This window comes from Lagenorhynchus albirostris, chromosome 15 (genome assembly GCF_949774975.1).
Source record: "Lagenorhynchus albirostris chromosome 15, mLagAlb1.1, whole genome shotgun sequence".
NCBI classification, from domain to species: domain Eukaryota; kingdom Metazoa; phylum Chordata; class Mammalia; order Artiodactyla; family Delphinidae; genus Lagenorhynchus; species Lagenorhynchus albirostris.
Genome location: NC_083109.1, coordinates 80,777,997 through 80,890,121, shown reverse-complemented (window position 1 = coordinate 80,890,121; position 112,125 = coordinate 80,777,997). Strand labels below are relative to the sequence as shown.

Sequence of the window (112,125 nt, the reverse complement as noted above, 5' to 3'; positions counted from 1 at the left end):
GCCTAAACATCCCCTGGATCTTTTTTCCTCCTGACCTTATTCCTCGACTTTGTTTCAGACTTCTTACTGCTTTCAATTAAAGAAAAAAAAAAAAAAGGAGTTAACAGAACCTGAAGTATATGACCTGGGTCAGGTGTGATGGGCGAGTAGGTTAAGAACGTAATTTTAAAACGTACTTTAGCAAAGCAATTATACTGCAATAAAGATGTTAAACAAAAAAATTAAATCACTTTTTCGACTATAGGACTTCTCACAGACTTTAGTGTGCTAGCGTGCTTGATAAATCTCTAAGGAAGGCATAGGGTTTCCTATTTCATGAACTTTTAGACAGGAGTCCTTTTCTTTTTCGTGGAACATCTTACAGGACAGATGGAACAGTTTTAGAAACTCTGATTTAGTAAATAAAAGAAATATATTTAAAAAAATACTTTATTCCACATTTACGGAGTGCCTACCGTGTTCCAGCCTTTGCACTAAATGTTAGGAAACTTGGAAAGACGGTCTGTGCCACTCACAGCCCAGTGTCCTCCTAGAGCGGGCAGTCCTGGTGGCAAAAAGACAGGTGCTCATGAATGTAGGCGTAGACAGAGCCAGCTTGGCATGTGACTGGGTCCTGGGGGGGGCGGCGCTGAGAGGCCTGGATGGGAAGAACCTGGTGACACCCACAGTCTCTGCGAAGAGACACAGATATGCAAGGAGGGCGTTGCCAGATTTCCCAGGTTCTTCAAGTGTGGACCAGGGGTGTAAAGTTTCTTCTGCACCACTGTTACGATGATTAACAACATATTAATCTCTGGCACTTAGACGATCTGCTCTGATTCTCACCATCACTCCATGTAAAAAGGATGACAGTAGGGCATCATCCTCTTTTGTCAGACAGGGAAAGTAAAACTAAGTTCCTCCAGGTAAGTGACCAAGCCAGCTCTTCCGACTTCCGGGTGGGACAGGAGCCAGCTCAGCCCGGTTCTGAGTCAGCGGGTTACATAACTGTTTCATGGAGACGCATTCTGTTTGTAGAGTGCTTTGCGATTTCCAAGGTGCTTTCCCGGGCAGTCTCACATTTGCTCTCCTAACCCCATGAGGAAGGCAGAGACAGGAGAGGATCCCCGTTTTGCAGAGGAGGAAACCGAGATCCGGAGAGATTATGAATGGGTCTGGCCCAGGTCGTAAGACACTGAGAGGACGTGTCAGGACCAGGAGCCAGGCTCTTGGACTCTGGGTCCCTCTTCTACTAGAAGCAAGGATCATGGGGAGAAGAGAAAGCAGAGGGAGTGGACAGAGGAGAGGAAACAGCTTCAGTCAGAGAGGCATGAGTCCCATCCACTTCTCGCTACCAACTCTTTCCCGCTCCATCCCCTGTCCCCGGTGCCCACTTCCTCCCTGGAAAGGCAGAAAGTGCCTATCACCCTCCCACCACCAAATCTCCCAGCACTGGGGCCCACCTCATCTGCCTCCTGCAGCGCCAGCTCCCACCTCGACTGCAGCCTCTTGGCTCTGGGTACCACTGGCCCAAACGGTCTTCCTGGGCCTGAGCATCAGGCTGACCAATGCATCCGCCTGACCCCAGCCTCCAGGCCACCTGGGATTCTCCTGGAACTACTCAGTCTACTGGTCTCCCACAGTAGGCGATTGTTGCTAGAGCTGAGTTAGCTAAATGAGGCCTCTCAGACACTGGAATCTAGGCTGAATGTTAGCTACATTATTTCCAGCTGGTCAAGGCTCATTCCTCTTAAAATTCCATCATAAAACTGTGACATTATAAAAGATTATTGGCAACAGAAAAACAGATAGCAGGATGGTTTCCCAGCCTACATGAGTCATGCCCAAATGTCGATAAACTCCCTCCTCGATTCTAAAAAATGAGTTATTAAAAAAATTATACCACACACACACAATTTCTGGTTTTTAAAAAACCTTAGCTGTGCTGGTCTCTCCATCTTACAGATGAGGAAACTGAAGCCCAGAGCAGATGAGCAAAGTGTCCAAGGACACACAGGGAAGCCAGGACTGGCTGTAGCTTCCTGGAGTGATTCCCAGGTTCTTCCACATCCCAGGGTCCCTCACACCTATTCCTGTCAGTCTTGTCAGGTGACAAAGCCTCTGGGGCCTTGCCCGTTCTGGACTCCCCAAAAGGCAGAGCCCGTGGTTCCCTCCCACACCACATTCCTTCCTGTCCTGCCTGAGCACCAACCCCCTACCCCCAGACAGGCTGGAAGCTGTGACCGTCCAGCTCTGCGGCGCCAGAGGGAGGTCAGCGAGAGCAGCCTCAGAGGACTTATTGCCTAACCTGGAGGGGCTGGGGATCAATTGGCTTCTGCTGCTTTTCCCTGGGTTAACCCTTTCCTGGCTTTGTCCCTTTGTTGAATGCTCTCCTAACCTGCTCTGGAGGAAGGGGAGATCGGGGTTTGGGCTGGGCATCCTTTACACCCCCAGCTTTGATATAAAGGGGTAGAGGATCTCTCTTTTTCGGGATTGACCCCCTCCGTGGGCTCTGTGAGTGCTCACTTGGGCAGAAGGAGCCCCCAGGACTCCGAAGGGGGTTGGGACTTCCCGCTCCAACACCTGGGGCATGACAGCACCGGCCCCTCCCTGACAGCTCATGAGAATAGCTGGCCCAGGCAACCCTGTCACATGTCAGGGGCCAAGGCCAGGCACACTGGGCATAGATTTGACAGTAGGGACGGGGGCTGCCAAAGTAAAGGGAATGAAACTGAAGATTTCTAGGAACACCTGGGCGTGGGATACAGGAACTCTGGATTCACGATAGTTCATCTTGCTGCCAGGCCAGCCCACCAGCCAAGGTAGAGCCATGAGCAAGCGTCAATGCTGTTTTTAAGAAGCGGCAAAACCACCCTCTTAGCTGCATTCTCATGTAGACTTGCTATTGATGAAACTGACAAAGGCAGATCTGCTCTGGCTGGGATGGAACCCCGGCCCCATTTAGATGCACTTCAGGGAACCATGGGACTTGGCAGGACACCTCGTAGGGACTGTCAGCACCATGCCCTTCTGCTGGGCAACTGACATCATTTCTCTAGAGCTCAGTTTCCACATGCGGGAAATGAGGACAAGAATTTTGCGATGAAGAGAACATGAGATTGGCATGTGAAACAGGCACATGAAAATATGCTCAACATAGCTAATTATTAGAGAAATGCAAATCAAAATTACAATGAGGTATCACCTCACACTGGTCAGAATGGCCATCATCAAAAAAATCTACAAATAGCAAATGCTGGAGAGGATGGGGAGAAAAGGGAACCCTCCTACACTGTTGGTGGGAACGTACACCTGTGCAGCCACTATGGAAAACAGTATGGAGGTTCCTCAAAAAACTAAAAATAGGGCTTCCCTGGTGGCACAGTGGTTGAGAGTCCGCCTGCCGATGCAGGGGACACGGGATCGTGCCCCGTTCCGGGAAGATCCCACATGCCGCGGAGCGGCTGGGTCCGTGAGCCATGGCCGCTGAGCCTGCGCGTCCGGAGCCTGTGCTCCGCAACGGGAGAGGCCACAACAGTGAGAGGCCCGCGTACCGCAAAAAAAAAACAAACAAAAAAAACTAAAAATAGAGTTGCTGTATGATCCAGCAATCCCACTCCTGGGCATATATCTGGACAAAACTATAATTCAAAAAGATACATGCACTCCTATGTTCATAGCAGCATTATTCACAATAGCCAAGACATGGAAAGCACTTAAATGTCCACCAACAGATGAATGAATAAAGAAGATGTGGTACATATATACAATGGAATACTACTCAGCCATAAAAAAGAACGAAATAATGCCATTTGCAGCAACATGGACGGACCTAGAGATTATCATGCCAAGTGAAGTAAGTCAGAAAGAGAAAGACAGGGACTTCTCTGGTGGTCCAGTGGTTAAGACTCCAAGGCAGGGGGCCTGGGTTCAATCTCTGGTCAGGGAACTAGATCCTGCATGCTGCAACTAAAAGATCCCGCATGCCACAACTAAAGACCCGGCGCAGCTAAATAAATAAATATTTTTTAAAAAAGAAAGAAAGGCAAATACCATATGATATCATTTATATGTAGAATCTGAAATTTGACACAAATGAACTTATCTATGAAACAAAAACAAATGAAACAGACTCACAGATATAGAGAACAGACTTGTGGTTGCCAAGGGGGAGGGGGCTGGGGGAGGAATGGAGTGGGAGTTTGGAAGTAGCAGATGCAAACTATTATATATAGGATGGATAAACAACAAGGTTCTACTGTATAGCACAGGGAACTATATTCAATAGCCTGTGAAAAACCATAATGGAAAAGAATATGAAAAAGTATATATATATGTACAACTGAATCACTTTGCTGTACAGCAGATTAACACAACATTGTAAATCAACTATACTTCAATAAAATACATTTTTTTAAGAAAGAGGGAGAACATGAGATTCAGTTAGGTGAGCCGGCAAGAATTGCTGTTTGCGGCTCCTGGAAAGATCTCGATCCACTTGCATCCCCCACTCCCGCTACCTTGACATCAGCGTCCATCGGCCCCTCCCATCTCTCACCTTCCACAACCTCCTCTCCCATCTCCCTGGCTCTGCCCAGCCCCTCCTTCATCCATATCCACCTGGGGATGTTGGAGTAGCCTCTTGAAAACGCAAGTGGAATCAAGTCACACCCACTGCTTCAAAACTTTTGGTGGCTCCACAAAGCTATGGCATTCAAGGTCCTCCAAGACAGGGCCCCTGCCTACACACACACACACACACACACACACACACACACACGCTCAGCTATCCTCCAAGTGTCATGCTCCCTCTAAGCTTGAACATTCCCTCTTCCTGGAATATGCCTTCCCAACTTCTTTGCCTAGTTACCATCTCTTGGTATTTTTTTTTTGGCCACAACGTGTGGCATGGGGGATCTTAGTTCCCCGACCAGGGATCGAACCTGCGCCCCCTGCAGCGGAAGCTCAGCGTCTAACCGCTGGACCGCCATGGAAGTCCCTCTTGATACTTCAGAAAGCCCCTCAGGTGTCACCTCTTGCCAAAAGCCTTCCCCAACCAGCTCCCTTCCCTTCCTGTCCTCAGTGACCTGAGTCACGGATTCCTTTTCCACACTCCGCTCCGTAGCAAAGCACTTATCTGTCCAGCCCCAGGAATGCACATTGATACAGCTGTCGAGCCTGGCAGAAGGTGGGAAGGGGTGGGCGGCAGAGGGAGGGCTAGCATTGGTAGGGCTGGGAGGTAGGGACTTGCTGGCTGTGGGCAGCACCACCAGGGAGCTTGCCTGGGAGGGGCGCTCCTGTGACCTTCTTGCCAGAACCTTCTCCATTCACCTGCCACTTCACAGATAAAACGGAAGCCGCTAGATGTGCACCGGCATGGTGCATCCCCCCACCGCCCCCCATCACAGAGCTGGCTTTTGCCCCTCCTGCTGTTTTCGTTCTGAACTCTTCCCACCCACCTTCCCATGAGTATTTATACAGGCTCAAATTTCTCTTATTTTGAAAAGACCTTACTTCATCCTAACTTCAGCACCTGCCCTCCAAGTCTCCTCTAGATGGCCAAACAGCCCCAAAACGCTGTCCCCTCCTGGTGGGATTCCTTCTTCAACTTCCGCTCCCTTCTTGAACCCTCCAGTCTGATTTCCTCCCAACCAGGCTCCTCAAATGGCTTGCACTAAGGTCCCTATAATGAACCACACCCGTTACACAGGAAGGCCTGGAAACATCCTTGTCGTGCGCATAAGTATGCAGAATGCATGGAGAGCCCGGCCACCCCCTCCCGGAGGGAGCCACCATGAACAGCTGTCTGTGTGTCCTAGTTCCATCTCTACACCTCTACTCAAAACACGTGCATATGAAATTAACACAACATTGTAAATCAACTATATCTCAGTAAAAAAAAAAACTCATCTGTCTATGGGCCCTTGGGTTGCTGTCACCTTTCGGCTATTTTGGTAACGCCACTATAAACATAGGTGTACAAGTATCTGTTCAAGTCCCTGCTTTCAATTCTTTTGGGCATATACCCAGAAGTGGAATTGCTGGGCAATATGGTAATTCTACTGTCAATTTTTTGAGGAGTGCCATTCTTTTTAATACCTGTATAATATTCCTTTGTATAAATAATATTCCTTGAATACGATCCAAACACACAACTCCTGGCAAACATTTAGGTAACCTCGATTTCTTTTCCTATTGTAAATGATGCTGCAATTAACGTCTTTAAGGTATGTACATCTTTGTGAAAATACGCACGTATTTATGTGGGAAGATTCCTACAAAGGTATCGCTGGGTCAAAGATAAGCACATTTGAAAGTTAAACGGTCATTGTCAAATTATCTTCTAAGACGTTTTCACCAACATGCAGTCTTAGCATCAATGTATTTTAGTGTGTCTACCTGCATTCTGGCCAACACTCAATGCTTCAATCTTTTAAATTGTTGTCAACATGAAAGTTGTAGTTTTGACTAGCATTTCCCTTCTTATAACAGAAGCAGAACATTTAAAAAATTTTTAATTTCATATTTATTTATTTATTTTTATTTGGTTGTGTCAGGTCTTACTTGTGGCTTGCTGGCTCCTTAGTTGCCGTATGTGGGCTCCTTAATTGTGGCTCACCTGCTCCTTAGTTGTGGCATGCAAACTCTTAGTTGTGGCACTCATGTGGGATCTAGTTCCCTGACCAGGGATGAAACCCGGGCCCCCTGCATTGGGAGCGTGGAGTCTTAACCACTGCACCACCAGGGAAGTCCCAGAAGCAGAACATCTTTTCCAACGTATACTGGCTGCTTGTAGGTCTTCCTCTGTGACTTGTCTTTTTCAATTCTTTGCCAAGAAGCATTTTCAGTCCTCACTTTACTCCATCTTTCCGTCGCCTTGGATACTGTTGCTAGCTATAGCACTTTAGGTTTGAAATGGTTTTCTGTTGGAATTCTGCAGACAATGTTCCACTGCCTCATAGAATCCGTGGTTGCTAGTGAAAAGTCCCGTGTCACGCTGATTCCTGATCCTTAGTACGTGACCTGCTTTCTTCTGTCTGAAAGTGTTTAGGATCTTCTCTTCAGCCCTGATGTTCTGAAATTTCATGACGTGCCTTTCATGGGTCTCTCTGCATTCATCGTACCAGACCCCTTTTAATCAAGAGACTCATACATCTGTTCCGGGAAATCTTCTTCTGTGGTTTTTCTTAAGTAATTTCTTTTCCTTTGTTCTTTCTTTTTTGAACCCTTCTGGTTGAATGTTAGGCTTCCTGGACCAACCCTCCAAGTCTCTCCTTTCTTTCTTCCTTTCCTTCTCTCTTGCTCTCATTTTGATTTCTCTTGATTTCAATGTATAACTCTTCTACTGGCTTCTAAATTTCAGCGCTCACAGTTTTCATTTCCCAGAGCTTTCTTGTGTTCTCTGTCCAGTGTTCATGGCATCCTCAGGAGGGTGCCAAGCGAGGAGGGGTGGGGGTGAATAAGGTGGCCTGGGCCCCTCACTCCGCCTTTCTCCTCTCCCCTGAGAGCTGCTTCTGAGGTCCCGCATGGCTCCTCCAGTCTGGACTCTGCTGCTGCTGCTGGGGGCTGCCTGGGGCCAGGGCCTCATGCCTACCCCTGCCTGGTAAGCTGGGCTCAGGGGGCAGCTGGGGGTGGCTCTGAGGAAGAGCGAGGGGCGAAGCTGGAAGGGGCAAGTGGGCTAGCGATGAAGGGCACGGCCCTGGTAAGGAAGGCAGGAGTGATGGGTGTGAGAAGGATGCTGAACAGGAATGGGTGGAGCCCCGCAGCCCACAAGCCTGGACCTGAGATGCGTGAGCAGCTCAGTGCGAGCAGGACAGAGCTGAAGGGCGAGGAGAGAGGAAGGAGGTGCAGAGCCGGGGAGACAGGTCTGAGCATGGCAGGGGAGGAGAGAGAGGTCGGGCCCTCAGAAAAAGGACAACACCCAGAGCAGACCCAGCGACAGACAGACAGCAAGTAGGAAGCAGCAAGAAATGATGGGTGGCTTGGTGTCCTGGAGCTTGTTTGAGGGGATTTGAACGAGCAGGACTTGAACTACTAAAACAAAGGGCTGTTCTACGTGGCCCACACCACCTGGAAAAGGGCAGCTGGCTTCTCTGTGGAATTTCTAAGGTGTTGCTCAGCTGTGTGTTCAGTTGGGGCAATACCATCCCTGACACCTACCTGGCAACATGGGACCCATACAGTCCCTACTCTGTGGGGAAAACTTGGGCTACAGCACAGGAAGAGCTCGACCTGAAGGAAGGAGATTGCTCAGGGCCAAACGCTTAGGCGCTGCGTGAGAATTCCCCGTACAAAGAAACTGGTTCTTTCTCATGCGAGAGAACCCCGCGTGACATCCAGGGCATAGACGGGTGGAGGGACCAGTGGGGATGTGAGGAACTTGGAGGGGAGATGCTTTCTAGGAGACAGATGACAGCTTAAGGTGAGAAGGCTGTGAGTGACCTTTTTGAAAACCTTCAAGTAAATATATGTCACTGCATACACGTTGATACAATATGGATAAAAAGAAAGGGACAATCCTCCAGAAAGCTCACAGTCCTGGAGGCTTAACAGTTCTTGGTAACGACGAGGATCACATTTTTTTTTTTCTCTCTGTCTCCAAATCAATGCCAAGGAAAGAGAAGCCTCTGGACTGGAAGCCCGTCTCTCGCAGCTCGAGGGAAAACTGTGAGTTGGAAGCCGGGGCTGCTCAGTCCCTCCCAGGGGTGGCCACCCCAGGTGCCCTCAGGCAGGGTGATGACATAAATATGTAATAAATGTGTGAAGGGCAGCCCTCAGAGGATGGAGCGGGGAGGGAACCGGGGAGGAGTAGAGTACAAGTCCTGCCTGAAACATCCACATTCAAATGAACAACAACGAATGTATGCTTCCCAGACAAGCCTGCCTGATTGCGACCTCCGTTTGCAACCCCTGACCTAGTCATTCTGCCCCTCACCGACCCCAGCCCTGAATTTCTCCTAAGAGAAGACTTATTTCTCAGCTTCCCTTTCCCAAATCTCTGCTCTGGACCCTAAATCTTAGTGGCCACCTTGCAACCCTGCTCTGCTTCCCTCCCCCCACCTCCTACCCCCCCCCCAGCCCCACTGGCTCTGCAGCCGACCCCCTCCCCTCTGCCCTCTCCTGGCCTCACAGTGGCCCTTTCTTCCCAGCCGTTCTCACCCAGTGTGATTTTGAGGATGACTCCAAACCCCTCTGTGATTGGAGCCAAGTGTCTAAAGATGACGGGGCCTGGACTCGGGCCAGTGAGCCCTCCCCCAACAGCAGCACCGCGCCCCCCGGCGGGTACCCCAATGGAGGTGAGGAAGCCGAAGGTTTAGGGAGGCATCTGGGAGGTGGACACTGGTGGATCTGGGTGCAGGGAGGCGGCCGGAAGTGATACCCGGGCTCTGGGAAGGGGGGCGGCAGGGCCTCACCATCCCTGGCTCTGCCTCCCCCAGAGGGCTACTACCTGCGCATGGACTCCAACACCTTCCGCCCGGGCGGGGTGGCGCGCCTGCGCAGCCCCCCCGTATGGGAGCAAGGCCTCCTCTGCGTGCGCTTCGCCTACTACATGTTCGGGCCGTCGTGGGGCGCCCAGCTCAAGCTGCTGTTGACCACGGACCCCAAGGGCAAGCGCCCCAACGTACTCTGGAAACACAGGAACACCCAGAGCCCCTCCTGGATACCCACCGCCATCACGGTGCCCATTGGGCGCATCCTGCCCAGTCGGGTAAGGCCGAAGACACGGCCTGGGGTCCCAGTGGGAATCTGGCTGTGGGGGGTCCAGGAGGGGCTGGGCTGGGACAAGGAGGGGCACGGGGGCTGGGCCACCTGAATTCAGGCAGGAAAGTGGGAGCCCGAGGCAAAGGGGCTCACAGCGTGGGTGATCCCCCCTCCCTCCCGCAGCTGACATTTGAAGGAGTCAGGGGCAGCACGGCTTATCTGGACATCGCTCTGGATGCCATCTCTATCCGTCGGGGCTCCTGCAGTCGGGGTGAGCCCCCGTCCCTCCTCCTCTTCCCCCCACGCCTATACATCTGCCCAGGTGGCAGGAGTAGCTCAGGGACCGAGACCCTGGTTTCTTCCAGAGCTGGGGCGACTTGCTTCCCTTTACTTCCACACCCCACACCTTTGACCCCTGAAGCAGCCACATCTAAAGAGACGTTCTCCTGGAACACAGAATTGTGGTGACACCTGTCCTAGAGTGACCAGCCGTTCTGATTTGCCCTGGGCGGTCCCTCTTTTCGCACGGAAGTGCTGCATCTCAGGAAACCCCTCAGTCTCTGGCAAACCTGGACATTTGGTCAACCTGGCTGTTACCCCAGATCTATCCAGAATTAGCACTCTAGGCTGATGTTAGAGGTTTGAGGGGAGCGAATTCAAGGGAAGGGACATTCCAGAAGCTGCATGCAAGGAGCCAACACTTACTGAGCACAGGAACTGCGCCAGATGCTCCCACACGGGGTGTAACTTCCAACAGGCCAGTGCTGTTGTTCCCAGTTTATCGATGGGGAAACTGAGGTTTGGGCAGCCTAAGTAATCCGTGCCAGGAACACAGCCACGGGGGAGCAAGTCCATATCTGGCTTGCAAGCCGGCCGTGGCTCACGTTAGGACCCAGGCTGAGACTCAAGAGTTCTGACTCCAGACTGAGGCATACTTTTCTTTTTTTAAAAATTTTTATCTTATATTGGAGTATAGTTGATTAACAATGTTGTGTTGGAGGCATACTTTTCTGAGCTGCCTCCCCTTAGAAAAAGCTAAATCCTTCCTCTTTCCTTTTCCCTCAGTCTGCAAGACGCAAACGTGCAGTTTTGACACTCCAAATGATCTCTGTGGCTGGAGCTGGATCCCGACGGCCTCTGGGGCCAAGTGGGTCCAGAAGAAGGGGTCAACAGGGGTGCCGAACGTGGGGCCTGAGGATGACTTCTCTAGCCCTGGTAGTGAGTAATGGCCATGCTTCTTCCGTCCTTTGACTTTCTGAGCTTCTAGTGACCTTTGTGGGAGTTTACGATGCTTGCCTGACCACTCTACAGTAACTCTCTTGGGATGGCCTGGGGCGAAAGTCAGCGAGCTCAGACCTCCATCAGCTTAAGTTACAGGACAGAAAACAGATTCTAAGCACCCAGCCAGCTTCCCCCACTGCCACCCCAAAAGCCCTACAGCCGGTAGACCCAGCACAGCCGACTCCTCACCTCTTTTCCCTGGCACCCTTCCTTCTTCATTCATCCAACAAATATTTATTGAGCACCTACAATATGCCAAGTCCCAGGCCATTGAGATGCATCAGCTTACAAAACAGACAGAGGATGGTGGGGGACAAGGAGGAGACAGTTCCTGAAACAATAAAGAAGTAAATTATATAAGCTTTAAGATGACCAGTGCTATCAGAAAAAAAAAAGTTGAACAAAGTAAGGGGATCGGGAGAGCAGGGTAGGGTGGGTTGTAAGTTTTAAATAGGGTGGTCAGAGTAGATCTCAGACAGGTCACATTTGAGCACAAACTTTTAGGAGGTGAGGGAGTGAGGCACGAAATTATCGAGGGGAAGAACATTCTAAGCAGAGGGGCCAGCCATGCAAAGACCCTGAGGTAGCAGTGGCTTGGGGGGTGGGTGTTGAAGTGCAGCAAGGAGCCTCGTGGCTGGGATGGAAAGAATGAGCTCAGACGGGTCCTAGGAGGGGCAGACCATTGTCAGGACTGATTGTGGCTTTTATTCTATGTGGATGGGGAGCCCTTGCAGGATTTGGAGCAGAGGAGTGACCTTATCTACTTACGTTTAAAAGGATCACCTGGGTTTTTTTGTATGAGAATCCACTGAAGGGATGGGGCAAGGACAGAGGCCATTCTTCTCCATCCTTCCCTCCCCCCCAAATCCTTGCTCTCCTTCCTCTGATCTTTCCTGCTGCCTGAGGTTTGCTTTCTAGAAAGACCTGGTGAAAACCCCAGCCCACGTTCATTCTAAGCCCCTGGAGAACAGGGCAGGGCCAGCCCATCTCTGCATCCCCCTTAGATTTAGCACCAAATCCCGTGCCCAGCAGTTTCAGTAAACGTCGTTGGGTTTGTTTGTTTGTTTGTTTGTTTGTTTCCATTTTCTCTCTCTTCCTTTTTCCACCTTGCTCCCTTCCTTACGTTCTTCCATCTTTCCTCTTTCTCTCCCGCATCTCCTTTTCCATTTCTCAGACGTCCCAGTATGGACACTTGTTGCGTTCTTTCACCATTTTACTCTTTCCCTCCTTCTTCCCTGTTGGCTCCTTTCTTTTCTCTCGCACTTCTGCCCACTCCCTCCTCTTCAGCCGTCTTCTCTCCCTTTCAGAAGGACACCTTTTCGGGTTTCACTCTCCAGGCAGAACCCCGTGGGGCGTCCGGCACGTGCGTGCGCGCGGTCGGAGGCCTCTTTAATTCCCCCCTCCTTCCCATGGCTACCAGTTGCGTCACGGAGCGAGGTCCAGGCTGATTGGCTGCGTGAGCTGGCGGCAGGGGGCAGGAGATCCCTGCAGGTCCGCATCAGATCGGGACTCTCACCACTTTGCGTGAAGCAGCTATGTCCAGTGGGTTAAGAAAAGGAAGAGGATGTGACTGTGGGGGGACCTCAAAAGTCTGAATCCAAAGGACAGGATTCTGGCTGCTTCTGAGAGGATGCCGCGTTTCTTGGGCGGCGCCCGCGTCCTCACCGAGACCTGCCAAGCACTTCTGGAAGGAACCGAGGTCTCAGCCAGTCGTGTGATGGGTTTAGGCCCATCTCAGCGCTGGCTGATCCTAGGCAATTGTTAGGGCTCCCCAGGGCCAGGCTCCCTGCCCTCGCAGCCCCTATCCCTGTGCCATCCCCCACTTTACTGGCCTTTTCCTTCCCAGGTGGCTTCTACATGCTCCTGGACCCCAAGAATGCAAAACCGAGGCAGAGCTCTGCCCTCCTGAGCCCTGTGCTCCAGTCCTTCGGCTGCCTGAGCCTGTCCTTTCACTACACCCTACGTGGCCAGTCTCCTGGCGCAGCCCTCACGGTCTATGCTTCTGACTTGGGTGAGAGTGACAACGTCATGGCATTTACACTGTCCTGAGGCTCTTCTCCCAGGGTTGGGTTGACGAGGAAACGTGGGGGCATCTCTTGGGGTCTGGGGAAGCCTGGGATACTTGCAAGATGATTCTGCGGAGTGGAATTTGGGAGCGGAAGGCACAGGGTTCTGGAAAAATAGATAAAAACGCCAGGAGAGTGAGAGAGAGAAGGACGTGCTTGCACGTCGGGGAGGGGAATCCACTTCAAGTGGTCCCTCTGCTACTCATCCTTCTGAGTATAGGTTTGAAGTCATTTTCCAGCCCCCAGTCATCTCACTGCTCTCTTGGGTTCCTTCCATTGTAGGCAGCCGCCGGAAACACACACTCTTTTCAGGACAACCCGGACCCAACTGGCAGCCCGTTTCTGTCAATTACACAGGCCAGGGACAGATTCAGGTACAGAGGAGCAGGAGGTGTCAGGTCTCCTTGGACGTGGGAGGCGCACCTGTTATTGACAAGGACTGAAGATCTGGGCCCTGGAAGCTGCGTGCCTGGGTCCCTGAAGAGAGTAAAATCAAATGGAGGGGGCTGAACATTTGGGCTGTTTGCTCACTCCCGGCCCCTTCTCCCTCTCTCTTCAGTTCACCGTGGTGGGCGTGTTTGGGGAGATCCCAGAGCCAGTGGTGGCGGTGGATGCAATCAGCATTGCTCCCTGCGGGGGTGAGAGCAGCTCTGAGAATGGGGGTTGGGGATGGGGGAGGAATAGAGAGCATGGCCCAGATTTCTCCCATCTCCCATTTTGATCCCCCAGAGAGCTTTCCTCAGTGTGACTTTGAAGATGAGGCCCATCCCTTCTGTGACTGGGTCCAGGCATTACAGGATGGCGGACACTGGACCCAGGGAAGTAAAAACACGCTCATCCAGGGTACAGGCCCCTCGGGAGCCTCCCTTAATGGAGGTGAGGAGATGGAGGACCCCTCAAGCCAACGAGTTACTGAATCTGCTCCCAGCGAGGGGGTGGACTGGTATGATTGACGCAAGGTGTAGGCGGTGAGGGTCAGCCAGCGGGTGTTTCCTGGGAAGCCGCCATGGGGCCAGAGCTGTGGAGGCCACAGAGGTAGAGTGAGCTGAGGATTCTCGTGGTTCTGGGGTCACTTGAAACCCCCAGAAGATCCAGGTATAGTGCTTCATTGAGCCCAAGGCCTCAAAATCCACTGGGTCATTTTCAGTCAAGACATTGACTGGTGCAGCCAACAAAGGAATCTGGGTTGCCGGCTTGGTTTTCCCTTTCTTTCTGATCCTGCCTTCTTAGTTAGAAGTCTAAAATGAGCAGAGAAAAAAACAAAACAAACAAACAAACACCCCACTGCAATGTGGGGAGTTTGGGTGTTTGCATCAAGTCCCCATTTGGAAAGCAAGATGTCGCTCAAGAAAGCACCAGACTTGTCCTCTGCAGGTTTCTCACCTTGCCTGTTCCCTTCTTTTGCCCAGAGGGTCACTTTGTCTACCTTGAGGCTGACAAGTTCTCCCAGGCAGGCCAGTCTTTCAGACTGACGAGCCGGACCTTCTGTGCCCTGGGTGCGATCTGTGTGGAGTTTACCTACCACATGTATGGCCTCGGGAATGGCACAAAGCTCAGGCTTCTGCTGGGGAGCCCTGCAGACAGCTCCCCAACTCCTCTCTGGGAACGAGTTGGGTCTCAAAGCGCTGACTGGCTGAACGTCTCCATCACCGTCCCTTCGGGACATCAACAGCCCATGCAGGTGAGAGACAGAGAGAGTCGCTCTTTAAGTGTCACTGTGAGGCCAGGTGAGGGGGACATAACGCCTGGGATCAGGGAGCACAACCAGGGCTGAGAGGATGGGACACTGGAAAAACAGCAGAGCAGAGGGTGCTCTGTGTTCCCTGTGAGGCTCTCTGGCTCCTGGAAGGGGCCCGGGCCCCCGTTGCACTGTTGAGGCCAGAACAAGGCGACATCTTAGCAGAGGACAGACCCTCTGCCCGGAGAGTCTCTGAGTTGACGGGGATTCACTTTCATCTCTCTCTTGCTTCTTTCTCCCTCGTACCTTCAGCTGATGTTTGAGGCTGAGAGGGGCACCAGCACCGCCTTCATTGTTGCTCTGAGTTTCATCTTGATCAGTCACGGGACCTGTCAAGGTAAGACAAAACCCCAGGTCCCGGAAAGGGGGCCATGCTCCAGGATGACCATCTCTTGGGCTTCTCTGCGTGAGCTGCTTAAAATGCAAGTCCTCTTTTGTGTCGAGTCCTCACGCAGCTTTGTTCCCTATATTCTGCCCACCCGTACCTTCCCAGCCCCATCAGAATGCTTGCTTGAGTGAGTGGGACTTTGACGCCGTGGATTTCTGGGGTCAGACCCCTCACCTAGTGAATGGTGATCCCAAAGGGAAGGCTGATATCCTATTTGTTATTTGTTTCCTGTACCCGGCGCAAGATCGGACATATGTTAGGAATGGTGTTGGTCAGTGTTACCTGAGTGGAGGCTGGGGCAGGGAGGAGAAGGAGAGGCGTGAATGAGTTACTGCTTTGAGCGCACCCATTCCAATTAGATGTGAGTCAAGGGCGGGGTGGTACCATTCTGACTAAACTCCAGGGATTTATTTTCTTTGCAGGACCTGCATCAGTAGCGCCTCCTTCCAAACCTGCCGTTACCTGCACTGGCCCTCCTGAAACCCCTGTCTGCACAGAGAAACTTGTGGCCCCTGAGGAAACACCCACCGTCCCCACTGAAATATTCACCATCCCCACAGGGAAACCTGTGGCCCCCACCGAAAGGACCACCTTCCCCACTAAAAAGACCACCATCCCCACAGAAAAACCCACGGTCCCCACCGAAAGGACCACCTTCCCCACTAAAAAGACCACCATCCCCACAGAAAAACCCACGGTCCCCACCAAAAGGACCACCATCCCCACTAAAAAGACCACCATCCCCACAGAAAAACCCACGGTCCCCACCGAAAGGACCACCATCCCCACTAAAAAGACCACCATCCCCACAGAAAAACCCACGGTCCCCACCGAAAGGACCACCATCCCCACTAAAAAGACCACCATCCCCACAGAAAAAACCACGGTCCCCACCGAAAGGACCACCATCCCCACTAAAAAGACCACCATCCCCACAGAAAAACCCACCGTCCCCACAGAAAGGACCACCATCCCCACTAAAAAGACCACCATCCCCACAGAAAAACCCACCGTCCCCACAGAAAGGACCACCATCCCCACGGAAAAACCCACAGTCCCCACCGAAAGGCCCACAGTTCCCACGACACCCCAGCCCAGCCCAACTCTTGTACCCACCTGGCCAACAGTTTTCGTGATGCCAAGTACCTCCATGACCACCGTGACCCCGGCCACCACTGCAACCCCAAGACCTACTCCAGGTTTGTGGTGGAGCATTGGACAAAGAGCTGAAAGTCAGAGACAGTGATGAGGGGAGAGGGCTGGGGAAACGGACGCTTCCAGTAGAAAACTGCACTCTCAGAGGAGAGGGGAACCAGACACGATGACTTTAGAAAGGATGATGAGGATGACCCTGAGTGAGAGGGCCGCAGTGGGGTGGGCATGGGGAAGCGGGAGTTGTTGGGAACCAAGCACTAGACTTACTATTGCTTTTTTTTTAAATTGAGATATAATTCACTGCCGTAAAAATTCATCCTTTCAAAGTGTATGATTTGGTGGTTTTAGCATATTCACAAGACTGTGCAGCCATCCTCACTTTTCCATGTCAGGATATTTGCATCACCCCATAAGGAAAGCCCGTACCCGTTAGCGGTCACTCCCATTCCCCCCGCCCCCCAGCCCCTGGCAACCACGAATCTGCGTTCTGTCTGTTCGGTACATTTCATACCGAGGACCTGGCTTCTTTTTTCTCAGCATATGTTGTTGTCAAGGTTCATCCAGATTGTAGTTTGTGTCAGGACTTCCTTCCTTTGAATGGCGGAGTAACATGGACCTCCTTCTTCAAGAAGAACGGGAGTGGGGGGTAGAGGGGAGACAGGAGGAAAGCCGGGGGCTTGACGGAGGCTGTTTTCCCCTCAGTGAGCTGCCCGCCGAATGCCCACTACGAGCGCTGCGCCTGCCCAGCATCCTGCCAGAGCCCCGCGCCCAGCTGTGGGCTCCTTTGCAAGTCCGGCTGTGTCTGCGATCCTGGCTTTCTGTTCAGCGACTCCCGCTGCATCAATGCCTCTTCCTGCAATTGCTCCTACAATGACAATCACTATAAGGTGAGACCCCAGGATGCTCAGATCCTCTGAGGGAGACTGAGAGCAGAACACCTGGGGTCCAGCGCCACCTGCTCCCCAGGTGACATGAATTTGGCTCCATGGGACATTCCCAAGGGGTCAGCTCGCCGGCAGCTGTGACACGGTGGTGGAGTCATTCATTCGGTGTGTGGTTTTTTTGCCTTAACTTTATTATTTTCTTTTCTTGGCCACGCCACACGGCATGTGGGATCTTAGTTCCCTGACCAGGGATTGAACCTGTGCCCCTTGCAGTGGAAGTGCGGAGTCTTAACCACTGGACCACCAGGGAAGTCCCTCGGCTCTGTTCACACAATAAATACTTGTTAAGCGTCTGCTTTGGCCCAGCCTGACACTAGGCTGTGTGGAAGATCTTGTCAGCCCGTGGCCCTGTCCTCGGTGCTCCTGGCAGCTTTGATATTTCTGTATTTCTCCGTCCTGCACTGGCAGCCATGATGCATTAGACCATAGACCAGCCAGGTGGTGCAGGGCCCTTATCTCCATCCTGAGGAAAGTCAGGCGTCCCTGAGTATACAGAGAGCCCTGGACACTGACTGTGTTCAGGCATTTTCAGGGCAGAATGAGGCATTCCAGAACCTTCTTCCAACGGAACTTGCCAATTTTGATAGGCTAGGTCAAAGGAGAGGAGATACTGTTCTTGTCTCTCCTAATTGATGCCCATTCCCATCCCCCGGGGAGATTCTGGTGGAGCACAGGCTCCGGGCCAGCGCTGTCCAAAAGGGATGGCATGCAAACCTCACACAGCATTTACTTGTCCTAATAGCCACATTAAAAAAAAAAAAAACTACAAGGAGGGAATTCCCTGGTGGCCCAGTGGTTAGGACTCCACACTCTCACTGCTGAGGGCCCGGGTTCAATCCCTGCTTGGGGAACTAAGATCCCGCAAGCCACGAGTGAGGCCGAAAAACAAAAAAAAGAAAAAGTGCAAGGAAACAGGTTAAGTTAACTCCAGTCATCTACCCGTTTTAGCCTGTAATCAATGGTTATCAATGAGATCATTTGCGTACCTTTTTTTTTTTTTTCCCTACTAAGTCTTCAAACTCCAGTGTGTATTTTCCACTTACAGCCTGTGTCAGTTTGCACCGGCCGCATCTCAGGAGCTCAGTGGCATGTGGCTGGTGGCCACTGTATTGGACAGAGCCGCCCAAGAGTCAGGCCAATCTGAGGTCAAATCCCCGCTCCGCCACTCGTTTGCAGAGTGACCCTGGGCGAGGTTCTTTCTTGCCTTCTTCAGATCTGTTCCCATATCTATAAAATGGGCACAACAAGATTTTCTACCTCATTAGGTTGTTGTGAAGGTGAGATTAGATCCTGACACAGAGCAATTACTTAATAAATGCTAATCACCATTGTTAGCAATTTATGGTAAATATATGCGACCTGTGAAGCAGAAGTTCAGTCAGCTATTCATTAGCATCAGTTCCTCTTCTCAGCTCCGGCATTCTCCCCACGGGGCGTCCGAGTTTCTTGCTTGCCTCTTCGGGGGCCCCTTCCTCCTCCAGCCCTCTTGACCGGTCTCCCGGGCGTCCCTGCGTCACTCTTGGGAGTAGCTTCAGCTGCAGCCCGGGTAGAACTATCTGTCACAACCATCAGTACCAAGCATCTCTTCCCTCTGCCCCGGGAGACACATACGAACTTATTGTATGTTCACTTATGCATTCAATAAACGTTTATTGGGTACCTTCAAACCTCTCGGCATTGGGGTAACCACGAATAGGGCATGTCCTTGCTCTCCTAATGCTGTCAGATTCCGGGGGGCACATAGGATGTTGGTTCGTTCTTTCATTCAGTAAGTATTTATTAAATGAGAACTCTTTGCCAGGCACTGTGCTACGTGTTGGCGCTGAGATAGTGAGTAAAGATAGACATGGTCCCTCGCGGGGGCGCTTATCAAATAATCACAAAGATGAATATAAAAGTGCAATTGTGGTAAGTCCTGGGAAGGAAAGGTACCCAGAGGTAGTCAAGGAGGTCTGGAGAGTCTTCCTGAGAAGGTAGCAACCCTTGAGCTGAACTCCGCTAGTTGCACAGGAATGGGTTAGAGAGAGGGAGAGGGACACGTTCCAGCACAGCATGTGCAAAGGGCCTGGGGTGAGCAGGAATATCTGGTAGGCAATGAGGAGAGGAGTCTGAGCAAGGTGAGGTCTGCAGGAGGAGAGGGGACTACAGCATGGGATGACAGAGTCTGCCCAGGAGCTACGGCCTCGTGACTCCGGCCCCCTTTCCCTCAGCCAGGGACGGGGTGGTTCAGCCCCAACTGCACAGAACGTTGCCGCTGCCAGCCCGGCGGTCGGACGGAGTGCCAGCCCCACACGTGCGGGACACATGCAGTATGCCAGCTGAAGAATGGCCAGTACGGATGCCGCCCCCGTGGTGAGACCCTCAGGCTGTCCCACCTGTCCACGCGGGTGTGACACCAGGGCCCCCATCCCTCCCTCGACCAGGGGAGCCCGGGCAGGCCACTGGGTGGGTGAGGTGGGCCCTGGGGCCTGGCCTGGTGAACCAGCTTCACATGTCCCCGGTGTCCCCTCGGCAGGTACTGCCACCTGCTTCATCTACGGAGACCCGCATTACCTCACCTTCGACGGGAGGCACTTTAGCTTCATGGGCAAGTGCACCTACATCCTGGCCCAACCCTGTGGCAACTCGACGGGTAGGCCCCTGGAGGTGCCCCCCCACGGCCTGGGCGTGGGGTCTGAGATCAGAAGAGCTGGGCATGGGGTGCACTGGCCGGCAGGAAAGGGCCAGAGCCGCTGGCAGGGGCAAGATGGGAGCAAGGCCGGCGGTCGAGCAAGGGATGACACGTCCATCCCCAAGCAGGACTTTGTGAGGACCAGACCATGGGGAAAATGCGGGTTAGGACTCCTCTCCGGATCCGTCGCTTCCTTGGCTGGCTTGGACTAGGGAGTGCCTGGCAGAGGAGGTCCCTGTGCCCTGGGGGGACAGATTCGTGGCACACAGCCCCACGCTGTTCTGGACGACGCCCCACTCCTGCCAGGGTCCTTCCTCCCCTCTTGAACCGTAGAGCCGCCACCTTTGTGGCCCTTTATCCTCGCAGGGCGCAGGGCCGGTTGGGGGTGGCACCCTCAGGGGTGCTCAGAAATGCTTCTGGAATGGGCCCCTGGGCGCTCTCCGCCCCTCTCCCTGCCCAGAGCCATTCTTCAGGCTGACGGTGAAGCAAGAGGAGCGAGGACAGGAGGGCGTGTCCTGCCTGAGCAAGGTCTACGTGACTCTGCCCGAAACTACCATCACCCTGCTCAAGGGCAGACACACGCTGGTGAGTCCGTTCTCCACTCAGCCCTGCAGGGCTGCTGGCCTTGGCTGTGGCCTTGTCCCGCCCATCTCCTCCAGAGCATTCCACGTGGAGCAGAAGAGGTCATTAGCGTGGCGGTGGGGATCTGGGAGTCCGCTGGGGGTCCTCCTTGACCCCCGGATCTGTCTCTCGGTCTCCTCCCTCGGCCCCGCCTTCCAGGTTGGGGATCAGCGAGTCACCCTCCCAGCCATACCTTCTAAAGGCATCTTCCTGACTCCAAGTGGGCGATCTGTGCAGCTGCAGACGGCATTCGGTCTGCGGGTGAGATGGGATGGTGACCAGCAGCTGTCTGTGAGCGTGCCCAGGTGAGGGGGCGACCCAGCCAGGCAGCTACCACTCCTCCCACCCTGCCCCTCCCTCTCCCGGGACCCTCCCATCCCCGGCCCCTGCCATCCCAGGCGCTAATTCTCAGTCGTGGGTAGGAGACACCTAGCTCAACGGGCAGGCCTCCCTTTGGTTGAGGAGGGGGAGGAAATGGTTTCAGGGCAGTGTGATAGTAGCAGGATATATACACAAGGCTTTGGGAATGTTCTAGAAGGAGTTGCTAATGAGTCGTGGGAGCCTCCAGAAGAGTGGTCCCTTGACTGCAGTCTTCAAGGATGAGTAGCTCCTCAGATGGCCAAACAAGGGAAGGAAAGACTATAGAAATAGTGAACAGTCATTGCGAGGGAAAAAGTAGAATGTCTTAGGGCCAGCAAGAAGTTTGTTATGGCTGGAAGAGGAAGTGTGAGCAGAAGAGGACGAGGGGAGACGTCAAGGTGGCTCGAGAGTGAGAGCTTGGGGCCCTTGCGTGCCTGGTGCCTGGCGTGGAACCCTTGTTCCGAGTCTGCACCTCTGCATCCTCCACCCGCCTCGTGCCAGTGGCCCCCGCGACTCATCTCCTCTCTGCTGTGGTCCCTCAGATGCCGGAGGCCCCTTCTCTCCACTAACGCCTCCTCCTCCCCTCCCCCCGGCCCCCCCGCAGCACCTACTCTGGCAAACTCTGCGGTTTCTGTGGCAACTATGATGGAGACAGTAGCAACGACAACCAGAAGCCGGATGGTAGACCAGCGCGAGATGAGACGGAGCTGGGTATCAGCTGGCGGGCCTCGGAGGATGAAGACCACGAGTGAGGGCCTCCCCGCCTCTGTCTCCACCCTCCTGCTCCTTTGCCCCTTCGAGGAACCAAGAATCCCGACTGGCATCACCCCTTTTCTCCTCTGCTGCACACCCCCATGTCTGTCATTCTTCTCCCCACTCCCATTCCCAGCAGAGTTCATTGCCACCACGTTCACCCCCAGCCCCACCATCAGTCAGTCGTCCCCAGGCGACTGTGGGCAGCCCCGCCTCTTGCTTGCTCGGATCCAAGTTTTCCCACCTCTTGGTGTTCAGATGTTCTCCACTAGGGGATGCCGAGAGCCGGGAGACTGTTGGGGCGGGCTGGGCGTGGAGGTGAGCCTCGGTCCTTAGGGCGTTTGGGGTGGGTCTCTTCCAGGTGCCAGGAGAACCGGGCATCTCCCCCATCTTGCGACACTGCCTTGCAGAACACTGTGTCAGGGCCAGAGTTCTGTGGACGGCTCACGGTCGCTCACGGAGCTTTTGAGTATGTGCGGGGGCCCCGGGGTGGGGGGACAGGAAGGGCCATGGCGGGGGGACCAGGTCCTCCGTGGCAGGAGGCGGGAAGTTCTGCCCCCTCATTCCTTCTGACCTGGCCTCTCTCCTCAGGGCCTGCCTGCCTCACCTCAGGGCCTCTTCCTTCTTCGACAACTGCGTGTTTGACATGTGTAATTTCCAGGGGCTGCAGCAGATGCTGTGTGCCCACATGTCAGCCTTGACCGAGACCTGCCAGGATGCCGGCTACGTGGTGAAGCCCTGGAGAGGACCCCAGTTCTGCCGTGAGTTGTACCAAGATGAAGGGCCCCTTCTTTCAGACGCAAACGCAGTGGGGGGCCGGCGGCATCTGAGAGTGGTGGCACAGGCTGGGCGGCGCCCTGGTGGAACCCCTTTGCCTCCACGCTAGGACAGGGAAATCTGCAGAGTCAGAAACATGCACTGAGAAAATCACACGGTCACCTGCAAACTCAGAAAGCCTTCCCAGGGTTTGCTCCCAGCTGTGGATTTTCCAGGCAACACTTTCAGCCTGCATCCAGCTTGGTTTTGTTACCTCTGATTTGGGCCCTGACGACACTTTGACCTCTTTTTGTTCTATTAAAGTCTTAATTAAAGCTCTTTGGGGGGAAGAAAAAAAAAAAGAAAGAAAGCTTTCCCAGCTACCTGAAGGTACGGGTATGCAGAGCAATGCACATGTGTGTGAATGCACACCCGGGTCGAGGGATGCACACGTAGAATACACAAAACGTGGGTACAGTGCAGACTGGTGGGTGGGATGGCGCGTCGTGACAGCCCCACAGCTCCTGGGCGTGGCCCAGCCCTCTGGGGAGCCTGCTTTGGGGCCTTGGTGGGACCACATGGGTTCCCTCTGCTCCCCTCCACCCTCCACAGCAGTGCCGCTGAGGCTTCTGGGTCAGTCTGCTCCCGTGGTCCTGCCTCTTGGCGGTTCCCTGCAGGCCCCCTTCCAGGCCCGGGACGTGGAAGCTGAGCTCCTCGGTGGTTTCTCCCAGTCACTGTCTTCTTCTCAAGATGGGGCGGAAGCCTCTAGCCCCCGGCCTTCTGAACTCTGGGCTGGGAGCTGCCTCTTTCCTCTCTTCCCCATCCCGCCTCACCTGTGCTCCCCCCCTCTGCCAGCGCTGGCCTGTCCACCCAACAGCCGATACACCCTGTGTGCCAAGCTGTGCCCCGACACCTGCCATTCCGAGCTCTCGGGCATGGCCTGCCAGAACCGCTGCGTGGAGGGCTGCGAGTGCGACCCGGGCTTCGTCCTCAGCGGTCTCCAGTGCGTCCCCAGGTCCGAATGTGGCTGCCTTGACCCCACGGCCGGCTACTTCAAGGTGAGCCGCTGGGGCTGGGACTCTCTCAGCCCTGCAGCCAGAAGGCACTCATCCCAGCTCTGAAGTCTACGGCCAGCTCATGGGCGGGAGAGAAAAAGCAGGGGGAGGGGGGAGGGGGGAGGGGCGGGGGGGCGGGCTGGGATTAAGGAACTTCGGGCTTAGGTCTAATTTCCCTTTTTCTTTCTTCAGTTCTAGTACTTTTCATCCCTGCAGACCGGGATGGAGTCATAGCACAGTTATTTCCCACGCTGCCCAGCAGAGCCTGGGACCCCTAGTTCTCTCCCCTCCTATCTTCCCTGCCCATCACATCCCTGAGTCACTTTCCCAGTTTCTCATCCTCTGAAGGCCCAGGCATGTCTGCATCTCACCTGTACTCTTTCTTTCCTACTGAGGGTCCCTTTCTCTGCTGAAGGATTTCAGCTGCTACCTGGGCCCCGTCTTCACCATCTTCTCAGAGGCAGCACTTGGAGCTAGACTCTCATCCTTGAAACTTCTCTCTCTCTTCCTTTGCCTGTCCCTCACCCGAGGCCTGGGGTGACACTGATGTCCATCCCAGCCCCCTCCCACCTGGTGTCCCCTGGGCTCTCCCTGCTCGGTGCCGCATTCCAGGCTGGCCCACGGAACTCTCCTCGTCTGCGCTTTGCTCTCTCAGTTTCACCTTCTTTTCAGCCCTTCCCCGCTGCTCTGCCTCCCAGGCACTATGCCTGTTAGCCACTCTCACCTCCTTTGAGGCCCTGTTGAAATGCTGCTTCTTCCTCGAAGGCCTCCTGAGAAGCATCTCTAAGCTCTCATGGCGAGTGCCGATCGCCTGTGTCAATGGCACGAAACTCTCCCTGGGTGCCCTGATTATCGTCTTTGGGTGCAGAGTGTGTTGGACCACGTGATCTATCTGTTTACATGTTGACTGCCCTCTCTGGACTGTGAGTTCTGTTAGGGCAGGGACCTCATCCATCCAGCTCATTACTGAATCCCTGACGCCTGGCACAAGGCAGATGATAACTGTCTGTTGAACTAGTGAACAAACAAACAGTGGAATGACTGAACGAGTGAGCGGATGCCAGGGTTTTGCAACCAAGCCTGGAGCTTTGGGATGACACGAATGCCTTCCTGGTGAGCAGGCCGGTGATCTGAATAGCAGTGCTAATCGATCAGGGGATAACTTATTTCCCTTCCTTTGGTCCGTCCGCCAGGTAGGGGAGCGGTGGTTCAAGCCAGGCTGCAGACAGCTCTGCATCTGCGAAGGCAGCAACAGAACTCGCTGTGAGCAGTGGAGGTGCCAGGCCCAGGAGGTGTGTGGTCGGCAGGATGGCATCTATGGCTGCCACGCTCAAGGTGAGCAGTCAAAAGAAGGTGCTCATGGGGGCTGCCCATGTGGCCTCGAGCAAAGGCATGGTCCTGTCCTAACGCAGAGAGCTGGAGCATAACCGGGGGGCTGGAAGGCAATTGCCCAGAGCCAAAGCCGCGTCTTCAAGGACCCAGAGAGTGAGGCTGGGGCGGTCCCTGACCTTGACCTCTCCAAGTCACACCAACCACCCCGTTGAGCCGTGGGTACCATTCCAATGTGGACTCGCCAAGATGGCAGCTCAGGGTCAGTGCCTCTCTGAACGCCATCTCCTCCTGCCCAGGGTCCGCTACCTGCACTGTCTCGGGGGACCCCCATTACCTGACATTCGACGGAGCCCTGCACCACTTCATGGGCACCTGCACCTACACCCTGACCCAGCCTTGTTGGTTGAGGTCCCCAGAAAATTACTTCGTCGTGAGTGCCACCAACGAGTTCCGCGGCGGAAACTTGGAGGCCTCCTATGTCAAAACCGTCCAAGTGCAGGTCTTCAACCTCAGAATCTCCATGATCAAAGGCCGCAAGGTCATGGTGCGTGCCTGCGCCCGGCCTCCCCGGCCCCACCCCCAGCCCACGCTGCATCTCTTCTCCGCGTCTCCTTGCCTGCAGGCCCTGTCTGGCAGACGCAGCCCCAGTTTCTGAGACACCCCCGCCACCCCCTCCTGCTCCCTGGTCTTGGCCTCGTTGTTGTCCTTGTCCCAGGCGCCTTTCCCTACAGTGTCCTCCCTGCCTCTGTAGCTGGATGGTCGCCGGGTGGCCCTGCCCGTGTGGCCTGCACAAGGCCGGGTGAACGTGAGGTCCAGTGGTTCCTTTATCCTCCTCTACACGGACTTCGGGCTTCAAGTTCGCTATGATGGGAACCACCTGGTGGAAGTGACCGTGCCCTCCTCCTACGCTGGCCGGCTCTGCGGGATGTGCGGTGAGTTCCTAGGGCACCAGCAGGTGAGGCCGGGGTCATGGGCTGGAGCCTGTCCCGGTCCTGCTCATCCACACATCTGATTAGGCGTCCTTGGTGCTTGTCGACCTCTTACTTGGTTGAAGGTGTCGTGCGCTAGGGTAGGCATGAAGGGAAGCCGAAGATGAAGGAAGAGAAAGGGCTCATCTTGGTTGGTTGCATGAAGAGGGAGGGATGCTTCTTGGTCCCGGGGCTGAGTTCAAGGCCTCTGCTGACTGTTCCGTCCTGCAGGGAACTTCAACAACAACAGCCTAGATGACAATCTGCAGCCTGATAAAAGGCCTGCGGTCAGCTCCGTGAAGCTGGGGGCCTCCTGGAAGCTAAATGAGTTGTCTGAACCTGGGTGAGCCGGAACGGGGGCGGGGGGGCGCGGAGCCGGACCAGGGGCGCAGGCTTGGCGGGCAGCCTGGAGGTGTTCCCTGTGCATCCCCAGTCTTTCCTGGAGCTGATGACTGATCTGTCTCTTGGGAAGTCCACCCTGAGATCTAACCTTGTGCTTTCCTGCTGCATCTGCTGACCTTACTACTTGAGGCCATCACTGTTCTCCTCTCCCGTCCTTACTCCCCTCCCGGTTTCCCTCTCCACTTTTGCTCTGGCTTTTGGAAAGCTTCCTCCAATCCGAAACTCCTGTCCTTTCCCCTCCTCCTCTGTCAGCTGCTTTGCTGCGGGTGGCGGGCCCCCCAGGTGCCTGAGGAAGAAAGTGACGGAGGCCTGGAATAAGAACTGTGATATCTTAATGAACCCTCAGGGTAAGCCACGCAGGGGGCCCCTTTTTGCTCCCCGGGGGCAGGAGACAGAGGAGGGGCACTGAGCAGGGAGGGAGGAAGGGTGAGACAGGAAGTAGTGGCCCTCAAGAGGCAGGCAGAGGGAATGCAGAGGCAGTGGTCACCTGGGAACGCTGACGATCTGTGGCGTTTTTTGCATCTCAGGCAGTAGGTTCTCAATAATTACGGGTTCTGATGGAAATGGATGTTGAATTTGCCCCAGAGCAGCCGCGTGGTTCTGCTCCCTCCCCAAGCTTAGTCTCACCTACGTTTCATCCAGGACCCTTCTCCCAGTGCCACGGGGTAGTGGCCCCGCACTCCAGCTTCACCAGTTGCGTGTACGGCCAGTGTGGGACCAAGGGCGACACCTCGACCCTGTGCCGCTCCCTGCAGGCCTACGCGTCCCTGTGCGCCCGTGCAGGCCAGGCCCTCGCCTGGCGGAACACCACCTTCTGCCGTGAGTGACCTGACAGCTAGGGGGAGTCCCGAGAGCCCTGCCCTCTCTTCCTCTCCCTAAACTCTGCTCCTTCACTCTTCCCTTCGCAGCCCGGCCCCCAGGCCCCACGTGGGACCCTCCTCTGTTCCCGTCTCCCCGGTCTCTCGGAGCCCAGCCCCCATCCTCTACTTGTCTCCTTCTTCTGGGAGCCTCCCTCCGATTCTCACTTCACCAAAAAGTTCTGATCTCCCAGGGATTCCCTGGCGGTCCAGTGGTTAGGACTCCGCGCGTCCGCCACAGGGGGCCACCGTTTCGATCCCTGGTTCAGATCCCACATGCCATGGGGCGTGGCCCCAAAAAAAGTTCTGATCTCATTTGGTTACTGCCTCCTTCCCTTCTTCCCTGGGCCAGCTCTGTGACCTTTCTTCTTTCCCAGAAACGCTTTTTTTTTTTAATTGTAGTAAAACATACAGAACATAAAAATGACCATTGTGACCATTTTTAAGTGTCCAGCGGCATTGAGCGCACTCACCTCATTGTGCGACCGTCACCACCATCGCCCCCAGAACTTTTTCATCTTCCCAAACTGAAACTCTGTCCGCATTAAACACTGTGAGTCCCCGTCCCCTCCCCCAGCCCCTGGCAACCACCATCTACTCTCTGTCTTTGTGAATTCGAAGACTCTAGGGACCTCGTCTAAGTGGAATCACACGGTATTCATCTCTTTGTGACTCGCTTATTTCACTTAGCGTTATATTCCCAGGGTTCACCATGTCGTAGCGAGTACCAGAATGTCCTTCTTTTTAAGGCTGAACCATATTCCGTTGTCTGATTGGACCCCATTTTGTTTATCCATTCGTCTGATGGACGTTCCCAGGAACTCTTTTTTTTTTTAAGATTTTTTTGATATGGACCATTTTTAAAGTCTTTATTGAATTTGTTACAGTATTGTTTCTGTTTTATGTTTTTGATTTTTTTGGACTCGAGGCATGTGGGATCTTAGCTCCCCAACCAGGGATGAAGCCCGTACCTCCTGCAGTGGAAGACCAAGTCTTAACCACTGGACCACCAGGGAAGTCCCTCCCAGGAACTCTTGATGCCCCAAGGTCAGAGAGCTGGAAATCACTCTTCCTTCCTAAACACCGATTTCTTCTTAGCTCTGAACTGCCCACTGGGCAGCAGCTACAGCACCTGTGCCAAGCCCTGCCCGGCCACCTGCCTCAGCCTGAGCGCTCCATCATACTGCCCGTCCTCGCTGCCCTGTGCCGAGGGCTGCGAGTGCCAGAAAGGCCACATCCTGAGTGGGACCTCCTGTGTGCCCCTCAGCCAGTGTGGTTGTACCAGCCAGAGGGGCTCCTACCACCCGGTGAGAGGCCAGACCACAGGGGGTGCCCTGCCCTTCCCAGCTCCCCGAGTTTGGGGGCCAGAGGGCTCAGAGCCTGAAAAGGGGCAGGGTGGGCCAGTGCTGGGGGCTGAGGGGCAAATCCAGAAGCCAAGAGCCTGAGGAAGGCTAGCGATGGAGGCAGGCAGCCAAGGGCAGCGAGCCTCATGCGGGCCCTGGGGTGCGGGCGGCTCCGACCACCTCTGGCTTCCAAGTTTCTATCGGCTCCACTGATGCCTGCGCCCCACAGGTCGGGGAGAGCTGGTACACGGACAACACCTGCTCCAGGCTCTGCACCTGCTCTGCTCACAACAACATCTCCTGCCTCCAGACCGCCTGCGAGCCTGGCCAGATGTGCGGGTCCCGGGATGGGCTGATACAGTGCCGGGCGGCAGGTAGGCCTCCACTGAGTGTGGAGGAGGACCTTCAGCCACCAAGGCCAACGCTCCCCAACTCCCCCTCTATCAAGAAGGGCTCCTTGGGGTTCACTCACGGTTCCCCGTGGCAGCCGTGGACTTAGACGGGATAGTAGAAGTCTCTCCCTGGCCGAATGACACCTGCCCCACCTCCTCGTGTCTTGACTCTCTTCTTTGTCTCCTTCCCTTCTGAGGCTCCCTCTCCTCCCATCCTTTCCTTGAGGCAGGGGAGAAGGCCTGTTCTCGCTAGAGGCTGGACCACTCCTCAGCCACCTGTCTGCCCTCCAGGGATGGGAGAGTGCCACCTCCGCAACGCGTCCCACTACGCAAGCTTCGATGGCAGTTACCATGCGGTCAGGGGCACCTGCACTTACGTCTTGGTGAAAATATGCCACTCCACCGTGGACCTGCCTTTCTTCAAGATCAGTGGCAAGAATGGGAAGCGGAAAGACCAGCCCCACACTTTCTACCTCCGCCAGGTCCACGTGGACATCTTCAATACCCTGGTCACCCTGAAGAAGGACCAAGTGCTGGTGAGCGAGGCCGGCGGGGAGGACATGGGCTCTGGGGACGGGGCTCTGGTCCTTCTTCCTGCTCACGGGTCCTGCCCTCCTCTGTAGATCAATGGCACACGGGTCACCCTCCCGGCGACCACCCAGATCCGGGGAGTCAAAGTCATTTCCAGGGACGGCTACACCGTGCTCACCATCAACATTGGGGTGCAAGTCAAGTTTGACGGCAATGGTTTCCTAGAGGTCGAAATCCCCAAAGCCTATTATGAAAAGGTGAGGAAAACACCTGGGTCTCTTCGTAGGGGGAGTCAGCCTGCAGGGAGGGGGGCGCCTTTCTCTTAAAGGGGATGCCGACAAAAAATGCCCTCTGCCATCCCTGGCACTGAAGATCCCTGGATCCCCTCTGCCCACACAGACCTGCGGCATGTGCGGGAACTTCAACGGCGAGGAAGAAGACGAACTATTGATGCCTAATGACGAACTAGCCCTGGATGACGTCATGTATGTGGACAGTTGGCAAGACGAGGAGATCGACCCAAAGTAATTGTCCCCGAAGAACCTCTGCCTTTGCATAGGAACATGAGTTGGGATTCTAGACCGTATGGCCCACCTGGGATGGGAAGACCAGAGTGGTCCTTTGTGCGTGTAACTTGACAGGCAATGGCATCTGGGTCCCAGGAACCTATATGGGGAAACGAGAAAGTCTTCCTGTCTTGGCTTCGAAACGTGGGAGGAGACCGAGGCCACATGGAAGGCTGGCCAGAGCTCAGGCCAGCTTCCCGGTGAAGACAGGAGGCGTCTTCAGGGTGTGGTTTGGGAGCGCCAAGTCATTACCATAGATGAGGCAGTGGCTGTCCCTATGATGACGCCCTTTCCCTTCCCAGTTGCCAAGAAGATGACAAGAAGACTGAAGCAGAACCTCAGGAGAAGCCAAACACGAACTGCCGGGCAGCTGACCTGGCAAGAGCCCGGGAGCAATGCCAGGCGGCTTTCCGGGCTCCAGCCTGGGCGAAGTGTGCCACCCGCGTGATTCCCAGTCCCTTCCTGCTCAGATGTACCCACAGCCTCTGTGAGTCTGGAGGCCTCAACCATGCTCTCTGCCAGTCTCTACAAGCCTTCGGGGCCGCCTGCCAGGCCCAGGGGATCAAGCCTCCGATCTGGAGAAACAGCAGCTTCTGCCGTGAGTGTGTCCTCGGGCCGCCCCCAAACTGCTCCCAAACCCTCTTTCCGTCTGTGTATCTCCGAAAGCTCCCCCATTCTCCATTTCAGTTGTTCCCGACCTATTTCTGACCTCATTTTCTCTGATGTGGACCATTTACGGCAAGCTCTTAGCTAGTGCCCCACTCACCAGGACCGCACGGGCTGCTTGTCAGCAGCTCCTTTCCAAAAGAAATGTGATCGTGTTAGGCCCCTGCACGGCTGTTGCCTGCAAGTCCAAGCTCCTCTCTGAGATGTCTGAGAGATCCTGCAAGCTGTGCCCCTCCCCCACGCCCCTTTCCTGTGCGCCAGCATCACCTGCATCAAACCATCCCATTCTCCACACAGGCCTCGCTTTCCCACACCCCTCCCTGCCTTTATACATACCATGCCCTGCACCCGAAAGGTTCTTTCTTCTCCCCTCCTGGCAGACTCTGAGGCATCCTCCTCTAGCTCTTTCCTTTAAAAAATTTTTTAAAAAATTATTATTCACATACCATATTCTTCTACCCTTTAAAAGGATACAGTTTACTGATTTTCAGGATCTTCACAAAGTTGTACAACCAGCACCACTATCTAATTCCGGAACCTTTTATTTTTATTTATTTATTTAGGCTGCGCCGGGTCTTAGTTGCGGCATGCGTGTGGGTTCTAGTTCCCTGACCAGGGATCGAACCCTGGGCCCCCTGCTTTGGGAGCGCAGAGTCTTACCCACTGCACCACCAGGGAAGTCCCCAAGAACATTTTAAATTTTAAAACAGTGATTACGGTGTTTTTCCTATGTGATGCATTCCTATGGTTCAAAAACTTTGAAAGTATTAAAAGGTCCCCAGTGAAAAGTCTCCCTCTCGCCTGACCCCAGGGGCCCTGGTCCCAGCCTGCTCTTTTCAGCGTCTGAGTATTTTTCCAAAAATCTTCTATTTCTGCACATACAGACAAATGCAAATTTATTTTCTGTATTTTCTTACAAACAGCAGACGGGACACAGTAGTTTGCACTTTATTTTTTTTCACTTGACAAACTAGCTTGGCGGTCCTTCCCCGTCAGATATGTAAAGAGTATCCTCACTCTCTTTTGCAGCTGCGTCATAATTCATTTATCATAATTTATTTAACTAGTCTTCTAGCGATGGACTTTCTAGTTGTTTCCAGTCTTTTGCTATTGCAAACAGTGCTGCAAGGATAACCTCATGCAGATACAATTCTCTACGTGTGTGTCTCTTATCTGTGGGATAAATTTGTAGACCTGGAATTGTTGGATCAAGGATTGTGTGGATTTGTGCTTTTGAGAGATGTTGCCAAATGGCCTTCCATAGGGGTTGAGGAATTTACATTCCCACCAGCAACATACGAGAGTGCCCATTTCCCCACAGACTGGCCAACACACAGCATTATCGTGCTTTTGGATTTTTGCCTATCTGATATGTGAAAGATAAAAAGAGCCTTAATTTGTATTTTTCCTATTATGAGTGAAGTTGTGCATTCTTTCCTATGTTCGGGAGCAATGTGGATTTCCCTTTCTGTGATTTCTTCGTACCCATTCACCATTTTTTCCACTGGTTTGTTGGTCTTTGTTGAAATGTTTTATAGATGTCCTTTGTCTGCTGCAGAGAGTAGCCCTTCATTAGTGCCATGAGTTACAAAAATTTTGTCCAGGTCTCTTTTTTTCATCTTTCACTCTTTTTTACCACATAGGAAAAAAAAAAAAAAATATATATATATATATATATATATGTATTTGTGAGGTCAAATATAATAATCTTTGTTTTATGGCTTCTGCAGTTTGAGCCTTAGTTACAAACGGCTTCCCCACTCTGAAGTTAAAAAAGAATTTGCCTGTGTTTTGCTCTAGTATTTGTATTGTTTCTTTTTTTTTTATATTTAAATGTTTGATCCATGGGGATTTACCCTGGTGTGTAGGATGAGAACTGAATCAACTTTGTGTTTATTTTTTCCCAGTATTATTAAATGACCATTCTCTCTTTTTCCACTGACTCAGATGCCATGATTTATATTAAATTCCCACACGTATTTGGATCCCTCTCTGGGCCTTTTTCTCCGCTTCCACTGCTCCATTTATCTTCATTTACCAGCAGCACAATGTTGTGGTCATTGAGAGTTTAGATAGTGTTTAGATTTCTGGTAAGGACATACACTACCTACTGCTGGTTTTTTTTTTTCCCAGTTTTTTTTTTTGGTTTGTTTTAGAATTTTCCCAGCTTTTCTGCTTTGTTTAGATCCTCATTTCCACATTAATATCATCTTGTCCTATTAAAAAACAAAACAAAATCCTGTTGGTGTATTTTGGGGGTATCGTATTAAATGTATAATTAGGGAGGGACTTCCCTGGCAGTCCAGTGGTTAGGATTCTGCGCTTCCATGGGGGGCACAAGTTCGATCCCTGGTCGGGGAACTAAGATCCCACATGGCGCGTGGCGCGGCCAAAAAACTAAATAATAATTAAATTCACTTAGGGAAGACTGACATCTTCCCATCTGTGAACAGTTCCATTTGTTTGCAACTACTTCTACTTAAAGGGCTTTATTTAGCTCCTCCAGCACAGTGGATACCTCCCTGCCCTGTGCTCCTGTCACACCTCGTACACACACACGCCAGTCACATGCTTACTGACCAGATGCACCAAGGTTGCGCTGCTGCGGCTGCGGGCTGACCCCGGGTTCCCACGCTGAGCGGGGAGGACCAGTTCTTGCTCTCTTCTGTCCTCGGAGCCAGCACACAGCCCACGCTCAGTCAATGTTCCCCCCCAACTCCAGCTCTGGACTGCTCCGCCCACAGCGTCTACACCACCTGCGTTCCCTCCTGCCCTCCTTCCTGCTGGGACCCGGAAGGCCAGTGCAAAGGCTCCAGAGTGCCCTCCACCTGCGAGGAGGGCTGTGACTGTGAGCCCGGCTACGTGCTCAGTGGACAGCAGTGTGTGCCCAGGAGCCAGTGCAGCTGCAGGGACGCCCAGGGCAACTCCCTCCCTGTGAGTGGGGCCAGGAAGTAGGGGTGGGGGTAACATACCTTCGGGATGCCATGTTCTCCTTTCCCGTGCCTCTCTAGGCCTGGGCCACCCACGCCTCCACCGCTGGCCCTGGGTGTGAAGGCTGGTGATGGGGCAGGGTGGCCTCCTGGGTGGGCTAGAGGGTGTGTGGTTTGGGTTTGGGGACTGAGAAATGCAAACCACAGGGATGCAGCCGGTAGGGTGGCTTTGATTTGAATCCTGATGGTACCACTCACGAGTCAGGGGACCTCTGTGACCTCAGTTTCCTCATCTGTAAGATGGGTTCAGCAGTACCTCCTGAGCAGCCTGTGTGAGACACACCCAGCACAACGCCTCTAGGGGGCGCTACAGGTCCATAAGGGTGCAGATGGCGCCGGGACTGCCTCTGGCCCGTGCCCAGTGAGCCATCAGACTGTAGGCTTAGGCTGAAGTCGTCGAGGAAAGGGAGCTGGCCCTTCGCTTCTCACTCCCCGTTCTTCCTGCGGCGTCTGCAGGCGGGTAAGTCCTGGTTCTCCGGAGGCTGCTCCAAGAGGTGTACCTGCAGAGCGGGCGTCATTCAGTGCGGGCCCTTCGCCTGCCCCTCGGGCTCCCAGTGCCAGCCCAACAAGGACGGCAAAGACTACTGCGCACCCAAGAGTAAGGGGGCCCTCGGGGAGGTGGAGCCAGAGGGGCCTGGGCTGGGGGCTCTGGAGAGGGAGGGACCCGGCGCGGGCAGGAGTGGGCCTAGGCTCTCAGGCTCTTACCAGCTCCCTGGTCGCCTGCATGATCCTCTCTGGGATCTGCTATCTTCAGGGCAAAAAGAGGGAACCAGACAAGGAGATCCTCTCAAGCTGGGAGAGGGAGAAAGTGGACGATCAAGTCCACGGGGAGCCCAGGGCTAAGAGGGAAGGTGACAGGAGGCCCCAGGCAGGTGAGGGGCTCTGGGGCAGTTACATCACTCAGGGTGCCTTCTCAGCGTTGGCCCTTCTTTTCAGAGTCGGAGCAATGCACAATTTATGGGGACCCCAGTTACCGCACATTTGATGGCCTCAGCTACCGCTTCCAGGGCCGCATGACCTACTTTCTGATCAAGACCTTGGACGTGCTCCCTGATGGGGTGGAGCCCTTGGTCGTGGAGGGCCGCAACAAGGTGTATCCGTCCTTCAACCCCATCTTCCTGCACGAAATCATCGTGACGGTCTACGGCTACACAGTCCAGCTCCAGACGGAACTGGGACTTGTAGTAAGAGCCAGGCCAGGCCGGGAGGGTCTGGGGAGGCAGGTTGGGCCATGGGAGGCCACCTGGAGCAGGTGAAGCCAGGACTCTGTGTTCCCTGGGAAGGTCCCAGCAGAGGCTGCCTAGTTTTGGAAATCAGAATCAGTGCCACACTCACCTCCTTGTGGCGGGGAGGGCAGAGGAGGGCAGTGGGATTACACACAAGGTAGGAGAGAGGCAGGGGAGAGAGAGAAGGGAAACTCATGCAGTGTGAGGGTGGAGCTGTGCTGAAGAAGTACCAGGGCACCCACCTGCCAGTTTCTTTGCAAGGAAGGGGCTGAGGCTGCAACAGGAGCAGACCTCAGGGAGGCCTTTGCCACTCGGGGTAGCAAAGCTTCCTGCGGTATCTTGTTCCCCGGAATGACGGCACCGAGAGGTACCAAGATGTGCAGAGAGACAGAGGCCAAAGCGGCAGAGGGTCACCTTGATTCAGGCCTCCGTGCGGCTCCTGTCTGCCTTCTCCAGGTCAACGGTCAGAAGGTGACCATCCCCTACGAGCCCAACGACCAGCTGCGGGTCACCATGCGAGGCCACCGCCTGTATCTGATCACAGACTTTGAGCTGGTCATCAGCTTCAATGGAAAGAACAACGCAGGTACCTGAGCGTGGGGACCGGAGGGCTGCAGGGACATTCCAAGGATGGGGGTAGGGAAAACCACATCTTGGGCCGAACATAGTGAAAGGACCTCTGCCTGGGAGTGGGGCCCCCGAGCTCCAGGGGAGGACCCAGGAGGGGTGGGAAGTGACGAGGTGGGGAGTTTCGATGCTGGGACCCCTTCCTCCTGCAGTGATCTCCCTGCCCATCACGTACCGGAGGCTTGTGCGTGGCCTGTGCGGCAACTACGACCAGAACAAGAGGAATGATTTTATGCTGCCCGACGGTGCCCTCACCCAGAACCTCCTTGTCTTTGGCAACAGTTGGGAGGTGAAGAAGACCAAGGGAGGCCTCCCCCGCTTCTCAAGGTGAAAGGCCTGGGGCTCTGAGCAGGGAGGCCCAGCCTGGGCTGGAGGGGCGATGAGCGACACCGTAGTATCTGTTTACACCCTGCTCACCCCCGTATCCTCAGCAGAGGAGGAACCCCGAGGTCAAGGGCTCAGACTGGCTTGATTCTCCTAATCCCATCGTTTCTTTCCCCTCCCACTGACTGTGGGGCACCTGCCCTGTGGATCCTGGTCTGTGCCCGAGCCCTCCCCTCCCCTCCCCCCCCAGTTCTTCCTAAGTTCACAGCCATGGTGGGCCTCACCTGGCCCTTCACTATCTCTGCCCCAGGGAGGTACAAGAGGAGGAAGTGAAAGAAGAGGAGGCGCCAGGCTTTCATGTGTCAGAATGCAGCCCGGAGCAGCTGGAGCTCATCGAGCACACACGGGCGTGTAGCGTGCTGGTGGACCCCCAGGGCCCCTTTGCTGCCTGCCACCAGCCTGTGGCCCCGGAACCCTTCCTGGAGTGAGTCGGGGACCCAGGACACGTGGGAATGGCCTTTCTCCAGGTCCTGGGGCCTGTTCTCTGATCAGCTCTCTGTTGGGCACAGTTCTCTCTGTGGCCTTGGTACTTGTCTCACACACACACGCACACACACACACACACACACACGCACACGCACACACGCACACTGCCTGGTGGGGCTTCCGGGGCCTCTTCTGTGGGGCCGGGTCTCCTTGCCTCCCCCTCTCTGACAGCACCCAACTGTCCCTGCCATCCCCCCAGGCACTGTGTGTCTGATCTGTGTGCCGCCCGGGACCCCAAAGAGCAGGACGAGCGGCGTTGCCAGGTCCTCAGCGGGTACGCCATCATCTGCCAGGAGGCGGGCGCCAACCCGGTCAGCTGGCGGAACCACACCCACTGCGGTGAGGCCCTGACCTTCCCCAGCAGCGGGCTCCTGGCCTCCTCCCCTGCCCCCGGCCATTTCCGCCCTCTGCTCCGCTCTGAGCCCCCACCGGTACCCGCACCTTGGCTTCCTGCCTCGCTTCCCCCAGCCCTGAACTTTCCCCTTGTCAACGCCCTCCCGAACTAACTCCTTCTGTGCCGTCACCCGAAGCCTCAGCCCCATCACCCCGTCAGCCTGTCACCCCGTCACCCCGTCCTGCTCCTTCTCGCCGGTGCCCATCCTCGCTCCACCTCATGCGCTGGTGTCACAGACAAAAAGACACGTAAAGCTGGTCCACTCTTCTGGCTCCCCTGCCTCTACCAAGCTCTGTGCTCTGTTGGGTGACCTCGTTGCCCACACGTGGGGGGCCAGCCCCAGCGCAGCCACCTTCTGACTATGACTCTGTCCCTCCGTCCCCTCAGCCTTGCCGTGTCCAGCCAATACCGTCTATCAGAGCTGCATGACACCCTGCCCAGCCTCCTGTGCCACCCTGGCAGCTCCCAGGGACTGCAAGGGCCCCTGCGTGGAGGGCTGTGCTAGCCTCCCAGGCTACATCTACAGCGGGGCGCAGAGCCTCCCCCTGGCCCACTGCGGCTGCACCAACAATGGCATCTACTACCAGGTCCGGCTGGAAGTGGGAGGCCTCGCGAGAGCAGACAAGGAGAGCCAGACTCTGGAGGTGAACCAGAACCCCACCTCCCGCCCCTTCTCCCTCTCCAGCAGGGTGACGGCTTCGTGGCCGAGGATTGCTCCCAGCGCTGCACCTGTGCTAGCTCGGGGGTCCTGCTGTGTGAGCCCCTCAGCTGCAGCCCTGGGGAGATCTGCACCCTGGGGAACCTCACTCGTGGCTGCTTCCGAGGTGAGCCTGGACCGGCCCTTGACAGCGGGCTGGGGGTGGGGGTGAGGGTGGAGGTGTCGCTGGACCGAGGAGCATCCCTCCCAGTCCTGTGCCTGGGACTCCATCTCATCAGTGTCAGGAAGTTCGTGCCATGCGATCCCACTCTGTCTTCTTCGGGAGGGGCAAAGGCACAGGCCCTGCCTTCTCTGAGCCTCTGCTCTCTGCCGGGCACTGTGCTGGGCCCTTTGCCCAGCGTTAGCTTCCCGGGATCTCCTTTAGTCCTTACTCACCACCTGGGGGCAAGCACACCATCCCCACTTTATAGGTAAAGAAAATGGAGTTCAGAGAGGGTGAGCAGTTTCCCCAGAGCTCGGGGAGTGTAGAGCCAGGACTGGAAACCCGGCCAGCGGACCCTGGCGAGTCTCTGTCAGCTGCTGCTTTCTTCCCTGGCGTCCCAGCCCCCAGGCCCCTCTCCCTGGCTGTGGAGAAGCCCCTCTCAGAACCCCCCTCCCAACCCCTTCCATCCTTGCAGACAGCCCGTGCCTACAGAACCCCTGTCAGAATGATGGTCGCTGCCAGGAGCAGGGAACCCACTTCACCTGTGAGTGTGAGCTTGGTTACGGGGGACACCTCTGCACGGAGCCTCGGGGTGTGCCACCCCCAAAAAAGCCAGGCAAGAACTTCATCCCAGCCTGTATCCTCACAGCCTGTATCCCAGCCCGTATCCTTCATCCCAGGCTGTATCCTCACAGCCTGTATATCCCAGCCTGTATCCTTCATCCCAGCCTGTATCCTCACAGCCTGTATCCCAGCCTGTATCCTTCATCCCAGCCTGTATCCTCACAGCCTGTATCCCAGCCTGTATCCTTCATCCCAGCCTGTATCCTCACAGCCCCTTCCCCACAAACAATGGCCGCAGAATTATCCCATATAATATAGTATTACCCTATAATATCTATTATAGATGTATAATAGATAGTATAGTATCAATGTGGTATATTACTATATGAAATGTAATAATATTATAATATGATCCCTACAGATTAGCCGGGTCAGTGTCCTTCAAGGATCTCAGAGTCCCTTTGCCCATCTCCTACCCACACACTCTGGAATCTTCTGTCTGATCCTGAGCTCCCCACTTCTGAGCTCTGTATGCCTCACCCTGCTGTTATTCCCCTCCCTTGTGTCCCTCTGAGCCTCCAGTACCTTTTATTGGTATTCTCCATCCCAAACTGTAATTCCTGTGAGCTCTGGGCCAGCGGTTCTCCAACTTTATCCTCGTGCCTAAGATCGGGGTGGAGCAGGGCTGTCTTGTTTACCTTGTTCATTCCGGGACTCATCCCCAGAGATTTGGATTCAGTAGGTCTGGAGGGGGCCCCAGAGATCTGCATTTTTCGCAAGCTCCCAGGTGACCGATGGAAGTGATGCCTGGGCTACTCTTTGAGAAGCACGGACTGACATAATACCCTGGACTCTAGGGGACCAACTGGATAAACATCCCCTTAGAAGGTTCATGGGAGTTGTGTGTCCAGAAGCAGGAGGGCAGCACCAAGGCCTTGAAACCCCTGGGAGCAGCAGCCTCCTTGAGGGAGAAACAGCCACCAGGGATGTAGGGGATGCAATCCCTCCAGGGTGGCAGCCGAGGACGGAAAGGGAGTGTCTCTGCCACCCCTTCCTATCCCACATCCCTATTTCTCTTCCCCATGTCCCAGAAGCCTCCAACTTTGCGGTCATCCTGTTGGGATTGCTGGTGACTGTGCTGGTCATAGTGTCAGCAGTGACCAGAGAATGCATTTCCAGGAAGAGGAGGGGGTGAGTTTCAGGAAAGGGGAAGAGGAAGGGCGGCTGGTAGGGGAGCAAACACGGGGAGCGGGCGCCGACCTTCAAGCTGGTGTCTGTTCCCCGCGCCCTCTAGGGAGAAAATGCAGAGCCAGACCGGAGACGAGCTGCCAGGTACCGGTGAGCACCAGCCCCACCGTCCACAGCTTTGGCTCCGGGAAGTCGGGTCTGCTTCTAATACAAGGTTTTCTCGCTTTCTCCTCAGATTTTGCTCCAGATCATGCCTTCAAAGTCGCTCAGTTTTGAGTTGTCCACAGAAGAAGGAGACATAAAATTATTTATTTTTGAGACGTGAATTTGTACATGATTCTGGTGGAGAAAGGCTCTGTGAGGGGGGTCTTGAGGGGAGAAGTAGGAGGGAGACGGAGTGTGAGGGTCTAGGGCTGGGGGCTCCACAGAGCGTCCAGAGGGGAGGGGAACAGAGGTCTGCGGAGGTGAGGGTCTGTCTGTCCCTTAGACAAAGCCACGTGAGGGTGGGCCACCCGCCCTCTGCTTCGGGGATACAGGAGAAAAGACTTCACGCCAGGAATCCTTGTTCTTGGCGGACTTGGCCTCAGAGCTCCCCACCGGCAGGTAGTGAAAGGTGATCCTGAGGTTTTCCATTTCTAACGATGCGACTAAGGCACTGGGCAGAGGCTAAGGACTGGGGATGTGGCTTTTTCCAAAGGGTGAACCGGCCGGCCTGTGACCAAAAGGGCCTTGGGGTTCCTATGGTAACTGAGGGTGGAGTCTGAGGGCCGGCTTGGGAGGAGTTTGGAGCTCCATCCTATTAGGAGTGAGCAGCTCACCTCAGCCAAAGGCCAAAGTGCAAACATTCCCACCCTGACCCCTGTGCCTCGTGCCTCTCACCAGGCAGGTCCTGGGGGAAGGGATGGGACATCCTGCTTGGGCTCTAAGAAGAAGAAGGTTGTCAACGGGGGTGCTCAGGATGTGGGACCCCCAAGGACAGGGGATGCCAAAACAGGCAGGACCCTGGGTTCTAGAAAGGAATCCTTATTCTGTGCTTGTCCTCCAAATGACCCCAGAAGCCACCTTCATGTAAGGAAGCAGGACCCAAGCTGGCTGGGGAACGGGCTCCAAGGGAGGGGTGCCCCTGGCCAGGCCACCCAGCCCCTTAGCTGGGGGGAGCAGCTCACACTCTGGAGCTTGTGAGAGGAAGGCTCAGGCATTCTGGAACTGGACTGGCCGTGCTTTAACCTGGGCATCACGGGGCTCCCGGCGGCATGCCTGCCCGCACTGAGCTCCCTTCTCCTGCTCTTTGATCCTCTGCCTCTCTGTTCTTCATCTATATCCTGCCCCCTTGATCTCGGTTCCTCCCCTCACCCAGCTAAGGTCTCCTTATCTAGCCTGGATGTCTGGTTGGCAGCGAAGGAGGTGGCCTGGACCAGCATCCTCGAGATAGACTTCCTCTTTCTGGGAGTAGGGGGACCCAGACCCCCGCTGTCATCGGCAGGACGGACTCCCATCCACCCGCTTTTAGGGGTACAACACCTGGGCCGTGTCATCGAGGGAGGGAACAGAGGATTCCAGAGTATTCTACTCCCGAAGGCAGGAAATTGGGGAGAGGATCACTGCCGGAGGCTTCCTGGGCTGGGAGAGGCAGAGATCGTGATTTGGGGTCCTGTACTGACCCCAACACGACAACAGGGGTCAGCTGAGATGCAGAAATAGCAGGGCTGCACCAGCTTGACAAACCTGACCCGTCCAGGGCTGCCCCTGCAGTTGTCTCCTGGGGTGGGCAGGCTGGGAAACCAAAGATGCTGAGAGACTTTGGGGGATTCTCATCTTCCTGTTTGGGAGGGAGAAGTTAGGGGAAGATACTCAGGTGGTTTCCCCTCCCTTCCCAAGAGGCTGGGAGAACCTGCCTGGGCAGCATCTTCAAAGGGGGAATTGTCCTCCCAACCTAGCGCAGCATCTGTACACGTGTGTGTGTGTGTGTGTGTGTGTGTGTGTGTGTGTGTGTGTGTGTACTTGAGGGGGGTCCACGTCCTCCACTCCAGCCTCTGCCCCTCCTCCACAGCCGATGCAGACACTCCCCCCACATTGCCTCTAAACCAACCCCAGCTGTCAACATCTGGCCCACATCTGTCTCTTTCATGTGACTGGACCTCCACCCCAGATTCCCCCCTCCCCCCTTCAGGGGGCTGTAGGGCCGGGCTCTGAGCTCAAGGCCTCCCCTGCCTCACAAAGCCCCCTGCCAGGGCTAGGGAACCAGGGCAGGGGAGGGAGGGCAACCCCATCCCGGAGGTGCCCCAGGCTATTGGCAGAGCCGTCTGGAGCCATTAGAAGCAGCTGCCGATGACTCATCTTCCACTGCCCCCACCCTCCCACCTCAAACACACCGTGGGGCTGGGAACCAAGCACCCAGCCCCGTCTCCAGACCTCCGACCCCTCTCAGCCTGGCTCAAAAGCTCCTTCACACCAGTCCCCACCCTCCACCCACCCCACTCCCAATCATCCCCAGAGCCAGGACACTTTCCATTTTCTTTTATTTATACAAAACAATTGTTTTAAATATAATTTAAGAACCCCTCCAAGCACCAGTGTCTGTCTCTTGTTTCTAACACCACTGCCCCCCACACCCCCTCATGGACACAGCTTAGGGGTACTTGGGGGGGCAGGGAAATGTCTGGGGTTGCGGCGTGACCAAGGCACTGTTCTGGAAACACACAACGATGGGTCCCTGTTTCAACTTGGGCAAAGGAGGCGATAAACAGGTCCCCTCTAACACAAAAAGTTACAAGGACGGTATAAAAAAAAAAAAAAAAAGGGAAGGAAAAATAAGACCGAAAACAAAAACTAAAACTCAAAAACCTTCAATATGAAGGCAGCAGATGGGGGAGGGGCATTTACAAGGGAAAACCGAATTCGGTGGAGACAGCAGCAAGGTTGGGACATCCAAGTCCAATGATTTTGTCACTGGGCCAGGCCGCCCCTTCCTGCCTCACGACTCGCAGGCTAGTCCCCCCTTCTCTTTGGTCTGCAGGGTCGCTGCCCTTCAAGGTGAGGAGGGGCACCTGGGGGCTCTAATTGGGGATTGGAGGGAGGCCGTGGGGACTGTGCCCAACCCCCCCCGGGATGTTGGCAGATTCTGGGTACTTCTTTTCCTCTGGTCAGACCCAATCCCGAGGGAAGGGCTCCCACACCCTCAGTTTGGGGTTCCCCGCTTGGGGAGGGTCTGATTTCTACACTCCCGTACGGCCGAATCCCCAAATCCCTTCTCTCCAAATTACCAGCTCCCCGCCCCCATGGGTTCAAAGTGCAATCCAGTGGGGCCCGGGGATGGGAGCCTCTTGGGTCCCCACCCGGTTCTGCCCCGGGAATAGGGGAGCGGTGTCCCCAGCGTGGGAGTCCCTGCCGCTCCAGAGCTGGGGGGCCAGGCGAGGAGGCACAGGTCAGTACTGGGGCGCTGGTGCCCCCGACCCTCCTGAGGCTCCAGGCTTGGCCTGGGACTTCATGTGCTGGACACTGGCCAGGATTTTTTTCTGATGCCCCGCCAGAGTGACTCCGATTCGGAGCAGGTCCCTGGGGAAGAATGAACAGCTAGGTGAGGCCACTGGGCTCCCGGGCGGCTCTTCTACCAAAACCCCATCCTCGCCTCGGGACTGTCCGCCAATCAGAATGGCCGGCGGGAAAGGGGGCTGACGTCAATAGTTGCCAGTCAGTTTCCGGAGGATTTAGGAGCCTCCACAGTTCTGCGCAGCCGCAGTAAGGAGCGGGGCTAGGTACCCGCGGGGGTCGAGATGCAGGAGGTGGGGCGGGCTGAGAGAGAGAGAGAGAGAGAGAGAGAGAGAGAAGGAAAGAAAGAGCTGGGTGGGTGGAGAGGAAGGGGCGGGAGAGGACAAAAACAAACTGCTCCCAGCCCCATCCTGATGCGGGGAGACGGGGATAAGGAAAAAAGAAGAGGTGAGAAATGGAGGGCAAGAGCTCGTGTCAGGGAACCCGTGTCAAGGCGAGGCTAGAGCAAGTCAGGGAGGAGATGCCCAGACCTGGTGGGGCAGACTGGCCCGGGACCTGCCTTCCAGGGAGAGGGAGGGCCTCCTGGACCCTCTGTGTCTGGGTTCATAGTCCTTCTATTTCTGTGATTCAAACCTGGGGCAAGAAGAGTCGTTGGGAGAGAAATGGAAAGGCAGAAAGGAGGACCAGGGAGAGGCCAGCTAGGGAAAACCAGTATTGGGGAGGCGTTGGAATCATAAAACCATTTAACATTAAAGCTGGAAAGGCTCTCCAAAACCTAGTCCAACCTTCTCCTTTTATGGGTGGGAAAGCATCCAGAGTTGACACGTCGTTAATGTGAGAGCAGGGTCTGGAATGCAGACAGATGCACGAAGATACATACAGATTGCGAGGTGGGAGCGAGATGGCCCCGGGCTGAGATGGTGCAAGGGGGTGAGGCGCGCACAGCTGACCGGGAAGAATCCTGGGGCTCTCAGCCCCTGCAGCTGTTACTGCTTTGGCAGGGGAGGGGCTTTAGAAAACAGAGTTGGCACCAGGAGTTGACCCCAAAGGCCCCTGCTGAAACTGTGGACCTGATTCTGGTCCCCAGGCACCACCCCTCCTGGCTGCTTGGCCCTCACCACTCCCCCACCTCCATCTCCTGCCACGACTTACTCAGTGGAGATCTGGCTGACCAGCTCGAAGGAGCCAAACCCAGCGGCTGCAAAACTTTCTTCGTATCTTCCCATCTTGATGGCTCGAAGCCACTCGCCCACAGAGCCAAAAGCTGAGTAGTGAGGCTGCCGCTGATCCAGGAGGGGGTGCGAGGCCCTGGGAGGCAAGGATGGGGAGGACACACTGAGAACCAGCCTGTGTCAGGGTGGCGACGTAGAGCCCAGCCCTGGAGAGGTGGACAGGGACCATCCCACATACCACCAAAGGGACGGATACTTCTCAGGGGGAAGCGAGGTTCTCAGGGGATGGCAGAGTGCAGGAAAGAGGGCCCATCCTCTGGGGTCCTCACCCGCCATTCTCGCGGGCCACGATTTTGAGGCTGGCAGGGTTCCGGATCATCTTGTCGAGGGCACTGACCACCTGGGGGAAGCGGGGCCGCGCGTTCCGGTCTTTCTGCCAACAGTCCAGCATAAGCTGATGCAGGGAGGTGGGGCAGTCTGGGGGCGGGGGCAACCGGTAGTCCTGTTCAATGGCATTGATCACCTGGAATGACAGGTAGAAGCACTGGGTGAGGACGTCAGGGAAAACGAGGCTGCCAAAGGACCCCAGGGAAACGGCGACTTCACAGATGCTGGGATGGCTGCTACAGCACCCCCAGAAGGGCAGTTCTGGGGGGCTCCTGGCCATGGCCGAGGCCACTGGCTGTGGCTCAGCGTCCCAGAAGCGCTTGAGCTATGATCCAGACATGTAACTTCCCAAGGCTGCCCTCCATCGCTGTGTCCTTCTGTGACCAGATAGGCTGTATTGAGCCCTTGGATACAGAGATCAGCTCCTCACAGCGCCACCCTCACCACCTCAAGGACCAAGCAGTGATGAGCTCTCTGAGAACCAACCCCCCCCCCCACCCCCACCGCCCCATATCCCAAGAGAGAGGACGTTCCAGGAAAGCTTGGTAGGACACTTACATCCTGATTGCTCATATCCCAGTACGGCCGTTCCCCAAATGACATGACCTCCCACATCACAATCCCATAGCTCCAGGCATCACTGGCAGATGTGAACTTCCGGAATGCAATGGCCTCAGGGGCTGTCCATCGGATGGGAATCTTTCCTCCCTAAAGATGGGGGAGGAAAAGGTGAGCTGGGGGACTCACAGGACTCAGGCATTCTGCCCCCCACCTTTGCGTTTCCCCCAGCTCAGGCCTCCTTTCTTTCTGGGACCCAAACACCCAGCTCCCCGACTCTGTTCTTTTCCTAGACACCCGGTAGCCAGGTTCCTTAAGCTGCCCCCCCTGCCCCCACAGAGTCTACTCTTACAACCTGTCTTGGACCAGAGCTGTCAAGCCCTCAGCCTCCCAACTTTCCAACCTGCCCTGCTCACCTGGCCCTAAGAACCTAGTTCATATGCCTGCGCCCCAGCCTCACCAGAGAGCTCGTGTAGGTGGGATCAGAAGAGTTCTCCTCCAGGAATCGGGAGAGGCCAAAGTCTGAAACCTTGCAGACGAGGTTGCTGTTGACCAAGATGTTGCGGGCAGCCAGGTCTCGGTGGACGTAGCTCATCTCAGCAAGGTACCGCATGCCCGAAGCGATGCCCCGTAACATGCCCACGAGCTGGATGACGGTGAACTGGCCGTCGTTCAGCTGGAGATGGACATGGCGGGGGCGTGGTTCGGACAGCTCACCCACCGCTCCCCCTTCCTTCCATGTTCTAAACAGTATTTGTCCCTCCCAGACCCAACTCACAGACCCACCTGTAGGACTGGCCTGCTGACATCCCAGGTAAACCACCCCCTTTCTTTAAAAAAAAAAAAAAAAAAAAAAAAATTTCTTTATTTTTATTTATTTTCTATTTTTAAATTTTATTATTTGAAATCTATAGACAGTTTATTTTATTTTATTTTTTGGTCGTGCATGCGGGATCTTAGTTCCCCGACCAGGTATCGAACCTGGGCTCCCTGCATTGGGAATGCGGAGTCTTAACCACTGGACCGCCAGGGAAGTCCCTCCCTCCTTTCTTTTACCCTGAGTTCTCTCAGCTCTTACTATGGTATCGTGACACAATGCTTACAGTTGTCCCACTTTCAAATATTTGCTTTCAGTCTCTCGTAATTAGATTATAAGGAGACATTTTAAGATTTTCTTCCATTTAACCTTTACATCCAGTGCTTTACATCCAGGAAATACTCAACAAATGCCTTTGATCTATGTTCTCTTTATTTGACAGCAACAGAGCGCTGACAGTTACGAGCGTGCTCTGAAGCCGCCCTTCGACAGGTGGAGATGCGTGCGTCGGTGCTGAACCTGCCACAGTCTCGCTCGGCCCTCTTGGACCAACTGTATGCAGGATGCAAGAGAACAGTGAGGAATCAGGTGTGATCAGTGACCACAGCACCAAACCCAAGGTCTAAAGCCCGACCTTGAGCTTTGTAGAGCTGCCTCTCACCAGGTAAGCCGACCAGTCATGGACAGTTAACTCAGCCCACCTTCTGGGTCCAGCTAGCACGCAGGGGACCCTCGGCAGCCCTCCAGGGCCAGCAACACAGAGTTCAGAAACCGAACTCTGAATCCATCCTCCAAGCCTGCACCCACCCCACGCCTCACATCTCAGCTGGTGGACTCACTTCCAGACGCTCAGGGTAGAGACCTCGGAGTCTCCCACTCCCACGGCTTACAGTCCATCAGCAAGTTCTGCTGACTGTGCCTCCAAAACGCACCCCAAACCAACCACTTCTGCGCATTCACTGCAGCCCCCGTGGCCTGAATGATGCCAGTGTTCTCATCGGCTCCTATCCCCCAGCATCCGTCAGAGGGATCTCCTCAAATCACCTCCCTCTCCTGCTGAAAAGCTTCCCCTCAGACTTCTAATCGCATCCAAACTTCTAAGGTCACGAGGCCCAGCCGCCAACCGCAACGTGATCCACTATCACTCCTCTGCTGACCTGGTTCAGCTTCACCGGCCTTTCTGCTTCTTAAACAGGCTGGGATCCCGCCCACCCTGGGTTGCTACTCTCTGCCCCCGACACGCTTCCCCCCATCTTCTCATGGCTGGCTTTCTCATCTACCCAAACGTCATCTTTTCTAAGATAGCCCCCCTTCCCTTTCCTGCAACCGGACAATGGAACAGACTCCCGTATCCACAAGGGAGGGTCAGGCCATCCTGGCAGTGCTCCAGGCCTCAGCATCCCTCGTGTTGGCAGCCGGGTAGCCTGTGTCTCCTGATGCGGTGCCACGGGAAGTGCACGGCTCCCCCTGATGTAGGCTGGCCACAGACGTTTAATTTTGAACTTAGCACAACATTAATAGACATTGCTTCCCTTACAGGAAATACAGAGAAACAAGCTAGATGACCCCACAAGGAAGAATCCGATAAATCCCGAAGATAAGACATTCAAGTGGACAAGTGGCCCAGCCCTTCAGTGTATCAGAACCCCAGCAAGGGACTGTCCTGGATGTAGAAAAGGCCCAAAACAATAACCACAGGTGCAATGCTTGATCCTGAACTGGATGCTGGGACATTTTGGGGACAACTAGAGAAATATGAGTATCAAGTTGGCATTAGGTGATACCAAGGAATTGTTGTAATTCTGTTAAACGCAATGTTACTTTGTTATGTAGAAAAACATTTTGGGGACTTCCCTGGTGGTCCAGTGGTTAAGACGCCGCACTTCCACTGCAGGGGGAGCGGCTTCAATCCCGGGTCAGGGAAATTCCGCACGCCGCGTGAAGCGGCCAAAAAAAATAGTTTTGGTTTTTTACAGAAGATGCATAGGAAAGTTTAAAAAATAATAAAATTCATACAGTTTTGTTAAGGTAGCAAAAATGAGCTCTTCTCTCTCATTTCTATGATCCTGTTTAATTTTTTTCACATCTGAAATCATGTTTACTTTTTGTAAGACCTTGTTTGTACTTGTTAATCTTCAGTCTCCCCCATTACGCCACCAACTCTCCAAGAGCAGAGATGGTCACGGCTCTATCCCCCGAGGCCCAGTACAGTGGCTGCTACACAACGAGGCGCTCAGTAAATATTTGTCACGAGGACAGATGACAACCCCTCCATGTCCCAGGGTAAGCCGGCCCCACAGGGAGACCAATCCCAGGACTCAACCTTCCCTGGTGGAGAATGAAGGGTAGAGGGGCAGTGATGCAGGACCCACTGTCTGTCCCGGGTTCTGAGCTCCTTGCTTGCACTACGGGAGCACAGGGTGGATGCGGAAAGCTGGGAGCAGGGGGTCTCACCCTCAGGAAGGAGTCCAGGGCGCCGTTCTCCATGAACTCGGTGAGAATCATGACGGGCACGCTGTTGGTGACCACGCCCTCCAGGCGGATGATGTTGGGGTGCTCGAACTGGCCCATGATGGAGGCCTCGCTCAGGAACTCCCGCCGCTGCCGCTCCGTGTAGCCGCCCTTCAGGGTCTTGATGGCCACACAGCTCTCCTTCTTCCCTGGGGCCTTCAGCCGCCCCCGGCACACCTCCCCAAACTCGCCTTCAGGAAGGAGGCCGAGGGTCAGCTCTCCTGACCCGGCCCTGCAGTCCCTCTCCCCACCCCTCCCCCTGACCCGGGCACCCAGGCATCTTCCTCTCACCTGCGCCAATCACCTCTTCAATCTTGACATAGGAGACATCGATCTCTTTGGCAAATTCCCTCACAGCCTCATTAGGGTCTTCGTAAGTGAAGGGGTCAATGTAGACCTTAGTACCTGAGGAATCACGCGGGGCTCGTCAGCCACCACTGCATTCAGATGCCCTGGTCCCTGGCTCACAGCTCGCACCCCAGCCCTATCTCCTCCAGGATGGGCCTACCCACCGTGCCCAATGAGATACTGTCCGTGTTTGTCTGAGTATTCAGCTTCTCTCCCGTTGCTCTGCTTCCTGTAGCCGATGGGAAAGAAGAGGTAAACTGAGTCACGCATCTCGATGTTTCCAGAGGGGAAGGATGGGAATCAGAGAAGGTTCCAGGTGAAAACAGGCTCCCGGGACATCGGGGGAGGCTTGCTCTGGAGCAGGAGGGCAGGTGGCCAGCTACACAGGGCTTCGCAGGGGCCCCCGGGTGCCCAGAGCCCTCACCTGAGGCAAAGGACAGCGATGACGACGACCACGAGGACCAGCACCGCGCCCACGACCGCCGTGCCAGCAATCAGGGCCAGCTGCTCCCGCCAGCTCTCGTTCTCTGGAGAAGAACTGGTGATCAGGGGGACCCGGCGGGCCCGTGGGCTCCCCTCAAGTCCCTCAGGGCAAGCAAAGAAGTTTCCCAGCCTTGGTGGGTTTGATTTTGTTCTGTTATAAATACTGGAAACCACAAAAGGTTCCACTTGAACAGAAGGTTCCAAAGGCTAAAAATGAAAGGGTTCGTAGCCAAAAAGTGGAAACAACCCAAATGTCCATCAACGGATGAATAGATAAATAAAATGTGCCGCAGCCATTCAATGGAGTATTTTTCAGCCATGAGACGGAATGAAGTCCTGACACGTTCTACAACACGGATGAACCTTGAAAACATCATGCCATGTAAAAGAAGCCAGTCCCAAAAGACCGTATCGTATGCCTGCATTTGTATGAAAGGTCCAGCACAGGCAAACTACAGACACAAAAGGTAGACCAGGCTTCCCTGTGGCGCAGTGGTTGAGATGCAGGCGACGCGGGTTCGTGCCCCGGTCCGGGAAGATCCCACATGCCGCGGAGCAGCTGGGCCCGTGAGCCATGGCCGCTGAGCCTGCGCGTCCGCAGCCTGTGCCCCGCAACGGGAGAGGCCACAACAGTGAGAGGCCCGCGTACCGCCAGTAGACTAGTGTTTGCCAGGGGCTGGGAGGTAATGGAAGAGTTATAAGCATCTCTTTTTTGAGGTGCTGAAATGATCTAAAATTAATTGCGGTGATGGTTGCACAACTCTGTGAATATGTTATAAGTCAATGAATTATACATTTTATTTTATTTTAAAATTTATTTATTTATTTATTTATATTTTTGGCTGTGTTGGGTCTTTGTTTCTGTGTGAGGGCTTTCTCTAGTTGTGGCAGGCGGGGGCCACTCTTCCTTGCGGTGCGCGGGCCTCTCACTATCCCAGCCTCTCTTGTTGCGGAGCACAGGCTCCAGACGCGCAGGCTCAGTAGTTGTGGCTCACGAGCCTAGTTGCTCTGCGGCATGTGGGATCATCCCAGACCAGGACTCGAACCCGTGTCCCCTGCATTGGCAGGCGGACTCTCAACCACTGCGCCACCAGGGAAGCCCATGAATTATACATTTTAAATGGGTGAATCATGGTGTATGAGTCATATCTCAATAAAATGGTTAAAAAAGTTCAAAAGTTTAGAAAACCACTGAGCCAGCATAGAAAATCTATCATAGTGTCACCTCAGTTAATCCTGGGAGCCCTGTGAGAGAGGCCTCATATTTCCATTTTTTTGGATGAGAGAGCTGGGGCTCAGGGGTCAAGTTTTTGCTAAAGGTCACATAGCTGGAGAGCCGCTGAGCTGGCCTTCACACCCAGCTGTTGCTTTTGGTTTCTACATCTTATCCCCAGGCCAAAATGCCTCGTGGTTGAGAGAAAGAGAAGCGTGGGGCTGTGGCTTTGGGGGTCCTGAGGGCAGAGCCAAGGCCTCCCGCCTGGTCAGGTCAGCCAACCCCACCCGCATCCAGCTCCCCGGGCTCACCGTCCAGCTGGGTCTGGCTGTGGTGCTCCTGGCCGAAGGGCCCGTAGCCAGCCTCGGAGCGCGCCCGCACCTGGACCAGGTAGCTGGCTCCCCGCTTCAGTCCCCGCAGCTCTGCCCGGTTCTCCGATGTCTTCAGGAACCGCACACTGCTGGGGCCCTCTGCGCCCTGTTCAGGAGAGGGGACTGGCCGTGAGCCAGGGCCCCTAGATTCCACTGCTCCTTCTGCCTCCCCCCGCCCTGGGCCTGCATCCCTAGCATCTCTGTCCTGCTGAGTGGCAGGTGCGGCCTTTGTGCTCACTTATGGATGCACTGTGCCTTGTGTTTTGCATTAATTATATCATTTAATCCTTGTAGCGCTTCTGTGGGATAGGTTCCATTATTCTAAGCATTTTTGGGGGGTGGGGGGGGCCTCGCCGCGGGGCATGCGGGATCTTAGTTCCCCGACGAGGGATCGAACCCATGCCCCCTGCAGTGGAAGCACAGAGTCTTAACCACTGGACTGCCAGGGAAGTCCTATCCTAAGCATTTTACAATGAGGATATTAAGCTCAGAGAGGCCAAGGGGTTGACACAAGGTCACTTGGCTAGTACGTGGCAGAGGGCTGCAATTCAGGTGTCCTGGTCCCTGGAGCGGGTCCCACTGCCCACCCCCACCCCTGGGGCGGGGCCTGGTCTCACCTTCTCGTGATACTTGACCTCGTAGTCCAGCACTGCCCCGCTGGGTGCCCGGGGAACAGCCCATGCCAGGCTCAAGCTGCTGGGTGATGACCGAGTCACCCTGATGTCGGACACTGGGGGCGGCACTGCAAGAGACAGACGCCTTGGGGCCCTTGATCGTCTCTCATCTTTCCCAGCTCCTCCTCTACGGGCCACACTTGTCTCGGTCCCCCAGCTGTTTCCGGAATTCCTGTGGCTCTCTCTGCCCCGTCCTGAACTCTCCAGTCCACCTCTGCATCTTTTTTTTTTTTTTTTTTTGCAGTACGTGGGCCTCTCACTGTTGTGGCCTGTCCCGTTGCGGAGCACAGGCTCCAGATGCGCAGGCCCAGCGGCCATGGCCCACGGGCCCAGCAACTCCGTGGCATGCGGGATCCTCCTGGACCGGGGCACGAACCCACGTCCCCTGCATCGGCAGGCGGACTCTCAACCACCGCGCCACCAGGGAAGCCCCACTTTTGCATCTTTTTAATTCTCTTTCTGCCTCTTGCCCCAAAGGCCTTGACCCGCTATATTTCCTGGGGATCCCACTCCCCAGCTGCTGCCTTTTCCCCCTCAGGCCTTTAGACTGTCCATATCCCTCGCGAGCCTTTCCCACCAACGCCTCTCCCATCCGACCACAGGCTGCCCCCTGCCCCCAGCCCCCAGTCTCACCCTCACGGTCAGTGGTGACATTCACAGCCTCAAATGGAACTGGCCCGCTGGCTAAGGAGGAAACCCCGTTCACGGCGGTGACCTCGAAGGTATAGGTGAAGTCAGGACGCAACCCACGAATGGCCACCCAGGGCTCCATCAGGTCCCGGGGGCTGGGGTCGAAGGTCAGGTCTCCCCCGCAGGGCGTGCAGGAGCCGCCGGGGCGGCACTCCCGGCACCGGAGGGCATAGGTGAGGTCCTCTCGGCCTCCCGACTCGAGGGGGGCACTCCATTCCAGGCGCAGGGAAGAGCCGTTCAGGCGGGGAACCACGCTTCTCGGGGCGGACGGAGGGGCTGCAGGAGACCAGGACGTCAGGCAGAGGCTGAGCAGACGGGCAGGGGACGGGCAGTGGGACAGACAGGCAGCCACACTGACGTCTTGTCTTGGCCGGGCACCAGACCAGGGTCAAGAGGAGGAAGGTGTGGGAGGATGGGACTGGGGTCAGGGGTCCACCCCAGGGGTCACTGGCCACTTACTGGTACAGGGTGCACCTCGGGGGTCTGTGCGGGCCCTGAAGTACCCGATGCGACACTGGCAGACGGGCGAGCCAATGGTGTTGGAGTGGCTGTTGGCTGGGCACGGCTGGCAGGACCCCTCCCCAGACAGGGGCTTGAAGGTGCCCTGAACACAGGCTGTGAGAAAGCATCCATCAGAGACATTCAGCGGGGGGGGGGGGGGGGGGGGGGGGGGGGACCAAAAAAAGGACATTCGGCAGCTATTAAAGTCGCACGAGGTGCAAAAGGGAGAACAGGGAGGGAGAAGCTCAGAAACCGCACCTCTAAGAGAAGACCTCCCTCCAGACCAGGGGTCTGAACCCGGACGTGTACCCCTGGCCACTCCACGGCAGCCTGGTGAAACCCAGACCCCTGCTCCGAGGAATGATTTTAAATGCACGCCACAAAATAAACAGATTACCAAGCAAACCAAATAACTAAAAATACAGTGATCGAAACATGAAGAAACTTTGCAACACAGCAACGTGTGTGTTTCTGTACCAACAAGATACAGCGGCAAGGCTGACAGGCGAGGAAATACTGAAGTCACCATGAGCGAAAAACAACATTTTGCCAGTCTTGCGTCATCTCTAATGGGCTGTGAAAACACCCAGGATTTGAATGGGGCCCAAGTTTCAGGTCCTGCTCGACCGTTGGGCTGTGGCTGACACTCTGTAAGAGGAGTGGCCAATTTCAGGTAAAGATGAGTGCAAAGGAATGGTCATTTTTTTTCCCTTCCACCAAAGTTCACAGATTCCCCTACATTCTACCTACAAAACCCAGGTTAAGAAACTCTGCTCTGGAGAAAAGGCTACGTGAGAATTCAATATCAGTAAATTTGACGAAACCATAACGAAAAAGACTACAGACCGTGAAGCCTTTGTCCTCTGAGTCCAATAAGGTCCCCCAGCCCTGAGGACAGTCCCACAGCCCAGAAAGGAATTGGACATAGATAGAAGGATGAGTGTGGAAATGATGGAGAGCTCAGAACTGTGCTGGGGGCCCTGAAAACACACCCTCCAGTAACTGAGTGCCCAGGAGAATAAAGAACTTTTAAAACGGAAATTTAAGAAGTGGATCTAAGAGCAGGGTGCCAGCCAGGCCTCCTGCAGACACAGGCAAGCTTTGTGGGGGAAGTGCTGGCCCTCACCTCGGCACCTGGTATTCCCCTCGGCGGCCTCAAACCCTGGAGCACAGCTGCAGCCCGTGACCGGCTGCTCAGCCCACTGGCCATCCTCCCGGCAGTAGAGGCTCGGGCTGGGGCCAGGGGCGGGCACAGCGTCGGCCACGCAGCTCCCCGCCACGGGAACCACCAGCTCACGAGGCACGGTCTCCGGGAAGCAGGTGAGGTTCACGGTCAGCTGGGCGCACTTCTTATAGAAGAGGTGCAGGGACAGCAGGGCCATGCAGGCGCCCTGGTCCTGGAAGGCCAGATAGAAGCCGGCCTTGGTGAGCGGGCCCAGACGCAGCGTCTTGACGTTCACCTTCCCGGTGGCCTCGGCCCCGGGGCGCTTCCGGGTCAGGTGCTCAGCAGCAACTGTGTCCACCTGCCAGGTTGGGGAAGAGACTCACTGCCGCTGTCCTCCACTCCCCCAGGACCCCGCTGGACTGTCTTCTTCCCAGCTCACCCTCTCCCTGACCTGCCTGGCTCCTGTTCCAGAACCTTCTCTCCACCGTTCCCAACGTACGCTTTCCTGCAGGCCCCAACATTGTCCATTAACACCCGCCGAGCTCCTATGATGCATCCAGCCACTGTCCCGCACCCCCTTTCTGTGCATTCACTCGTCCTACAGACACTTATCAACACCCACTCTGTGCCAGGCCCTGGCCTCCACACCAAGGAACCAGAAATGAAGGCAACGCTGATGAACTAATGATAAATTAAAAGTATGATGAGTGCTACGGCAGGCGGGACCCCAGGGCAGGGCACATCAGCAAAGGCGTCCCGGGGGGCACCTCGGAGCTGGAAGTTACAAGGCGAGGAGTTGGGTGGGAGAGGCAGAGAGAAGGCATTCTAGGGTGAGGCATCAGCTGGTGCGAAGGCAGGGGGCTGGAAAGGGGCGAAGTGTACTCAGAGAATGGGGAAGTGTAGGGGGGCCCAGCACATGGAGTAGAGCGGCTGTCCCACCTAGCAGGCCACCCTCGCCCCTCCTCAGACCCGGGCTTCTTGCTCCTCGCCCCCAGCACCTCTAGACCACAGGCCGGCCCCAGACCCCACCTTGGCCTGGGGCACCTGGGTACCTTGATGTAGGGGTTCTCCATCCAGGCTGGCGTGTGGGCCGTGGCCGTGTCCGCGTCGCTCTCAAAGTAGAAGACGGTGAAGGTCTCCTTGCAGGAGCGGCCGGCCCGCGGCAGGGAGAGGCATTCCAGCATGGTGAAGCGCAGCGTGGCATACACGTGCACGGCGCCCCGGCGGGGCACCCAGCCCGTGCGCAGCCAGTGGGCCAGGCCCGGGGCCCGCTGCATGTCACACACCTCGTAGGTCCGAACACTGTGCTGCTCCTCGTCCAGGCCGCTCAGCTCCTCCCACTGCGGGGAGAAGGGCGCTCAGCCTGGGGGCTGCTAAGTGGGTGGGTGAAGGTCAGTGCCATAAAGCCACGAGGGCTGGGGGACCCTGGAGAGCAAGGGCTCAGAGGATACCTGCTTCGGCTGCTGCGATGGCTGTGTGTGTATGTGTGGGGCCTGGGAAGCAGGAGCACAGGTGGACCCCCTCCCTCGGTTTCTCTCCAAGCCCCAGCTCTTACCTGTCCCTCCACCTGAGGGAATGTCACCCACTTCAGATCGGCAGTTTCCAATTTTGTGTTCAGTAGGGTCTCTAAGACAGACAGAGTCAGTAAGCGCTTGGGAGAGACACCAGGAAGCCCAGACCCCTGGGAGCTGAGACAGACAGACAGGCCGAGGAGGGGAGCGAGCCCTGCCCTCTGTCCCCCCAGCAAGCCCAGATTCCCAGCCTCTTTTCTGAGTGCCAGCCCCGCCCCTGACAGCTGACAGGCACGGAGCTGACCTTCGGGACTCCCAGATCTAGGCCTCTGTGAACTGCTGTGCCCCAGAGGAGAAGGGGGGACACAGATGCTGAAAGGGGAAAAAGGCAAACAGCTCAGAAAGGGCTAAGCTAGAGCCCAGACCTGACCCTGACCCCGAGGTGGGATACAGGGACACCCTTCCCACCAGGGCCTGCCTCAGCCTCTGCAGTCTGTTCCCAAATCCAAAGAACGCACTGCCTCCGTCCCCACCCCCCTTCAGACCAAACACCCCAGCCCTTCAGATCCTTGAAGGTGGTGCTGACCTCCTGAGGCCCAGCCCTGACCCCCCATTCCCTCCCCACCAGCTAGCTGCCCTCGGAGGAGGAAGCGCTGGAGGCCGGGACGCTCGGGTTCCTGCCCTGGGCCCCTGTGTGCAGGGGCCTCACATCTGGATTTGGTTACGGGAAGGAAAAGGGGAGGAGATTTTAGGGGTGTGTGTACGGGGGGGGGGGGGGGTGAGCACACCTGGCTCTGCTCTGGCCTCTCTCTGGGGAGGAGAGGGGCGCGGCTCTGGCGGAAGGTGGGGATTAGGAGAAACTGCACAGCCCCCCCCCGCCCCCCGCCCCTGGCTGAGGAGGGGGAGGGAGGGCAGGGGAATCCCCTCGGAGATTTGTGGGTGGGGTGCTGCAGGCCTGCCCTGGGAGGAGCCGAGAGGGGGCCCCCAGGGGAGCCAGCAGCACACCTGGGACCAGGGCCCCCCTCCCTGGTGGGAGCTGCAGGAGAGAAGGGAAGGCAGGTGGGCGGGCAGCCTCCTCCCAGGGACCAGGTGATGTCCACGGAGGGCAAGGGGTCAGGCGGGACCCCGGCCAGGCAGCTGGGGGTGAGGCCTGGGCCCCCATGGATGGCGGGAGACAGCCCAGCACGCTGGGGACAGGATGCCCGGGTTCTGGGAAGGGGGCGGATAGAGGCTGCCGTCTCCACCCTCCATTGTTCCAGACTGGATAGTGTTTTCCTGTCTCCAATTTATACACTGTCTCTGTTTCAGGCTGTCCCGGGCGCTCTGAGCGGCTCACTTTCTCTCACCCTCTCTCTTTGATCTGTCACTTCTTTTGCCTCCCACCTCTCTCTCCCGCTCTCCGTCCACCTCCATTTCTCTTTCTGACTGTCACTCTGCTTTCTGTCTCCCACCTTTCACCATCCCTGGGGCACAGAGCCTTGGATAAAAGACTGAACTCTCGTCTCAGTCTCCTCATCTGTAAAATGGGAGCAACAATACATCCCACCCACAGGGTTGTTGGAACCCTGAAAACATAAAGCACTCAGCATGGGCCTCGGGCCCAGAAAGCACTGAGGTAATAGAAATTAGAAGTTACTCCCTGTTCCTCTTTGCATCTTTCTTTCTCTCTCACCACACATCATCCCGACGGGTTTTCTCCCTGCTTTACTTTCCCCTTTCTCTCCCACAGTTCTTTCCCCATCTTTCCCCGAGCCCAGCAAGTCTCTCCTCTTCCCCCACACCCAGCCTTTGATCCCCAGCCCAGAGCAGCACTGCCCAGCCTGGGGGAGAGGGGTTTCTAACTGCCTTTGATTCCTTCTCCTCAGTAGCCCCCCATGGCCCACTCCCCAGAGACCCCTTTGATTCCAGGCAGTGAAGGAGGGGAAGGAGGCAGCTCATTGAAAGGAGATTAGGGCCATGGGAGGAGGGTTTACAGGGCTCTTGGCTCCCCCTCTAGGGGTTGGGGGGAGGGCAGAGACTCATGGATAAAGTAACATTTTGGCTGGGTGGGGGGATGCAGAAAAATTAGAAGTTTAAGAGAGACAAGTAGACAGCAGTTAAGCTGAGTTCAGGGGACACGAGGGCTGTGTAGGTCAGTTTCTGCCGGCCTAGGGTTAGAGGAAAGGACTCTGGTGGGACTGAGGCAGGGTCTAGACAGCATTTAAAGGGCTGGGGTGCAGCTTGGGGAAACCAGGGAAGGGGCCTCCCTGGCGCAGGGGCCGTGGCTTTGGGAGAGATTTGGAGGTTTGGAGTGTGAGTGCAGAAGGTGGCCATCCCCACGGCGGTGTGTGGAATTGTAGGGTCAAGGTGTGAATGCTCCGGAATGGGGGGGTGGGGTAGTTTTATGGGCTAGCACAAAGTTCTGCCTTGTCTTCTTGTTCCTCCAGAAGTGTTTCCTCCTGTTTGGCAGAGGTGGGAGGAGAGGACAAAAACTTTGGAAAGAGTTTTGAAGATGGGAGTAGAAAATTGGAGAGAAAAGGAAAGGCTGCCAAGGGCGTCTGGAGTCCGGAGTAAGAGCGTGGGGAGCCGGGACCGGGGCATGTCCCGGGACAGAGCTCGCCTCCATCTCTTTCCCAAACAAAAGAAAACTCCACTCCCCGCTGGGCCGCCTCCTCCCCGCCCCCCTCCCGGGCTAGCACTATTGGTCCGGAGTGTTCGCTGTTGGGGTGCCGGGTTTGGGGGAGACAGATGTCGGCCCTTCCACCCCGAGGCCCATCTTCGGGGGGCCCCAGAAATGGCGGGGTGACTCCAAGGAAACTCACCTTCTAAAGCGGCTACAAGCGAAGCCCAGCAGAGCAGAGCCCGGAGCTCCATGGCGCCGCCTCACTCTGGTTGGATCCGATCCGAGTTTGGGGGGCCCTAGCCCCCCCAGGTCTAAACCCCCCCCCCGAGCGGGTGGACGTCGACTCCCCGCGCTGAACTCGGTCGGGGCCCTCAGCGCGGGCCCATGCGGGCGCGCCGGGCACCCGGTGGCGGCGCCCAGGTGTGGCCCCGCGTCCCAGCCGCGCGCGCAGACGGGAGGGCGGGGGCGTCCTGGCAGCGGCCGCGCCGGGCGCGAGCAGAGCAAGACGTGGCTGGAGTCGGGGTCCCTCCGGGGCCTCGGGGTCCCGCCCCGGGTGGCTGGGGGTGGGCCGGCCGCTCGCGCTCTCCCCCCCTCCCTGGAGTGGCGCTGCTCGCGCCGCCGGGCCGAGTGCGCTCCGCGTCGGCAGGGAGGGTGGGAGCGGAGCGGGGACGGGAGCGGGAGGGAGGGGACTGCGGCGCGGGGCCGAGCAGGCTGGGGCTGGGCCGGGCGGCGCCTGGCCGGGGAGGGCCGGGCGCGCGGGGGGCGGGGGGGGTTACCCCCCAGCCCAGGCGAGGCGAGGGGGCCGGGGCGTGCTGATTGGAGCGCGCGCTGCTGAATAATTCATGAGGGAAGCGGAGCGGGGCGTCGAGCTGAGCAGGTCGGGAAGTTGGGAGAAAGTTTGGAGAAGGGGGAGGGGCGGCGGGTGCGGAGCCCGGGGACCGCCCAGACCTGCCCCGTGGCCGTGCGCCCCTGATCCGGACCGCGCGTGTCGGGGCCGGAGCCCAGGGACCCCCGGGTCAGGTCCGAGCCCGGCAGACACCAGGGAGCAGAGAAACACACCCCGCAGCGTGGAGGGCCGCACGCTCGAAGCCCTATCCGATCTTCCTGCGGACTTCGGATTCCCACCACCCCCTGGTTGGCGCAGGGGACCGTGTTTGGGGGAAAATTTTAAAGATGGAGGGTGGCCCAGCGGGCCCCAAGGCAGAGGTCTCAGCTTAGATACGCCTGGAGCGAACGTTCACACAATCATTCAACAAACATTAAGTATTGGGGACCTACTGTGCGCGCAACGCAGCGCTGAAAAATGTGCAGAGGAAGAGGGGCACCTGGGTTGAGATGGGGAGTGTAGAAAACCCAGGAAGCAAGGGTAAGTAAAAGGTAGTTGGGTCCGAGAGAGTGAGGGGCCCAGACGGATTCCCAGATCATGGTCCACACTCTCTCCGTCGCGATTAGGAGGGCTCCGCGACACCCTCAGTCCTGACCCCTGGGGCTCGGGCCGGGGCTGCTGCTGTCTGTCTTTCCTAAGGCTGTTTCCTGTCGGGCTCCTGGGGGCCCTCGGCATGGCTGGGAGGGCCTTTCCTCTCGTCGCCATCCACCCCCTACCAAATCTCGTGAGTTAGAGGGGAGGGTCCAGGAAAGCAGCTCCTCCCAGAAGAGCTGGAAGGAAAGAGCTTAGACTCAGAAGGTATTTAAGGGGGGGCGAGTAAGAAGAGCTGAGCAGCCGAGAGAGGGAAAGAGGAGTCCTTGGTGCTTGGGGGGTTGCCAAGCCCCTCTAACCCACAGCGAGGACAGCCAGGCCTGCAGTGACCTCTTGTCCCAGTGCACTTATCTTGCTGCCACAAGTGGTGCTCCCCACACCCTTGCCCTTCCTCGTAGCCCTGCCTGGGTCCTGCTCCGGGGTGGGGGGGGGGTCACAGGGGGCAGGAAACAGCCAGCTTGGCTGGAGCCAGGCAGACCAGGCTAGGGCTGGGAATTCCCTCCTCCCTCCCCGATCCAAGCCCAGTATCCCTTGTTCGGTTTCTCCTCCAGGCTGTCCATCTCCTGCGGACTCACCTTTCCCTGCTCTCACTCTGCACTCATTCTCTAGCCTCTAAGAGTTATGATTGTGTCTCCTCCTGGGCCCTGCCCTCAACCCCACCTCAGGCTCTTGGTTGCTTGAATTGTCTCCTTTGATGGGGGATGTAGTTCATCATCACGGTTGGGGCGGGGGGAGTCGGTGCATGGCCGGAATTGAAGAGAAACCCAGGTGCACGGAGAAATGAGGCTGGGTGGAGCAAGGGGCTGATGAGACTGGAGGGGTGAAGAGATGCAACAGCTCACCGCAGATTCAAACCCTGTATTTCTGACCCCCTGAGCACCAGGACTCCCTCAGCTAGAGCGAGCAAAGCACCACAGCTAAGAAGATACCCAGTTGGTCCCGCATCATAGGTCATCAGCCCCCATCCCCCAGCAGGTAATTCAGTTCCTAATATCTAGTGTACACCAAACAAGGAATGATTAAAATGAAACCTTTATTGAACATCTACTGTGTGCCAGGTGATCACCGAGCCAGTTTGCAAGATTTGTAAAACAGGGCTTCTCACCTCAAAGGTCTATACTCTGGTGGAAATCCCATTATTTCCCTCTTCCATGGAGACGACAGCTGAGATTTTTCACTCCTATCCTCAAAAATCACCCTCGGTCTCTCCTGGGGGTGTTAGGTCATTTCCTCCACCCTCGGACCACTTCGCAGGCAAGCGAATTCAGTCTCCACTGAGTGTCATCACACAGGCGAGCACCCATGTCACTACCTGGTTTGATGCTTGCTCCACAGACCCAAACAAATCTCAAGCCCTCCTTCCTTCATTATTAGAGCACTTAGAGCACTTCACTGTCCTCCCAGCCCAAATATGTGGCTGTCCTCCCTGTTCCCTGTCCATGATCAATATATTGCTGTGGCAGTGCCTGTGTGGAGCACACCTCTCCCCCAGCAGCTGGTAGGGTTTTCTCTTTGCTATCCACCTGGTTACAGTTGTTTGGAGTGGGCTTGGAGTTCGGACTTTTTTCTATATGTAATAAACAAACAACAAACAAATCACCCCTTTCACCATCAGTTGTAGAAATCATCACTCCTTTTCCCATATCCAAGTCCCCCTTGTAAGGCCCACCTGACCCCTTCAAGTCTAGAGTTAAGTTTACCTGGGAGCTCAGCAAGTTTAAATTTAGGCACCCCTCACCTTCCAGGCTCCTCTCACCACCCTGGTTAATGAGTGCCGTCAATTTAAACAGTTTTCAAGGTGACTCACAGTAGGAGAATGTTTGAAATGGCCCCAAATCTCGCACCTCTTACACGAAAGGAATTTGATAGAGATTCTGACAGTACCAATAATAAGCTGTAGAGCTCAATGAGGTTTTTATAAACTCTCAACAATGAAAGAAAAAAAATTGAATTGGCCATACTAGAGAAAGACAGAGAGACAAAGATAATAGAAAATAATATTATAAAATCATTATCATATGAAGAGGTGGTCAAAGAGTTCGTATCTAAGAAACAGGACATGAAATTATTATAGCGATGTGCTGGCAGCTATTAACTACAAATATTTCTAGATTTTGTAATATTATGGTGTTTTATCACCTTAACATTGCAACTGGTTGTGATTTCTCAATCTAGGTAAACATTAACTTTTACACCTAATTTTATATTCATGGTTTTGTTTTTGTTTTCTTAAGGAGGGTTCCCCCAAATTGTAAAAACATCAGGACCGGGCTTCCCTGGTGGCTCAGTAGTTAAGAATCCACCTGCTGATGCAGGGGACACGGGTTTGAGCCCTGGTCCGGTAAGATCCCACATGCCTCGGAGCAGCTAAGCCTGTGCGCCACAACTACTGAGCCTGTGCTCCAGAGCCTGTGAGGCACAACTCCTGAAGCCCGGGCGCCTAGAGCCTGTGCTCTGCAACAAGAGAAGCCACCGCAATGAGAAGCCCGCGCACTGTAACAAAGACCCAACGCAGCCAAAAATAAATAAATTAAATAAATAAATTAAACAAACAAACAAAAGCATCAGGACCCAAAAAACCTGAATCCACTGCTCCTATGACCACCACAAACCTTCCTGAACTCATCATATGCAAAGTTGTAATAGACACATGCCTTAATTTATTAGTGATTGTATATTTGCTTGTATGTGGTTCTAAGCTTCATGAAAGCAGGTGCAACATACGTTGTGTTCACTGCTTTAAGTCCCATGCAAGGCTTTCTCATAGTAAATGCTCAATAAATATTTGTGGACTATTTATCCCCTTATTGATTAGTCATTCTTTAATTTACTCAGCAATAATTTTTTGTGTATATATATATACACATATATACATATATATATATATATATATACACACATGGGGGTTTTTTTGGCCACGCCGCAAGGCATGTGGGATCTTAGTTCCCTGACCAGGGATCGAACCCGTGCCCCTCTGAAGTGGAAGTGCAGAGTCCCAACCACTGGACTGCCCGGGAAGTGCCCCAATAATTACTTTTTGAAGAATTACTATGAACCAGGCCTGGAAATACAAAGTTATCCTCTACCTTCTAGGACTTGACAGCCCAGGGGTAGAAATTGCCATAAAACCTCAACAGAACACAGGAGGCGACGTGTTGAGCATAAAGGGTGGCAGGCAGAGGGTCCTATGGGATCACAGAGGAAGCACACGAATCCAGCCTGCAGGTTCAAGGTGAGCTTTCTGGAGAAGATGATGCTATCTGAATGAGTCCTGGAGGAGACTGGTGGGAAAGGTTGCTTTCAAGGCAGAAGGAACAGCAAGTACAAAAGCATGGATGTGGTGAGATTGTCCTCAAGCTGCCAGCGTTCACATCGCCAGGGTGTGGGGTGCAGGGATAGTGACAATGGGTGAGCTGGAGACCTGAAACCGAAGGGTTTTTGGCAAAGAAGCAACATCGTCAGATTTGTTCCCACTTGTACAACTTTGGAGAATCGATTGAAAGTGATCAAGGTTGAAGGTAGAGAAACCAAATGCAGTTCTCCAAATGACAGTGAGGACTTGAACTGACATGGAAGAGTGTGTGGGGTGGGGGGAGGGGGGAGGATTCAAAAGACGCCAAGGAGCTAGAGTGGGCAGGACCTGGAGCCTGGCTGGGACGGTGAGGGACTGGGCAGCTCGGTGGGAGCTAGTGAAACAGGCCGGAAGATGATGGGCATGTTGCGTTTCAGATCCCTGTGCACCATCCAGGCGGGGCCAGAAGTGAGCTAGATCTGAGCTCAATGGGTCTGCAGCTCAGAGACAGGTTTTTGGCTGGAGATACCAGTTTGGGAGTTATTGGCATATGATGGCGATGGAAACTGCGGGGAGTGGGAATGGGGGTGTGGGGGAGGCTGTAGAGATTGGGAAGACTGAGGAAAGCTTTACTACTTCACCTTTTTTTTTCTAAACAAGCATTATCGAATTTAAATCATCATAGGAACCCCGTAAGCGGATGGGCGTTATCATGATATCCACTTTAAAAATGAGACAGGCTCGGAAGGTTAAGTGACCTGTGCAATGCACTCAGCTAGTAGCCAGCAGGTGGGCCTGACGCCACACTCAGCATACAGGACAGCCTTCCAGCCCCACCCCCAAGGACCTGTAGGACACACGTGTCCTTTTCCTCCTTCCTCGCTCACCCAGGCCAAGCCGGGCACTTCCCTCCCTCAGCCTTGGACCCTTTCTCTTGTGGAGCCCCTACTTCCCACTAGACATTAAAGGGGTGTGATTTGGCCCCTAACAGTCACCAGAGCCTGGCTCAGCCAGCCCCCAATCTTGGTGATGGGGAAGAGGAAGGACCCTGAGCACTGATGGAGTGGCAGAGGACCGAAACTGCCAAGACTGGGAGAAAGCATCAGTGCGAGCTGATAAGAAGGAGGGCGGGGGAAGGGCAGAGCTCACCACAGAGGCCAAGGCTACCAGAAGGCAAGGAGGTAGAGAGAACAGAGGCAAGGGGGCTGGGGACCAGAGCTTAAAGGGAGGGCTGGGGGTGGGTAGTGCGGGAGGGAGGGGGGGGCAGAGGTAATGGGAGGCTCATTGTCCCAGCAGGGGGAAGTCTTTTGTTTCCTCTCTTCCCTTGGCAGCCTGACAGGATATGAGGCCAAGCCCCCCCCTCCATGCCAGCATCCCCCCCACCCACTGGACAGGGCCCTTCCCTTACCATTGTATCCTTGACAGGGATGGGGGCAGGGGCAATGGCTCTAGGCGGGAATATAAGGACTATTCGTGGCTGGGGGCTAGGCTACCGAGGTCCTGATGGGACCAGAAGCCCCCGGGCTAGTTCGTGGAGCTTGGCAGGGAAAGCTCCGTGCCTGGGGAGGAGCAGGAAGCCAGGCCAGGGTGGGGCCTGCACCGAGGGTAGCAGGTCGGGCCAGGGGGCGGTAGGCTGGGCCCAGAGGAGATGACGCAGCCCTTCAGGCCTCTCCCAGCCCCCACCATTCCAGCGTGGGGGCCTGAGAGCTCACCTGAAATCCAGTGTTGACACCCCCCCCCCCCAACCAGGGCGGTTGGGAGCTGGTAGAGACCAGCGAACTCCGGGGTCCGGCCTGGGCCCTCCACCGCCGCTTTCCTGTACTCTCTCCCTCCCTCCCCAGGATCCAGGAGTCTGGCCTCCCGCTGCGGTCCTCCAGGAACCCTGGAATTTCATCCATCCCCTCCTCTCCCTCCTGGGTCATTTTGCTCCATCAGCTGTTCCTGCAGGAAGGGCGCCCTGCTCAGCCTCGCCTCTCTTCCCGAGCCTTTTGTTTGCTGGGTCTGCAGGAAACTGTAGGGGCGGTGGCCAAGGGCTCATCTGCCCCTGGGGCCTGGGGGAGGGGGGGCGTCCGGATTCACGAGACTTAATCCTGGGGAGCTCCCGGCGGGGGTAGGGAGGCTCGATCGCCGGGGAATTGGCATTTAGGGCCTGAACTCGGAGTTGGGGCACCCGGGGGCGGGGATTGGACGTCCTATCTCCGAGGGGCGGTCCGGGTGTGTGTTCGGGGATTCCTAGAACTGGAGGCTGGAGAGACACCCCGAGGTGACCTAATAAGTGGGAGCCAACACGAGGGGAGAAAAATCTAGATACTGAATCCCACAACCTCGTCCTACACGCCTCGAATCCCGAGAATCCCAAGCGGTGGGGAGACGGTAGGCAGGTCAGCCCAGGCAGTTTCTGAGGATTAGCTAATTCCTTTTTCTTTTAAAAATGGTGGGGAAGAGGACCAGCACTTCGCCTAAGAATTCACGCTTTCCCAGGACGCGCCCGCAGACTAGGCAGCGGCGCGGACGCTCTAGCAAGCTGGCGCCCTCTCTTTGGTTGCCCTCTCTCTGAGGCTACCCTGGGCGCCGCCATATTCCCTTCACAGTGGGCGGGGCGGGGCCAATGCAGTCACGTGAGGAGCAAGCCGTCAGGTCCGCGATGGTTCCCAGAACCGTCAGGGAATGGTTCCTGAGGTCCCCTCGAGTGCCAGGGGCTGTTAGAAGTACCGGAGCTAGAGCAGCGAAGAAAAGACAAGTTCCTGTTTCGTGGAGCTTAATTATCTGTTGGGAATAGACAGTCAATGAACAAGATGCACAAGTAAACGACATGTATTAGTGTTAAGAGCTATGGAGAAAAAAAAATAGGAAAGTGGGATGGGAAGGAAGGTGTAGTTCAATATTTAAATGGGACTGGCAGAGAAGATTTCACTAAGAAGATAATATTTGAGTTCAGAAGACAAAGGGGGCTCATGCCCTGTGTGCCCACAGGGCGTTCTTGGACACAGCCCAGAGGTCGTTGTGGGGTAAGATCAGGAGATGAGCAGAGGTGAGGGCAGGATGCAGATCGGGTAGGGCTTCATGCATAGGGTGCCCATGTAATATGTAGACCGCTCTGGGTCACTTCTGAGCGAAGGATATGCTGTTAATACTTATGCTAAGGCAGCAGGCATAACCTGGTAGCTGGACTGTAGTCGGTGAATCAGAAGGTAAGTATGGTTACCTTAAGGGACTTTGATTTTTACTCTGAGGAAAATGGGAAACCACTGGACAGTTTTGAAAAGGGAAGTGTCATGAATGGATACTTCCTTTAATAGCATCACTCTAATCTGTTGAGAATAGAATGTAGGGGCCAGAACAGAAGCAGACACACCAGTTAGGGGGCCACCAGTCAGGGAGCTGTCGCAATAATGCAGGCAAGAGATGATGGTGACTTGGACTAGGGTGGTAAATTGGGGTTGGATACTGGTTGTATTTTAAAAGTAGAGGCCAAAAAAAAAAAAAGTAGAGGCCAAAGGAATTGCTGATGGGTTGGATGTGGGGTGTAAGAGAGTTTTCAAGCACAACCCCAAGGTTTTTGACCTAAGCACCTGGGCAAGTGGGACAAGCACAAGAGGCGTAGGTTGTGGGGGTATGTTCAGGCGTTGGATTTTGGATATGCCAAGTTTGAGTTGCCCGTTTGATGTGCGAGCAGAGATGTTAGTATGTTCTTGGAAGTCTGAAGTTCAGAGTAGAGATCTGGGCTGTAGATACACCCTTAAGGCACTGTTATAGAGATGGTATTTAAAACTAGAGGATTGGATGCGATCACCAAGGGAGTGGGTGTGAGTGGTGAAAAGATGTCTGTGGACTGAGCTTCCAGTGCTCAGTGGAGCCTCCAGTCCACAGTGGCCTCTTGGCTGTGGCTCCAACACCTAGGAGTGCTCCACAGCTGAGACAAGAGATGAGGAAGAACCAGCAAAGGAGACTGAACGGGAGGATAGTTGCATTTACCAGGGCTGTGATTTTGCCAGGAGGTGTAATAAAGTGAGAGAGGGGCAAGGGAGTGCTTTTCAGTGACCGTGAACTTTAAGCTGGGGAAGAAGGGAAGTGAGTGGGGGACAGTGGGCAGAGGGCAGGATCGATGGATTGAGGCACCAGTGAGGTGGAGGAGTGTTCGGGTCAGGGCATGACAAAGACCCTACCCTTGACCAAACTTCAGTCAGTTTCCTCTGAACCTTCTTCTGGACTAGGCTTCGACCTTAGCCCCCATCCTTGCTGGGCCTTCCTAGCTCAGTTTAGAGAGAACCCACCCACCCTTCATATCTGATCACCCTGGCCTGCCTTCAGCAAGGATCCTGTTAAGTCCCTTTAGCTAGAATCCCCCAATGCTTGGTGCTTCCTCCTAGTAATTTTACATTCACTGACCCCCTCATTCTGCTTGTGGGCTCTAAATCCCCAGCTGTTTTTGCTGTATTTGGAGTTGAGCCCGTTCTCTCTCCCTTACTGTGAGTCTTGACACCTATTTCAATAGCTCTGAATAAAGTCTTCTTTACTGTTTTAGCAAGTGTCAGATTATTTTTTTTCCTCAACAGGCATAACTAGAAGTGGTGAATGAAAAGAGGAGAGGGTACATTACTGGTAATGACAAAGTCTAGGCATCACCATTGGGTGGGATGGAGGGTGAGATCTATGCAGAAGTGGAGTTTAAGCACCTGCCAGCCCAGGGTGTTGGAAGTCTCATCCATGTGGATGTTGAAATCACCAAAAATTGTGACAGGAGGGATGTTGGAGAGACCCAGGAGCCAAGCTCCGTGTTGTGGGTAGCAGAGATGACCACTGAAAATGCCAGATTAACTGCTCATGAGACCTCTTCCTGGCAAAGCCACATTTGTGCTGCTTTGAGCCCCTTCCTCTCCTAGGGAAAGGTTGCAGATAATTTACAGCCAAAGGCCAGTGGCAGGAAAAGCGGTGTTCATTTCCTGAGGCTCAAATGACAGTGTAACCAAGAAGGACTCTATAAAGTTAGGAAATTATTACTGAAATTCTCCAAGCTTCAATTTGCTAATGTGAAAAATGGAAATCATAGCGGGATCTACCTCACAAAGTGGTTATGCATATTTCATGTAGTACCGTATGCAAATAAGTTGTTGAACATTTCGGTATTGTTCTCAAGTGCCTATTAGTTTATTGAACACTCACAGCAACCTTAACCGGGAGGGTCTAGTTAATCCCCATTTTACAGATGAGGAAACGTTGCCAGGTGGTGCCGACGTTGATGGCACCTGTAGAGTGAGGAGTGGGTCTTAACTCTCAGAGGTTCAAAAGTCTGGAGGGGACAACGTTGCGGGGAGGCGCGAAAGCGGGCGGGGGACCAGTCCGACCTACGGCAGCTTGCGCCTCCCGGGCTCGCCCGGATCGGCGGCCAATGGCCCCCTCTGGTGGCGGAAGAGAGGAGAGCAGCCAGTGGGCTGGACAGGGCGCGAGGGGAGGGCGCCGCAGGGGCGAGGGCTGAGGCCAGGACCTGGTGGGCTTTGCAAGGATCCGAGAGGCTGGAGGAGTAGGGCCCCGCGTTCCGGGTGGCGCACCTGGGCCAGGTGTTGTGGCCCCGCCCACCTGCCGGAGGCCTTCCGCCGTCACGACACGCCCCTTTCAGCAGTGTCTCCTCCGGACGCCTCCGAGCTCCGAGTGGGGTCCCGCCCGCGCGGCGGGGGCCTGTTTGCACCAGGGTGATAGGCGCAGTGGGAGCCGTGGCCCACACCCTGCCGGAGACGCTCGTCCGAGTGGCGACCCCGAGCAGCACCCGGGTCGCACGTGGGGCGGGAGCCTCGCAGGCAGCGAGAGCTGGGTGGGGCGGGGCTTCCCCGGGCTCGCCCACGGGGCGGGGCCGAGCCCGGGGACCAATGGGGCGCTTGTGTGCTGGGGGTGGGTCAGGCTCGAGGCCTGGCATCCCGGTAGCCACAGCTGTCTTTCCGGCACCCTTGCCCCCTCCGCCAGTAGCGGACCCTCCGGCTCTCGGGGATCACTCCTGAGCGGCTGCATCCTCCGGTGGGTAAGTGAACGCCCTGCCACACCCGGGCGGTGAGGGTGCGCCTGGCCGGGGAGGAGCGAATCTCGGCCCCCTCCAAGCCGCCCCGGGAGAAAGTGGGCAGGAACCGGTGCGGGGAGGAGGACCACCTTGTGTCGCCGGACGGTGTTTTTGTTTTGGTCGTCGAGGAGTTGTTGGGGCGGTGGAGTTTGGGGGACGCCTGTGTGGGTGGGAGGAATCTGGTGAGATTAAGGAAAGAGGAGGCTGTTTGAGATGGGTTGAGGGAGAGTGTTGATGGAGGGTGGGGCTTTGGAAGATTCGGAAGTTTCTTATCGCCTGGAGATGAGGTGATTGCATGGAGGATCTTGGGGGGCGGCTCAGGACTCCGGAGGATGGAGTGAGGAGGGCCTCCTGCCCATCACTCACTTCCCTTCTGGAGGATTTGCTTCCTCTTGCGCTGCTAGTTAAGAAGGCGGAGGATCTTTGCACCTTTCCAGAGCCACTGCTATCCCTAGTCTCAGGGATACGGGGGAAGGGGTGGCCTCAGGAGCTGGGAGGGGCCATGGTACCCACTGCTGAGGCTTAAGAGTCTGCCATTGTTGCGGCAGTGGCCAGGACCAGTCTGCCCTCCACTAACTCTTTGAGTTGTTGGTGAACGTGAGTGTGTCTGTGTGTGTGTTTCCTTTTTGGGGAAGCTTCTGGGTGTTTGGTTAGAGGTGTTTTGTGGGGGGCTCCACGGAGCTGCCTTCCACTCAGCAAACTCTTTGCAGGCTTCATAACCCATTGGCGGCTTCCTCTGCCCGCTGTCGACCATGGCCAATGAGAACTCTCCTCTGCTGGCCTACCGGCTCCTGGGGGAGGAGGGGGTTTCCTTCCCTGCCAGTGGAGCCGGGGGTCCTGGAGGGGCGCCTGCCCGGAAGCTCTCCACCTTCCTGGGTGTGGTGGTACCCACGGTCCTGTCCATGTTCAGTATAGTTGTCTTCTTGAGGATTGGTGAGTGGCAGGGGTTTACTTGGGGGTGCAGTGGGGTGGGACTGGGATGAGGTTGGGGAAGGGCCCTGGGAGACGCGGGTGGATGAAGGGCTTGGGGTGGGGTGGGGGGTGCGATGGGTGAGCCGCCGTCTCACCTGCTTTGCCACTCCTGTCGCAGGGTTCGTGGTGGGCCACGCTGGGCTGCTGCAGGCTTTGGCCATGCTCCTGGTTGCCTACCTCATCCTGGCACTCACTGTCCTCTCCGTCTGTGCCATCGCTACCAATGGAGCTGTGCGAGGGGGCGGAGCCTACTGTATCCTCCAATGTCGGTGGACAGGGGTCTGGGCTCTTCTGTCTTATGGGGGGAGGAGAGGGCCCCTCCCTGCATCCCCTGGGGGGTAGGACAAGAGGGGACAAGTTCTAGTGAATGTCCAGCAGACAGGTTGGTATGGGGAAGGGGGCAAACACGACCTGACTCGGTAGTGCTACTTTCCAGTTCACCAGGTGTCTTCCCAGCTGCCATTTGGGTTCTACTTGACCGTCCTGTCAGTTAGGTAGTATTCATCTTATGGACGAGGACATTCAAGAGCGTTAGTGACTTGGGCAAAGCCACGTGGCTTGGGAGTGGCTGCAGTGGGACGCACTGCCTCTGGGCACAGTCCCGTGTGTTCAGGGAGAGGCCTGGAGGGCCAGCTTCATGGTGCTTCGTGCCCGGGCCCTTCCTCACGCTCCAGTTCACTTTCTTTTCCCTTAACGCTCACCCCCTGCTTCCACTTTCAGTCATGATCAGTCGCACCCTGGGGCCTGAGGTCGGGGGCAGCATCGGCCTCATGTTCTACCTGGCTAACGTCTGTGGCTGTGCTGTCTCCCTGCTGGGGCTGGTGGAGGCCATGCTTGATGTCTTCGGGGCTGGTCTGTGCTCCCCACGCTGGTCTGGGCAGCTCTGAGGATTTGCCGGGTCTGGGATTCTGGGATCATGGCAGGGAGATAAGCCCTCTCCAGGAGAGATGCTCAACTTTCTTGAGCTCCTGCTCTGTGCCCAGCCTCGTGCAGACATCCAGACATCCGAGAGAATGTCCTGGCCTGTGAGGAGCTTCCCATCTAGTCAGGGAGGCCAGATTAACACTCCTAAAATTGACAGAGCAAGATTGGTGGTACCCGCCAGGCAGGGCTAGGATGCTGGGGTACAGTTGGGCGGGGGAGTGGGAAAGATGGCCTCTCTGAGGACTGGTGGGCCAAAGATGGGGTCCCTTCCTGCTCTGAGTCATGGTTGGGGTCCCTCCTTGGGGATCTGGCTTTCTAACTCTGTTCCTTCCTCTCTACAGATGCCACGGGGTCCAGCGGCCTCCGCACCCTACCGCAGGGCTACGGCTGGAACCTGCTCTACGGCTCCTTGCTGCTGGGCCTGGTGGGCGGAGTCTGCACCCTGGGGGCCGGCCTCTACGCCCGCGCCTCCTTCCTCACATTCCTGCTGGTCTCCGGTTCCCTGGCCTCTGTGCTGGTCAGCTTTGTGGCTGTGAGGCCCAGGGACATCCCCTTGACCCCTAGGCCTGGCCCCAATGGCTCCTCCCTGCCGCCCCAGGTTGGCCACTTCACCGGCTTCAACAGCAGCACCCTGAAGGCCAATCTGGGCGGTGAGCTGGGTGCAGGAGCCCTGGGGGTCTCGGGGCGAGGGGCGGGGCGTGTGGGGGGGGCGGGGCTTGGAATCCCTGGATGGGCAGTGAGCTGGGTGCAGGAGCCCTGGGGTTCTCGGGGCGAGGGGCGGGCGTGTGTGTGTGTGTGGGGGGGGGCTTGGAATCCCTGGATAAGCGGTGAGCTGGGTGCAGGAGCCCTGGGGTTCTCGGGGCGAGGGGCGGGTGTGTGTGTGTGTGTGTGTGTGGCTTGGAATCCCTGGATGAGAAGAGATGTCAGAGAAAATCAGGGGCGGGAGGTCTGGACCTGGAGCAGTACAGGTTGATTAAGATCTGTTGGGCGTGTATTGGACACTGTCTGTTTGACCCAGCTGGGCACGAGAGTGACCACGAGACAGTCCCTACCTTAGAGGAACTTGTTTAGTTGGACAGATAAGATGTACATTCAGGAAACAAACTGCATAATAGGACCGAGTGTAATTCAAGTAGACAAGAAGCATAGAGGAGTCCAGAGGAGGGAGACCTGGGTTTGGGCCGGGGAGGGCGCGGGCCGGTGGAGCTAGAGGTGGCGTGAGCGGGGTTGGGAAATTCAGACAGGAGGTGGAGGGAAGGCGTCTGAGGAAAGAGCGTGGATGAAGGCCTGGAGGGAGGAACGGAGAAGTGTGGGGAGAAGGAGGTGATGAGGTCAGCTGAGCCAGGGCCAGAGACGGGTCAGGGCTGGGGTCTCGGTGAGCTGGTGAGGCTGGTGGAGAGGCAGTGGGGGCAGGTTTAGAATGTGAGGAGAGGGTAGCAGGGCCAAAATGCCCGGATCCCTAGGACGGATGCTGATCCCCTCTCCTCCCTGGGAACGATTCCCCTCTCCTCAGCTGGCTACGCCAAGGACTACACCACGGGGGCCACGATGACCTTTGCTAGCGTCTTTGCCGTCCTTTTTAACGGCTGCACAGGCATCATGGCTGGGGCCAACATGTCAGGTGAGAGTCCTTGGGGCAGGGGGCTGCCTTGCCACCTTGTGCCCCTACAGGGCACTGAGGGTTCAGGGATACAGGGCGTGGTGGAGGGTTGACCTCCCTCCCTCTGCTCCCTGCCCTCCAGGGGAGCTGAAGGATCCCAGCCGGGCCATTCCTCTGGGCACGATTGTTGCCGTTGCCTATACTTTCTTCATCTACATCCTGCTTTTCTTCCTCTCCAGCTTCACCTGCGACAGGTGCCTGGGGAGGGGGTGAGCCTGGTCCTTGAGGGGGTGGCGTGGAGGCATTGTCACACCTGGATCGCCCAGGGAAGCACGGGCCAGGGCGGGGTGGGGGCAGATACCCAAGCTGTTGGGCGGTATGGAGAAAATGGGGCCTGTTCCTCCCACCGGGAGAGAGTTAGGGCTGCTGCCCTGGATGTGGAGGGCTGGCTACACGGTAACAGCCAACCCGAAGCCAGCATTTGCTTTGTGCCTGGTACTATTGTAAGTACTTGGCTTGGGGGTGGGGTGGGGAAGAGCTTTCTAGTCAACTTGTATTTCCATAAATATTTGGCTTCTTGTGCACATACTGTTGGGAATGTCCACCCTGTGATTAAATCCAATGCGGCCCAACGACAACCAGTGAATGCCAACTCTAACCCCTGGGCACACTTGATCTGTTAATACGGTCCTTGAGATCGGGGCTGGGGTCAGCTCAGAATACCCAGCGCTTAACCTCCGCCAGTGTTGTGAGAACTGTTCTCACCAGGCCCCTAGGATGGAGGCACGTTTATTATCTGCATCCTCCTCCTTTCCTTCCCTGTAGGATCCTGCTGCAGGAGGACTACGGGTTCTTCCAAGCCATCAGCCTGTGGCCCCCGCTGGTGCTGACCGGTATCTATGCCACATCGCTCTCAGCCTCCATGAGCTCCCTCATCGGCGCCTCCCGCATCCTCCACGCCCTGGCCCAGGACAACCTCTTTGGTGCGCTGTCCCCTGCCTCGTGCCCGGCTCTGAGCGCACCCTCCCGTGTCTGTCTCGGTCCCCCCCTTGGCCCAGGCTGATGTATCTGCTGCATTTCCGTTTGCACAGGAGTGATCCTGGCGCCAGCTAAGGTTATATCCCAAGGGGGGAACCCCTGGGGAGCCGTGCTGTATTCTTGGGGCCTAGTGCAGGTAAGCTTTCCTCTTCAAGCTGCCCTCACCCTCACCCTCACCGTAAGCCCCCGCTGGTTACACTCGCGGGACCAGGAAGGGTCAGACGCGCACTGGGAGACGTGCCTGAAAAGGCAGTATGTGTTGGCGTTTGATGGGGAGCGGGGCGCGTGGATGCACGCCCAGCCTCTTGGTCCTTGTCCAGCTGGTGCTCCTGGCTGGGAAGCTGAACACGCTGGCCGCTGTGGTCACTGTCTTCTACTTGGTGGCCTACGCTGCCGTGGACCTGTCCTGCCTGAGCCTCGAGTGGGCCTCGGCCCCCAACTTCCGGTGAGCGAAGGAGATGCCTGTGTCCCCTGAGAAAGGGAGGGAGGAATGGGGAGGCCTGGGACCAGGCGGGCGGAGGCTGGGGGTGGAGTGGGGCGGCTCGCCGTGGGGCAGCCCGAGCCTCCTTCCTTCCGTGTCGGCCCCCAGCCCCGCCTTCAGCCTCTTCTCCTGGCACACGTGCTTGCTGGGGGTGGCCTCCTGCCTGCTCATGATGTTCCTCATCAGCCCCGGGGCCGCTGGCGGCGCCCTGCTTCTCATGGGCCTGCTTTCTGCCCTGCTCACGGCTCGAGGAGGCCCCAGCAGCTGGGGTTACGTCAGCCAGGCCCTGCTTTTCCATCAGGTGGGGGAGCGGGGGGGGGAGGGGAGGGGGGCTGGGACGGGAACGCCCACGCCCGGAGGAGGCCTCCTCTTCCCCCCGGCTGCCTGCCGCTGGTTCCGGCCCAGGTGGTGAATGGGCGCCGCGCCCCGGAGCCCTTCCTCCTGTCACCTCACCTGGTCCCCAGGTGCGGAAGTACCTGCTCCGGCTGGACGTCCGGAAGGACCACGTGAAGTTCTGGCGGCCTCAGCTGCTGCTGCTGGTGGGGAACCCCCGGGGCGCGCTGCCTCTGCTGCGGTTGGCCAACCAGCTCAAGAAAGGGGGCCTCTATGTGCTGGGCCATGTCACCCTGGGAGACCTCGGTCAGTTGCCCTCCACTCACCCCTCCGCCCCGACCTCTCTCGCCCTCCCCTTCCCGGAAGCTCTTTGTGTTCTTTGTGCCCCAGAGGCCTCGTGCTTCTTCCCAGATGACCCTCCCTACCAGCCATACCCCTGCCCAGACCTTTCTTTTCTGCCCACGTGGACTTGGACTCTAGGAAAAAGTACGTGAATCTGGCCCACATGGGCTGCCTGCCTCCCCCGCAGACTCCCTGCCCTCGGACCCCGTGCAGCCACAGTACGGGGCGTGGCTGAGCCTGGTAGACCGGGCCCAAGTGAAGGCCTTCGTGGACCTCACCCTCTCGCCCTCCGTGCGCCAGGGGGCTCAGCACCTGCTGCGGATCTCAGGGCTTGGTGAGTTGCTCCACTCCGTGGCCCCTCTCAATCTCTGCTCCCCTCCCCCAGAGAGTCAACCACAGACTGCAAACTCCAAAAGGAACCCACAATCTAGTGCAGACAGCACTTGGTTCTCAAAGATAAAAGACTGTGTGATAAGGTCTCCGAGGTGATGCCTTAAGGACTAGAGATGGAGCGACACCGTTTGTTTGTTTTCTTTCTGACCCATGCTTGGGGCACAGGCTCTGCAGAACACGTCGTCTTTCAGGGGGCAGTGGGAGAAGTATTTGAGGTGGGGCTGCCCCATCAAATCTAGGGTAATGCTTTCTAACCACCAGAGTTCAGAGAGGAAGACCACTGTCACCAATGTGGCCGGCAGAGGTTTTGTGATGAGATGGTATCTCAGCTGGGCCTTGAGAGCAGCAGAGAAGTAGGGGGCCGTGTAACGTGGCTCCCAGAGACTACAAAGGATGCCAGGGGTGTGTGGGTCTGACGCTGTCGCATGGAGTGGAACAGTCCCAGCTCCGTGACTGTGTCTTTGTGCCAAGGCCTCCAGCCCAGCTCACCAGCTTCCTCCAGATCCCTGCTCAGCGCCTCCATCTTTCTCAACCCCGGGACTGGCGTCTGTGCCGTCTCTGAACGCATGCTTCCTGCTCCACTTACAATCTGGCTAAAGTTCAAGTGTTGGACATTGCCCTGGTCGGTGTCAATCAGAACCCCGGGAAATGCTCAGGAGGGGGTGTGACTAGTTTAATTTGCAAGATCAGTTGGAGTTCCCACCTGCCAAGGTGTTTTAGGGGTGTTATCAAGCGTTGTTAGCTAGAACCTGGAGCATCTGAGGGCTCGTCTCTCCTCAGCCCCACCTTTTGTTGGGGAGAGACCCTTGGTCTCTGGACCAAGAGACCACTCCTTTCACGCAATTCATCCTGCAGAAAATTCAAATGAAAAGGAAAAGGTTTCCTTTAAGTGGTTAATCCCCCAGCATGGAGAATTTGATATACTGGCAGATTTTGAGTACACCTTTTGTCCCGTGAGAAAGGGTCTTGGAGGAGGTCTGAGTCTTCCTGTAAACTCAGCCCTGGTACAGGGGAAATTATCCGATTCCGTATTCGTTGTTCAGATACTAAAACCCAGGAGCTGTCAGCAGGGACTGGGGACTTTGTGGTTGGTGCACCACCAGCTTAGTGGCTCAGAGAATGGGCTCTAGTGCTGGGTACATCGTGTTCACTTGCTGGCCCCAGTGTCTATCAGCCATGAGCCTTTGGGCAAGTGGCTTCACCTCTCTGGGTCTCAGGTTCCTTATCTGTAAAGGGGGGTGAGTAATAGTCCCTACCTCATACTGTTGCTTCAAGGATCAGATGAGTTAAAACACCAAGTGCTTTCAGCAGGCTGGGGGCTCCAGTCAGCGTGCAGATGGTGGCTCACAGGGGACAGTGCTTTGGACACGCTGTCGTTAGGGCTTTGCAGTCATAGAAACAGATTGTGCAGCCCCAGCCCTGAGTTCTCATCCTCCCCTAGCAGGGTCTGAGCGCTGTTTCCCTGGGGATTGAGGCCAGGAGCTTGACTCCTCAGGGGGTCCCGTCTGCCAGTGGAGTCAGACTTGTATCTCCTATCATGAAAAAGGTGTTGAAGGCCAGAGTGAATACATCCTACTGCCCCTGAACGGAAGTGCTTCTTAGTTACAAGACTCCTAAGGCGAACTTTGCCTATTTAAATGGGGGAGATTAGTCATGGAGATAAATCAAATAAATGCATGTGAAAGTGTTTGGGAAAACTAAAAGTCATTAGTAAGAGGCCAAGCATAATGCGCATGTCTGCACCTGATGGCTGACACACGTTGCTGTCAGCGGGTGGGAGTGGACACCTATTAGCATAGTGTGAACTCAGCCATGAGTCTGACTCTTGTGGGTTCCTTCCTGCCTACCCCAGGTGGCATGAAGCCCAACACGCTGGTCCTGGGTTTCTACGATGATGCTGCACCCCAGGACCACTTCCTGACGGACCCAGCTTTCTCTGAGCCTGCGGATGGCATCCAGGAGGGCGGGTCCCCAGCCCTGAGCACCCTGTTCCCTCCACCCCGGGCTCCAGGAAGCCCCCGGGCTCTCAGTCCCCAGGACTACGTGGCTACAGTGGCAGACGCCCTGAAGATGAACAAGAATGTGGTTCTGGCCCGGGCCTGTGGAGCCCTGCCCCCCGAGCGGCTAAGCCGGGGATCTGGGGGCACCTCTCAGCTGCATCACGTGGACGTGTGGCCCCTCAACCTGCTGCGGCCCCGGGGCGGGCCCGGCTACGTGGATGTCTGCGGCCTCTTCCTGCTGCAGATGGCAACCATCTTGGGCATGGTGCCTGCTTGGCACAGTGCCCGCCTGCGGATCTTCTTGTGCCTGGGGCCTCGCGAGGCACCAGGGGCAGCCGAGGGGCGGCTGCGGGCACTGCTGAGCCAGCTGAGGATCCGGGCCCAGGTGCAGGAGGTGGTGTGGGGCGAGGGGTCTGCGTCGTCCCAGGAGCCTGAGGAGGAGGAGGAGGAAGGGGACTTCGTGAACGGCAGGCGAGGAGACGCCGAGGCAGAGGCCCTGGCATGTAGCGCCAACGCCCTGGTTCGGGCCCAGCAGGGGCGCGGCGGAGGAGGGGGGCCTGGTGGCCCTGAGGGTGGGGATGGCGAGGAGGGGCCCGCCACCGCCCTGACCTTCCTGTACCTGCCCCGGCCACCTGCTGACCCTGCTCGCTATCCTCGCTACCTGGCGCTGCTGGAAGTTCTGAGCCGCGATCTGGGCCCCACGCTGCTCATTCATGGCGTTACCCCTGTCACTTGCACTGATCTCTGATGCCCGTACCAAGTAGAGAGTGTCTAGGTAATCGTAATTGGGTGGCCCACCTTGATTATGGGGTGAGGAGGGGAAGGGCCGCCTTCCACCCGCCTGGCACGTGGGACTCGGACCCTGGTGGAGGTATTAGGGGATCCTGGTCTCTGTCATCTCTCGGTCTCTGGGAGAGGGGCCCCGGTGCACTAACTAACGCAGGGCAGCTGTCCCCGCCACCACGGGGGAGGGCTCCCTCCCCCACTGCACTCCCTCCCTTCACCCGTGCCTTGACGGGGGCTGGGTCTCCGCTTGTGACTCTAGGCTACCTCAGTCTCCCCACCTCGCCCAACAGACTCCCCGACCACTGGGGTTTTGATGTTTTTGTTCTGTTTTATTTTTCTAACTGCCGAACGTGAATAAAAGATCAAAACACTACGCGTTGGCCGGGCGTTTCTGGAGGGGGCGGGTAGCTGGGACGGAAAGAGGGAGAAATCTGTATGGGGGATGGGGAAAGAGGGGCGCTGGAGCGTCCCAGCGGCGAGGGGGCCACGTGCGGGACCCGGGGCTCCGGGCCTGGGGGAAACTGGTGGAGATGGAGGCTGCCCGCAGCCCCCAGACTCAGGCTCCCGAGGAAAGCCCTCCCTGCTCGCAGGAGGGGGCCCGACTCGGGGAGGGACGGCAGTTTAGGGCCTAGGGGGCCACGTGACCCTCCCCCAGGAATGCGGTGACGTCACCGGGGGCGTGGCCGTACCCAAAATTAGGGAGGAAGGGGAAAAAAGAAGCCAGAAAAAGTTTCTTTCCTGGAGTCCCAAGCGAGGTGTGGGACAGAAGAAGGGATCAAAGTCAGAGGCCCGGGGCTCCGTGGGGCCCTGACCGCTGTCTGGGGTCCCCCTTTCCAGGCCATGTCCGGGCCCACCTGGCTCACCCCGAAGCAGCCGGAGCCTGCCAGAGCCCCTCAGGGGAGAGGGCTCCCCCGAGGCGCCTCGGGGCCGCCGGCGGCCCACGGAGCAGGTAAGGCAGCCCAGTGCGGCCGAGGAGGCCACCGGGCCACCAGCGCTCACCTCTGTCCTGTGGCTCCTGCCTCCCGCTGAGCCCGCCACTGCCGCCCCTTCCCAAGCCCGGCTGTAGCTCGCCGCCCCTGCCCCCTCGCGGCCCTCCCTGCCTCCTGCCCCATCCGCGGACCCCAGGTGCGGGGGTGGGGGCGTGGGGGAGGGGAGAAGAGGGACCCAAGACGGCGGCGTCCACAAGTGTCACCCTCTCCTTCCCCAACCCCACCTTCACTCTCTCTTCCCTCAACCCAGCACTCCAGCCCCACCCCAGGGTCAATTTTTGCCCCCTCCCATCTGAGCAGTGTTACCAGGCCCCTGGGGGACCGGAGGATCGGGGGCTGGCCTGGGTGGGGTGCCATGGAGCAACCCAGCGCTCGCAGGTGAGCACGGGGATTGGGGGGTGGGGGGGCTTAGGGCAGGAGAGGAGACCGTGTGATTTGCTTTCTCCCCGCTTTTGCTCCATCCCCAGGGGCTCCCCGCAGACAGGGGGGGCTTGCGCCCAGGAAGTCTGGATGCTGAGATAGATTCCCTGACCAGCATGCTGGCTGAGTTGGACGGGGGTCGAGGTCACGCCCCAAGGCGGCCTGACCGGCAGGTGACTCCCCTGTCCTGCCCCTGTCCCTTCCGGTCCTTGTCCCGTGCCCCTCCCCCTCCCCTCCCAAGCCTGGTCCCTACTCTGAACTCTCACCCGCTCTCCTCCTCTGTGTGAGTGATGCCCACACCAGCGTGGAGGAAGCTGGGTCACCAAGACTCACTAGGTTGTCAACCACTTGAGGGAGGCCCCTTGTCAAAACCAGTGCTTGCCTGGGTGCCACATGGGGTAGGGGGTTCTACAGATGTGTGTCCTAGAATGGGCCCAGCTCACTCCTTCTGGTCTGCGTTTCTCCCCAGGCTTACGAGCCCCCTCAGCCCCCTGCCTACCGCTCAGGCTCAGGCTCCCTGAAGCCGAATGGAGGGGGTGTTCCTCCCCCGCCGCTCCCAGCATCCCCCTATGGGGGCCCCACTCCAGCCTCCTATGCTACGGCCAGCACCCCCGCCGGCCCTGCCTTCCCTGTGCAAGTGAAGGTGGCACAACCAGTGAGGGGCTGTGGCCCCCCCAGGCGGGGGGCCTCTCAGGCCTCTGGGCCCCTCCCGGGGCCCCACTTTCCTCTCCCAGGCCGAGGTGAAGTCTGGGGGGCCGGCTATAGGAGCCACCGCGAGCCAGGGCCGGGGGGCAAAGAAGAGGCTGCTGGGGTCTCCAGCTCTGCCGGAGGAAGAGGAGGCGGGTACGGGTCCCAGGTAAGCCCCTGGGCACTGGGATTTCGGGTCCTCAAAGACAACTGGACGCTGACCAGGTTGGGTGTGGGTGGGGTTTCACGTCCCGGTTGTCAGAGGTCTGCGGCGCTGGAGCTCTGGATCCTCTGCGGGTGGGGGCAGGTCAGGAAATAAAGGAGGAAGGGGTCTAGATCTGCACACTGGCTCCTGCAGGGGCACCCCTGGCCCCTGAGCTGGGATGTTCTCCGATGAACTCTCTGGGTAGCATTGCCCGGTCACCCTCAGTGACAGCATCAGGAGCTAGAGGTGGGGGCAAGCCCCTGATTCTCACCTCCCAGGTCCCCCTGAGCCAGCCTCCCGAGGAGGAGCTGGAGAGGCTGACCAAGAAGCTGGTGCACGACATGAACCACCCACCCAGCGGGGAGTACTTCGGTGGGTGAGCTGACCCCGGGTGGGACGGGAAAGGGGAGATGGGGCTGGAGAGTCAGAAGGCCCGTGGATCCAACTTCCCGGCCTGTGCAGATTGACCCTGTCCCTGCCCGTCCCCAGGCCGGTGTGGTGGCTGTGGAGAAGATGTGGTCGGGGATGGGGCCGGGGTCGTGGCCCTGGACCGCGTCTTTCACGTTGGCTGCTTTGTGTGTTCTACGTGCCGGGCCCAGCTCCGGGGCCAGCATTTCTACGCCGTGGAGAGAAGGGCATATTGTGAGAGCTGCTATGTGGTGAGTGGTTGGGGCTGGCGGGGGGAGGTTTCCAGTCTGAGATGGGAACTCGATATCCAAGCCCCAGAGAGGAATAGGGCTTGAAGCAGGGGAACTAAAACTGATACACAAGAGAAGATGAATGAAGTCAGTAGCAATACACGGGCTGCTGGAGAGGAAGGACGATATTCCCTCATATGTGTGAGGCATTTATTTTATTTTATTTTAAATTAAAGATTCTTTTGGCAGCATCGGGTCTTAGTTGCGGCACATGGGATCTTTCGCTGCGGCACACGGGCTCTTCGTTGTTGTGCACGGGTTTTCTCTCCTCCAATTGTGGCTCTCGGGCTCCAGGGCGCGTGGGCTCTGTAGTTTGCGGCACGCAGGCTCTCTAGTTGTGGCGCGTGGGCTTAGTTGCCCCACGGCATGTGGGATCTTAGTTCCCCGGCCAGGGATCGAACCCGCGTCCCCTGTATTGGAAGGAGGATTCTTAACCACTGGACCACCAGGGAAGTCCCGAGGCATTTATTTTAGATTTAAGGGAATGTGAGGCAGATATTACTACTGAAGGAAACTGAAGCTCAGGGAGGTTAAATAATTTGTCCAGGAAGCTGCAGTGCTGGGGCTTGCACTCAGATCTGTTCAAGGCCACCTTTCACTGAATCACATGCAGGGGGCTACAGAAACAGATGGGTAGGCTGGCAGGATGCCTGTAAGGGCTGGCGTGGGTGTCCCCAGCCCCCGACCTTCCTGCCCTCCTTCCCGACAGGCCACCCTGGAGAAGTGCTCCACGTGCTCCCAGCCCATCCTGGACCGGATTCTGCGGGCTATGGGGAAGGCCTACCACCCTGGCTGCTTCACCTGTGTGGTGTGCCACCGCGGCCTCGACGGCATCCCTTTCACTGTGGATGCCACCAGCCAGATCCACTGCATTGAGGACTTCCACAGGTCAGCGGGGTCCCCACCTTTTGTCTTAGGATGTCTGGCCTGGCCTTACCCACCTTCCTCATCTCTCCTTCATATGCCGGTACCAGCCGCTCCTGTTTCACACCCCTGGCCATGCCTCCTTCTCATTAAAATCACTCTCTTTCCCTAAGATCCAAGACCCTACCTACCTCTGGCCTCTCCCGTTCCCTCCTGCATCCCACCTTCTCTGGGCTCTGTTGTTAGTTCCCTCTAACCCTGGGGCTTGACAGCCTCCTTGGTTCCCTTCCACCCCAGGAAGTTTGCCCCAAGATGCTCAGTGTGTGGTGGGGCCATCATGCCTGAGCCAGGTCAGGAGGAGACCGTGCGAATCGTAGCTCTGGATCGCAGTTTTCACATTGGCTGTTACAAGTGTGAGGTAGGAGGGCTGGGCAAGGGAATAAGGGTTATTGGGGTCTGGGGTGCTGAGCACGAGGGAGAAGGAACTCAGGGGTCCGGGCCTGATGGAGAGCTGTTGCTTCTTTCCGAACAGGAGTGTGGGCTGCTGCTCTCGTCTGAGGGTGAGTGTCAGGGCTGCTACCCGCTGGATGGGCACATCTTGTGCAAGGCTTGCAGTGCCTGGCGCATCCAGGAGCTCTCAGCCACCGTCACCACCGACTGCTGAGTCTCCCCAGGAGCACCTGCTGTGTTCTCCCTTCCCATCAACCACCCTCCCCGACATCTACCTTTATAACTTTGTCACCAAATGCTGTCTCCTCTTCCTCCAATCATGAAATAATAATCCCTCGAGAGTTTGTAAAACACTTTGAAGTCTGTTTTCTTATCTGATTCTCACAGCAGAACAACACAAGCACGGTTGTTGTGACTGCCTGCGTGTTTGGCTAGAAGTGACTTCCTGGGACTTCCCTGGTGGTCCAGTGGTTAGGACTCTGAGCTTCCACTGCAGGGGGCACAGGTTTGATCCCTGGTCTGGGAACTAAGATTCCCTCATGCTGAGCAGCACGGCCAAAAAAAAACCCCCCCAAACAAAAAGTGACTTCTTCAGCTTACATCGATCACTCCCAAATGGCAGAAGCAAGTTCAGAAGGGTCTTCTTAGTCCTGGGCCAGTTTTTTTTGCAACTCCACTGTACACTCTTTTTAATGTAGTTTCTGTAAAGACACCCCTCCTCTCAGCGCTGGGAGCAGGGCTGCCGCATGTGCAAGGGAGGCAGCATTTCCTATTCTAAACAAGTCTTCACACTCAACTCACTGAACAAGGCGGGGGGGCGGTGCATTTAATCTGGGGCAACCCAGATCCTGCTTGGTGGTCAGGCCCTAAACCTATAACCGATCTCATCAAAGTACTGGTTGGGGTTTGCCACTTTTGCTTAAAGATGGGGTGCCTTTCTGGAAGAAGAGCAGGAACAATGGATTTTGCAGGTAGCACGTGCTGAGGCACCAACAAAGGCTGGTTCTCTGATGGGACCACAAAATGGTAGAAAATGCTTTAAAATGGTTGCCGTATCCGCTAAACGCCCTCACTCCCCAAACCCGTGCCCTGCGCAAGAAGGGGGAACCACCCCCGATGAGGTCCGGAGGCTCCGTGATCAAAGCTGGGGAGAAAGCGGCTGGACGCGAACTGTTTCAGACCCCGGGCACATCCGGGAAAGCGCGACCTTCGACCTCGGCGGGAGGAAACTTCCCCTCACGCCCTGAGGGTTCTATCTCCCTCCCGAAGCTACGCTTGGTCCCGCTCCGCTCCCGTAGTTCCTCTCGCCCGCAGTTCTCGTCCTGGAAAGAGCGCGAGACTTCCGGCTCCCCGCCCCTTCCCATCAGTCCCCGGTGCTCCCCGCCTTTGCTTCTTTGAGTTGGTTCCAGATCAGGCACGGCGGGTTGTAGTTTGTGAGCCGAGGCGCCGTTCTGCGGGTGACGCAGGCGCAGCTCGGGCGGCGCGAGCCGACCGCCCATCTTCTGCTGTCCCACTTTGTTCGCGTCTACTCGGCCCCGTCGCTGAGAGCCCCGTGTCTCCCTCTCACACTCGCAATCCCCGTCGCGCGCCCGAGGCAAGGGGCGGGCCCAGGTCACCGGGAGAATCTGCTGGCCTGAGCGCGAGACGAACGGCCACCACCGCTCCCTGGTGGGGGAGGGGAGGGGCCTGGAGAGCCGGGCTGTGGCCGGCAGCTGGGACAGGGGCCTGCGGGTGGGCGGGGAGGTGGGCGTGGAGGCCCCTGGGGGAGAGTGGAGAGTCGGATCCCTACAGCTCCCGGGGCCGAGGGCTTAGGCTGGCGGGGACAGCGGAAGGTTGGCCTTTGCGGAGGGAGGCGGGCGTGCTGCTTCAAGGGGTGGGGGGGAATCCTTTGCTCCTGTCGTCATTGTTCAACACCCCGATTATTCCTGTCCGGGCTCCAGGCCCCTTCTTTCCGCGCCATGGGTGACAGTGATGACGAGTATGATCGAAGGCGCAGGGACAAGTTTAGAAGAGAGCGCAGCGACTATGACCGTTCCCGGGAAAGAGATGAAAGACGTCGAGGGGATGATTGGAATGATCGGTAAGACACTGCTTTTTCTTAATTTTGTCCCCCGTCTTATTCTCTTGCATTCAAGTCTCGTTGCATTTCCCTTAAGGTTTTATTAGAGCGAACCATATGAAATCGCTCATACTTGACCGTTTCATGTGGTTCAGCCTATTTGCTCTTGGCCAAGGAGCTAGCTGTGGCTTGATTTTTGAAATGTCCAGCAGATCAAAGCAATAGAGGTAAGAGTTTAAGTATGAAAAACCAGTGTTTTTGTGTGTGTTTTATTGTTTGTAAATTATACCCCAAAAATGTTGATTCAAAAAAAGTAGTATTACAGAATTGACTTGACTGGAGAGGTTGTCAGACAAGTACCCTAGCAGGATATGTAAATTTCTTGTAATAGTCTAGCCTAAAAACTGAAAGAGTTCTTTGAATAGTGATGGTTGGGTTAATTGATTAGGTTTGACTCAGCTAGTGATTAGCTTTTTGGGATGTTCTTGAGTTAATTATAGTTGAGGTGTTTCTGTTAAGAAACAGCTGATAGGGGCTCCCCTGGTGGCACAGTGGTTGGGAATCCACCTGCCAGTGTAAGGTACACGGGTTCAAGCCCTGGTCCGGGAAGATCCCACATGCCGAGGAGCAACTAAGCCCATGCACCACAACTACTGAGCCTGTGCTCTAAAGGCCGCGAGCCACAACTACTGAGCCCGCGTGCCGCAACTACTGAAGCCCGAGCACCTAGAGCCCGTGCTACGCAACAAGAGAAGCCACCGTAATGAGAAGCCTGCGCAGTGCAACTAAAGAAAGCCTACGCGTAGTCACAAAGACCCAAAAATTAAATAAATAAATTTATTTAAAAAAAGAGAAACAGCTGATATTTAAAGGAACTGTGGAAGACTTTTATCTAAGGGACATCATAAATATCTAATCGGTGAGCTGATGGCGCAGGCTTGATTTGGAAACAGGTTATCAGGGAAAAGTTTGAGGTGGCTTATTGCAATAGCATTTATTCATTCAGTGTTGTTTTGAAAAGTGAGTTCAGTAAATCGTTCAGTCAGTATATCTCTTCACTGTGGAGACTTTATGTGGCACTTTGTTTTGTTTAGTATCTTCTAAGAATGTCAGACGACAACAAAAGGTGTTCTTAATTCTGAAGCTGGCTAAGGTATAGTTATTGCCCTTAAGGAGTTTACAGTCTGGGGCTTGGAGTGTGGGGCAAAATGGCCTTGGGTGTATTTTGCAAATGAGTATATATGAGAGGTCATGATGAAGATGTGAAATGTTGAGGGAACAGATCTGAGGGAGGGGACAAGTGGTGGAGGTGTTGTAGGGGAGAGCGACACGAAAGGGACACCTAGCAAGGCTTGGAAAGATGAGTGGGGATTCCTCAGACACAGGTGGAGTGTGCACCTTGGAGTTGGGGGCATAATGTTGTACACAGAAAAAAGCACATGTTCTAGTTTTTTTAGAGTAGTGGTTCTCAAAATCCCTAAGAAGTCTTTGAGCTTACAACTATTTTTTTAAAAATTTATTTTATTTATTTTTGGCTGCATTGGGTCTTTGTTGCTGCACACAGGCTTTCTCTAGTTGCGGCGAGCGGGGGCTATTCTTGGTTGCGGTGCGCAGGCTTCTCATTGTGGTGGCTTCTCTTGTTGCGGAGCACGGGCTCTAGGCGTGCGGGCTTCAGTAGTTGTGGCTCACGGGCTCAGTAGTTATGGCTTGCGGGCTCTAGAGCGCAGGCTCAGTAGTTGTGGAGCACGGACTTAGTTGCTCTGCAGCATGTGGGATCTTCCCGGACCAGGGCTCGAACCCGTGTCCCCTGCATTGGCAGGTGGATTCTTAACCACTGCACCACCAGGGAAGCCCCTAAGCTTACAACTATTTTTTATTTTCTTTTTAATTTTTATTATTTTTTAAAAATTCTTTTTCATTATGGTGTATTGCAGAATTGTGAATATAGTTCCCTGTGCTATACAGTAGGACCTTGTTGTTTATCCATTCTATAGAAAACAGTTTGCATCTGCTAAGCCAAACTCCCACCGCATTCCTCTCCCCCCCCACCCCCCCCGCAACCACAAGTCTCTTCTCTATGAGTCTGTTTCTGTTTTATAACAGTTCATTTGTGTCATAGTTTAGATTCCACGTATAAGTGATATCATATGGTATTTATCTTTTTCTTTCTGACTTACTTGACTTAGTATGATAATTTCTAGGTTCATCCATGTTGTTACAAATGGCATTATCTCATTCTTTTTTATGGCTAAGTAGTATTCCATTGCATATATTTACCATATCTTGTTTATTCATTCATTTGTTGGTGGACATTTAAGTGGTTTCCACGTCTTGGCTATTGTGAATAGTGCTGCTGTGAACATAGGAGTGCGTGTATCTTTTTGAATTATAGTTTTGTCCAGATACATGCCCAGGAGTGGGATTGCTGCATCATATGGCAACTGTTTTTAGTTTTTTGAGGACTCTCCGTACTGTTCTCCATAGTGGCTGCGCCAACTTACCTTCCCACCAACAGTGTAGGAGGGTCCCCTTTTCTCCACACCCTCTCCAGCATTTGTTGTTAGCTTACAACTATTTTCATAGTAATATTAAGATAGACAGTATTGTTGTTTCACTGTACTGGCATTTGGTACTATAGCAGTGGGGGGTAAAACTGCTGGTGCCTTAGCACAAATCAAGGCAGTGGCACCAGACAGTTAAAAAAAAGTTTCACTTCATGTCATTAATGAAGCAATAAGAATTTTAAACTTTATTAAATTGGATTCTTGACTACATGTTGTTTTTTTTTAAGTTAATTAATTTAGTTTTGGCTGCATTGGGTCTTCGCTGCTGCATGTGGGCTTTCTCGGGTTGCGGAGAGCGAGGGCTACTCTTCGTTGCGGTGCGCGTGCTTCTAATTGTGGTGGCTTCTCGTTGCGGAGCACGGGCTCAAGGCACGCAGGCTTCAGTAGTTGTGGTGTGTGGGCTCAGTAGTTGTGGCTCGAGGGCTGTAGAGCGCAGGCTCAGTAGTTGTGGCGCACGGGCTTAGCTGCTCCGCGACATGTGGGATCTTCCTGGACCAGGGCTTGAACCCGTGTCCTCTGCATCAGCAGGCGGGTTCTTAACCACTGCGCCACCAGGGAAGGCTGACTATATGGTTTTCAATACATGTGATGATAGGAAGGATGCATAAAGCACTTCTGCATGTAGTGTGGTGGTTACCTTGAGGAGGAGCATTTGTGGGATTGAGTTGTGAGCTGAACTAACAGTCCTCATCCTTCCCCCCCACCCCCCCGCTTCAGGTTTGTTACCTGAATGAAAGGCTATCAAACAATGCTTATTCATATCTGGGTATTTGGTAGACATTTTGAAAAAAGTTAAGAGAACTTGTTACTTTAAGGAAAATTGTCAGTTTTGTTGCCAGTGAGGAAGTGGAACTTCCCAGTGTAAACTAAAATTTTGGAAAACTTGTATCTACCAGTGTCAGCTTGACAGCTTCCTATTACTTTAAAGACTTTTCTGGTGAGAGTGATACTAAGGGAGTGATACTAATGATTATGATATTTTGATACCGTGTAATGAGATGTGTGAAGATGTTTTCAAAGAGCAAGGTAGAATAATGAATTTTAATATAGAGTACAAAATGTTCATTGATTTAGTTTCAGATTCAACATTGCAGCTAGCCTTTAAGAAGCTATTTCTTGCCAAGTTTTGGGTAGTATCAAAAGCAAAGAATATCCCCAGCTATCTGAAAAGGTTATTAAAGTGTTCCCTTTTCCAACTACATATCACTGTGAAGCCAGATCTTCTTATTTTTCAACCAAACAGCGTATCATAATAGGTTGAATGGAGAAGTATATACTATGAGAATCCAGCTGCCTCTATTAAGCCAGACCTTGAACAGATTTGTAAATGAAATAACGATGCAACTTTTCTCACTAAATTTTTTTGTAAAATAGCCATTTTTTATAAAAATGTATAAATGGGTAGTTTATGTTATTATATAACTTCAAAATTATTAGGTGTTTTTTTCTGTTCTAATTATGAATACAGTTAAGTATTGAGAGCTCTCATGCACATAAGCAAAAGCTCTTCAATCTTCAGTAATTTTTAAGAGTGTAAAGGGGGTCCCAAGACTGAACAGTTTGAAAACCACTGGGTTATAGCAGAGGATTTTCTTTTTTATTCTGTTAGATGGAGATGGGGTTGGCTGGTAACGAACGGGTAGAGAACCTGGAATGACAGCCAGGAACCAAGGTTTTTTTTTTTTTTAATAAATTTTATTTATTTATTTTTGGCTGCGTTGGGTCTTTGTTGCTACATGTGGGCTTCTCTAGTTGTGGCGAGCGGGGGCTACTCTTTGTTGCGGTGTGCGCGGGCCTCTCATTGTGGTGGCTTCTCTTGTTGCGGAGCACGGGCTGTAGGCATGTGGGCTTCAGTAGTTGTGGCACATGGGCTCAGTAGTTGTGGCACATGGGCTTAGTTGCTCCGTGGCATGTGGGATCTTCCTGGACCAGGGCTCAAACCCCTGTCCCCTGCATTGGCAGGCATATTCTTAACCACTGTGCCACCAGGGAAGCCAGGGAAGGTTTTGAATAGTATTTTGTACTGGCATTTAAGCAAGGGCATGGCATGATTGGATTTGTGTTTGAGAAAGATCACTTTGACCTTGGAGTGGAGGAAAGGGAGAGACCAGAGGTAGGGAAGACAAACCAAGGCTGCACTTAAAGGAGAAATGGCCAGGACCAGGGCGCGTGGACTAGGGCAGAGTTTGTGGGGATGGCACGGAAAAGGACAGCTTTCATTTGAGGCAGAGGATTAACAAGCCAGTAACAAATTAGTGGTGAGGGTGACACTTGATAACTGGATACCTGGCGATAATGTTGGTGCAACTGAGAGTGGGAAACAGGAGAGGGGAAGCAAGTTTGGGCCCATAGTGATAGAAATAATAGGCTCGATTCTGACATGTTGATTTTGAGGTGATAGTGGCCGTCTAGGAGGGGTTGTTGATGTTGGTCTGAAGCTCAGGAAAAAGGCCAGGCTGGAGGAGTTGGCAGGCCATCAGTTTGTGGGAAATGGCTGAAGTGATGGAAGTAGACAAGAGTTTTTTCCTCTTAGAGGGAAGTTTTATAATTTCAGGCTTTTAGTCTCGTGTCTCAAATACGATGGGAAGGGCCTGTCCAAGAGTGTGATCTTGGGATATCCGACTGTGTCTTATTTACTGCTACTTGCTCTTATCTCCAGAGAGTGGGACCGTGGCCGGGAGCGCCGCAGTCGGGGTGAATATCGCGACTATGACAGGAATCGGCGAGAGCGCTTCTCTCCTCCTCGACACGAGCTCAGCCCCCCGCAGAAGCGCATGAGGCGAGACTGGTGAGATGGCCACGGTTTCTCTGTCTTCTCTTCTCAGCCTCGGTTCTACTTGGGCCTCAGCTGTCTTCCCTCACTTCTGCTGAGAACTTTCTTGGTCATTTCCTTTTCTCAAAGTTCCCATAAACCCATCTTTTTTGGTTCCTCTAAACCCTTGGGTGAGAGACCACATGGCAGGTGTGCCCCTCCCTCTGTCCCATCTGCCTTTGCGCTCAGGAGACATGATGGCCTTCTCTGTCTGACTTTTGTGTCCCCCACCCTCAGGGATGAGCACAGCTCTGACCCATACCACAGTGGCTATGAGATGCCCTATGCTGGGGGGGGTGGGGGCCCAGCTTATGGCCCCCCTCAGCCCTGGGTTCATCCAGACGTCCACATCATGCAGCACCATGTTCTGCCTATCCAGGCCAGGTAAAGACCTGCGGTTCTGGGGTTCTTGGGAGAAGGGAGTCGGTAGGCCTGGGGGATGGATTGGGGCTGCTGAAGACCACGGCTGGAGCCAGGAGAAGTGGGTCAGGCACACTGGCGTGCCCTTGGGGGTGGCCGCAGCTGGTGCCTGGGGTCATGTTCCTGGTGGGCAAAGGAAGGGGGCAGCTGGCTACCTCGGCCCGCCATCCCCCCACCCTCTTCCCCCACAACCAAGACTTCCTGACCGGGCCCCCCCTCAGGCTGGGCAGCATAGCAGAGATCGACTTGGGTGTGCCGCCACCTGTGATGAAGACCTTCAAGGAGTTTCTCCTGTCTTTGGATGACTCTGTGGATGAGACAGAGGCAGTTAAGCGCTATAACGACTACAAGCTGGATTTCCGGAGGCAGCAGATGCAGGATTTCTTCCTGGCTCATAAAGATGAGGAGTGGTGAGTGCCCCTCCTCTCCTGCTGTCTTTTCCCTGGCATGTTTCCCCTGGCCCCGCCAGCGGAGCCTGCAGCCCTGTCCTCTTCCCATTTTCCCCAATCCAGAACTTCCTGGGGGTGGGGGATGGGAAGCGTCACAGCACTGGCTGATGGGTTCTCCTCCTCACTTCCACGTCCACCACGGCCCCCACGCCATCTCCCTTCCCCACTGTCCTCAGTGAGTGAGACGCCTCCAGGCAGCTGGCCAGAGCCACCTGTTCCCTTGGGGCAGCAGACTGCTTCCCACTCGCTGATACTGGGTCACTGTCATCCCTGATCGCCGGGACCCTGTTTGGCCATGGCATCCTCCCAAAAGCAACGAGTGAATCCAGACAAGAAAAGCAAAGATCTCAGTGTCGTTTGACAGAAAAAGAATTTTAATTTTTTTCCTTTTGTGGATGTTTTAATTTTAATCAACCATCTTTTCCCCCCTTCCTGCTCCTCCTCCTCCTCATCCTCTTTCTGCTCCTCCTCCTTGAAAAGAGCCAGAACTGGGAACTACACCCGCTCATCGACGGAGCTCGGAGCAAACCCACCTCCACCCCCACCATACCCAGCCCATACATGAGCCCCTGGGCTGACGGCGCTGCCCCGGCCAGGCAGACAGGCAGGGCACTGCTGTGCACAATGCAGCGGTTTAGCTGAATGTGATTGCTCAGGCAGCTAGTCAGTCAGGGCCGCCTCCGCGGAGTCCCGCGGGGGTGGGGCATCCGGGCCGGGCGCCCCAGCCAGGAGCCAGCCGGTGGCCCACCAGCCAGCATGGGCCCTGGGCGCGGCTAGTTAAATCTTGAGCTCTGTTTGACCAAGCGGCCAAGGTAAAGATCCTGGAGGTGACGCCTGCGGCTTTCCTTTCCTCTTACGCTCAACTCGTGGTTCTGTTCTGTCACCGTCTCCTCTTTCTTCCTAATCTGTGTCTTTGTCTCACTCTCTCGTGAACCTTTCCTTCTTTCTCCGTCCTTGTTCTTGCTCCTGCCTAACGCTTCTTTCTCCTGTTTTTTTTTTCTCCCCCTAGTCTGTTTGGTCTTTAGTTTTCCTTTTTGTTTTTGACTTCTGGGACTTTTTCTCACTTTCTCCTTTCTTTTTTGCATAGCCTGATTTCTTCTGTCCCTCCCCCCCACTCCTGCCCCCCTGCCCAGGGTCCTAATTTAAGTATTTCCTTTTTCATGATCTATCCTAACGCCCCACCCTGTCCTCTCTCGATCCCTGTGGGCAGTACCTGAGGTTATAAGGGCACTTCAGTTTCTCCCTTTGCTCTTTCCTTGTCCCTTCACCATCTGCTTATCTTCCCAAGGGGGGAGAAAGGTATCCTGCCTTTTTTGGCTTTTCCTTTCTGGTGATTTCAGGTTTCCCTGTCTTCCACCAAGGGATGGAGGGAGCTGGTGGGAGCAATCCTTTTAATGACTGTAGTTTGGGGTTGGCAAGGAGAGGGAGGTTCTTTGGGGCCTGCTATTTCCTTAGAGTTCCTCTGGGAAGCTTTGGGAAACTACACTTTTTAAAATTTGTGTTTCCCAGATACTCAGGGCAGTCAGTCTGCCTCCAGCCCTGGCTCCCCCTGTAGTCATGCTCTTTCCAGATCCAGAGCTCTTAGTTCCTGGCTCTTCCCTAGATCTTCTCAGAGCATAACCTCTGGTTCCTTTTGGGGGGATTGGGTGGTTCTAGTGCACCCCTCTCCCCTCATCTCTGCTTTTATGATCTTTTGTGGGTGTGAGAGGATGGGGGCTTTCCCCTGATTTTCCTGGGCCCCTCCCCATGTCCTGGCTCTGGCCTCCAGTGACTGTTTGGCCTCTTCCCTCCCCACTTCTTTCCCAGGTTTCGGTCTAAGTACCACCCAGATGAGGTGGGGAAGCGTCGGCAGGAGGCCCGGGGGGCCCTGCAAAACCGACTGAGGGTATTCCTGTCCCTCATGGAGAGCGGCTGGTTTGATAATCTTCTGCTGGACATAGACAAAGCTGATGCCATTGTCAAGATGCTGGATGCAGGTGGGTGGATTGGGAGGGGTGGGATTGTCTGGTCACCAAGGTCTTGGTTGAAAATGGAAATAGATGGACAGAAGGCCAGAGGCTGAAGGCCAGGGCCCTTGGATGGTGACCTCTGCTCCCTTTGTTGGTAGCTGTGATTAAGATGGAAGGAGGTACAGAGAATGACCTACGCATCCTGGAGCAGGAGGAGGAGGAGGAACAGGCAGGGAAGCCCGGGGAGCCCAGCAAGAAAGAGGAAGGCCGGGTTGGACCAGGCCCGGGCGATGGAGAACGCAAGACCAATGAGAAGGATGACAAGAAAGAGGACGGCAAACAGGTCTGAGTGCCGGGGCTTCTGGGTGCTGTCTGTGCCGCCTGGGCAGGAGAATGGGGCTGCCTCAGGGGTCGTGTCTTGGGTGGGGGAGAGGCGAACTTGTGGGCTCAGCTGTGGAGGGTGGGCGGGGCCCTCTGACAAAGGCTGAAGGGGAGACCAGCATCCCTGGTGATTTGTCTCTACCTGTAGGCCGAAAACGACAGTTCTAGTGATGACAAAACCAAGAAATCCGAGGGTGATGGGGACAAGGAAGAGAAGAAAGAAGACTCTGAGAAAGAAGCCAAAAAGGTGGGCTCTCCTTTGCACAGGGTCGGTGTCGGGGCTGGGTCCTGGTACCTGACTCATCTCCCCTTGCTGTGGCTCTTACAGAGCAGCAAGAAGCGGAATAGGAAGCATAGTGGTGATGACAGCTTTGACGAAGGCAGTGTGTCCGAGTCGGAGTCGGAGTCGGAGAGTGGCCAGGCCGAGGAGGAGAAGGAAGAGGCTGGTAGGTTTTATTTTCTTTGCTTCTAGTCCAGTCTCTTCATACTGACCGGTGTGGCGGGGGGAGGTGAGAGGTTTGTGAAATTGATGGAAGGGTGGCCTTTTGGGAGGGACTGGTGCGGGGAGGTTTGACAGCTTCTCTATCCTCCCCTTCTCAATTGACAATAAATTTTCACCAACTCCCACCACTTCCTGCATAGAGGAAGCACTCAAGGAAAAGGAGAAGCCCAAGGAAGAAGAGAGGGAGAAGCCTAAGGACGCTCCTGGGCTGGAATGTAAACCCCGACCGCTGCATAAGACTTGTTCTCTCTTCATGCGCAACATCGCGCCCAACATCTCCCGGGCTGAGATCATTTCTGTGAGTGGGAAGAATGGTACTGGGGGCAGGGGTGACGCCCAGGCTCCATTCCTTCGGGTGGGGGCGACAGCGAGAAGATAACCTGGCACTGCTTCTGACCTACATCTCTGTTTCTCTGATGGGGAGGCCCCCTTCCCATGGGCCCACGCCCTTCAGAGAGTCTGGCCCTGGTTGCATGGTTTGCTTTCAAGTGCTGTTATTCTTAAGCCCTTAATTGTTTCTTCCTAGTCCAAGGAAGGATGAAAAGGCAGTTCCCCAGGGTTCTGAGGACATGGGGATTGGAGGAAGAAGTGAATCCTTGAATCACAAGTGGGGCTTCTGTTTCTGCTTTTCCAGCTTTGTAAAAGATACCCCGGCTTTATGCGCGTGGCATTATCGGAGCCCCAGCCCGAGAGGAGGTAAGGAATGGAGGGAGGTGTGACCCTGGATACCTTGGGGAAAAGGTGCAGGGGAAGATTGGTGGCCAACATCACGTCCATCCCAGGATTATGCTGACATTTTCTTGTTTAGGTTTTTCCGTCGTGGCTGGGTGACCTTTGACCGCAGCGTTAACATTAAAGAGATCTGTTGGAACCTGCAGAATATCCGAGTGAGTCCTGGGAGTGGGGCTGTTGAGGGAGAGAAGGCGGGGCTCCCCCTGCTCCACACAGTCTCTGATCCCTTCGTTCATTGATGGCTTCATCCATCTGCTCCTTATTTCATCCATTTAGTCTGCTCACGTGAATTGTATGCAGTTGTCTCTCGGTTTGGCTCTGAGACTGTCCCTGTGAACAAGACACCCCGGTCCCTGTCCTTAGGGAGCTCAGTCTGATCGCTAGCGTGCTCGGTCGGGCCAGTCTTTGAGTGGCTCTTCTTTGGCAAGTGTTGGTGAGCCTTCTGTTCCCTCCAGCTCCGGGAGTGTGAGCTGAGCCCTGGTGTGAACAGAGACCTGACCCGTCGTGTCCGCAACATCAACGGCATCACCCAGCACAAGCAGATAGTGCGCAACGACATCAAGCTGGCGGCCAAGCTGATCCACACGCTGGATGACAGGACCCAGCTCTGGGCCTCTGAGCCTGGGACGCCGCCTCTGCCAGCGGTTAGTGACTCCTCGTGGAACTTGTTAAAAAGCCGCGGGTTCCCCCTCATCTGCTGTGGGCACCTCTGGCCTTACCTGGTCTGTAGCACTGACCCCCTTGTACCCACCCCCGTATTTGCCCCTCTCCTCCTGAGCAGCATCTCCAGCTTCCAACAAAACAGATTGGTATTAGTGATTACTTATCGGCTAGGGCAGAACACGTACACAAATTAAGACAAATAATGAGGCAAATGTAACAGCCCAGCCGAGCCCTGAACTCCTTTCTGCCCCACATTGCCTTTTCAAATGAGAAGGTTCCTAGGCTACCCTGAGGAGTTTTGTCTGCTCTACCTCTCTCACCCTACCAGAGTCTGCCCTCGCAGAACCCCATCTTGAAGAATATCACTGACTACCTGATTGAGGAAGTGAGCGCTGAGGAGGAGGAGCTGCTGGGGAGCAGTGGGGGGGCCCCTCCTGAGGAGCCTCCTAAGGAAGGGAACCCTGCAGAGATCAACGTGGAGCGGGATGAGAAGCTGATCAAGGTGCCAGTGGGTGCAGGGTGTGTGGGGCGTGGGAGAGCCTGGCTCGGGGTGGTAAAGGGGCAAGTGTATGGGGAACTCTCAGCTTCTCATTTCTCTTAGGTTTTGGACAAACTCCTCCTTTATTTGCGCATCGTGCATTCCCTGGATTATTATAACACGTGCGAGTACCCCAATGAGGATGAGATGCCCAACCGCTGTGGCATCATCCATGTTCGGGGGCCCATGCCGCCCAACCGCATCAGTCATGGAGAAGGTGACCTCCCAGCTTTCCCACTCCTGGTTTCCCTCTCTCCCAGCTGCCTCTGGCCTTAGTTCTGCTCTGGTAGCAATGCTTTGCCACCCTCTCCTCTAATCCCCGCCTCCGGGTTCCCTTCTCCAACCTGCTCTCCGTCTGTTCCAAAACCACAGTGCTAGAATGGCAGAAGACATTTGAGGAGAAGCTGACTCCGCTGCTGAGTGTGCGGGAATCTCTTTCAGAGGAAGAGGCCCAGAAGATGGGTCGCAAAGACCCTGAGCAGGAAGTGGAAAAGTTTGTGACCTCCAACACCCAGGAACTGGGCAAGGATAAGTGGCTGTGCCCTCTCAGTGGCAAGAAATTCAAGGTCTGGGATGTTAGACATTTGTGTGTTAGGACTGTGGGAGGAGAGGGTTCAGCCGGGAAGCCTCCTCAGAGCCTGGGGAGGAACTGCTCATTGTGATGAGACAGAGGGGAGGTGGAGTGTCCTTGCAGGTTGGGTCTGGGGAGCTAGGGAACCCTCATTGCTGACTCAGTTCTCACCCCCTCCTCTGTTCACCCAGGGCCCTGAGTTTGTACGCAAACATATCTTCAACAAGCATGCAGAGAAAATTGAGGAAGTAAAGAAGGAGGTTGCATTTTTTAACAACTTTCTCACTGATGCCAAGCGACCAGCTCTGCCTGAGATAAAGCCAGCTCAGCCACCTGGCCCTGCCCAGAGTAAGATACGATCCATGAGGGTCTGCCCCATTCTCTCTCCCTTGACTGTTCAAAGACTCCTGGTTTTATTTATTTATTTATTTTTGGCTGCGTTGGGTCTTTGTCGCTGTGCGCGGGCTTTCTCTAGTTGCGGCGAGCGGGGACTACTCTTTGTTGCGGTGCGTGGGCTTCTCATTCACTGTGGTGGCTTCTTTTGTTGTGGAGCATGGGCTCTAGGCATGCGGGCTTCAGTAGTTGTGGCTTGCGAGCTCTGTAGAGCGCAGACTCAGTAGTTGTGGCGCACGGGCTTAGTTGCTCTGAGGCATGTGGGATCTTCCAGGACCAGGACTCGAACCCGTGTCCCCTGCATTGGCAGGCGGATTCTTAACCACTGCACCACCACGGAAGCCCCTCCTGGTTCTCTTTAACTTGTTGTATCCTGTGAAGTTTCTACCTCACTCTCAGGCCATATTACTAAAAAGCCAGCTGTCCATCTCCCGCCACTGCCCCGCCCCCCCCCCGCAGTAATTCATGTCCCTGTCTGTATTGTACTCCCCCCAGGTCTGACCCCGGGACTCCCCTACCCACACCAGACTCCCCAGGGCCTGATGCCCTATGGTCAGCCCCGGCCCCCCATCTTGGGCTATGGAGGTAAGTGTAAGAGAGGGTTGAAAGGACCTGGCCTGGGGCTGGGAGAAAGAAAACTTAGCTAGGATGTAGCTGAGGTCACAGTTTTTCAACTCAACACTGATCTTTTTCATAGCTGGTGCTGTTCGCCCTGCAGTGCCCACAGGAGGGCCTCCATATCCCCATGCTCCCTATGGTGCTGGCCGAGGGAACTATGATGCCTTCCGAGGCCAGGGAGGTTATCCTGGGAAACCCCGAAACAGGTGAGACTGGGCTAAGATGTCTAAGTTTTCTTGGCCCTCTTCAAACTCCCTTTCAGGGACCCTCAAATCTCACCCCCTCTTACCTCTTTCTAATCTCACAGGATGGTCCGTGGAGACCCACGGGCCATTGTGGAATACCGTGACCTGGATGCTCCAGATGATGTGGATTTCTTTTGAGTCATACACGTTTCCTCACTCCTGGTCATCATCTATACTTGTGACTGCCTCGTCCCATCCAGCTCTGAGAAGTTTTTGTACGTTCAGCCCTACTGCCAATAAAAACACTTGCGTGGTGACTCCTGGCTTAATGTATATATGTAATATACTTCCCCAGATGCTCCCCAAAATTAGCTGGGGCCATGGTTGGCTGGGCCTTGCCACTTTATTGACACCAAAGATCCCAGGCTCTGCTGGGGCTTCCTGAGGGTCTGACATCAGGCAGCCTCTGCCTTTGAGATGGGTTAGATCAACGGGTATGGCGCTAGAGAAGCCTCAGTCCAGGGTGGGCAGCTGCTTTTTTGAGTTACAGCTGGTCAAGCACAGGTTGTAGAAGGAGTTGGGGTCAAAGGCTGTGCTCACCTCTCGCCAGCCCACCCAGCCAGCAGCCTGTAGTTCACTAGGGTTTTTCGGGGCACCCCAGCAGTGAGGGTCCAATACCAGGACGTAGGCTTCCGTGCCTGGCCCCAGGCACACTCCCAGCAAGGCCTTTGACCGGGCATCCGCATCCCCTCCAACCATTACAGGTCCCCCGCCCCCTGCGAAGTGGTAATAGAGCCTCTCCAGTTCCCCCTGAAGCCCTGCTCCACGGGGCACGTGACATAGGCGCCCTTGGGGACCCCCGAAGTGGTCAAGGCAGAGGCTGGCCTCTACACAGCCGATCCAGCTCCGAGAGCCCCGGAACCCGGGGGGCTTGTCGCCCATGTCCTCCAGGGCCGCCTGCACGGCAGCCAGTTCGGGTACGCCCGCCGGCCGGCCCTCTGGCCACGAGCACAGCGTTTGCAGAGTGCGGTAGCCGCAGCCCCAGCCCCGGTCGTCCACGCCGTCGCAGCCGTAATGATAGTAAATGTAATGGCCCGAGAGGAGGGCCAGGCGAGCGCGGCCGCCAGCGCGGCTGGGCGGGGCCAGGCCCAGGTGGACGTCCTTCAGCGGCTCCAGGGCGGTGGGCGGGAGCGGCGGTCGCCGGGCCGGGCAGATCCGTTCTCCAGGCGGCGCGGAGCGAACTCCAGGGAGAACTCTGGGCTCTAGCGCTTCCTCTCAGCCCCGAGTCTTGGGCTAACTGCGGGTGTACAGTCCCTGCGGTCGCTCTCGCCTGGCCCCAGGTTTAAGCGCGTGGCGCGGCCCGCGGCAACCACCACCAAGCTGCCGCGCGGGGCTCCCACAATGCACCGCCGCGTCCGCGCCGCCGTCCTCACTGCGCAGGCGTGAGCTCCACCTCGCCGGGCGGAATGTACTCGCCGCAGCGGCGGGGGCGTGGCGCGGGCGCCCATCACCCCACCCCTCAGATCCGCTCTTCCCGCCGGCTTTAGCACCCATCCCTCCATTCATTCAATCCCAGTGGTTGAGGCATTCTGCCCGGACCCTGGCTCCCCAGGCGCGCACACTCCTGTGGCTGTAACAGTTTATTGGCAGCCCAGAGGGGCGAAGGCACCGCGGGGGAGGGGGCTCGGCCCGAGGCATGCAGAGGGCGGGGAGCCCCAGGGGAAAGTCGGGGGTGGGTGGGCAGGGTCTAGGGATCCTCTGTGTTATATCCCAACCCTTAAATAAATAGTATATACAGCTGAGGGGCCGGGCGGAGCGGGCAGGGCAGCGGGACGAGGGGGTCCCTCCTGGGTCACAGGTCTGAGCAGCGATCCTGCTTGCTGTAATGGTCAAACTGGTTCTTCCAGTGCACCATGTAGGAGCTCCAGCGGTGGAACTCAGCCTTCCACTGGCGCTCAGCCTCGTCCAGCGTGTCTGCGGCCAGGGTGCCCGGCAAGTGGGTAGGGGGGAGGACATGGGGAAGGACGGGAACGGACATGGAGGGGTGCGTGAGTTCAGGGAGGGCACACGGAGAATGTAGGAGACCACGTTGGGTGGTGGAAAGAGGATCAGGAGAACATGCAACAGACGGAAGACCAGGGGAAGGACGAGGGTAGAGGCGGGGCCAGAGAACGATGGCGGGAAGGAGGAGGGAGGGGGAGAAAATGACCGGAAGACAGGGGGACAGAAGGGATCAGAGGAGGAGGATCCGTGGGTTGGTGGGGAAAAGAGAAGAGACAGAAATGGTTGGCGGTTATAGCCCCACTGGGGGGTGCTATCTAGCCCTAGGGCCTCCCTCCCACCCCAACACCAAGCTCAGGCTCCAAATAATAATTTTATAAAAAAAGAAAATTGGCTTTTTCATTTCCATTTAAACAATAAAGGCGTGTGGATCCCTGAGATGGGTCGTAGGTGTCCTCCCACCCCCCCCACCCCCCCTGCCCCCAGCCCTGTCCAGTTTGAGTTTCTCTGTTTGAGGAGGCAGGGAGCGCTGGGTCGGAGATCCCTGAGTGGAGCCCTTCCCCACAGTCAGACCACTCATTAGAGGAGGGGCCCCCTGAGGCCGGAGGGGGAAGAGGCCGTGGTCACAGCCGCAGGAGCCGGGAGAGGAGGAGGAAGAGGAGGAGGAGGAGGGACAGGGGGAGGCCGGGCCTGGGCCTCGGGGCAGCCTCCCCGTGGGCGGGGCCTGAGCAGGTGCAGGGGGCCTCCGAGGCTGGGGGGAGAAGAGAGGGGTTACACCCGGCCGGCTCCCAGTTCCCTCTCTCTCCGCGCCCCTTTTCTCCCCCGCCTCCTCCCAGCCCCTGCCCGCTGGCCCCTGCGTACCGGTGGCGCTGAGCAATTTGGGTAGGAAGCGGTTCCAGAAGGCGCAGGCCTGGGCGCGCAGCCCCCGCCGCACCTCTAGTGGCCGCAGGTTCAGGCTCACATACTGCTGCGCTCCCGCCGTGTATGGTGGCCACTGAGGGGCTTTGGGATCTCGGGGGTCATTGGGGTCCCTGCGGAAGGAAAGGGAAAGCTCAGCCCCTGGGGGCTGGGGAATGGAGATGGAGAGTAGGAGGAGGCAGGCTGCTTCCTGACCCATGCCGTTCCCTCTTAGGCTCCAGGGAGAGCCCCGTCTCCTCCCTCCCACATTCTCCTTCATCCTTTCTCTTTTCCAATATGCTCCGTCCTCCGGAGTCTTCCCCTTCCTCCTGCCCTCCCTCTTTCTGTTGTTCCTCTTTTTTTTTTCCCTCAATTTTTCTGCTCCATCTTTGTTTCTCCCATTTAAAAAATTGCTATGACTTACTGAGCCCTTACTAGATACTCAGGCCCAGTCCTATCTCTACAAACATCATGTTTACTTCTGCGGACACCCATGTGATGGGATATTTATGGTCCCCTTCTTCAGACAGGTAAACTGTGTGCGTGTGTGTGCATTCGTGTGTGTCACAGCTAAAAAAATCATCACTGGTCCAATTGATCCAGTTCTACAATGCACACTCCTAACTGCTCTGGTAACTCCTTTGTCTGTCTCTCCTTGTCTGTCTCTTCTCTTTGCCTCCCTCAGCTCTGTCCTTGTCTCATCAGGATCTGCCACCTTGCCTTCCTCCCTCCTTCCCTTCTCTTGGGGTCTCCTTTGTCATTCTCTCTCTCCCCCTTTGTCTCCTTTCCTTTGTGAACTCGGCCCCCCCCCCCGCCCTTTCTGCTTGTCTCCCTCCCTCTCTGTCTGTTCCCCCCGCCCCTTGCCTCCCTGGCTCCTGGAGGCCCTCCTCCCCTCAGCCCCGCTGACCCTGTGCGGGCGAAGTTGGCCCAGTATCTCATCAGTCGTTGGGCAAAGGTTCTCTCCTCGACAGTGTAGTTTAGCGAGGGTTCCAGGGGGAGCCCGAAGATAAACTCGATCTCGTAGCCGTGGGGCACCCCCATCCAGAGGGGCCAGGAGAGCGTGGATGCACGGTGTTCAAAGATGTAGGCATAGACGCGAGCGCCTTGGGCGGCCAGTCGCCCAGCCAGCTGGGCTACGGGGCACACGACGTTGTGGTCGCCCACCACATCACTCATGGCCTCCCTCAGGCGTGCTGGGTCCTCAGGGTGCAGCCAGTCTGTGTAATGCAGGACCACAGCCTCGGCAGCCAGGTCACTTGCCTGGGGGACCCCGACCCGCACCCCGGCCAGGAACTGGGCCCGGCTGATGAGAGACTCGTTGTCTTTGCTGAAGCCTGGGGCCCCGTAAACCAGAAAATAGGATCCCTCATCCTTCACCACACCCACCAGCACCTGAGGGGACAGGACGGAGGGATGGGGGAGGGGAAGCACAGACAGACAGGCAGACAGAAACAGATGGACAAAGAGCCAGAGAGGTGAACAGTTATAGACCCAGGACCAGGGAGGAAGAGAGTTCGAGATGGGGGAAGGGAAAGAGAGAAAGAGAAAATACACCCACATTTCCTTTCCTCTCTGTCCCACGGACCACCCTGGGATTGAGCCCTCAGGGGAGAGGAGTGGGCCATGGGGCCCAGAAGCCTGGGCCTTTGGGAGTGGGTTTTGAGGACCCCTCATGCCTGGGTCCCCACGGGGAGGGGCAGGTGAAGAACAGGCCTAGAGGAAGCAGCTCCACCCCCTCCAGCCACTAGTCACCTGCAGGCCATGGAAGTCTCCAGCATTGATGAGGGCTTCAGGCGTGTCACTGAGGAAGTCTCCATCCACCACAGGCACGAAGGAGAAGCGGAAGACGCTTTCCTGAGGCAGCACATGCCACTCGTGGTCCACCAGATCCTGAGACGGCCGTGTCCGCAGGCAGGCCACCAGGTCTGTGTCATTGCCACCAGCCCCACCAGGCGGACAGCCCACGAGGCGGGCCAGCAGCGTGGCCCTGCGGCGGGCCTCTCCCACACCCACTGTGGCCCAGGGCCCATTGGGTGCCCCGCTCTGCAGCACGGCCCTGTGGAACAGGCCCCGGCTGGGTGGGGACAGCAGGTGCATGCCCACGGAGGCGGCACCTGCGCTTTCCCCAAACAGAGTCACTGACGTTGGATCCCCCCCGAAGGCTGCTACGTTCTCCTGCACCCACTGCAGTGCCAGCCTCTGATCCAGTAGACCCACATTGCCTGGGGCTTCCCGGCTCCCCGGCAGGGCCAAGAAGCCAAAGGCTCCCACCCGGTAGTTCATGGACACCAGCACAGTCCCCTCGGCCTGGGCCAGGAAGCGACCATCATACACGTCCAGGGAGGAGGCCCCGCTGTAGAAGCCACCCCCGTAGATCCAGACGAGGACAGGGGTGGGGGACGCAGGCCGGGGGTACGGTGTCCACACATTGAGGTAGAGGCAGTCCTCGCTCAGCTCACGGTTGGGGTTCCACATCTCGGTGCCCTCAAAGCCGGGGTACAAGGTGTCTACATATTGGTAGCAGACTCTTTGGAAGGCTGTGGCATTCAGCACCCCTGGCCAGGGCCGCTTGGGCTCTGGTGGCAGAAAGCGACGGGGGCCCACAGGTGGCTCTGCGAAGGGGATGCCCAGAAAAGCAGAGACAGGGCCCCCAGGGGCCATTAGGCGGAAGCCCCGTAGCCGGCCCCCACGCACAGTCACCAGCAGCTCTGGGTCCTCTGGGCCCTCAGCCTCTGCCCCTCCTCCCAGGAGGAAGAGGAGGAGAAGGAGCGGGGAAGCCAGGGAGGGTGTGTGCAGGGGACACCACGGGGGCCTCATGGCTGCCAGGGCAGGCAGGCGTCTGCTGGGAGAAAGAAAGGCAGAGGGTGAAGGCTCAAAGCTGCCAGGAGGGAGGAGATGATTAGGTAACACTCTTGCCCAGGGGTTATCACTGAGCTGCAGAGGAGGTGGGGCAGGTTGGCAGAAAGGAGAGAAATGGAGGGAGGGAGGGAGACAGGCAGAGACAAGGACACAGACAGGGAGAAGCAAGAGGGGACAGAGATCAGGCACACACACATACACCCAGACGGACAAATGCAGGGAACAGAGACAGACCTGCCAAGCAATACCCTCCCCTGCCCCGCAGAAGACCCACCGCCCTCACTTCCTTCCCCCAGCTGGGTGGACTGCCTTGGGCCCAGTTCGAGCAGTGCGGGGCACCAGCACCAGAGGCCGAAGGCCACGCACAGTCCACCCGACAGGGGCGGGGCCCTCACTGACGGGAGGCGCCGACGGGGGAGCTTGAGGTGGCGTGAAGGCTCAGCCTCTCATGCAGTTGGCCAGGGCCGTACCCTGGGAGGGTGTGGGTTGGGCATTCAGGGTGTGGGAGTCGCAGTTCCCGGGGTACCCCAAATCCTGCCTACTCCACACCCTGCCCCACCCAGCCCCGCCTCATCCACTGTCTGACACAGCGCGTTGGTACCCGCGAATGCCCGTCAACTGCGCACCCCCCTCGCCTAGCCTCAGCCAACAGGCTCGCTAGCCCTGGCCCCACAGGACTCGAGTCCCCCATCCATCCGATGCTGCGGTGCACGCTGCCGCCAGCGGGGGGCAGTAAAGACTGAGAAAAGGACGGCGCTCCCCGCCCCGAGTCCAGGAGCCGGGAACTTGGGGCGGGGGTCTGGGGGCTCGCGGGCATTACCAAGGGGTCTGAAGGGCGAGGCGGGACGCCTGCGTTCTCGGAGCTCCGGAGATCCCCGGCTGCAGGGGCAGGGGCGCTATTTTGGGGCAGCAGCTGCTGCGGTTCCGGCATCTCCAGCCAAGGGATCAAAATTCCCCGGGTCGGAACTCCCCCCTCTCCCGCCGGTCACCCCTCACCCAGCCCTCGCCGCCCTGAGCTGGGGTGGTGGTGATGGAGATTAACTAGGAAACCCGAGTGGGGCTAATTATAACTCGGGGCTTCCGCTAAGCCTCCCCTTCCCCTAAAATAGAGACGGAGTCCCCGCGGGAGGGGGACGCCTGGGCCTGGGAGGGGGCTTCGGCTGGGAGCTGCGCAGGGGCGCTGGGGTCGCGGGATCCCGGAGGGCCCAGCCGGGCTCCAGGAACCTGCGCAGCTTGGATTCCGCCCCCAAGCAGGGGGCATCTTCCAGTGGCCCCAGACTTGGGGGCGAGCAGGGGCAGCGGCGCTCGGGGGTCCCCACAGGAATTCGAGAGCAGAGGCGGCAGCTGGCCCTGCGGGATGCTGTCTCCCGCGCGGGCAATCGTTAAGTATGCGGCGGTGAGGGAAGAGTTAAGGGTGAGTGTGGGGCGTCGGGGGGCGTCGCTGGGCAGGCCCCGGGGCGCGGTGGGCGTCCTGTCTGGGAGCCTGGGTTCCTCGGGGCGCGCACCGTTCCCAGGATGCGGAATGGGCCGCGGGCCGGAGGAGGGTCCTGGGCGGGGCGGGAGACTCACCTGAGGCGGCCGGGCCGGGCCGCGCCGGGAGCTGGAGGCGGCCAATGTTCCCCAGCGCAGGCTGAGCCGACTCTGACAGCCGCCGCCTCCGGCCCCCCGCACACGCCCCCTCCGGGCCGCTCGGCGCCCCCGCCCGCCCCCGCCCACTGTCTCCGCCCCCGCCCCTCCCCGCCTCCCCGGGCTGCCACCTCCTCTCCCTCTCCCTCTCTCGGAGCCCAGACCCAGAGACCCCGGGGCCCAGACGCACTCCAGTGACAGACGCCGACAGACGGACAGACACGCAGTGACAGACACGACAGAAAGACCCTCAGCGGCGGAGCAGACACCCACAGGGACAGATAGAAGGACAGAAGCCCGCGGAGACAGACACATGCAGACGGACAGTCTCATGCAGTGACAGCCAGAGACAAACGCAGTGACCGACATTCACAGACGGACGGACACATTGACACATTGACACATTGGACACATTGACAAGTCGGGGCTGGGGGCCGAATAAATGAGCGTCCCTGGCCACGACAGAGCAGGGGTGGCATGGGAGGACCGGTACGTGAAAATGCGGTTGAGGACCCCCTCAGGGGCCCGAGTGGCACCGGTGGAGAAAAGGTGACACCTGTGAGAATGAGGATGTGAACATGAGACCACGAGGGGACACGAAGGGGACCCCCGAAGAGGGAGGAGACCCCCGGGGGGAGGGAGAGGTGACTCCGGGACACCAGACAAGGAAGGCCAACGTGGTGGCACGCGCGAGGCTGCGGGGTGAGGCCGCCGCCGCAGTGGAAACTTCCGGAACCCCCGCGGGTGGGTGTGCGCTGGTTCCCTGACGGGTGACCTCGGACTTCTCGTCACCAGGATCCGGTCGGGGCATGACATCACCACGCCAGGCTCTCATTGGCCGCCGCGGCCGGCCGGTGGGAGCGGCCTGGTCTGGGCTCGCGCAGCCTGGTCGGAAGGGCCTGGGCCGCACGGACCCCCAGGTCCCGCCCTGAGGGGGTCACCCATGAGGACGGTGCGGCCACGGCGGCGTCCCCACGCGCGCGAAGTGAGGTGGAAAAAAATGGGTCTTGGTGTGCCCGCTCTAGCTCGCCGCGCGTAAGCGCCTTCCTCTCCCGGGGTAGCTGGCTCCGGAGCTCGCTACCAGCTCACTGCGTGAGAGACCGCCCGGCGCGGGCGAGCGTCGGGGTGTGCGTGCGTGCGAGCGCGCGGCGGTGCGGGGCGATGCGTGGGGCGGGCGCGTGCGCGCACGCTCACTCGGCCGCCGAGCGCCCCGCAGCGTCCGACGAGGCCGTCCGCCGCCGCTAGGGGCCGGGTGGCACCGGGTCTCGGGGTCTCGCGAGGACCGCGGGATCCGCGGGAATCCAGAGACGTGCCAGGCCCTGGGCCGCTTGGTCTCGGCTCTATAAGGTGGGCGACCCCCCTCCAGCCTACCCACCCGTCCCGCGGGAACCGGCCCGCGCTGGGTCCACTCTCCGCTTTCGGGCGGCGGCCGCCAGGTGGCGCCGAAGGCAGCCGCTCCAGCCTTGGAAACTGGGATGGCCCATAAAGGTCTTGGGGGTGATGGGGGCTTGCCTCCTTGTCACTCTCCTGAACGGGCTGTGCCACGCGGTCGCCTCACCTGACTGCTGTAGTCATGAAGTCCTAGGCCCGGACCACGGAGATAGAGAGGTCAGGGACAGCTTATAGCCTGGGGTTGTCGTGAACTAGTGATAGCTTAGAAGGTGAAAAGACAGGGCATGTTCTAGGAGTTGGCCCAGCAGAGACCTCCTCGGAGAGGTGAGTGCTGGCTCCTGCGCTTGGAAATGGCATCAGTGGGGCAGTACCTGTGGGGGAATCCATGGCAGGTAAGGGCAAGGCTGGTTGTGGAGATTTCTTTTTTTTAAATTTAATTTAATTTAGTTTTTTATGCAGCAGGTTCTTATTATCTGTTTTATACATGTTGGTGTATACATGTCAATCCCAATCTCTCAATTCATCCCCCCACCCCCACCCCCGCTTTCCTCCCTTGGTGTCTGTACATTTGTTCTCTACATCTGTGTCTCTGTGCCTTGCAAACTTGTTCATCTGTACCTTTTTTCTAGATTTGTGGAGTCTTCTGAAGCCAGTCAGAACTTTATTTTGGCGGGGGTGGGGTGGGGTGGAGCTGGGGGTGGAATATGGAAGGTCAGCCAGTAGGAGAGGGAAGGGGAAGTTGCACATGAAGATGCTTCAGATTCTGGGGCAGAAAGGGGATGCAGCCAGTTATGTCAATACCCTTCTCCGCCTTCTGCAGGCATGGGGAAGGCAGGGGCAGGGCTGCGCTAGGGAGATGGGAGGAAGGGCAGGCAGGCCCGGTAGGGGGTTAGGTTGGGATCTGAGGAGGGTATTCTGATCTTGGAGCCCCTACTGTGCTTCCCCAGGCCCTGGGTCAGGGAGGGGTCAGTTGAATGTCCAGCCAGAAGCATCTGCAAGTCTGCGTGGAGTCCTAGGGCATGCAGGCCCTGTGCCTGCTCGGGAGGTGCTGCAGAAGGAGGCCAGGGCTCTGCAGCTGCACACAGCTCTGGGAGATGCGCTGAGGAGACACGGTGTGTCCTCAGCCGGCAGTTTGTCCCAGGATTGTGAGCATGGAGGAGATCATGCAGATTGTGTCCCCATCTCAGAGAGTTTTAAAATTAGCAGCTGACCACTGGAGAGAGCCAAGATAAAGGGTGCAGGTGTTGGGAGATCCACAGGGCATTGGAGCAAGCCCTGGACTGGGTTCTCAGTGTTCTGCTGACGGGCAGGGAGACCTCTGGAGGGGCCACACTCGTTGTCTGGGCCTCTGTTTCCTGACATATAAAAAGGTGGGGCTTCTCTGGTGGTGCAGTGTTTGGGAGTCCGCCTGCCGATGCAGGGGACACGGGTTCGTGCCCCGGTCCGGGAGGATCCCGCATGCCGCGGAGCGGCTGGGCCCGTGAGCCATGGCCGCTGAGCCTGCGCGTCCGGAGCCTGTGCTCCGCAACGGGAGAGGCCACAACAGTGAGAGACCCGCGTACCGCAAAAAAAAAAAAAAAAAAAAGGTGGATTGGACTTGAGTATACGTCAGAATCATGGGGCTGTTTAGAGGGGCTGATCCATCTGGTATTGAGTGGAGTTCTTAAGTCTGTGTTTTTAACAGGTCGTCAGGGCAGTCCCATGAGGGTGGTCTGAGGACTACATGAGGAGAAATGCTGGATGAGTTGCCCTCACAGTCAGGCCAAACTGACCTCCTCTGGATCAACAGGCTGTGTGGGTCAGCAGGAGGTGCTGTGGGCAGTCAGTGGATACAAGAACTAACAGGGACGCCTCTGGCCACCAAGGGAGACGGACAGGGACTTGAACTCGTTCTTTAAAATGGATAGAACTTCCAGGAACAATTCCTCTTTTTACCTTTAGCCTCTCTCCAACCTTTGTCAACACAGGGACCTCACCTGTCTAGCCATGACACCTGTCCCTACATAGTCCAACATGTTAACCTCCCCAATGTCCTCTGTGACCCCACCCTACACAGCTGCCACTACAGAGATATCCTTGATCCATTTCTTCCTTCACCATGTCTGTTTATCCAGTAATCAATCTGACTTCTATCACCAGTGCTGCCAATTCTATTGATACTTTCCTTGCATCTCTGTCTCCCACCTTTGCTAACACGGGGAACCCCTACTTCCATTACAGTCCTTGCCTACCTCTGCCAACAAAAAGGATTCTTATCTCCTCTGTTTATTGGTTAGGATTCAGTTCAGCTATGTGAGACAGAAAACCACACAGTAATGGCTTGAATGAAATGTAATGGAAATGTATTTCTCTCTTAGATAAAAGGGACCCATAAGTAGGCCATGCAGGGTTGGCAGGGTGCCCTTGATATCGGGGACCTCGTTCCTTTACAGAGAATTTTGTTACTTAACTGTCTTCAGTATGTAGCTTCCACTGCATGGTGTAATATGGTTGCTGGAACCTCAGCCATCACATCTACATTCCCAGCCAGCAGGAAGGAGGAAGGACTGAAGAAGGGCATCGCTCCTCCCTTTAAGGACATTTCTTGGAAATCACAGACACAGCACTTCAGTTTCTATCCCACTGGTCAGAACTTAATCCTAAAGTCATAACTGGCTATACAGGAAGTTCTGGATGACAGGTTACTCATCTAAACCTTGGCTGTTCTAATACTAAGGAAGAAGGTGGGGCAGATACTGGGGATAGCAGACGTTTGCCAAACCGCATGAAGGCTTCCTTTGCCTCGTCAGTGCAAGACTGAAACACACTTCTAAAATGTTTCAATTCAGGGATGATGTCCCCCACCCCGGTACCCGCCTTCCCCGCTCCTTTTTTTTCTTTTTTTTTTTTTCCGGCCGCACCCTGCGGCTTGCGGTATTTTAGTTTGCCAACCAGGGATTGAACCCCGGGCTCACCGCAGTGAAAGCGCGGAGGCCTAAGCACTGGACCGCCAGGGAATCCCGCCCACCCCCTTTCTTTCGTGAACGTCCCCACCCTGCGATTTCTGTGACTTGGGACCTCTGCTGTCCCCAGCTGCTTCTCCACGGACACGCACTGGTTCTCGGGCGCTGCGAGGTGGTCATCCGCTGGAGGGCGCTGGGCGTGGGCCTGGCCGGGCCCCGGCTCTGCCGCTGCAGGTAGCGCCGAGCGTCTCCGTTGCGCGCGCTCCCGGAGGAGGGACCAACTAGGCCGGGGGGGGGGGGGGGGGGGGCAGTGAGCGCTCTGGGGGTGGAAGGGTGAGGGCTGCAAAGGGTTTCCAGACGCGGCGCTCCCACCGGGGTCCTCCCATCACCCCCGTGCTCATAGCGGGTCAGGGGCTCTGGTTCAGGCCAAGGATATTCTGCAGGACTGCCCCCACCTAGGGCTGGAGGGCGCCTGATGTGACCCCTGCTACAATCCACGTTAAGCCAGGTTGTTGATCTGCAGAGTTGGGAGCCTGAGCCATGCGAGAGGCTTTCCTCCCCTCTCCCCACCCCTCCCTGTGACCCCTCCTGAAGGTTGGCCTAACATTCATACTTGATCCAAGTTTCATCATTTCATATGATTCCTCCTTGGACTCATCCGTCCATCCTGTTTTTACCTTTCCCCTCTTTTGCTAGTTTTGAGTATTTCACACATTTTTAAGCCAGTCTCTGGATAGTCTAATTTTATTTTCACAGTTCTGTTAAATATTTAACCAGTTCATAGTTTTTCCCGTGCAGTTCATCAAACATCCTTTATTTTCTCCCCTTTTCTAGCTGAGGACAGGGTGGAGCAGGGGTTTCATATCCCTGTGACCCGGACTGATTAATCAGGACCCTTCTGGGGTTGGTTTCCATCCATAAGCTGTAATGGTTCTGAAAGAAATGAAAAGTGTAATTTAATTCACAGTGAGTGCACTTAGCCCTGTGTTATCATTTATCTGCTCTGTGTCAGAACCCTGAAGGAACTCAGGATCCAGGAGGTGTGACCCAGCACCCACCTGATGGATCCTGGAGCGCTGAACTGTTGCTCGCTCAGATCCTGGTTTCACACAGGCCCCAGCCAACTCTGATGATGGTTTTGGTTTAAAGGTTAGCAGTGTACCTTGGATGACTTCTTGGGAACAGCTGGCAAGGTTGAACTAAATACTATCTATGACACCCAGGGAGCTCCTGTAAATGTTCCCAGCTGCTCCTGGCTGCCCTGCAGGTATCAGCCAGCCAATGAGAGCCATCCCAAAGCAGAGGTTCCTTGAATGAACCTGGCTGTGGTCCAGGGACACCAGACATTGGATCTAGGAGTGGTGCAGAGGCCAGCAGGGCCTGTCTGGGGCCGACTGCATGGTTAGCCGCGTGGCCAGTGGTCCTGTGGACAGCTGTAGACCCAAGGTGAATGCCTACAACATGGGGACGCCAGAGTGGGGTTGGTGAGTAGCCCAGACTCAGCGTTACTTCCACATTAGCATTTACTGGGGGCTTGTTTGCCAGCTACTGGACTGATCACGTGGCAAAGCATCACCCTATTTCATTCTCACTCACAACATTCCAAAGGGATACACCCTGTAATCCTTACACGTTAACAGTCAGGAAACTGAAACTGACACACAGAGAGGTTAAGCTTTTTCTTACTTTCATCAGCTGGTAAGTGGAGGCCCTGGATTTTCGACAGGAACTCTGTCCTGAGATGGGGTTGTGCTTCAGAGCCAGTCACCTCTTCTGTGACTTCCAGAAAGTTAACTCCTAGAGTCTGAGAAATGAAAAGGGATGGGGGTGGGTGCCTGCGCTTCCAGGGACAGCTTCCTACTTGCCTCCCACTCTCCCCTCCTCCCTTCCTGCCTACTGTCCCTCCCTCCCTCCCTCCGTTGCTCTCTCCCTCCTGGGATTCTGCTTGTCAGACCTTCTAGCTATCTTGGACCATTAAGATGACGGGGTCCGGGTGAGAGGTGCTAGGGTATTGCCCCAGCGTTCTGAGGGGCAAGAGCAGAAGCAGGATAAACTCTGGGGGAGAAGGACAGGTGATGGTCTCTGCAGTTTCCAGGGATGCTTCCTCCTCACAATTTGGGACCTCACACCTCCACTCCACTCCACTCCCACACCCAGAGGCATCTCCCTACAGCAGGATGCCACCCTCCTCAGCCTGGACAGGGCCTGAGGGCATGGGGAGGTTAGTGCTTTCTGAGTCGCTCTCAGGACCCACAGCCCAGTGCAACCCCAGGCCCCATCTCTCTGACTCTTCCCTGACCACTGATGAAATACTGTATAATTCTTTTGGGGATGTGTTTTCTTCCTTTGGTCTAATGCATGGTAAAGTCTGCATTAGAATGTTCCATTGGCACCTGCAAAAGAGATCTATTCTCTGTTTTCAGCATACAGTATTCATTATATAGATCAGTCGGATTTGCCTTAGTATGTTATTCAGGCTTTTTATATTCTATTAAACCCTTTCTACATTCATTTCTTTTTTGGTCCACTTGATTTATCCTGGGCTAAGAGAAATGAATTAGTTTTCTATTACATGCTTCCGTCTGTTTCTTCTTATATTTTGTATAAGTGTAGCTCAAAAAATGTTGATGCTTTGCAAATTGGTGCACAGATGTTCATAACTTTCATATCTTCATTGTGAATTGTACACCCTGCCATTAGAAAGTGTCTTTTGTGGTACCCAAAGCACCGTCTATAGAAGGAAACAAATGGATAAATTGGATTTTGTCAAAATTAAAAACTTTTGCTCTGTGAGAGACACTGCTAAGAGAATGAAATAAACTACAGACTGGGAGAACATATTTGCAAATCACATGTCTGAAAAGGGACTTGTATTCAGAATTTATAAAAAAACTCTCAAAATTCAACTGTAAGAAAACAAAGAACTCAACTGAAAAGTGAATAAGACTTGAACAGATACTTCACCAAAGAGGATATATAAATGGTAAATAAGAATATCAAAAGATGTTCCTCACTGCTAGTCATTAAGGAAATGCAAATTGAAACCCCAGTGAAACACCATTACACGCCTATGAGAATGGCTAAACTTCAAAAAGCACTGACACTGGGTAAAGTGCTGATGGGACCGGTGAGCAAATGTACCTTGCTGCCGGGAGTGCTCGATGGCGCAGCCGCTCTGGAGAAGTTTGGTAGTTTCTTACCAAGTAAATATCCACTCACCATATGACCCATCAAGCCCTCTCTTGGGTGTTTGCACTAGCAAAGTGAAATTTTCAGTTCATGCAGAAATGTCACACACTGGAAACAATCCAAATGGCCCTCCAGCGGTGAATGAGTAAATAAACTGGTATATCCATACCATGGACTAAGTCAGCGATAAAAATGAAAGAACTGCTATCGATACACCAATAACTTGGATGAATCTCAAAGGCATTATGCTGAGAGGAAGAAGCCAATCTCAAAAGATCCATTTATGTGACGTTCTCACAAAGCTCAGGGATAGTGGACAGATCAGGAGTTTTCAGAAGTTAGGGGTGGGAAGAGGTTGTGACAGCAAAGAGAGCACGGAGGGAGGTTTCTGGACTGGGAGAATTGTTTTGTGTTCTGATTGTAGCGGTGGCTGCGTGAATCTAGACCAGTGTTAAAATTCATTGCATTGTACACCAAAAAGTCAATTTTACTGTATGATAATTTGTTTGTTTGTTTGAGGTATGCGGGCCTCTCACTGTTGTGGCCTCTCCCGTTGCAGAGCACAGGCTCCGGACGCACAGGTTCAGTGGCCATGGCTCACGGGCCCAGCCGCTCCGCGGCATGTGAGATCTTCCCGGACAGGGGC

General features: G+C 55.9%; 7 protein-coding genes across 22 annotated transcripts; 4 read left to right on the top strand and 3 right to left on the bottom strand.

The window, feature by feature from the left end:
* The first annotated feature begins 7,505 nt into the window (after positions 1 to 7,505).
* ZAN (zonadhesin) lies at positions 7,506 to 39,563 on the top strand. The gene is made up of 47 exons (XM_060124055.1): positions 7,506 to 7,551; positions 8,587 to 8,646; positions 9,129 to 9,275; positions 9,417 to 9,688; positions 9,865 to 9,952; positions 10,747 to 10,899; positions 12,809 to 12,973; positions 13,311 to 13,402; positions 13,588 to 13,666; positions 13,758 to 13,904; positions 14,438 to 14,709; positions 15,019 to 15,103; positions 15,577 to 16,353; positions 17,012 to 17,196; positions 19,464 to 19,605; positions 19,769 to 19,885; positions 20,385 to 20,509; positions 20,705 to 20,850; positions 21,510 to 21,653; positions 22,020 to 22,127; positions 22,250 to 22,419; positions 23,270 to 23,472; positions 24,663 to 24,804; positions 25,098 to 25,345; positions 25,553 to 25,733; positions 26,001 to 26,112; positions 26,424 to 26,518; positions 26,814 to 26,990; positions 28,127 to 28,335; positions 28,601 to 28,745; positions 29,055 to 29,299; positions 29,387 to 29,551; positions 29,694 to 29,818; positions 30,163 to 30,458; positions 33,249 to 33,460; positions 33,973 to 34,114; positions 34,453 to 34,700; positions 35,199 to 35,328; positions 35,522 to 35,696; positions 36,004 to 36,177; positions 36,439 to 36,578; positions 37,021 to 37,220; positions 37,319 to 37,457; positions 37,969 to 38,109; positions 39,149 to 39,248; positions 39,352 to 39,389; positions 39,481 to 39,563. The coding sequence occupies exons 1-47, from the start codon at positions 7,506 to 7,508 to the stop codon at positions 39,519 to 39,521; spliced, it is 7,743 nt and encodes a 2,580-aa protein (XP_059980038.1). The 3' UTR covers positions 39,522 to 39,563.
* Positions 39,564 to 41,749: 2,186 nt separating this feature from the next.
* Positions 41,750 to 58,431, bottom strand: EPHB4 (EPH receptor B4). Its single transcript, XM_060125166.1, has 17 exons — positions 57,937 to 58,431; positions 55,180 to 55,250; positions 54,677 to 54,964; positions 53,586 to 53,982; positions 52,418 to 52,573; positions 51,902 to 52,234; positions 51,212 to 51,336; positions 50,535 to 50,700; positions 48,952 to 49,054; positions 48,692 to 48,756; positions 48,471 to 48,584; positions 48,123 to 48,370; positions 45,312 to 45,527; positions 44,852 to 45,001; positions 44,236 to 44,429; positions 43,887 to 44,042; positions 41,750 to 42,800 (listed from the first exon to the last, which is right to left on the bottom strand). Exons 1-17 carry the CDS (start codon positions 57,986 to 57,988, stop codon positions 42,671 to 42,673), a joined length of 2,964 nt encoding a protein of 987 aa, XP_059981149.1. The 5' UTR covers positions 57,989 to 58,431; the 3' UTR covers positions 41,750 to 42,670.
* A 6,383-nt stretch (positions 58,432 to 64,814) lies between these two features.
* SLC12A9 (solute carrier family 12 member 9) lies at positions 64,815 to 78,373 on the top strand. Of its 3 annotated transcripts, XM_060123002.1 has the most exons (15): positions 64,815 to 65,697; positions 68,465 to 68,519; positions 69,266 to 69,488; positions 69,646 to 69,780; positions 70,248 to 70,379; positions 70,793 to 71,101; positions 71,965 to 72,072; positions 72,194 to 72,305; positions 72,877 to 73,034; positions 73,143 to 73,225; positions 73,410 to 73,534; positions 73,679 to 73,871; positions 74,035 to 74,209; positions 74,433 to 74,579; positions 76,491 to 77,797. In XM_060123002.1, exons 3-15 carry the CDS (start codon positions 69,308 to 69,310, stop codon positions 77,384 to 77,386), a joined length of 2,754 nt encoding a protein of 917 aa, XP_059978985.1. In that variant the 5' UTR covers positions 64,815 to 65,697; positions 68,465 to 68,519; positions 69,266 to 69,307; the 3' UTR covers positions 77,387 to 77,797. The 3 variants fall into 3 exon arrangements, with proteins under 3 accessions (XP_059978985.1, XP_059978986.1, XP_059978984.1); XM_060123003.1 differs by lacking the exon at positions 64,815 to 65,697 and adding an exon at positions 78,262 to 78,373 and having other exon boundaries at positions 65,738 to 69,488; positions 76,491 to 77,413; XM_060123001.1 differs by lacking the exon at positions 64,815 to 65,697 and having other exon boundaries at positions 68,357 to 69,488.
* TRIP6 (thyroid hormone receptor interactor 6) lies at positions 78,057 to 82,090 on the top strand. Of its 2 annotated transcripts, XM_060123014.1 has the most exons (9): positions 78,108 to 78,373; positions 78,664 to 78,791; positions 78,881 to 79,006; positions 79,303 to 79,689; positions 80,004 to 80,097; positions 80,215 to 80,384; positions 81,133 to 81,311; positions 81,585 to 81,705; positions 81,820 to 82,090. In XM_060123014.1, exons 1-9 carry the CDS (start codon positions 78,265 to 78,267, stop codon positions 81,949 to 81,951), a joined length of 1,446 nt encoding a protein of 481 aa, XP_059978997.1. In that variant the 5' UTR covers positions 78,108 to 78,264; the 3' UTR covers positions 81,952 to 82,090. The 2 variants fall into 2 exon arrangements, with proteins under 2 accessions (XP_059978998.1, XP_059978997.1); XM_060123015.1 differs by lacking the exon at positions 80,004 to 80,097 and having other exon boundaries at positions 78,057 to 78,373; positions 81,820 to 81,958.
* A 987-nt stretch (positions 82,091 to 83,077) lies between these two features.
* On the top strand, positions 83,078 to 96,890 carry SRRT (serrate, RNA effector molecule). 6 transcript variants are annotated; one of them, XM_060123008.1, is made up of 20 exons: positions 83,078 to 83,331; positions 83,678 to 83,817; positions 89,020 to 89,148; positions 89,410 to 89,556; positions 89,814 to 90,002; positions 91,848 to 92,017; positions 92,149 to 92,333; positions 92,520 to 92,618; positions 92,700 to 92,817; positions 93,014 to 93,171; positions 93,508 to 93,569; positions 93,682 to 93,760; positions 94,061 to 94,249; positions 94,597 to 94,770; positions 94,870 to 95,023; positions 95,179 to 95,372; positions 95,569 to 95,725; positions 96,254 to 96,355; positions 96,468 to 96,594; positions 96,752 to 96,890. In XM_060123008.1, the coding sequence occupies exons 2-20, from the start codon at positions 83,696 to 83,698 to the stop codon at positions 96,753 to 96,755; spliced, it is 2,559 nt and encodes an 852-aa protein (XP_059978991.1). In that variant the 5' UTR covers positions 83,078 to 83,331; positions 83,678 to 83,695; the 3' UTR covers positions 96,756 to 96,890. The 6 variants fall into 6 exon arrangements, with proteins under 6 accessions (XP_059978991.1, XP_059978990.1, XP_059978988.1 ...); XM_060123007.1 differs by having other exon boundaries at positions 83,094 to 83,331; positions 96,266 to 96,355; positions 96,696 to 96,890; XM_060123005.1 differs by having other exon boundaries at positions 83,101 to 83,405; positions 96,696 to 96,890.
* On the bottom strand, positions 93,191 to 103,980 carry ACHE (acetylcholinesterase (Cartwright blood group)). Of its 8 annotated transcripts, none has more exons than XR_009535244.1 (5): positions 101,224 to 102,436; positions 100,379 to 100,863; positions 99,436 to 99,605; positions 96,678 to 96,860; positions 93,191 to 96,143 (listed from the first exon to the last, which is right to left on the bottom strand). XR_009535244.1 is itself a non-coding variant. In XM_060123010.1 (5 exons), the coding sequence occupies exons 2-5, from the start codon at positions 102,286 to 102,288 to the stop codon at positions 99,198 to 99,200; spliced, it is 1,848 nt and encodes a 615-aa protein (XP_059978993.1). In that variant the 5' UTR covers positions 102,289 to 102,310; positions 103,900 to 103,980; the 3' UTR covers positions 99,032 to 99,197. The 8 variants fall into 8 exon arrangements, 4 of the variants coding, with proteins under 4 accessions (XP_059978995.1, XP_059978996.1, XP_059978993.1 ...); XM_060123010.1 differs by lacking the exons at positions 93,191 to 96,143; positions 96,678 to 96,860 and adding exons at positions 99,032 to 99,325; positions 103,900 to 103,980 and having other exon boundaries at positions 101,224 to 102,310; XM_060123011.1 differs by lacking the exons at positions 93,191 to 96,143; positions 96,678 to 96,860 and adding exons at positions 99,032 to 99,325; positions 103,900 to 103,945 and having other exon boundaries at positions 101,224 to 102,313.
* UFSP1 (UFM1 specific peptidase 1 (inactive)) lies at positions 96,958 to 98,012 on the bottom strand. The gene has a single exon (XM_060123016.1). It carries the CDS (start codon positions 97,513 to 97,515, stop codon positions 97,087 to 97,089), a length of 429 nt encoding a protein of 142 aa, XP_059978999.1. The 5' UTR covers positions 97,516 to 98,012; the 3' UTR covers positions 96,958 to 97,086.
* Positions 103,981 to 112,125: the final 8,145 nt, after the last annotated feature.

What these genes read in the sequence shown, in the direction of transcription:
- ZAN (XM_060124055.1), top strand. Translation starts at nt 7,506, where the DNA reads ATGGCTCCTCCAGTCTGGACTCTGCTGCTGCTGCTGGGGGCTGCCT. An exon ending in GAGAGGACCCCAGTTCTGCC is followed by an intron (nt 22,420 to 23,269) that starts GTGAGTTGTACC and finishes CCCCTCTGCCAG; the next exon opens with CGCTGGCCTGTCCACCCAAC. An exon ending in GCGGAACCACACCCACTGCG is followed by an intron (nt 36,579 to 37,020) that starts GTGAGGCCCTGA and finishes CCGTCCCCTCAG; the next exon opens with CCTTGCCGTGTCCAGCCAAT.
- EPHB4 (XM_060125166.1), bottom strand. Translation starts at nt 57,988, where the DNA reads ATGGAGCTCCGGGCTCTGCTCTGCTGGGCTTCGCTTGTAGCCGCTTTA. An exon ending in GGGGAATACCAGGTGCCGAG is followed by an intron (nt 52,574 to 53,585) that starts GTGAGGGCCAGC and finishes GCTTTCTCACAG; the next exon opens with CCTGTGTTCAGGGCACCTTC. An exon ending in GGGATATGAGCAATCAGGAT is followed by an intron (nt 44,430 to 44,851) that starts GTAAGTGTCCTA and finishes CTGTCATTCCAG; the next exon opens with GTGATCAATGCCATTGAACA.
- SLC12A9 (XM_060123003.1), top strand. Translation starts at nt 69,308, where the DNA reads ATGGCCAATGAGAACTCTCCTCTGCTGGCCTACCGGCTCCTGGGGGAG. An exon ending in GCCTCGGCCCCCAACTTCCG is followed by an intron (nt 73,535 to 73,678) that starts GTGAGCGAAGGA and finishes GTCGGCCCCCAG; the next exon opens with CCCCGCCTTCAGCCTCTTCT. An exon ending in GCTGCGGATCTCAGGGCTTG is followed by an intron (nt 74,580 to 76,490) that starts GTGAGTTGCTCC and finishes TGCCTACCCCAG; the next exon opens with GTGGCATGAAGCCCAACACG.
- TRIP6 (XM_060123014.1), top strand. Translation starts at nt 78,265, where the DNA reads ATGTCCGGGCCCACCTGGCTCACCCCGAAGCAGCCGGAGCCTGCCAGA. An exon ending in CAAGGCGGCCTGACCGGCAG is followed by an intron (nt 79,007 to 79,302) that starts GTGACTCCCCTG and finishes GTTTCTCCCCAG; the next exon opens with GCTTACGAGCCCCCTCAGCC. An exon ending in TTGGCTGTTACAAGTGTGAG is followed by an intron (nt 81,706 to 81,819) that starts GTAGGAGGGCTG and finishes CTTTCCGAACAG; the next exon opens with GAGTGTGGGCTGCTGCTCTC.
- SRRT (XM_060123005.1), top strand. Translation starts at nt 83,696, where the DNA reads ATGGGTGACAGTGATGACGAGTATGATCGAAGGCGCAGGGACAAGTTT. An exon ending in AGAAAGAGGACGGCAAACAG is followed by an intron (nt 92,334 to 92,519) that starts GTCTGAGTGCCG and finishes CTCTACCTGTAG; the next exon opens with GCCGAAAACGACAGTTCTAG. An exon ending in CTGAGAAAGAAGCCAAAAAG is followed by an intron (nt 92,619 to 92,699) that starts GTGGGCTCTCCT and finishes TGGCTCTTACAG; the next exon opens with AGCAGCAAGAAGCGGAATAG.
- UFSP1 (XM_060123016.1), bottom strand. Translation starts at nt 97,515, where the DNA reads ATGGGCGACAAGCCCCCCGGGTTCCGGGGCTCTCGGAGCTGGATCGGC.
- ACHE (XM_060123010.1), bottom strand. Translation starts at nt 102,288, where the DNA reads ATGAGGCCCCCGTGGTGTCCCCTGCACACACCCTCCCTGGCTTCCCCG. An exon ending in GAGACTTCCATGGCCTGCAG is followed by an intron (nt 100,864 to 101,223) that starts GTGACTAGTGGC and finishes CTGTCCCCTCAG; the next exon opens with GTGCTGGTGGGTGTGGTGAA. An exon ending in CAAATTGCTCAGCGCCACCG is followed by an intron (nt 99,326 to 99,435) that starts GTACGCAGGGGC and finishes TTCTCCCCCCAG; the next exon opens with CCTCGGAGGCCCCCTGCACC.